A 108206-nucleotide genomic window follows, 5' to 3' on the forward strand; every position below is an offset into this window, starting at 1 on the left:
CGGGAGAGGAAGAAGGCACCACGGTACCGGCGTCGAGAGAAACAGACAGATAATCCTCGAGAGCCTTACGTTCGGGAGCCGACAGAGAGTATAGTCTACCCCGAGGGGGAGTGGTCCCCGGAAGGAGATCAATACAACAATCATACGACCCGTGAGGAGGAAGGGAGCTGGCTCTGGACCGACTGAAGACCGTGCGCAGATCATGATACTCCTCCGGCACTCCTGTCAAATCACCAGGTTCCTCCTGAGTAGAGGGGACAGAAGACACAGGAGGGATAGCAGACATTAAACACTTCACATGACAAGAAACGTTCCAAGATAGGATAGAATTACTTGACCAATTAATAGAAGGATTATGACATACTAGCCAGGGATGACCCAAAACAACAGGTGTAAAAGGTGAACGAAAAATCAAAAAGGAAATGGTCTCACTGTGGTTACCAGATACTGTGAGGGTTAAAGGTAGTGTCTCACATCTGATACTGGGGAGAAGACTACCATCTAAGGCGAACATGGGCGTGGGCTTCCCTAACTGTCTGAGAGGAATGTCATGTTTCCGAGCCCATGCTTCGTCCATAAAACAACCCTCAGCCCCTGAGTCTATCAAGGCACTGCAGGAAGCAGCCGAACCGGTCCAGCGTAGATGGACCGACAAGGTAGTACAGGATCTTGATGGAGAGACCTGAGTAGTAGCGCTCACCAGTAGCCCTCCGCTTACTGATGAGCTCTGGCTTTTACTGGACATGACATGACAAAATGTCCAGCAGAACCGCAATAGAGGCAAAGGCGGTTGGTGATTCTCCGTTCCCTCTCCTTAGTCGAGATGCGAATACCTCCCAGCTGCATGGGCTCAGTCTCTGAGCCGGTGGGAGGAGATGGTTGAGATGCGGAGAGGGGAAGCACCGTTAACGCGAGCTCTCTTCCACGAGCTCGATGACGAAGATCTATCCGTCGTTCTATGCGGATGGCGAGTGCAATCAAAGAGTCCACGCTGGAAGGAACCTCCCGGGAGAGAATCTCATCCTTAACCTCAGCGTGAAGTCCCTCCAGAAAACGAGCGAGCAACGCCGGCTCGTTCCAGTCACTGGAGGCAGCAAGAGTGCGAAACTCTATAGAGTAATCCGTTATGGATCGATCACCTTGACATAGGGAAGCCAGGGCCCTGGAAGCCTCCTTCCCAAAAACTGAACGATCAAAAACCCGTATCATCTCCTCTTTAAAGTTCTGATAATCGTTAGAACACTCAGCCCTTGCCTCCCAGATAGCTGTGCCCCACTCCCGAGCCCGACCAGTAAGGAGTGATATGACGTAAGCGATCCGAGCTCTCTCTCTTGAGTACGTGTTGGGCTGGAGAGAGAACACAATATCACACTGGGTGAGAAAGGAGCGACACTCAGTGGGCTGCCCAGAGTAACATGGTGGGTTATTAACCCTAGGTTCCGGAGACTCGGAAGACCAGGAAGTAGCTGGTGGCACGAGACGAAGACTCTGAAACTGTCCAGAGAGATCGGAGACCTGAGCGGCCAGGGTCTCAACAGCATGACGAGCAGCAAACAATTCCTGCTCGTGTCTGCCGAGCATTGCTCCCTGGAACTCGACGGCAGTGTTGAGAGAATCCATAGTCGCTGGGTCCATCTTGGTCGGATTCTTCTGTTATGCTGATGAATGAGGACCCAAAAGCGACGTAATAGTAACAGAGTCTTTATTCCAGTATTAAACAAATAATGATTCTCCTGGATATAATCAATGGTAATCCAAAACAGGAAACTGAAATCCTCTCGTCAATAGAGAGGAACGCCTGGAGACGCGACCACAGACTGCAGGTCGCTTCGGGAAGGCACTGGCCGTAGCTGACATTGACACCTGCTCACACGCAGCATCTGAAGAAGGCAAAGAACACGACAGGGCGAAACAAGGACACAGGAACAGCAAACATCAAACAAGAATCCGACAAGGACAGGAGCGGAAAACAGAGGGAGAAATAGGGACTCTAATCAGAGGGCAAAATAGGGGACAGGTGTGAAAGAGTAAATGAGGTCGTAGGGAGAATGAGAAACAGCTGGGAGCATGAACGGAACGATAGAGAGAGAGAAAGAGAAAGAACCTAATAAGACCAGCAGAGGGAAGCACAGGGACAAGACATGATCAAAGACAAAACATGACACCAAGCATACTTCCAAAGTTGTGGCAAAATGGCTTAAGGACAACAAAGTCAAGGTATTGGAGCGGCCATCACAAAGCCCTGACCTCAATCTTATAGAAAATTTGTGGGCAGAACTGAAAAAGCGTGTGCGAGCAAGGAGGTCTACAAACCTGACTCAGTTACACCAGCTCTGTCAGGAGGAATGGGCCAAAATTCACCCAACTTATTGTGGGAAGCTTGTGGAAGGCTACCTGAAACGTTTGACCCAAGTTAAACAATTTAAAGGCAATGCTACCAAATACTAATTGAATGTATGTAAACCTCTGACCCACTGGGGATGTGATGATTTTGTATTTTCTACATTGTATTATAATATTGAGGACATCAAAACTAAATAACACATCTGGAATCATGTAGTAACCAAAGACGTTTTAAACAAATAAAAATATATTTAATATTTTAGATTCTTCAACCCCTTGCCTTTCTTCAACCCCTTGCCTTTGACAACTTTGCATGCTCTTGGCATTCTCTCAACCAGCTTCACCTGGAATGCTTTTACAACAGTCTTCAAGGAGTTCCCACATATGCTGAGCACTTTGTTGTTAGTGTGCCTTGAATTCTAAATGAATCACTGACAGTGTCACGAGCAAAGCACCCACACACCATCACACCTCCTCCGCCTCGCTTCACGGTGGGAACCACACATGCTGAGATCATCCGTTCACCTACTCTGCATCTCACAAAGACACAGCGGTTGGAACTAAAAATAAAAAAATTGTACTCATCAGACCAAAAGACAGATTTCCACTGGTTTAAAGTCCATTGCTCATGGCCCAAGCAAGTCTCTTCTTATTGCTGTCCTTTAGTAGTTGTTTCTTTGCAGCAATTCAACCATGAATGCCTGATTCACGCAGTCTCCTCTGAACAGTTGATGTTGAGATGTGTCTGTTATTTTAACTCTGTGAAGCATTTATTTTGGCTGCAATTTCTGAGGCTGGTAACTTTAATGAACGTAACCTCTGCAGCAGAGGTAACTCTGGGTCTTCCTTTCCTGTGGCAGTCCTCATGAGAGCCAGTTTCATCATAGTGCTTGATGGTTTTTGCGATTGCACGTGAAGAAACACTCAAAGTTCTTGAAATGTTCCATATTGACTGACCTTCATGTCTTAAAGTATTGATGGACTGTCGTTTCTCTTTGCTTATTTGAGCTGTTCTTGCCATAATATGGACTTGGTCTTTTAGCAAATAGGGCTATCTTCTGTATACCACCTCTACCTTGTCACAACACAACTGACTTGGCTCAAACGCATTAAGAAGGAAAGCAATTCCACAAATTAATTTTAAAAAAGGCACACATGTTAATTTAAATGCATTCCAGGTGATTACCTCATGAAGCTGGTTGAGAGAATGCCAAGAGTGTGCAAAGCTGTCATCAAGGCAAAGGATGGCTGAATCTAAAATCTAAAATATATTTCGATTTGTTTAACACTTTTCTGCAATGTAGAAAATAGTAAAAATAAAGAAAAACCAAACTTTTGACTGGTACTCTATATATAACAAATATTCTACTTGTATTTAGAAAATAATTTATAAATCTAGTGAGGTTTCTTGTCACCTTATTGGGATATACAGTGCATTCGGAAGGTATTCAGACCCCTTAACTTTTTCCACATTTTGTAACATTACAGCCTTATTCTGAAATGGATTAAATAGAAAATTCCCCTCAACAATCTACACACAATACCCCATAATGACAAAACGAAAAACAGGTTTTGGAAATATTTGCAAATGTATTAAAAATAAAAACAGAAATATTTACATAAGTATAAGTACAAGTATGGGGCCGGCTGATGCGTTTCCTTTTCCATTTCTTCTTGCATTCTGAAACTTTTTAGGATTGACAGGGGAAATTTACCACTGACAAATTGATCATTGATCAACAACAGAAGATACTGTGAAACGGCTGGGGGGTGCAACATCGGTGTTTGGGGGTGAGTTAGGAGGAGAGGGGCTTTTCAGTGTCAGCGACTCCCCAGGTCCAACAAGCTCTATCACGTTCTCCTTCTTCGACAGCCAGAAGGCTGGGTAGAGGGGCTCCAGAAAGTCAGCCTTGTATTTGTGAATGAGGGTCATGCCGACAGCATCATCCACCCCATAGAAGGCCAGTAGGCCACAGCTGAATTCCACATAGACCCCAATACGTGTGAACTTCTCCACTTTCAGAGGCGTCTCCACATCACTGTGCCAGGCAGAGAAGCTGCGGCCATTCCATTGTAGACACCATGAGAAGTCATTGCCGGTAATGCAGCTGTTGTTCTTTGGGCCCTTGCGATCGATGCTCTTGTAGGTGAGTCCGACATGCGTGCCCTCACCGCTCACGTCCACCTCGAAGTAGTGTCGACCGACATAGAAGCTCTCTGTGGCCAGTACCTGGCGCCAGTTCTCAAAGCGCTCAGGGACATCGGGGTACGGGTGTTGCCAGGGTGTGGTGTTGGTCACCTTCCTGTTCTCCTCAGTCAGACGCAGGAACTTATGGGCCGTGTCTGCGTCAAAACTCACAAGCGCGGCATCTGCACAGCATGAGAGAGAATAACAACAACATAACAGTAATGAGAGAGAATAGCAAAACAGGATCAACAACTTAGGCAAGGCTAACTTTACACATCCAAAACAACAATACTGCAATAATACATGAGCGTTCAAGTGATTTGAAGCATTGTTTTGCTTCTGTAAGGACCTGAATGTAATAGAAGAGACTTACACTTTAGGAAGTCATCCCGCGTCTTTGGGTCTGGCACAGTCATGTTCTGTTTGCCTGCGATTATTTCATGGACTGTGGTTTTTATCCCCATCTTGTCTGAAGAGTAGAGAGAGAGAAAAATAAAGTGTAAATAATCACATGGCCAACTTCACTTTTTAACTCTCAGGCATGAATTTTCCATTTGAATGTAGCAATTTTTTCTGCAAGGACAAATATGACATTGTGCATGAAAGAACACATTGCTACATAGTCACTGTAATACAAATCTCCTTCAGGCAAAATGTTTTGTCCTTATGATGTCTCAAATGTGGTGACTCTCAACTGTTTTTATCTTTCTGAGACTTCAGTCTACCTGTTGTTACCAGAGCACTACACCTACTGTATGACACACTGTCTGAAGGATTCCTCAGGTCTGCAGAGAAGTATGAACATATATGATCTCCCTGGCTATCTGGAGCACAAAGCTGAAGTGTTATTCTTCCTCTTGCAACACTGTCACTTCCTGTTTACTTACTCCTTTCTGTATGACCAAGGTGATGCCGTGGTGTGTTGACCACAGGAGGTTTGTGGCACCTTAATTAGGGAGAACGTGCTCGTAGTAATGACTGGCACAGAATCAGTGGAATAGTAGCAAATACATCAAACACATGGTTCCAGGTTTTTGATGCCATTCCATTCGCTCAGTTCTGGACATTATTATGAGCCGTTCTCCCCTCAGCAGCCTCCTGTGATGCTGACCCTTCCCAGCAAACAAGCATAGATCGGGACTTGCTGAGGCTTGCCGCCAGCCGCTATGGCAGTTTTTTCCTTTGCTCGCCAAACGGTGACTGCACTCACCATTTTTGCAGGTCTCTTTGAGTGTCTCTATGTAATTGGACAGCAGCTTCTCACACAGCTCCTGTGTGGAGGTAACAATCACTCTGCTGAAGGAGTTGAGCCGGTCCATGAGGCCGATGTAGACCCCAGGTAGGGTAATGTCAGGGCTGTCCTTCTTCCACTTAGAGTACTCCTGTAAAACACACAACACAGCTTCGTTCACTATTTTGTACCTCGTTGGCAATTAATGATGAACTGTCATTAATGTCGCCCTGTCCATGGGATGTACTTGTACATCAAGCTGCCTTGCACTACAGAAACAGGAGATAGGCGCCTGCCCCTATGGGCCATTCTGGGTTGTCCAAAGCTTACTTATTTACTTAACGTTAATGACAGCCTTGAATAAAGAATGATGAAGCATGGCTTGGGTACAACTTCAGGTTAGTTCTACCTTAGTCATGCTTCATGATAAAGCTAATACGTAAGATAGCAGCGCTTACGCAGCACATACGACAGTTCTAGTTTGTGAATGACTACTGAGTCATTTGGCATTGTCAACACAACAATCTCAGAATCCACCAGACCAGAGAAAACCACCTTACCTGTAGGAAGTACACCTGAGTCATGTTTCATGATTAAAGTGAATACGTATGATAGCAGCGCTGTGGCTTGAGTTAAGGTTAATGAATAACACTGCTGAGTCACAGTACTCCATCACCACAACCTTCTCAGTGTTCATGATTAACCCCCAAAGAGCTCTTGGCCCCTGCAAGTAATTGTATGTGCAGCCACTACTTCAAAGCTAACCACCATGAGAACCATGAATGAGTGAATAACACTACCGACCCCCTTGGCACCACCTCCATGTCAGTCTCCATCATAAACCATCATAAATCACCAGGCCGTGTGAGAACCACCTTACTTGTAGGAAGTCCACGTCGTTCTTGTTCTTCGAGAGCTTTTTCAAATGCTCTTGTGTCTTCTTCAGCTCAGTGCACTTCTGCTCCAGGTGTACCTTGATCCCCTCGGTCTGTCTGAGAGCCTGCTTCTCCTCTCCCTCCAGGATCTCTGTCACCTTTAAGTTTAGGTTCAGGTTTAGGTTTATTTGAAAATCTTGGTTCATATGAAAAAACATACATAAAATATGATGTCATACTATATATTTTTAAAAAGCAGGTAAAAAGAATAGATCAGCCTACATATATGCACATTGCATACAACATATAGGCATATCACTTAATCAATATATAGGGTTACCTCTCTCTTGGCCCGCTCCACCGCAGCCTGCAGCTCCATAAACTGGCTGTCAATCACCTCACGGACCTCCGTCACTGAATTCTAGATGGGGAGATGCCAAAGGTGTTTTTGGGTCAGTTTCACAATTGCGTATGTATTATCAGGTATATGGACATAGGGGATAAGGTGATGGCTGATTAGTGTTAGATAGATAGAGATAATAGATTCAATCATAGCCACGGGAAGTAGGGGTACTGAGGGTGCTGCAGCACCCCCTGAAAAATCGGGGGGGGGAAAAAATAATATATATATATATATATATATATATATATATATATATATACAGTACCAATCAAAAGTTTGGACACACCTACTAATTCAAGGGTTTTTCTTTATTTTTATTAATTTCTATGTTGTAGAATATTAGTGAAGACATCAAAACTATGAAATAACACATATGGAATCAAGTAGTAACCAAAAAAGTGTTAAACAAATCAAAATATATTTTAGACTTTAGATTCTTCAAAGTAGCCACCCTTTGCCTTGATGACAGCTTTACATAATCTTCACATTCTCTCAACCAGCTTCACCTGGAATGCTTTCCCAACAGTCTTGAAGGAGTTCCCACATATGCTGAGCACTTGTTGGCTGGTTTTCCTTCACTCTGCGGTCCAACTCATCCCAAACCATCTGAGTTGGGTTGAGGTCGGGTGATTGTGGAGGCCAGGTCATCTAATGCTGCACTCCATCACTCTCCTTCTTGGTCAAATTGCCCTTACACAGTCTGGAGGTGTGTTGGGTCATTGTCATGTTAAAAAATAAATGATAGTCCCACTAAGCGCAAACCAGATGGGATGACGTATCAACAGTGTCACCGGCAAAGCACCCCCACACCATCACACCTCCTCCTTCATGCTTCACGGTGGGAACCGGTCTAATGTCCATTGCTCGTGTGTCTTGGTCAAAGCAAGTCTCTTCTTCTTATTGCTGTCCTTTAGTAGTGGTTTTCTTTGCAGCAATTCGACCATGAAGGCCTGATTGACGCAGTCTTCTCTGAACAGATGATGTTGAGATGTGTCTGTTACTTGAACTCTGTGAAGCATTTATTTGGGCTGCAATATGAGGTGCAGTTAACTCTAATGAACGTATCCTCTGCAGCAGAGGTAATTCTGGGTTTTCCTTTCCTGTGGCAGTCCTCATGAGAGCCAGATCCAGTTGCATTTGCAAAGTATTTCAAGAAACTGGAAAACATATATCAAGCAAGTATTTTTATATTCCACAAGTATATCAGATTAACTGTTTCTTAAAGATAATTATCAGACTCAAGTTCCAAATGCTGGTAAACATTCAAATACAATTAGTTCAAATGTTTCATAAAAGTGGTGCACTGGGCCTTTAGTAGTCCTGTATTAGCGGACCAGTATAGACATCTATACTGGTCCGCGGGCAAAACAAAAATTCTAGCAGCACCCCCACCCCCAAACTACTTCCCACGGCTATGGATTCAATTGGCTTTGTCCTTTCTTGTCATTCTTTTTCTATGCTTCAGGTACTTATGTACTGTCTGCTTACACAATCAATCCCTGAGGACAAGGAATGCTTCACTGCATGACTTGAGTTTCAAGTTCTATTAGTCATATGTACTAGATACGTATGGTATACATCGTCCAATGAAAGGCTTACTTGCAGGTTCCTTCTGACCAATGCAACAACAATGCAAAATAATAAAAGATAAGAATACGAACATAAAGTCAATGGCTCAGTAGAATAGAATACATATTTTAGCATAACTATAATACAGAAAGGCACAATTTATAGTCCAATATTCACACTTGTATTGGGTAAGGGGGGAATGACGAGCTGTGTATAAACTGAGCAGTATAATGAGAGTCTGGTAGCAGCAGTTGTGATGCGTGTGTAGAATGAATGTATGTATGTATGTGTGTGTGTGTGTGTGTGTGTGTGTGTGTGTGTGTGTGTGTGTGTGTGTGTGTGTGTGTGTGTGTGTGTGTGTGTGTGTGTGTGTGTGTGTGTGTGTGTGTGTGTGTGTGTGTGTGTGTGTGTGTGTGTGTGTGTGTGTGTGTGTGTGTGTGTGTGTGTGTGTGGTTGTGTACATAAGTGGTTTGCATGTCTGCTAAGGTGTGGAGAATCAGAGAAGGTGGTCAGTGCAGTTCAAGTGTTCAGGAGTCTGATGGCTTGTGGATAGAAACAGTCTCTGAGCATGTTGGTATCAGACCTGATGCTCCGATACCGTCTGCCCGACAGTAAGGGAGAGAACAGTCCTCAGGGACTGTTTTGAGTAGATGTCCTGGATGGGTGGGAGCACAGTCCCAGTGATGTACTGGGCAATCTTCACCCCCCACTGGAGGACCTTGCGGTCATGGACAGAGCAATTCCCATACCAGGCCGTGATGCAACCGATCAGGACGCTCTCGATGGTGCAGCGGTACTATTTGGAGAGGACACAGGGCGGCTTACCGAATTTCTTATGCCACCTTAGGAAGTAGAGACGCTGTTTCACCCTCTTGACAAGAGTGGTGGTGTTGGTCCATGACAAGTCCTCAGTGATGTGGACACAGAGGAACTGTGACTCTCTCTACTGCAGTCCCATTGATGTGGATCCCTCCCCTGCTTCCTGAAGTCAACAATCAACTCCTTTGTTTTGCTGATGTTGAGGGGGGGGTTGATGTCATGACACCACAATGCCAGTTCACTTACCTCCTCCCTATACAGTAGTCTGACTCGTCATTGTTGGTTATCGGGCCTACAACCATGGTGTCGTCAGAAAACTTGATGATGGAGTTGGTGTCGTGCAAAGCCATGCAGTCGTGGGTGAACAGAGAGTACAGCAGAGGACTGAGGGGGCCCCTGTGTTAAGAGTCAGTGTGGAGGAGGTGTTCTTTCTAATCCTTACTGCCTGTGGTCTGCCCGTCAGGAAGTCCAGGAACCGGTTGCAGAGGGTGGTGTCCAGACTCAGAGCTCTGCGCTTGGTGTCGAGGTTGGAGGGAACAGTGTTGAATTCTGAACTGTAGTCAATGAACAGCATTCTCACATATGTATTCCTCTTGTCCAGATGTGTTATGGTCGTGTGAATAGCAATGGAAATGGCATCGTCCGTGAATCTGTTGGAGTGGTACGCAAATTGGAGTGGGTCCAGTGTACCTAGCTTGCTGGCCTTGATGTGGGCCACACAAACCAGTAGATTCCATTTACTACACATGGGTAAACTTGTTGGGGTGGGTAGATCCTATAACGGGGGACTTATAGATCAGATGTTTCAGTAGTGTTTACTGCCTGTGAAGACAGCCTGTGAGAAATTGTGACATGCCTCTGTTTTTGTGTCACTGACTGTGTGGGTTACCTGGAATCTGCAAACACGTTGATGAAGCAATGCTACATAGCACTTTGTTGACAAGACAACAGTCAACAGATACATCTATCAGCAGGATTGTCAGGGGTCGTCATAGTCTTAGCCCATGACATCATCCTTTAAACAGGTAACAAGGACACTGCAGCATACTGTACCTCAAAGGAAACCGTGTTGAGTTGGAGTTGGTTGATGGCATTCTCTGCTGCCGCCACTGTCTTCACCATCTCTGTTTGTTTATCTCGTAGTTCCCTCTGGCAGGAAAAGGGAGAGGAAGACAAAGAGAGGAAAATTCAGTGACTGCACACATAGCCACAGCAGTGTTATCACACTGCAAATATGTCCAATTGTTATGTGACTCTTATCAGCACTTCACAATCCTTTCAAGTTGCACCTGCCACTCGCCATTATACGATCTGTTTATTATGTTATGTAAATAAGTGACAAGAGAAACAGCTTTTAATTTAATCTGTTTTCTTTATTTACATTCAACATCAGAAAACATTCCAAAATGTTTCATTCAAGAGTGTTTACTCATTAGAAGAAAAATAAATGTAAAAAATGATGAAATATACTTTGTGATGATACTGAAGATTATACCATGGGCCTCAGACTCGGAGGCCTAACACAGCTTAATATTACTTACTGTGTTTGACCTCTGAGACGCAGAGGCCTATAGTCTGCCCTGTAGATAATCTTGGAATTCTGCAATGAATAAACTGCAGACAGGGTATAGGCCAGGATCATCCAACAAGCAAACAGGCTGTTCTGGTCTTGCATCTTCTGGTGACCTACTGCATCTTCTAGTGACCTATTGAAAACAGTACAATAATGATATACCAAATTAAGATGTGTGATGTATGCCTTCTGTTTTGATGACAAAACAAAAGTAACCTACCCACCTGTGGAAGTTTGTTGCTTTCAGGGTCCAGACACAACTGACAGGTTGAATACTATGTGCCTTTGTTGTTGTTTTTTTAAGGGATAAGGGGCTGGAGTCTAGATGATTCTAACAGGCAATCAGGGCTGTATGTAAATATATAAACATTTGTATCTCCACACCCACACAGTCGGACTGAGCATTTCAGTGGCTCAAGACGGCTCAGGGAAATATTTTATTTTATTTTTTTATATAGTGATTTATTAGACATAAAGTGATGATTTTAAAATGAAATTAAAAAGACTGCATTGGAGGCAGTTTTTACAAAATTATAAAAAGTTTAATGAAAAAAATGTAATAGCCTTGTTGCTCTATTTGTGCTAGTAGTTATTGTATTGTGTACAGTCTATTCATTACCTATGTTTCTGTCCATTACAGAACCACCACCATTCTACATCCCCATGCATCCTTTCATGTGTGAATAAAGATTCCCTGACCAACAAAACACGTCAAGCCGGGTCTCTCTCTTTCATGGTCGTTCGAGCTGGATTTGTGACTTTTCTGACACCACTAAACTATGGCGGCCCACAGAGACCACACAGGATACTTGCCACACAGCCCATCTGCGGTCCAATGGAGTAAGGCTCTGGGGTATGCAGTGGACTACCACCATTTGGATTATGCCCCCAACCTGGCGCCTGTGGGAGCCCCACACCTGACGACAGGACTATATGGCCCCTCTCCTTTATATGGCCCCACTCCAGATTGCAGGACTCAGACGTCGATCGGCTGTTGCAGGAGTTTAGGGTGCTTCTTCTCCAAACCGTGGAGGCGGGAAGCCATGATGCATTTTCCGCCTGCCGTACTCTTGCAGGAGTTCCTGCTACACTACCACCCTGAATTGTTGGACTTTTCCCCGTCCCTGAGACACAAGTGGGCGGCCTCAATGTTGGGGGAGCTGGTGAAGCCCGCAGAGAGACTTGCAGCCACCCAGGTTCTGCATTGCAGAGCAGCATGCTCTTCCACCCCTCCCAGCTCTAGAGGTGACCCTGCAGTTCTCCTGCCAGCTTGTAGTCCAGTGGTTACCCGTACAGGAGCAAGCTCAGCCAGCACCAGTACCAGCTCCTCTGCCATAGCCCCTGTTGGCAGCACCAAGGCCAGTCCAGCGACCCCCAGGACTACAGACAGTCCAGTCGCCTAGGCTGGATCATCGGCCCCCGGGACTACAGCCAGTCCTTTCGTTCTTGGTGCTCCAGCCAATACTGCAGCCGACGAGAGATATTGCACTCCAGCCGCTGCCGCAACCAGAAACAGCCTGTCCCTGATCTAGGGGCCATCCAGCAGCACCTGACCTGCCTGCTGCAACCTACGATGACCGGCCACACCACTGTCACCAGCTACTGACAGCAAAGCCCCACCAGACCCAGCCACAGCTCTGGGTCCCATCTGGATGTCCAGGATACCCCTGCCCAGCATGCACCACCTGACCCAGCTCCAGTCCTGGTCAGACCGCCGCTTGACTTTCCGGACGTACCACCACTGAGTTCTGACCCAGCCTTAACCTTGGGTCTACCACCAGGGCCTGCTCCAGACCATCCTTCAGTTACTGCACCTCCACCGTGCCTGGGTGTGTAACTTCTGTGAGGCTGTCTTATAACCGGGATGGTGTCAGTGGGTCACAGATCAGGAAAACACATAGAACAGGTCGCTCTCTTTCACCAATCTTAATAATTCAGTTCAATTGATAATATTTGACCAATTTATCGAAACATTTACTATGCTGCTGCGTCACATGAACAATGTGTTTTCCTCTCTGTTTCTCTACTATCAGATTATGATCTGATTTCTGTTATTTTTTAAAGAAATGAAGCTTCCAGACATTTACAAACATGTATCTACAATTGCTATAAGCCATGAGAAGTATTGTGAGATTTCTAGACAACTTACAGAGGCAATTATTAGGCCATTATCAGACCACTTATGGGCTAAATGCACATTTCAGGTGAGTGTATTTGTGTCAATGCACATTTTCATGAGACTCACTTCTCATCCTTCTAGAAACCTGTGCTGCTGTGCTGTAGGCAGGGTTGGGTGGGTTACTTTGTAGATGTAATCCGTCACAGTTGCTAGTTACCTGTCCAAAATTGTAATCAGTAACATAACTTTTGGATTACCCAAACTCAGTTACGTAATGTGATTACTTTCAGTTACTTTTAGATTACTTTCCCCTTAAGAGGCATTAAAAGAACACAAAAATACATAATACCAATTGAGAGACATCTATTGCAGGACAAATCAATGTTAGAGTTTACATAATTGGCCATTAATGGATGTTGCATTTTACTTTATGGGTTAGTTATGTATGCTTCTTCTAACCAATTGCTTTCTACTATATAATAATATGATTGGGCTATATATTTACAATAAAAAACCCTTGATCTTCAAGAATACGACTTGGAAATATTGATTAGCCAAAATTGTTTTCTTAAATGAAACTATTTTTTTTACAGTATGAAGCACAATACCACGGAGGAGTTTAGATGGGAACTCCCTCAAACTTTTATTCCATAGGCTGGGATCCGCACTATGCAGCTGTTGCAAGAGCACATTTTTCACTGGCCACATAAACAATGATTGATATGCAGCTCAACCTTTTTCACAAATTATATTGAGCAATAAAAGCCCCACTCGTGATCTTCTTATATTAAACTTGTTTTTGAGAGTATGAAGCACAACACCACGGAGGAGTTTAGAAGGGAACTCCATCAAACGTTTATTTCCATAGGCTGTCATCCACACTATGCAGCTGTTGCAAGAGCACATATTTTCACTGGTCGCAAAAACAATGATTGATAGGCAGCTTAAGCTTCTTCAATTTAACCATTATTGGATTAAAATACACATATACGTTTGTGAACATACATCCACAACAACCACACTACGTAAATCGCAAATAGCTACATGAGAGAGCAGCAATGTGATTCACATCAGTGCGTTATGTCGATATCAATAATAAGTTATATCCGTATCGCCTGCAGGCTACACCACTGCTGTCGTCCTTACCTCCAAGCTTTTGGATAATTGTGGGATGCCAACAGCAGTCACATTATTAGAAGACATAGCTTGGACTGTAGCCTACAAAAGCCTATTCCTGCTCTTCTTTTATTATTTGTATTACTTTTTCCGCCATCCATCAAACGCATTTCCATAGGCTGTCCCTAGGCTGTTCCCGCTCAGCCTAGTCAAAACAGTCAAAACTGTTCGCTGCTCTGGCACCCCAATGGTGGAACAAACTCCCTCACGACGCCAGGTCAGCGGAGTCAATCACCACCTTCCGGAGACACCTGAAACCCCACCTCTTTAAGGAATACCTAGGATAGGATAAAGTAATCCTTTTAACCCCCCCCCCCCCCCCCCCCTTAAAAGAGTTAGATGCACTATTGTAAAGTGGTTGTTCCACTGGATATCATAAGGTGAATGCACCAATTTGTAAGTCGCTCTGGATAAGAGCGTCTGCTAAATGACTTAAATGTAAATGTAAATTTGGTGTGTCATCATAGTGGTCTCTGACTTGTGGTCATACTTGCTACGGTGGAACAAACGTAAACTTGCATCACTGAACATAATAAATGTCTCTCTATCCACCGGATGTGTACCTCTCCCATTCCTCTCAATTTAAAAAAAAAGCTGTTGCGCACCAACTCCCTGTCTTCCTGAAGGCAAATAATGTATACGAAATGCTTCAGTCTGGTTTTAGACCACATCATAGCACTGAGACTGCACTCGTGAAGGTGGGAAATTACATTGTAATGGCATCAGACCAAGGCTTTGCATCTGTCCTCGTGCTCTTAGACCCTAGTGCTGCTTTGACACCATCGATCACCACATTCTTTTGGAGAGATTAGAAACCCTAATTGGTCTACACCATGGGTTCTTAAGCTTTTTCAGCCTGGGACCCAAATGAGAAATTCTGTGTTTTCCTGGGACCCAAGCTTAGGAAAATATGCAACTATACGTAAATATCAGTACATGTCATTGCCCTTATGCCTAAATGCAATATAGACAAAAACAAATAACAATGAAATGCCCATAAATAATTGTTTTATTAAAAACACTCTTACATGCCTGTCTAGGTTGGTACTGTTGCTGTTAAAATACAAGAAATTATTTCATTCTGAACTGGAATAAACAGATTGATCACATCACACAGATGTATAACAGAACACACACACACAGGCTTTTTGATCCTACAATCCTAAGTAACAGTACAGATAAATTATCAGGCCTACTCTACATATTACTGTAGAAATTATTGTTGATAGAAAGTCTAGGTTGGAACTGTTGCTGTTAAAATACAACACATATTTTTTATTCTGAACTGGAATAAACTGATTGATCACATCACACAGATGTAGACCAGAAAACACACACATACACACAGTCCTAATGAGAGGTGTATGGCTGGTTGAAGTTTTCAACAAGCAGGTCTATTCTGGGCTCAGTTTTTGACAATGCAATAATGAGGTCATGTTCAGCATTGACACTGTTTCTGTACTTGATAACCCTGACTCGCATACAGTATGTGGTGCCAAACTGGATCAGAACATTTACTGCTTTCTCAGTCAGGCAGGAGACCACTTCCTGCAGTAGATGAGCAACCCAGAACTGTGAGTGTTTGCCTCAAAAAGCATCTTGCTTCAATCAGTTTATTCCAGTTCAGAATAAGAATTATTACTTGTATTTTAACAGCAACAGTTCCAACCTAGACTTGTTTTCAACAATAATTTATACAGTAAAATGTACAGTAGGCCTGATAATTTTTCACCTTCATCTGTACTGTTTCCTAGGGTTGCATCAATAGCTAGCTAGCTTGCTTCGGCTAACGTTAGCTATTAGCTGTGTAACTTTACAAGGCCAGGGGATTGTTTGAAAGAGAATCTCACATCTACTACGAGAGATAGTACTCCCTTATTTCTGCTCATCATCACCTGTTATAAAGTGACAACAATGCTTTGTTAGTTCACTTACTTTTCCACTTTCGAAGCACTGTTTCCTGAAGCATTCTGCCCTGTTCTGAAATAACTCCCTGGCTTTAACGTTATGTTGTGGATGTTTGGTCAGGACATGCCGTTTTATTCATTTGTTAATTTTGAGAGACTCAGTACTAAGTACTTCCCCACACAAAACACATTGTGGGTGCTCCTCGTTATTTCTCAAAGTGTGTATGAAAGAGACAGAAAGTCATCACTGTATTTGCGTTTCATGACGATTGAGCTCAGTCAGAACTTGTGGCTAGCATGAGTCCATTTCATGACCGCGGTGGGTGATGGCGAGTGAGAATGACAAGTCAGTGGCGCATCGTCTGCTGCTGAACAACAGCACTGCAGCGTGCAGAAAAAAGATCTGGTAAACCACGAAGCACACGCGCATCACCCTCTATCTCTCCCACTCCCGCAGCGACCAAATTGAGCATTAATTAAATAATTATACATTTACGTTGCGACCCATACTTTAAGAAACGCTGGTCTACACGGACAAGTTCTTGCCTGATTTAGATCGTATCTGTTGAAAAGATATAAGTTAGTCTCTGTGGATGGTTTGTCCTCTGACAAATCAATTGTACGTTTCGGCGTTTCTCAAGGTTCCGTTTTTGGACAACTATTGTTTTCACTATATTTTCTGCCTCTTGGTGATGTCATTCAGAAAGACAATGTCAACTTTCACTGCTATGTGGACGACACACAGTTGTACATTTCAATGAAACATGGTGAAGCCCCAAAATTGCCTACCCTGGAAGCCTGTGTTTCAGACATGAGGAAGTGGATGGCGGCAAATGTTTTACTTTTAAACTTGGACAAAACAGATATGATAGTTCTAGGTCCCCAAGAAACAAAGATATCTGCAATTGGATCTGACAATTAATCTTGATGGTTGTACAGTCGTCATAAATAAAACTGTGAAGGACCTCGGTGTTACTCTGGACCCTGATCTCTCTTTTGATGAACATACCACAAATATTTCAAGGACAGTTTTTTTCCATCTTCTTAATAAATGCATAAATCAGAAACTTTTTTTTCAAAAAATTATGCAGAAAAGCTAACCCATGCTTTGTCACTTCTAGATTAGACTACTGCAATGCTCTACTCTCCGGCTACACAGATAAAGCACTAAATAAACTTCCGTTAGTACTAAACACGGCTGCTAGAATCCTGACTAGAACCCCAAAATGTTATCATATTACTCCAGTGCTAGCCTCTCTCCGGTTAAGGCTAGGGCTGATTTCAAGGTTTTACTGCTAACCTACAAAGCATTACATGGGCTTGCTCCTCTGACTTAGTCCTGCCGTACATACCTACACGTACGCTACGGTCACAAGATGCAGGCCTCCTTATTGTCCCTAGAATTTCAAAGCAAACAGCTGGAGGCAGGGCTTTCTCCTATAGAGCTCCATTTTTGTGGAATGATCTGCCTATCCATGTGAGAGATGTAGACTCGGTTTCAACCTTTAAGTCATTACTGAAGACTAATCTCTTGATTGAGTGTAGTCTGGCCCAGGGGTGCAAAGGTGAACGGCAAGGAATTGGAGTGACGAACTGCCCTTGCTGTCTCTGCCTGGCCGGCTTTCCTTTCTCCACTGGGATTTTCTGCCTCTGACCCTATTACGGGGGCTGAGTCACTGGCTTACTAGTGCTCTTCCATGTCGTCCCTAGGAGGGTTGTGTCACTTGAGTGGGTTGAGTTACAGACGTGATTTTCCTGTCCAGTTTTGCGCCCCCTCATGTGATGGAAGAGATCTAGCTTGTCCCGGACATGCTGTTTTCGACTCTCTCTCTCTGTTCCGCACCTGCTGTCTCGACCTCTGAATGCTCGGCCATGAAAAGCCAACTGACATTTATTCCTGAGGTACTGACATGTTGCACCCTGTACAACCACTGTGATTATTATTTGTCCCTGCTGGTCGTCTATGAACGTTTGAACATCTTGAAGAACAACCTGGCCTTAAATGGCCGTGTAAATACATTTGATTCAGAAAACAGTGAAAGTAATCCTAGAAGTAATCGTCTATTTTTCAAAAGTATCTAATTTGAGTGCAATATTTTTGCTGGTAAAGTACACTTTTTAGAGTGTACATTTTTAGAGTGTTGAAGGCTAGCTGTATTGGGTGCAGATGACTGAACTGCTCACTTTTGTGTCTGTGTCTGCAGGTATACAGACAAGGAGGCATACAAAGGTATGTCAATTGGTATTGGTATGTTATCCTCCTCCCTTACCCAATATTTTAGTTCTCAATGTTTATTGTGATTTTAGTGGCAAAGCAGAATAAAAAAATCTAAATATGAGGTAAACTCCCAGCAGAGCCCCAAGTCAAATGGTTATATCCTCTGGCGTGTTGATGTTAATGTGTTGATGTTCTCCATATCCATAGCCAAAATGATTTTGCAGTGCATGGTGATGAAACAGGTTTCCTGTTATATTCATCAGAGGTGTAGGGAGGGTGAAGACTGTGAATCCAAAAAATAGTAATTATACAGACGATTAACAAAACTTGCACATTGTTGTTTTTGTGGTGAATGTGAATTTAAAAAACTATTTTGATAATGGTTTTCATACACATACCATGTCCATAATGTAGAGGCCTATGGATATAAATTGAAGAGGTAAGGGAGGAGGATGGTAAATGTGATCTGCATAACATACCAATAACAATTGACATACCTTTGTATGTCTCCTCATAAGTATACCTGCAGACACAGGCACAAAAGTGTGCAGTTCATCTGCACGCAATACAGCTAGTCTTCAACATATTCTTATAGCCTACATATTCTAACCTCTTTGTTGATTGATATCCATTGAATTGTGTCCATTTTCTGTTTTAGAAAGATTGGCACAAATATGAAAATATAAATGGTATCATCATAAACATTATCAATTTAGATCATACAAGGGACAAACCTTACCTTAAATTGAGAAGATTTAAAGTGGCTGAGTTAACTTAAGTGCCTCAGTTATATGCCTGCATCTGCTGTCCTTTCAAATCGAAATGTTTCAGTTGGGCAGTTACGTTCCGGCAAGAACCCCCACCAACTAAGGAGGTTCCTCGATGAACCCCCAACTCCTATGGGGTTCTTGGAAGAACCTTTTGTGGGCCATTTACAGTGTCAAAAACCCTAAGGTTCTTCAAAGAACTTTGAGGATCTTAGAAGAACCCTTGTCGAAACCCACATTTTTACAGTTCGTTTTTTTGTAATCCGTTAATCCGTTACTCCCCAACCTTGGCTGTGGATGAGATGTATGATCATTATGAGCACCCTATTGAAAGGCAACACTTTGAAAAGCTCCCAGGCAGCCCAGTGTGTGACTTTCAATGTTGCATTTCCACATTCTAGCATGGTGCCAGATCTGATTGTGCTGTCTTGCCAACTACCTATGGTCCTTGTCAAGGATGGAGTTAGCAAAACAGCACAAACAGATCTGGGACCAGGTTACTCAACATCTGCACTTGTGTCTTTCCCTCTCCCTTCCCCTCAGTAGATTCCTGTTCAGGTCTGAACATGCTCTCATTGCTCTGAAAAGACCCATATCTTGTTCTAAAGACAGGAACAGCAAAGCCACTCGACCTCTTTGGGTTTAAACCATTTGTAGATGATGTGTGGATTAGAATTATGTCAAAGACAGGACCATCGTTCAGTCCAGAATGTCGACACCTTCTCCTGAAAGGAATTCTATTGTCCTACATTGTCTCATAATTTGGCACAGAGACGCATATCTCACGTCACAAAACATTACTTACAGCTATTCATCTGTTGTGTCTTGTTATGTTGCGAGACAACAGTTAGAACCCTTGAAGGGAAACTGAGTCCAAAATCATGTCTCAAATGTTACCGAAATATCTTGTTTTGATGTTCCCTGAGCCAGCATTAAACAGTAACTCAACAAAGTTAATCAGATACATCTATATAAATGGCACAAACTGTTGTAGAATGTTATGGGTCAGCACAGACAGAAGACTCTGCCTCCTGTTCAATCCCACCCTTATTCCATTGAGTTATGTAATTCCTCAAAAGAGGTATTTGCTCAGGATGACACAAGAAGAACATGAGGAATGAGCTGTTGACGAAGAGGAGCTTTCCCTCCTCAGTCATACTTTGAGTTTAGTTCAGAATATGAGCTTATTGCAGCTACATTGCATGTAAATTACCAAGGATTCAGCTAGTAATTGAGTTGTTGCGTGACTATTGTCAAATATTGACTTTTTAGATTTTCATACATTCCTATGTTTACTTAAGGAATGGCATTATTCCAAGTTTTGCAACAACTCACTGTGCAAATAACAGGTGTGAGCTACACTGTAAAGCCCAACGTGCTGTCATTACTCAGAACTTTTGAGGAAATCCATTGCACCTACTATGCATTATCTGAGTACAGTTAATTAAAGTGATTTTGTATTTTTACTCAAACGGATAGAGTTAGTGTTTTGAGTTGAATTTTTGAGTAACGCACCCACTTGCAGGTAGGGTTGCAAAATTCCCAGGTTTTCCAGAAATTCTGGTTGGAAGTTTGCTGGAAAAGGAAGCAGAAAATACTGGAATTTTGCAACCCTACTTCCATGCCTGATGTGGCCTGAGGTATAAACTGGGGTACAATTATGCACTTAAAACTAAAGGTACAAAGGATGACCTTACAGATTACCACTACAGTGACGACCAACCAGTGCTCCCGCACATTGGCTAACCGGGCTATCTGCATTGTGTCCCGCCACCCACCACCCGCTGTTCATCATATATGCATAGTCACTTTAATCATATCTACATGTGCATACTACCTCAATCAGCCTGACTAACCGGTGTCTGTATGTAGCTTCGCTACTTTTAAAGCCTCGCTACTGTATATAGTCTGTCTTTTTACTGTTGTTTTATTTCTTTACCTACCTATTGTTCACCTAATACCTTTTTTGCACTATTGGTTAGAGCCTGTAAGTAAGCATTTCACTGTAGGGTCTACACCTGTTGTATTCGGCGCAAGTGACAAATAAACTTTGATTTGATTTGAAGTGTTTGTACCCCTTTAGGAACAAATCTAAACCTTTTTGTCTGAGAGTGTAATATAATGGCCCGAAACACATGGTTTACAGGCCACATCAGGCCTGCAAGTCACATTATGCTAGCTTGCAAATTCCTATTTGAATCCAGCCTTTGTGGTGAAATTGTCTGATGTGGCATGTAAACCAGGAGTTTCAGGCCGCAGTATTAGGGTAAAACTAGGCCCTCAAAATAAGGCAATATGAAATATGTATCCTATTGACTTAAATATATACATTTTAATGATAATATATATTTGCTTTGGATCTCACTTGGTGAAGGCTATAGGACACAAAAATGTATGAATGCAACAACCATGTCTCTGTCATTAATCAATACAGCCATGGGTGGTAACTTTACAATCCACTCGAAAGGCAAGACAACCTGGGAAATATACAATTAAGGCTTTACACTAAGCAATGTGTTAATTTAACACTGAAAAGTGTAGACCCGTATAGACATTGGAACAGTGTTACATTTAACACTCTCAGTGTTGATTTAACACTGGATAATTTGCTGTGTTGTACCAGCAGGGGTTGAAGCTCTCTCTGTGACAGAATGCACGAAGAATGTCAGTCAATATATTATTTCGGTCAGATTTTCCATTCTGTTTTCTTGATTTGCTGTCTCCTTGTGTTAGCTTGTGTTGTTGCGTGTTGTTTTTGTTTGAGTCCTAAACTGTATATGTTAGTCCAGAGTTTCCAGAATGTACTACTGTACTGTGAAACTTAGACAATAATCACACAGTGATATAGGACAACCTTTATAGGGGAATATCCCTGTAATTGAATTAAAAGTAATCCTGTCTTCATTGCAGTCAATATGAAAAGTCAACTTTATTAAAAAGGCAGTGTGTCCTTACAGTGACTATAGACTGAGACCAAAATGACATAGTTGGACTCCATCCTTCTCCCTGACCTGGCTGACAGAAATGCTAACATAACCCCCACTGTTAAGACCTACAACCAGTCAGACACTACTATATATAGCCTAGCTTTTGTCAAATGTGTGAAGGCTCTAGTTGATACAAGTTCATTATTACTTTAAATAAGAGCAGCTGCCTTTGATGCAAGCCAAATTCATTATGGCATAAGACTTGGGTAAGATAATGTGGACTGATGAAGGACATCTTCTTTATATACCATGGACAAATTATGAAGTTTGCCATATTATCATTAAGGATACTAATACAAGCTCAGTGCAGGCTACCAGGACAATAGCCAATGTATTACTACACGTGCTCATGCTGGTGAAATGTTCCTGGATGTTTTAGACTTCCACACCTGTTGTAAGGCTTTGGATGAGTTTGTGAACAAAACATCCTGTTTAGAGAGAAGTGATTTTTTATTCCACTCTAAACTGAGAATAAGAGAGAGGGTGAAAGTATGCATGCAGAAGAGAAAGTGCAATACCTCTATGGTTCTGCGCGCCTCTAACACAGGAACAGTGTTATGTCCCCTGTGGTCTTCTGTCACACAGTCCTGACAGACACACACAGCATCAGAACAGCAGAACAGCTCCAGGGGCCATTTGTGAATTTCACAGGTCCGTCTCTCGATGTCCCTCAGCGGCTCCACCAGACGGTGGTTCTGGAACTTGGGGTTCTCCAGGTGGGGCCTGAGGTGGGCCTCGCAGTAGGACACAAGGCAGGTGTGGCACGACTTTAGGGCCATGCACGGGCTCGTCTCCATACATGAGTCACACACAACATCATCGAGTCCCAACAGCTCTACTTTCACCTCTTCCTTGACCTCTTCTTCGTTTGCCTTCTCTTCTTCCTTTGCGTTCCCTTCTTTTGATTTCTCTTCCTTTGATTTCTTGTTCACCCCATCGTCGTTCACTTCCTCTGCAGGCTGTGGAGGGTCACTCTCTTTCTCTTTCCTTTTCTCTTCCTCTGTTTTTTTAGGGTCCTCTGCTTCCTTCAGGTTTTCCTGTATCATTGTTTCCTCTGCGGTCTTTGAATCCTGGGCTTCTATGTCCTTTTCATATTTTTCTTTGGTTTTGATCACCGGTGGAGACTCGGCCACCATTCCATTCAACGTTCCATTCTGTTCCACAGGTGCAGTTTCAGGCTTGCCAGAGCTCTGTAGACACTGAGGACAGCCTTTACCTTTCTTCCCCAAGCAAGAGGCACAGACTGAGTGGCCACAGGTAGCGGGCTTATCCTTATTGAGAGCACTGGAACACACAGTGCAGCAGAGTTTCTGGTCTGGTTTGGATTTTGACTCGTTTTCTGTGTCTGCCATGTCTCTCTCTACAGTAGTTTCCTCAGCTCTCTTACTCTCTCTGAGACGTACTTCCTCAGCCGCTTCTGTTCCGTTCTGCATCTGCCTCTGGCTAACCCGAGTTAGTTTCTTCCTGGATCCCTCTGAAGTCTCCCAAGCCACACCTCAACTATGTGAATTCTATAGTAAGTAGGGTAGTATTCTATAGTAAACTGATGTATTTTTTTCATGTGGGAGCCCTCCCCTTTTACTTCCTTGTGTGTCAGATCACAGAGAAAAAGAAGCAACATGGGTGGACCTCATGTTACAGATTGTACACAGAGGTGTAGTACTGCTCTCGTCTGTGTGTAATTATTTTAATGCTGGAGTTGATCATGACTTGATAATTGACGATAACATTATCAGATGATTATACAAAGGTGTCTATCAAGCCTTTAATTATTCATTCATTCCCCATATTTTCTGATAAGAAAAACTAGGGTATCCTAGAAGAGGAATAGGCTTGTCCTTCATATTTTCAAGCGGTTGGTCAATTTCAAAATTCCGAAATGCAGGGAAGTTCAATTCAAAGGCAAGTATTGATTGAATCTTTGAGATTTAATAGAGGCCAGGGCCCGTATCCACAAAGCATCTCAGAGTAAAAAAATTGGTCATAAGTGCTGAGAATAGAGACATTTTACTCCTACTCTTATGTGCAAAAAATAAAAGCTATGCACGAAGCCTCTTCAGTCATAAGAGTCACACCTAGTCGACAGATATTATGGAGACCTCAAGGCCTGTCCTAAGCAGTTACCAGCAGGTGTCTTGATAATAGAAAACGGCAGTGAGTCAGTGGTTCATTGACAGGCAATTGGTTTGGAGTTGTTGAAAGAATGTTTTGATATTTCTACATTATCAACCAATAAATTATAGACCTATATGTGATAAAATATTTTGCGCTTTTGACAATGATTTCACATTAGGCCAAATTCACATGATATGCCTAAATACTTATAACAACTAGGCTAATAAATCATTTTATTTAGATTATTTAATTAACCTACATCATGTTATTTCAAGTTATCCCTTCTGAGCGCAAAATCATGTTGTTCAAAAATATGCCTAAGCTTATAAATTAGGCAATTGAAAGCATCTACGGCCTATGTTAGCAAGTGACTTGATGCCTACTGTGCCAAAGATATTTAAAGTTGTTGAACGGGAATGACGAGCGTGTTTATACAATGGTAATATTATCAAAATTCAGCTTTTAACAACCATCATAGGGGAGAGTGGTGTAAGTTGAGCCATTCAGCATCACTCCGTCAAGGGACATATCTTTCTGACAAAGATAAATACATATATTTCCAGATGTTGTGTATCCCTGGAAATGTATCAGCATTCATGTAAACATTACAGTTTTTAAAATATAGCTTGTCCAAAAAAAGTGGTCTCTTGGCACAACTTATGTATGGGGTAAGTTGAGCTGCTGGACAGGCTAAGTTAACCCGCCTACAAATTTCTGTACTGAATTAAATATTATACTACCTTTTTAAAACCATGTCTATCTTTATTTCCATAACACAATCACAATCGCTTTTTTGTGCTTTATTCATTTTAATCATATTTTAACACAGACTTACAGTAACACCTAACAAAAACGTTGTACTTTTTTAAACACATTAAACATAGGCCAGGCCCTGTTGTTACCTCATATCCCAGCGATAATGCCTTGCATTGCACTTGGGAAGAAAACAATTTGCTCAACTTGCCATTGGCTCAACCAGTGGCCCAACTTACCCCAAGGCAAACTCTTTTTTCTGCAACAAGGATGTACTTTCATGCTAGGTCTAGGACCTCATACTGCAGCCAGCTGATGTATAGAGATATCTTTAAAATAATTTACTTTGGTTTTGATAAAAGCATCATGAAACAATAAATGATTTTGACATTGTCAAAATCCTTTTTTTCTGAGAACAGAAGTGAACATTTCAACCTGTTCTTGGAATAGTACTTTTTTGTTTTACTGTGTTTCCCTGAAATTTTTCCTGGGAGATTTTATTAACGCTCTGAGAATGGAAATTATAGGTTATTTGAAGGTAATTAAATAACATTCTAAGAACAATATCTAAATGTGAACGTTTGATAGTTATTATTGAATGTTTTCTTAACACTCTAAGAACAAAATGTGAAGGTTATTTAGAGGTTTTTGAATAACTTCTTGAAAAAGTTTCAAAAAGAATGTGGAAAACACTGCTAGCTTATTTTGGGGTAACTTTTTGAACGACAAGCACAGATTTAAAAAATATATATATTTCACCAGATACAGCAGGACACATGGAAATTAAAATTCATTTGCTTAGGCATTAATCATGCAAACATTTATTTCTATATTATTGTGATACAGCATCAGTGAGATTTAAACCTATGATGCTCTGTTCCCCAGAATGAATCCACTGCACCACCAGGATGGAGCAAAAATTTCATGTTTTTTGTTACGCATACAAAACTGTTCAATTTAATCTATTTAAACAGACCCCATTTTACATGTAGCATCACTACATCAAGAGAAATGTAGTATCCTTTCTAACAAAGATATCTACATACAGTTGAAGTCGGAAGTTTACATACACCTTAGCCAAATACATTTAAATTCAGTTTTTCACAATTCTTGACATATAATCCTTGTAAAAATTCCCTGTCTTAGGTCAGTTAGGATCACCACTTTATTTTAAGAATGTGAAATATCAGAATAATAGTAGAGAGAATGATTTATCTTTTGATTTTATTTCTTTCATCACATTCTCAGTGGGTCATAAGTTTACATAAACTCAATTAGTATTTGGTAGCATTGCCTTTAAATTGTTTAACTTGGGTCAAATGTTTCTGGTAGCCTTCCACAAGCTTCCCACAATAAGTTGGGTGAATTTTGGCCCATTCCTCCTGACAGACCTGGTGTAACTGAGTCAGGTTTGTAGTTCTGCCCACAAATGTTCTATAGGATTGAGGTCAGGGCTTTGTGATGGCCACTCCAAAACCTTGACTTTGTTATCCTTAAGCCATTTTGCCACAATTTTGGAAGTATGATTGGGGTCATTGTCCATTTGGAAGACCCATTTGCGACCAAGCTTAAACTTCCTGACTGATGTCTTGATATGTTGCTTCAATATATCCATATAATTTTCTTTCCTCATGATGCCATCTATTTTGTGAAGTGCAACAGTCCTTTCTGCAGCAAAGCACCCCCACAACATGATGCTGCCACCCCCGTGCTTCACGGTTGGGATGGTGTTCTTCGGCTTGCAAGCCTCCCCCTTTTTCCTCCAAACATAACGATGGTCATTATGGCCAAACAGTTCTATTTTTGCTTCATCAGACCAGAGGACATTTCTCCAAAAAGTACGATCTTTGTCCCCATGTGCAGTTGCAAACCGTAGTCTGGCTTTTTTATGGCGGTTTTGGAGCAGTGGCTTTTTCCTTGCTGAGCGGCCTAACAGGTTATGTTAGCATCTTCACAAGGTCCTTCACAAGGTTGTTCTGGGATTGATTTGCACTTTTCGCACCAAAGTACGTTCATCACAGAACGCGTCTCCTTCCTGAGCGGTATGACGGCTGTGTGGTCCCATGGTGTTTATACTTGCATTCTATTGTTTGTACAGATAAACGTGGTACCTTCAGGCATTTGGAAATTGCTCCCAAGGATGAACCTGAATTGTGGAGGTCTACATTTATCTTTCTGAGGTCTTGGCTGATTTCTTTTGATTTTCCCATGACGTCAAGCAAAGAGGCACTGAGTTTGAAGGTAGGCCTTGAAATACATCCACAGGTACACCTCCAATTGACTCAAATGATGTCAATTAGCCTATCAGAAGCTTCTAAAGCCACAACATAATTTTCTGGAATTTTCCAAGCTGTTTAAAGGCACTGTCAACTTAGTGTATGTAAACTTCTGACCCACTGGAATTGTGATACAGTGAATTATAAGTGAAATAATCTGTCTGTAAACAATTGTTGGAAAAATGACTTGTGTCATGCACAAAGTAGATGTCCTAACCGACTTGCCAAAACTATAGTTTGTTAACAAGAAATTTGTGGAGTGGTTGAAAAACGAGTTTTAATGACTCCAACCTAAGTGTATGTAAACTTCCGACTTCAACTGTATACTGTATTTCCAGATGTTGTGAATCCCTGGAACTAATCAGAATTCATGTACAGTACATTCAGAAAGTTTTCAGAGATCTTGACTTTTTCCACATTTTGTAACTTTACAGCCTTATTCTAAAATATTAAAGTGTTTTTTTCTTCATCAATCTACCCCATACCCCATAAAAACAAAGCAAAAACATTTATTTTATTTTATTGCCAATGTATAATTTAAAAAACCCTGGAAATATTACATTTACATAAGTATTCAGACCTTTTACTCAGTACTTTGTTGAAGCATCTTTGGCAGCGATTACAGCCTTGTCCTCTTGGGTATGACACTACAAGCTTGACACACCTGTATTTGGGGAGTTTCTCCTATTCTTCTCTGCAGATCTTCTCAAGCTCTGTGAGGTTGGATGGAGAGCATCACTGTACAGCTATTTTCAGGTCTCTCCAGAGATGTTTGGTCAGGTTCAAGTCCGGGCTCTAGCTGGACCACTCAAGGACATTCAGAGACTTAACCCGAAGCCATTCCTGCGTTGTCTTGGTTGTGTGCTTGTCCTGTTGGAAGATGAACCTTCGCCCCAGTCTGAGGTCCTGAGCGCTTTGGAGCAGGTTTTCATCAAGGACCTCTCCGTACTTTGCTCTGTTCATCTTTCCTTCGATCCTGACTAGTCTCCCAGTCCCTGCCGCTGAAAAACATATCCACAGCATGATGCTGCTACCACCGTGCTTCACCGTAGGGATGGTGCCAGGTTTCCTCCAGACGTGACATTTGGCATTCATCCCAAAGTGTTCAATCTTGATTTTATCAGACCAGAGAATCTTGTTTCTCGTGATCAGAGACTTTAGGTGCCTTTTGGCAAACTCCAAGAGGGCTGTCATGTGCCTTTTACTGAGGAGTGGCTTCCGTCTGCCCACTTTACCATAAAGGCCTGATTGGTGGAGTGCTGCAGAGATGGTTGCCCTTCTGGAAGGTTCTCCCATCTCCACAGAAGAACTCTGGAGCTCTGTCACCTCCTTGACCAAGGCCCTTTTCCCTCAATTAATCCGTTTGGCCGGGCAGCCAGCACTAGGAAGAGTCTTGGTGGTTCCAAACTTCTTCCATTTAAGAAGGATGGAGGCTACTGTATTCCTCGGAACCTTCAATGCTGCAGACATTTTTTGGTACCCTTCCCCAAATCTGTGCCTCGACACAATGTCTCAGAGCTCTACGGACAATTCCTTCGACCTCATGGCTTGGTTTTAGCTCTGACATGCACTGTCAACTGTGGGACCTTATATAGACAGGTGTGTACCTTTCCAAATCATGTCCAATTAATTGAATGTACCACAGGTGGACTCTAATCAAGTTGTAGAAACATCTCAAGGATGAGCAATGGCAACATGATGCACCTGAGCTCAATTTCGAGTCTCATAGCAAAGGGTCTGAATACTTATGTAAATAAGGGATTTCTGTTTTTTACTTTTAATACATTTGCAAACATTTCTAAAAACCTGTTTTACTTTGTCATTATGGGGTATTGTGTGTAGATTGATGAGGGATATTTCTATTTCATCCATTTTAGAATAAAAAAAATTGAAAAAGTCAAGGGGTATGAATGCTTCCGAATGCACTGTTAACATAGCAGTTTTGAAAACATAGCTTGTCCATAGAAAGTGGTCCCTTGGAACAATTTACACTGGGTGTGGGGTAAGTTGCGCATAGGGACAGGGTAAGTTGAGCAGACTTGGGGTAAGTGGGTGATGGTGCTGGTAGGTCAAAGTTTAATTCATGGAATGTGGGTGTGGTATATTGTATCTCTTAAAGTTATGCCTACATTCAGATCGCTCTCTTCAAATCATTTACCCTTCCATTTCTTGACTACCTGTCTGGGACAGGGATGATGTTTTGATGTGCCAACTCGTAGGCAAGTTCCCTGCATTCAAGGCTATTAAGCCTATGAAACTGGTCTTGATATAGATTCTTGATATATTTAACAAGCTCAGACTATGACTCCAGCCACCCTAGTTATAGACTGTTCTCTCTGCTACCGCACGGCAAGCGGTACTGGAGCACCAAGTCTAGGTCAAAAAGGATTCTTAACAGCTTCTACCTATAAACCATAAGACTCCTGAACAGCTAATCAAATGGCTATGGATTATTTGCATTTCCCCCTCCCACCCCCATTTTTACGCTGCTGCTACTCTCTGTTTATTATCCATGTATAGTCACTTTACCGCTACCTGCACATATTACCTCAATTACCTCGACTAACCTGTGCCCCCGCACATTGACTCTGTACCGGTACCCCCTGTATATAGCCTCGGTACTGTTATTTTATTGTTGCTTCTTAATTATTTTTATTTTTTATTTCATTTATTATTTTTTACTTCAGTTTATTTTAGTAAATACTTTCTTAACACTTGTTTTTCTTGGGCTTGTAAGTAAGCATTTCACTGTAAGGTCTACACCTGTTGTATTCGGCATTTGATGTCATCAGATAAGAACTTGTGTGCCTCTGCTACTCTATAATTTCCTCTCTTTAGCACAGGTACCCCAGCTAGCATGTGTTTCTTAGAGCTTGGTGAGAGCATGGTTGTCCTATGGTTATTTTGCATACAACCTTCCCACAACATTCTGGGAATGGTACAAGATACCAAGCTAGCACATAACATTCTGAGAACCATATGTTTCTTAGGTGGGAATTTCAGTACGTAAGTATAATGTTTTCTACAGGATTTCTCATGGTTCTATATAAAGTCATGTTCTCAGAACATTAAGACAACTTTCCATGAAAACCACAAGAAAACATTACTAATGTTCTAAGAATGTGATTTAAAAACATATACATTCCATTCTCAGTGTCAACAAAACTCTGTCAATCCTCTATCTTGTGTGTTCAGGTATGTTGGCCATGCCTACTAATTGGCCACACCTGATCTTAATGAGTGCTTGTTTCCTTTGAAATGGGGTCTGTTTGAAGAGACTGAAAGTAACTGCTTTGTATGATGGCGCAGTGGACTAATTCCATGGATAGAAAACAGAAGATCATACGTAGGATCAAATCTCACCGATGCTGTGCCACAATAAAATAAAGAAATGTATTTGCATGATTAATGTCTAAGCAAATTCATTTCCATGTGTCCTATCTGTGCTTGAATTTTTAACCTACGCTAGCAGTGTTTTTTAAAGTCTTATTGAAACATGTACTAGGAAACGCTATTTAATTTCCTTCAAACAACCTATAATTTTCAGGGAACCATAGTAAAACATTCTCAGAACCTACCTGCAACCTACAAAGGAACGTTCCCAGAACAGGCTACATTTTCACTTCTGATCTCAGAACATTTAAAAAACATTTTAGTTTTACTGGTCAGGAAACTTATGGCTTCATTACCAGATCAATGGGAAACCAAAAATGTATTCTTCCCACAACTTCCAATGAACCAAATATGCTAGCTGGGACATGTACATTGACAAAAAAGAAAACAAACCTCTTCAGTGTCATTCAGTCATTTTTTTTTATCCCTTACTGCTTCTCGAATGTACTTCTACATTTGTATACACGCTGCATGATGATGTCTGCTCTGTAACAAGAAAAATGCATTATTTTTAGTTCATATGCATGACACATTGCAGAAATACTATGCATATTATGCATTAAACTGACAAAATAACATCATTTGTATGGTGGCCATTGGCTCAACTTACCCCATGGCCATTGGCTCAACTTACTCCAAGGCGAACATTTTGACTATATTAGCCCACACAGCTACAAGGATGCACTTTCATACTAGGTTTAGGACCTCATATTGTAGCTTATAGAGACCCCAACGGATATATAAAACAATCTACTTTGGTTTAGATACACGCATAATAAAACCTACAACACAATACATTAATCTGACTTTGTGAAAATCTGTTTTTTGGACTTAACTTGCATACCAGACTGACTCCATGAAATGATGACCTCTTCCTAAATATTTGGTCACATGATTCATTTTGTGTTTCCTAGAAACAACTAACCATTGTGTCAATATACCCCACTATTCCCTACCGGTATTTAGCATTTATAATCTAAACCCCATGTGGTATTTACTTGCAATAAAAACTGGTCTTTTATGTAGCAACTACAATGTCTCAGCTGGTAGGCTAGATCTTGTTTTGCCATGTAATTTCTTTAAAAGTAAACATGGCACACTTGAATGGACATTATTACATTATTTATTTCATATAGAATCTAATTAGTGCAAACAATGATGTGCTTTCGAATTAAAGACACTGCAAAATAAACGGCACTCACATAACTCAACAACAACAACATCTGTCTATGGTAAAAAGAGGTCAATTCAGAGGTCTTGACTAATCTCCTTATAGTCAGTTAAAGCAGCATTTAGGTTACGTCCTAAATGGCAACCTATTCCCTATATCGTGCACTACTTTTGACCAGAGCCTTATTGGCTATAGAGTGGTGAATAGGGTTCCATTTGTGACGCAATCTCAGTCATTTCGTTTATTCAAGTCACAGCTCTTGGCAGAGTAATCATCAAACACAGTCTGTCTATAATTCCATGAAGTTCGAAAGAAATCTGTGTACAATTAATTCCATTCCTCACCCCCAAGAACCCCCCAAAGCACCAACAACCAAGAGAATGAACTAAAGAGAAAAAAGAAAAAGACAGAAGAAAACAGCAAACAACAATGCAAAAAAGAATTAAACAAAATCATTTAAAACAAACTACATCAAGGACAACTAAAATCATAACAGCAATGCCAACTGTATATGTTTGTGTGCATGGCACTATTACATGTATGTGTGTGTTCTTGTATGTGTTTATTTGAATGAGAGTGTGTGTATATGCATGTGTACAAACACCTGCACGGCATCAGCCTCAGGCTGCCCCTCAGTGTCATTCAAAATTCTTCATGCGGAAGAATTACCTGACACATAAAAAGGTCACGACAGGGTTTATAGAAACAGGAAATGTCCATACAATTTCATAAATGTCAACAGACAGTTAGTTTTGTTCGACATGGTGGAATCTTTTTGTGTCTGTAAAATTAATTATGCTAGAAATGGCAATGGAAACACCTTTATGCAGAAAATATTGATATAATAACCATCATATCGAAGTAAACTTGGAGTCACGCGATATGGGCCTACCACCACGTAGTGGAAAAGCATTAAAAGTTTATAGGCAGATAAAATAAGTAATGATGAACTTCACATGGTGGTTAAGTGCACGGTGATCATGTAAATGTCCAATTGGCTAAATATCGAGGGAAGGCTATTATTTGAATGCTCGTGACATGATGATCGGTTCTTGGCTGCCAATTATTAAATTAAATTACATTCTATCCATATCTCATCACAGAACCCCCTATCCAGTTTATCAGTGAAGTCTTGTCTAGAGAGTATGTGCCAAAATTTGTCGCTCTGGATAAGAGCGTCTGCTAAATGACTTAAATGTAAATGTAAATGTAAAATCAGATTGTGCAAGAGTTTTTGTAACAAAACCATCGGTAGAGTTGAAATTGCGATGGAAACTCATTTGACTTGTGTTTTTTATTTGGTACATGGGAACTTAACCACAAAAGTAATTTTCATGTGCACTATGTAATCACGCACATACTTTTTTATCCGCAACTAGTCTGTTTGACGGAAACACACCTCTGGTGGTAAACCTAGTTTATGTTATGTTTTATTGCTATGTTAGATCATAAACTGGCCTGTATTATAGTGTGAAGAGCTGGTCCCATGAAGGTAGAGTTGGTAGAGCATGGCGCTTGCAACGGGTTCGATTCCCACGGGGCACCAGTATGAAACTATGCACTCACTACTGTAAGTCGCTCTGTGCGTTGAGACTGGTGCTTTGCCTGTAATATTTAATGAAGCTGCCAGTTGAGGACTTGTGAGGCTTCTGTTTCTCAAACTAGACACTCTAATGTACTTGTCCTCTTGCTTAGTTGTGCACCAGGGCCTCCCACACCTCTTTTTATTCTGGTTAGAGACAGTTTGCGCTGTTCTGGGAAGGGAGTAGTACACACATTGTACAAGATCTTCAGTTTCTTGGCAATTCCTCGCATGGAATAGCCTTCATTTCTCAGAACAAGAATAGACTGACGAGTTTCAGAAGGAAGGTCTTTGTTTCTGGCCATTTTGAACCTGTAATAAAACCCACAAATTGGATTAGCTAACACAACGTGCCATTGGAACACAGGAGTGATGGTTGCTGATAATGGGCCTCTGTACGCCTACGTAGATATTCCATAAAAAAAATCTGCCATTTCCAGCTTCAATAGTCATTTACAACATTAACAATGTCTACACTGTATTTCTGATCAATTTGATGTTATTTTAATGGACATAAAATGTGCTTTTCTTTCAAAAACAAGAACATTTCTAAGTGACCCCAAACTTTTGAATGGTAGTGTATGTATCCCATAAAGTGCCTTATTATTGTTCCCAATGGGCACAGACATCAATTAGTCTATTCCACTTTGGTTCAACATAATTTCATTAAAATGACGTGTAAACAACATTGATTCAACCGGTATGTGCCCAGTGGGTTTTTGTAGAGGTCTGTAATTTTTATCATAGGTACACTTCAACTGTGAGAGACGGAATCTAAAACAAAAATCCAGAAAATCACATTGTATGATTTTTAAGTAATAAAATTGCATTTATTTTTGTTTTAGATTCCGTCTCTCACAGTTGAAGTGTACCTATGATAAAAATTACAGACCTCTACATGCTTTGTAAGTAGGAAAACCTGCAAAATCGGCAGTGTATCAAATACTTGTTCTCCCCACTGTATATTGCTATGTTAATGTCAGTTAGTTGGAGTTTGTGCACTTAAAGAATGATCCTCCTAGATACAGTAGGACAGTGGTAGCAGTCTCTTAATTCAGTGACTACACACAGCAGCATGGGTTAGTAGATGGTATATTCCCTGTTTCCTGTCCTCTGCCTCATCCTCCACCTCTCTGCTCCATTACTGCACCCCCACCAGCTCTGTGATGGGTGGGGCGAAAACCATGAGCTCCTGGTACTTGTGAAAGAAGAGCTGCAGACGGGAGAGGTAGCTATCCTCCTGGTATGGGAGCTCCTTCTCCTTCAGATACTGGGACACGATGGGCTTTACCTGAGAGGAGAGGAGGTAGGAAAGGAAAAGGGTTCATATTAATCAACAACATTTATTTTATAAAGCCATTTTCTACATCAACAGTTCTCACAAAGATCCACATAATTTAGAGGTGAAAGTGAATGTCATTTTCTTGAAAGAAGCTTCTGTAACCAGGTTTCCATCCAACCTTTTTATGCAAGTAAAGTATATGTCAGATAAACTTTACGAATGTTGACAAAACAAAATACTTTAGACAAGGTGGGATCTTTTTGTTTCGGTAAAATGAATTGTGCGAGAAATGTCAGTGGAAATGCTTTTATGCTCAAATATTGATGTAATAACCATAATATTGAGGTAAACTTGGAGTCACGCAATGACATGTTGTGTGGTCCTCACACTACGACTCATAGGGAAAGCATGCAGTTTATTAGGCTACAGATTAAATAAGTTATGATGAACTTCACAGGGTAGTCAATGTGCAAAGTGACGTGCTTGATGCTCCATTCCAATAAATATCAAAGGTCTTATTCTGGTGACGTGATCATGGATTTGATTTATTAGGATCCCCATTAGCCGACGCTAATTGCGACAGCTAGTCTTACTGGGGTCCGACACATAACGATAAAGACAATATAGACAAAGAAACTTTACATTTTACTTACATTAACATGTAGTGCGTGTGTGTGTGTGAGAGTGTGTGTGGATCTATCAGTTACACGTACATCCAGTTGAAGTCAGAAGTTTACATACACCTTAGCCAAATACATTTAAACTCAGTTTTTCACAATTCCTGACATTTAATCCAAGTAAAAATTCCCTGTCTTAGGTCAGTTAGGATCACTACTTTATTTTAAGAATGTGAAATGTCAGAATAATAGTAGAGAGAATGATTTATTTCAGATTGTATTTCTTTCATCACATTCCCAGTGGGTCAGAAGTTTACATACACTTAATAAGTATTTGATAGCATTGCCTTTAATTTGTTAACTTGGGTCAAACATTTTTATGTTTGACCCAAGTGAAACGATTTAAAGATAATGCTACCAAGTACTAATTGAGTACTTTTGATATCACGGATGTTCAGTCCTTGGATCCATAGCTCTGTCTATTAATCTGAGAGTGGTTACATTTCTCCAGGCCCATCCCTCAGCTTTTTACCAAAACAGAGATTGTGACCATTTGGTTGTTGTTTCATCTGTGGATTTGCCCTTTAAACAGCTGCATATTATCAAGATATCAAAGTGTCACCAACAAAAAGGTAAACAATAGGCCTATAACAAATGCAGCATATGGCATTCATTTTTCACATGTAAATAGCACTTTTCAGTAGTACTCAAATCATGCCATTCCATGAGCGCAGCATTTATTTTTCAACTCAAATCAATGAGCCCAATCAGGCCTCCATGACAACTAAATCATAAACATCAGAGTAGTGCTGGCTAATAAGTCCTTAGGTCATGCTCAGGTAAAACAATTAGGCTAACCTATACTTCCATATGTCCAAGTTCTATTCTTGAAGATCAATGAGTATAATATTTATTGGAATGATTGGAATTCTGATAGACTTTGGTTTTTAATGTAAAGATATCATTTAATCGTATTATTATATTAGTAGAAAGCGATTGGTTAGAAGAAGCCTACATAACCAACCCATAAAGTAAAATATATCATCCATATATTACCAGCTTTGTAAACTTTAACATTTATTTATCCTGCAATAGATGTCATTCAATTGGTAACATAAATTTTTGTCTTCATCTAATGCCTCTTATTAAGGTGAAAGTAATCTAAAAGTCACGGAATAATGTCTGTCCTAGCTCGCTCATTAATAATGTCTTAATCGAAATTACGGATTGCCTCTTATCCGCTCGTCGTCCACTTATGCCACATCTCAATTGTCAGTAGAAACCACATTTGTTTAAGCAAGTCAACCATATCATCTGTGTTTTTTTTAAGGCAGTAAATGAGGATGAATGAACTGTTTCGCTGCCAGACAAGGCTCTGCTGATAGCCAGGTGTAAGAGTGGTAAGGTGTTGGGACTCTGCTGTTGGGATAGCTTTATGTAGGCCCTAACAGTTTGCGGGCACCGTTTGTCACCGTTAAAGTCCAATTAATGTATTTTTTAGTGTTGTGTAGGGGCTTTGCTGGCATGCATAAAAATAAAAATAAATGAGTTTGCCCCACCAAGATTTACATGCCAAAATCGCCACTGTGCAGCACCCCCTGAAAAAGAAATATGTATATTTTTAATAATATATATTTTTTCACAAAAGTAGTGCACTGGGCCTTTAATAGTCCTATATTTGTAGACCTATATAGCCGTCTGCAACGGGGGAAAAAACATTTTTCCAGCCCCCCACCCCAAACTACTTAACGCGGCTATGTCGCTGTCAGCTGGCTACTGTAGTAAAGTTCCAATCTAATGAAACATTTGTTACATAAAATAGACTTTTAGCCCATATACTGTGTTATCCTATGAAGTGGACGTTATGTTGCACACACACGTTATGTTTCACTCTCATTTTAGTAGATATATTTTGCCATAATTATCTGATCCCACGATGCAACGAGAATACAGTCAGAGGGAAGATGGACAATGTTGATTGGCAGGTGAAATTATGTCCAATGGGGTTGCAGTGGCAGGCGGGATTAGGTTGGCTCCTTTCCTCCTTGCTTGGCAGAGGTTTCATAGAAGGTACAATTGTGAACCCGCGACCCAAATGTTTCATATAAAATGTATATGCCATATCTCACAATCGATTGGACTTCCGGAATTTACACTAAACAAAAATATAAATGCAACATGCAAAGTGTTAGTCCCATGTTTCATACGCTGAAATAAAAGATCCCCAACATTTTCCATACGTACAAAATGCTTATTTCTCAAAAAAATTGGCCACAAATTTGTTTACATCCCTGTTAGTGAGCATTTCTACTTTGTCAAGATAATCCATCCACCTGACAGGTGCGGCATATCAAGAAGATGATTAAACAGCATGATCAGTACACAGGTGCATCTTGTGCTGGGGACAATAAAAGGCCACTCTAAAATGTGCAGTTTTGTCACACAACACAATGCCACAGATGTCTCAAGTTTTGAGGGAGAGTGCAATTGGCATGCAATTGGCATGCTGACTGCAGGAATGTGGGCACGTGGTTTGCTGATGTCACTGTTGTGAACAGAGTGCCACATTGTGGCGGTGGGGTTATGGTATGGCCAGGCATAAGTTACAGACAACAAACACAATTGCATTTTATCTATGGAAATTTAAATGCACAGAAATAACGTGACGAGATCCTGAGGCCCATTGTCATACCATTCATCCGCTGCCACCCCCTCATGTTTAGGCATGATAATGCACGGCACCATGTCGCAAGGATCTGTACACAAATCCTGGAAGCTGACATGTCTGGTGAGCATGCCCTGCATACTCACCAGACATGTCACCCATTGAGCTTGTTTGGGATGCTCTGGATTGACATGTTTGACAGCGTGTTCCAGTTCCCGCCAATATCCAGCAACTTCTTACAGCCATTGAAGAGGAGTGGGACAACATTCCAAAGGCCACAACCAACAGCCTGATAAACTGTGTGTGAAGGAGATGTCCCGCTCTGCATGAGGCAAATTCTGGTCACACCAGATACTGACTGTTTTTTTCTGATCCAGGTCCCTACTTTTTTTTAAGGTATCTGTGACCAACAGATGCATATCTGTATTCCCAGCCATGTGAAATCCATAGACTAAGGCCTAATTAATTAATTTCAATTGACTGATTTCCTTATGAACTGTAACTCAGTAAAATCTTAGAAAATCTTTGCATGTTGCATTTATGTTTTTTTGTTCAGTATAGTATTTCCGCTGTGACAGAACTTTTATATTTATGTCGTACATTTGTGTTATTCAACAAAGTTCTATCTAGCACTGCAGTGAGTGGGGGATCGTATAACCCTGTGACGTAGCTCTCACTCTCGCTCTACCTCACTCTCCCTGTGAGAGAGGTGCGCACTTTGACAGACAGTCCAACAATGAGTCAGAGGAGTTTAGGAACACAGACACATTTTCAATAGTGTGCATCTGCAGCCCGCAATTCGGGGCGTTCCTGCATGTGGGCCTTCCTTCATCTGCAAGAACGCCCCCCCCTCTCGCATCCCATTGGGTCCTTCATGAACAACCCCCCCCTCAAGCATCCCATTGGTTCCTGCATAAACAGTGCCCGACAGGCAGGGACGAAGGACACTGTCTACCGATGTACGGTTAGCTAGCTACCATTGTCTATCGGCGGCTAGCTACCGCTAGCTATCGGTGGCTGGCATCCACAATATTATGCATTAACGCCACCTACTGTACTGGAGCGCCCCTCCCGCCTGTCCTAGCTTAAATACTGACCAATGGAAGTATAAAGTGGGGTTCTACATGCAGGAATGCCCCAAATTGCAGGCCGCAATTGCTCCCGTCTCCACATTTTTGAAATTTTCCATTATTCACCTTTAAGCTCACCCAAATTACAAAATTACAATGTAATAGTTCATAGACTGCTTAAGTGTAAGGAAACCAATATGTTATTAGGGTGAACTATCTCTTTAAATGGATCAAAATAACCTAGCCAGAATTTTTTTGCATGTCAACTCCTCATTGGTAAACATAAAGAAATTGCATATAATTATATAGATGTTATGTATATATTAGTACTGTGCGTATTCAATTATAATTACTTGATCGATTGAAAACAAAATTTGTATTCAATTTTAATGCTAAATGCATCACCTCCAGTAACTGGAATTTGAACAATTACAACACAATTCCAGTTTTAAAATTATAAAATAAAATTCCATTCCATGTTTTTATTTTCCAATAAAAATTCAGTCTAAATTCCAATTCAATTTCAATTCCATTCCAAGGATGGTTTCTTCTTCAATTTGTCAGGTTTTGGCCAGGACTGTTCAGGTTTTGGTCACTAGATGTCCCCATTGCACCTTTTTTGTACCTTTAGTTTTTTCCTTGCTCTTATTATTGTTTGCACCTGTGTGTCGTTCCCTTGTTAGTATTTAAACCCTGTGTGTTCCTCAGTTCTTTGCTCAGTGTTTGTATGTTAGCACCCAGCCCCAGCCTTGTTGTGAACATATTTCTCTTATTGGATTTTCCAGAGGTTCTCTGGTTTAGTGCTTGTGTATTTTTGAGTAGTCTTTTGAGGTTTGTTTTTCCCTGCTGTTTTTACCACTTTGTGGAGTTTCTTTGTATTTAGGAGGATATCCATTTTGTGCCTCTTGGCTTTATTTTTGGACGTGGTGGATTTATATTCTTTGCCTGAAGATCTTGTCCTTTTATTAAACCACCATCTCTAGTACTGCTGAGTCTGCCTCATCTTCTGGGTTCTGCCGACTATTAGTGACTGTTTCTCTCACCGGGTCCTGACAGAAACACTGAGCCATTAAAATGAACCCAGAGGCAGCCAGTACCCAGGACTTTTTTCCCATGCTGTCCCACCACGAGGGGACTGTCCAACGTCACGAAGCTGCTCTGGTTCAGCAAGAGGCCTTACTGGCTGGACATTCTCAACTTCTGTCGGAGATGATGACTTCCATAAAACAGATTTCTGATCAATTTTCCCCTGCAACCGCTTCTGCTCCAGTTCATCAGATTCAAGTGCCCGTGGCAGTTAACCCCCTGGCTGAACCTCGTCTGCCGCCTCCCCAACGGTTCTCAGGTGATCCGAGTGTTTGTAAGGGGTTTTTCACCCAATGTTCTCTCTCCTTCGAGCTGCAACCCTCGTCGTTTCCCACCGACCGGTCCAAGATAGCATATATCATCACCCTGCTGTCGGAAAAAGCCCTAGCCTGGGCTACTGCTGTGTGGGATGCCCAAAGTCCCTGCTGTGCCAGCTACTCTACCTTTGCTGAAGAATTCAAGCGAGTGTTTCAAGATCCCACCAGGGGTCCTGACTCAGCCAAACAGCTCCTGACTCTCAGCCAAGGTCGGCGCAGCGTGACGGACTATGCCATCCAGTTCCGCACGGTGGCAGCAGCGAGTGGCTGGAACGACGAGGCGCTCACAGTGTGTTTTTTGAAGGGTCTTTCCGACACCATCCAAGATGAACTGGCCACTCGGGAACCACCGGACAACCTCGAGTCCCTGATCAAGTTGGCTTCACGCATAGACCAGCGTCTGAGAGAGAGAGAGCTCAACCGTAGATCTCTCACCCTAGCTCCTATCGGTCCCAGCTCCGAGTCTCCACCTTTATCCTCGCTGACTCCACCGGAATCCATGCAGGTTGGACGCATCTCCCAGGCTGAGAGAGACCGCCGGATAAGGGAGCGATGCTGTCTATATTGCGGCAAACCGGGCCATTTCCTCTCCACGTGTCCCGGGCTCCAGGGAAAACGCACTCTCCCGTGCAGGCCTGGGAGGACTGTAACGGGAAACATAACCTCCTCCCATCCATCCAACTCCCGCCTGCTTATTCCAGTTACCCTTTCCTGGGACAACCACGAGCTTCCCCTTCAAGCCTTGGTAGACTCTGGAGCCGCAGGTAACTTCATGGATGGTGTTTGGGCGAAGGAGAATGGCGTTCCCTCTGAACCTCTTAGTGACCCCATAAGGGTTACTACGTTGGATGGAAGCCCTTTGGGATCTGGACTTGTCACTCGTGTCACTACCCCCTTGCGACTTTCAGTTTCCCAACACCAGGAAGTGATGAACTTTCATCTGACCTCGTGTTCCGAGTTCCCTCTCGTCCTTGGATACCCCTGGCTTCACAGCCATAACCCTCACATCGACTGGTCTGTGGGCACTATCAAGCAGTGGGGTCCTACGTGCCAAGCCACTTGTATCTTCCCTAGTTCCCCGAGTTCCCCTCCCGAGTCTCTAGAATCCATCGACCTGTCCCGAGTTCCCGAGTGTTACCATGACCTCAAACCGGTATTTAGCAAACAGAGGGCCACCAAACTACCACCCCATAGACCTTACGATTGCCCCATCGACTTGTTTCCGGGCACCTGCCCCCCCAGGGGTCGGATCTTTTCCCTATCTCCTCCCGAACGAGCTGCTATGGATACCTACATCAAGGACGCTCTGGCAGCAGGCCTCATGCGTCCATCCACCTCGCCGGCGGGAGCAGGGTTTTTCTTTGTGGCCAAAAAAGACGGTGGATTACGACCTTGCATCGACTACCGGGGACTTAATGCCATAACCGTCCGTAACCGCTACCCGCTACCCTTTATGGCCACAGCCTTTGAGCTGCTCCAGGAAGCAGTGGTCTTCACTAAGCTTGACCTACGGAACGCATACCATCTTGTGCGGTTCAAACCCGGTGACGAGTGGAAGACCGCTTTCAACACGCCTACTGGTCACTACGAATACTTGGTGATGCCCTTCGGCCTGACCAACGCCCCGGCTGTGTTCCAAGCGCTCATAAACGATGTGCTTAGGGATATGCTTAACATTTTCGTGTTTGTTTACTTGGATGACATCCTCATCTTTTCGAGCTCCCTTCAAGAACACACTAAGCATGTCAGACAAGTGCTCAAACGCCTCCTAGACAGCCATTTGTACGTTAAGCCGGAAAAGTGTGAATTCCATTCCTCTCGAGTACAATTCCTGGGATTTGTAGTGGAACCCGGTCGAGTCCAGATGGACCCCAAGAAGGTAGGGGCGGTAGCGGATTGGCCCACCCCCAAGTCCGTTAAGGAAGTTCAGCGTTTCCTGGGCTTCACTAACTTTTACCGCAAGTTCATCAAGAACTTCAGCTCGGTGGCAGCCCCTCTCTCAGCTGTAACCAAGGGTGGCAACACAAGGTTTCTGTGGGGAAGAGAAGCTGAGACGGCCTTCCAAGGACTCAAGCAGCGCATCCTCTCTGCTCCCATCCTGACACTACCGACGGCGGATGAACCTTTTGTGGTGGAGGTAGACGCATCAGAGGTTGGTGTTGGAGCTGTCCTGTCTCAGAGGGGGGAAGACAAGAGGCTTCATCCTTGCGCCTTCTTCTCTCACCGGCTTACCCCGGCCGAGAGGAATTACGATGTGGGGGATCGTGAACTCCTAGCGGTTAAGATGGCATTGAAGGAATGGAGACACTGGCTCGAGGGGGCTTCTCAACCATTTCAAGTGCTTACGGACCACAAAAATCTGGAGTATATCCAGCAGGCGAAGCGGTTGAACTCCAGACAAGCTCGATGGTCTCTTTTCTTCAGCCGATTCCAGTTTATCCTCACCTATAGACCCGGGTCGAAGAATCTCAAACCGGACGCCTTGTCACGAGTCTACTCTCCTGCCATTCGAGAAGATACTGACATGACTGTTCTTCCTGCCGCTAAGATCGTGGCTCCAATCTCGTGGCAAGTTGAGGATACCGTGAGACAAGCTCAAGCCATCGAACCGGGTCCTAAGGGAGGTCCTGCCAATCGGTTGTTTGTTCCCAAGGCAGCAAGATCCCAAGTCCTTCTGTGGGGGCACTCCTCTCGCCTCACCTGTCACCCGGGCGTAGGTCGCACCTTGGAGTTCATTCAGCGTAAGTTCTGGTGGCCCACCATAAGAGAAGACGTTGCCACTTTCGTCAAGGCCTGTCCCGTGTGCTGCCAGGGCAAATCTTCTCACCTCCGCCCTCAAGGACTCCTTCACCCTTTATCTATTCCCCACCGACCCTGGTCCCATATCTCGTTGGACTTTATTACTGGCCTTCCTCCGTCCCATGGTAATACTACTATCCTAGTCATCATCGACAGGTTTTCTAAGGCGGCCAGGTTTGTTCCCTTGACCAAATTACCTTCTGCCAAGGAAACAGCTGAGTTGGTGATTAACCATGTGTTCCGAGTCTTTGGCATTCCGCAAGATATCGTTTCCGACAGAGGTCCCCAGTTCGCCTCAAGGTTTTGGAAGGCCTTCTGCCAACTCATAGGGGCCACGGCCAGTTTATCTTCAGGGTACCATCCGGAGTCCAACGGCCAAACCGAGAGGATGAATCAGGAGCTGGAAACCACCCTCAGATGTATGGTTTCCAACAACCCGTCCACATGGTCATCCTTCATTGTTTGGGCCGAGTACGCGCACAACACCTTGTGCTCCTCCTCCACTGGTATATCCCCGCACGAGTGTCAGTTTGGCTATGCTCCTCTATTGTTCCCGGACCAGGAGGCAGAAGTCAGAGTGCCTTCAGCCTCGAGGTTCATCAGACGCTGTCGGCTTACGTGGAAGAAGGCCCGTCTTAATCTTCTGCGTTCCTCACAGCAGTACCAGCGACAAGCCAACAGACGTCGCCGTCCCGGTCCTACCCTGTACCCCGGCCAGAGAGTATGGCTCTCAACAAAGAACTTACCGCTACGGGTGGAGTCTCGTAAGCTGTCCCAGAGATTCATCGGTCCCTTTAAGATTGCCAGGAGAGTCAATCCCGTTACTTTTCGCCTGCACTTACCCAGATCCCTTAAGATCAATCCAACATTTCACATTTCTTTATTAAAACCTGTTGTTTTTTCTCCCCTTATCCCGGCAGGCAGACCTCCCCCTCCGCCCCGTGTCATCGGAGGCCAGTCGGCTTATACCGTCCACCGGATACTGGATTCCCGCCGGGTGCAGCGGTCCTGGCAGTATCTGGTGGACTGGGAAGGCTACGGTCCCGAGGAGCGCTCCTGGGTTCCTGCCAAGGACATACTGGACCCTGACCTCATTCGTCAGTTCAGGGCCCTCCACCCTGAGAAGGCTGGTAGGAACGTCAGGAGCCGTTCCTAGGAGGGGGATTCTGTCAGGTTTTGGCCAGGACTGTTCAGGTTTTGGTCACTAGATGTCCCCATTGCACCTTTTTTGTACCTTTAGTTTTTTCCTTGCTCTTATTATTGTTTGCACCTGTGTGTCGTTCCCTTGTTAGTATTTAAACCCTGTGTGTTCCTCAGTTCTTTGCTCAGTGTTTGTATGTTAGCACCCAGCCCCAGCCTTGTTGTGAACATATTTCTCTTATTGGATTTTCCAGAGGTTCTCTGGTTTAGTGCTTGTGTATTTTTGAGTAGTCTTTTGAGGTTTGTTTTTCCCTGCTGTTTTTACCACTTTGTGGAGTTTCTTTGTATTTTGGAGGATATCCATTTTGTGCCTCTTGGCTTTATTTTTGGACGTGGTGGATTTATATTCTTTGCCTGAAGATCTTGTCCTTTTATTAAACCACCATCTCTAGTACTGCTGAGTCTGCCTCATCTTCTGGGTTCTGCCGACTATTAGTGACTGTTTCTCTCACCGGGTCCTGACAGAATTCCAATTCAATAAATATTCAGACAGTCTAAATTCCATTTCCATTCCAAGGATGGTTCTTGTTCAATTCAAATGTACAATTTTAAATCAAATTAAGACTAAATTCTAATTAAATTCCAATAAAAAAAATGTAGATTGCTGCAATTTCAATTCAATTACAATATCATTTTCCACTTCCTGCTTGAATACTAGAATAAAATTTGGAATTAGAAATATAATTGGAATTAACCCCAACCCTGGTTGTCTGTATTGTACCTTAAGACACGTTGTATGTTGAGATACACATTGTCTGCATTGTACCTTGAGATACATGTTGTATTGTATTGAGGTGCACGTTGTCTGCATTGTACCTTGAGACACATGTTGTATTGTATTGAGGTGCACGTTGTCTGCATTGTACCTTGAGACACATGTTGTATTGTATTGAGGTGCACGTTGTCTGCATTGTACCTTGAGACACATGTTGTATTGTATTGAGGTGCACGTTGTCTGCATTGTACCTTGAGATACATGTTGTATTGTATTGAGGTGCACGTTGTCTGCATTGTACCTTGAGACACATGTTGTATTGTATTGAGGTGCACGTTGTCTGCATTGTACCTTGAGACACATGTTGTATTGTATTGAGGTGCACGTTGTCTGCATTGTACCTTGAGACACATGTTGTATTGTATTGAGGTGCACGTTGTCTGCATTGTACGTTGAGATACATGTTGTATTGTATTGAGGTGCACGTTGTCTGCATTGTACCTTGAGACACATGTTGTATTGTATTGAGGTGCACGTTGTCTGCATTGTACCTTGAGACACATGTTGTATTGTATTGAGGTGCACGTTGTCTGCATTGTACCTTGAGACACATGTTGTATTGTATTGAGGTGCACGTTGTCTGCATTGTACCTTGAGACACATGTTGTATTGTATTGAGGTGCACGTTGTCTGCATTGTACCTTGAGACACATGTTGTATTGTATTGAGGTGCACGTTGTCTGCATTGTACCTTGAGACACATGTTGTATTGTATTGAGGTGCACGTTGTCTGCATTGTACCTTGAGACACATGTTGTATTGTATTGAGGTGCACGTTGTCTGCATTGTACCTTGAGACACATGTTGTATTGTATTGAGGTGCACGTTGTCTGCATTGTACCTTGAGACACATGTTGTATTGTATTGAGGTGCACGTTGTCTGCATTGTACCTTGAGACACATGTTGTATTGTATTGAGGTGCACGTTGTCTGCATTGTACCTTGAGACACATGTTGTATTGTATTGAGGTGCACGTTGTCTGCATTGTACCTTGAGACACATGTTGTATTGTATTGAGGTGCACGTTGTCTGCATTGTACCTTGAGACACATGTTGTCGGAGAGGAAGGGGAACAGGTGGTGTTCCACGTGACAGTTGATGAGGGAGTGTCCGAAGATCCAGTCCAGCAGGGGGTTCCGAGGAAGGTTCAGAACCCCGTGGGTCATCTGGTAAATCCTCTTGGGCCGACAGGTCGGGGAGAACATAGGCAGGCCGATGTGCTGTACAGAACAGGAGAGAACGGTTTAATGGAAAGGTGTGTGGGTGTGTGTGTGAGCCCCCACTGATTCATTGAACGGAAAGATACCCAGAGAGAAACTGTCGGCATGATTTTGCTGCCCTGGACACATTTGCAATGTAGTAGAAGATGAGATGCAGAGTCTGGCATAATCTGTTTGCGGGAGGTCTACCCAAAGACAGATGTTATTCTATCTCTATGGACCCACCATTCAGTTAAATGCCTCTACAATGGTCTTAACAGTACAGGGTCAAATTCACATGTGCATTAATACACACTTGTACATATGTGAAATAGGACAAAATACAAGCAGGCACCCACAGTGGGAGTACCGGGGAGGATGGAGACAAGACTGCTGCCATCAATAGTAACACAAATGGAGAAACAACATATTGGAGGAGATGTTTTTTCCTTCATAACTGGTGCTCCCTACTAGCCAAATAATACTAGCCAAAACATCAGTTACCCATTGATTATATACTTTGCTGAGGGTGCGTGTGTGTGCTTGCCTAAATCAATGTGTGTACATGCTTTCTCACTTGGAAGATGTTAACGTGTATGTAGGGCAGGGAGAACATAGCCCTGCAGAGCAGCATACAGAGGAGGGTGCTGTAAAGACACTGGAACCCAGAGACATGGATCAACAGCCAGTACTGAGCATACAACCCCAGGAACACCATCAGGACTGTCCTCAGGGCCTGGCCCATTGAGTGCTCTTTCAGCTGACCTATAACAGAGGGACACAGACAACTCAGTTAGATACAGTCACTGTCGGGGACAGACACAGTCAGTTACAACACACCACAGGAGGTTGGTGGCACCTTAATTGGGGAGGTCGAGCTTGTGGTAAAGACTGGAGCGGTATTGTGGAATGGTATCAAATACATTAAACCCATGGTCTCCAAGTGTTTGATGCCATTCCATGTATTTAATTGTTTGTAATCCAATTGAAGACATTTGGGATAGGTAATTCCGAAGTGAAAAAAAATCTACTTGGTACAACATGAAAAAAAGGGTTGCATATACACTGTGTACAAAACATTAAGAACACCTGCTCTTTCCATGCCATAGACTGACCAGGTGAAATCTATGATCCCTTATTGATGTCACTTGTTAAATACACTTCAATCAGTGTAGATTTTTGTATTTGTATTTTGTATTTATTATGGATCCCCATTAGCTACTGCCAAAGCAGCAGCTACTCTACCTGGGGTCAAGCAAAATTAAGTTTCTACAATTTTTTAAACATTAAAATACATTCACAGATTTCACAACACACTGTGTGCCCTCAGGCCCCTCCTCCACCACATATCTACAGTGTGTGTGTGTGCGTGTGTGTGCGTGCGTGCGTGCGTGCGTGCAAGCAACACAAACATTGGCACAAACATTGGCGTGCGTGCAAGCAACACAAACATTGGCACAGACGCGTGCACGCGTGCACGCGTGCATGTGTCTGTGCCAATGTTTGTGTTGCTTCACAGTCCCCGCTGTTCCATAAGGTGTTTTTTAAATCTAATTTTACTGCTTGCGTCAGTTACTTGATGTGTAATAGAGCTCCATGTAGTCATGGCTCTATGCAGTACTGTGTGCCTCCCATAGTCTGTTCTGGACTTGGGGACTGAGAAGAGACCTCTTGTGGCATGTCTTGTGGGGTATGCATGGGTGTCCGAGCTGTGTGCCAGTAGTTCAGACAGACAGCTCGGTGCATTCAACATGTCAATACCTCTCATAAATAAAAGTAGAAGAGGTCTCTTCTAAAATGGCGCCAAAAGAAATGGCAGCAGTTTTACGGGCGCCCAACCAAATATGCTATTATGTGGGAGTTTTTTGCGTTATTTGTACATAATGTTTCTGCAACCGTATCTTACGGCAAAAAAAGAGCTTCTGGATACAGGACAGTGATCACTCACCTCGGATTAGACAAGGATTTTTTCTTCAACAAGCAGGACGCACAGGACATTCTCCGAACACCCGACAAGGCCAACATCCCAGTTATTTGCAAGAGGAAGAGACGCAGGTACAGAGGACACAGAGCGGGATGCCTCGTAAGGATCCGCAGAAGGCGAGTGGGAAAGCTGCCGTTACCGTCAATATTACTCGCCAACGTGCAATCATTGGACAATAAATTAGACGAGGTACGATCACGAATATCCAACCAACGGGACATCAAAAACTGAAATATCTTATGTTTCACGGAATAGTGGCTGAATGATGACATGGATATTCAGCTAGCGGGATATACCCTACACCGGCAAGATAGAACAGCACACTCCAGTAAGACGAGGGGGGGGCGGTCTGTGCATATTTGTAAACAACAGCTGGTGCACGAAATCTAAGGAAGTCTCTAGATTTTGCTTGCCTGAGGTAGAGTATCTTGTGATAAATTGCAGACCACACTACTTGCCTAGAGAGTTTTCAGCTATACTTTTAGTGGCTGTTTATTTACCACCACAGACGGATGCTGGCACTAAGACCGCAGTTAGTCAGCTGTATAAGGAAATGAAGGGCGAGGGAGAGCTTTGTACGGGTCTCTGTGTGGAGTACAGGTGATCTAGAATGTTTTTCCTTCTGGTTGCACATTTAACATGTTGATGGAAATTAGGTAGAACTGATTTAAGCAAACAGGAAACCACTCAGCCAGAGGCGGCGCTCCTAGTGGCCGGAGACTTTAATACAGGGAAACTTAAATCAGTTCTACCTAATTTCCATCAACATGTTAAATGTGCAACCAGAAGGAAAAAAATTCTAGATCACCTGTACTCCACACAGAGACCCGTACAAAGCTCTCCCTCGCCCTCCATTTGATAAATCCGACCACAATTCTATCCTCCTGATTCCTGCTTACAAGCAAACATTAAAGCAGGAAGCACCAGTGACTATAAAAAAAATGGTCAGATGAAGCAGATGCTAAACTACAGGACTGTTTTGCTGTCACAGACTGGAACATGTTCCGGGATTCTTCCGATGGCATTGAGGAGTACACCACATCAGTCACCGGCTTTATCAATAAGTGCATCGAGGAAGTCGTCCCCACATTGACTGTACGTACATACCCAAACCAGAAGCCATGGATTAAAGGCAACATTCGCACTGAGCTAAAGGGTAGAGCTGCCGCTTTCAAGGTGCGGGATTCTAACCCGGAAGCTTATAAAATATCCTGCTATGCCCTGCGACGAACCATCAAACAGGCAAAGGGTCAATACAGGGCTAAGATTGAATCGTACTACACCGGCTCCGACGCTCGTCTTATGTGGCAGGGCTTGCAAACTATCACAGACTACAAAGGGAAGCACAGCCGCGAGCTGCCCAGTGACACGAGCCTACCAAACGAGCTAAATCACTTCTATGCTCACTTCGAGGCAAGCAAAACTGAGGCATGCATGAGAGTATCAGCTGTTCCGGACGACTGTGTGATCACGCTCTCCGTAGCCGATGTGAGTAAGACCTTTAAACAGGTCAACATTCACAAGGCTGCGGGGCCAGACGGATTACCAGGGCATGTGCTCTGGGCATGTGCTGACTAACTGGCAGGTGTCTTCACTGACATTTTCAACATGTCCCTGATTGAGTCTGTAATACCAACATGTTTCAAGCAGACCACCATAGTCCCTGTGCCCAAGAACACGAAGGCAACCTGTCTAAATGAATATAGACCCGTAGCACTCACATCTGTAGCCATGAAGTGCTTTGAAAGGCTGGTAATGGCTCACATCAACACCATTAATCCAGAAACCCTAGACCCACTCCAATTTGCATACCGCCCAAACAGATCCACAGATGATGCAATCTGCAATTGCACTCCACACTGCCTTTTCCCACCTGGACAAAATAAACACCTACTGTATGTGAGAATGCTATTCATTGACTACAGCTCAGCGTTCAACACCATAGTACCCTCAAAGCTCAAATCAAATCAAATTTTATTGGTCACATACACATGGTTAGCAGATGTTAATGCGAGTGTAGTGAAATGCTTGTGCTTCTTGTTCCGACCATGCAGTAATATCTAACAAGTAATCTCACAATTTCACAACAACTACCTAATACACACAAGTGTAAAGGAATGAATAAGAATGTGTACATATAAATATATGGATGAGCGATGGCCGGACGGCATAGGCAAGATGCAGTAGATGGTATAGAGTACAGTATATACATATGAGATGAGTAATGTAGGGTATGGAAACATTATATAAAGTGGCATTGTTTAAAGTGACTAGTGATACATTTATTACATCCAATTTTTTATTATTAAAGTGGTTAGAGATTTGAGTCAGTATGTTGGCAGAAGCCACTCAATGTTAGTGATAGCTGTTAACAGTCTGATGGCCTTGAGATAGAAGCTGTTTTTCAGTCTCTCGGTCCCAGCTTTGATGTACCTGTACTGACCTCGCCTTCTGGATTATATGCTCAGTCCCCTCCTGTACTCCCTGTTCACCCACGACTGCATGGCCAGGCACGACTCCAACACAATCATTAAGTTTGCAGACGACACAACAGTGGTAGGCCTGATCACCGACAACGACGAGTCAGCCTATAGGGAGAAGGTCAGAGACCTGGCCGGGTTGTGCCAAAATAACAACCTATCCCTCAACGTAACCAAGACTAAGGAGATGATTGTGCACTTCAGGAAAAGGAGGACCGAGCATGCCCCCATTCTCATCAACGGGGCTGTAATGGAGCAGGTTGAGTGCTTCAAGTTCCTTGGTGTCCACATCACCAACAAACTAGAATGGTCCCAACACACCAAGACAGTCATGAAGAGGGAACGACAAAGCCTATTCCCCCTCAGGAAACTAAAAAGATTTGGCATGGATCCTCAGATCCTCAAAAGCTTCTACAGCTGCAACATTGAGAGCATCCTGACTGGTTGCATCACTGCCTGGTACGGCAATTGCTCGGACTCCGACCGCAAGGCACTACAGAGGGTAGTGCGTACAGCCCAGTACATCACTGGGGCTAAGCTGCCTGCCATCCAGGACCTCTACACCAGACGGTGTCAGAGGAAGGCCCTAAAAATTGTCAAAGACCCCACCCCAGTCATAGACTCTTCTCTCTACTACTGCATGGCAAGTGGTACCGGAGTGCCAAGTCGAGGACAAAAAGGCTTCTCAACAGTTTTTTACCCCCAAGCCATAAGACTCCTGAACAGGTAATCAAATGGCTTCCCGGACAATTTGCATTGCAATTTGCAAATTTTACCAAGAAAAAAGCATAAAATTTAATTTAATCTCTGAATGTATCACACCGGAGAAAGCAAAACAGCACCCCTTTCTCTCTGAATGTGTAGGCCATCTATCTGATGCAGTCTGGTCATAAAGAGTATGACATTTTTGCCTCATAGGTAATGAATGCAAGGAAAGCCAGCGAGCATTTGGCCTCCCTTGAAATACATTTTTTAAATAAAATAATAGCCAATCTGCATTGAGCTAAACTGAGTGAGCTAGCTAGCTACCAGAGGACTTCCCTGAAGCTTTCAGGGAAGCTTCAGAGAAATACGTCATCGATAGAAACATCTTGTTGTTTTGTTGTCCTCTGGTAGCTAGCTAGCTAAAATTGGCCCTATCCTAAATTAGCCACAGATGGAGGTAGGGATTTGGACTTGTGGTTTTACTTACATTTGAAGTCAGAAGTTTACATACACTTTGGTTGGAGTCAATAAAACTCGTTTTTCAACCACTCCACACATTTCTTGTTAACAAACTATAGTTTTGGCAAGTCGGTTAGGACATCTACTTTGTGCATGACACAAGTAATTTTTCCAACAATTGTTTACAGACAAATTATTTCACTTATAATTCACTGTATCACAATTCCAGTGGGTCAGAAGTTTACATATACTAAGTTGACTGTGCCTTTAAACAGCTTGGAAAATTCCAGAAAATGATGTCATGGCTTTAGAAGCTTCTGATAGGCTAATTGACATAATTTGAGTCAATTGGAGGTGTACCTGTCGATGTATTTCAAGGCCTACCTTCAAACTCAGTGCCTCTTTGCTTGACATCATGGGAAAATCAAAAGAAATCAGCCAAGACCTCAGAAAAAAATTATAGACCTCCACAAGTCTGATTCATCCTTGGGAGCAATTTCCAAATGCCTAAAGGTACCAAGTTCATCTGTACAAACAATAGTACGCAAGTATAAACACCATGGGACCATGCAGCCGTCATACCGCTCAGGAAGGAGACGTGTTCTGTTACCTAGAGATGAACGTACTTTGGTGCGAAAAGTGCAAATCAATCCCAGAACAACAGCAAAGGACCTTGTGAAGATGCTGGAGGAAACAGGTACAAAAGTATCTATATCCACAGTAAAAGGAGTCCTATGTCGACATAACCTGTTAGGCCGCTCAGCCAGTAAGAAGCCACTGCTCCAAAACCGCCATAAAAAGCCTGACTACGGTTTGCAACTGCACATGGGGACAAAGATCATCGTTTTTGGAGAAATGTCCTCTGGTCTGATGAAACAAAAAATAGACCTGTTTGGCCATAATGACCATCGTTATGTTTGGAGGAAAAAGGGGGCGGCTTGCAAGCCGAAGAACACCATCCCAACCATGAAGCACGGGGGTGGCAGCATCATGTTGTGGGGGTGCTTTGCTGCAGGAGGGACTGGTGCACTTCACAAAATAGATGGCATCATGAGGGAGGAAAATTATGGGGATATATTGAAGCAACATCTCAAGACATCAGTCAGAAAGTTAAAGCTTGGTCGCAAATGGGTCTTCCAAATGGACAATGACCCCAATCATACTTCCAAAGTTGTGGCAAAATGGCTTAAGGACAACAAAGTCAAGTTATTGGAGTGGCCATCACAAAGCCCTGACCTCAATCCTATAGAAAATTGGTGGGCAAAACTGAAAAAGCGTGTGCGAGCAAGGAGGCCTACAAACCTGTGTCACGTTCCTGACCTTATTTCCTTTGTTTAGTCTTGTTTAGTTGGTCAGGACGTGAGCTGGGTGGGCATTCTATGTTATGTGTTTCTATGTTTGGTTTAGGGTTGTCAACTAGCCTGATATGGTTCTCAATCAGGGGCAGGTGTTTTACGTTTCCTCTGATTGGGAACCATATTTAGGTAGGCTGTTCTCACTGTTTGTTTGTGGGTGATTGTTCCTGTTCGTTGCGTTCGTTGTCTCTATGTTCACATGTTCAGGTCTGTAGCGTCGTTAGTTTCATTTTCTGTTTATTGTTTTGTTCGTCTTGTTAAGTATTCCAATAAATATGGAAACGTACCACGCTGCAATTTGGTCCTCCTCTCTTCCACCTAACGATGAGCGTTACAACCTGACTCAGGTACACCAGCTCTGTCAGGAGGAATGGGCCAAAATTCACCCAACTTATTGTGGGAAGCTTGTGGAAGGCTACCAGAAACATTTCACCCAAGTTAAACAATGTAAAAATCATTCTCTCTACTATTATTCTGACATTTCACATTCTTAAAATAAAGTGGTGATCCTAACTGACCTAAGACAGGGAATTTTTACAATGATTAAATGTCAGGAATTGTGAAAAACTGAGTTTAAATGTATTTGGCTAAGGTGTATGTAAACTTCCGACTTCAACTGTAATTCTCCGTACTGGCCAATGATTATAATGGCGATTCTGATCCAACCATAAAATACATTGTGCCCCTGGACTGAGAGGATGGAAGTTCAATATGTAGCAAGATGTAGAAGGCTAATGTTAATAACTAGCTAACATTTCCCATGAAAGGAAATTAGGCTAGCGACCAAGCATTTTAGCAAGGTAGCCTAGGACAACAAAAAATAAAAGTCATAGTCCGTTTCTTCAACATGAAATAGAGGAGGATGGCATTGGCGTTTCTCTACAAGTAGAGTGAGTCAACATGTTTTTTCTACTTGCACAAATGCACACACACACAAATCTGAACCATGGACAGCACATTTACTGTAGCTTACGTTGATTGGACTAAATCATTTTTGGTATCATTTAGTTGTCGCTGTATTAGAGCATAGGTAATTTGATGATTTTGGAATGTGGAAGTTGAAATGGTGCTGGAATAGTGGAGGCAGATCCTGCTTTCTTTGCAACTTGCAGTAACTCTCCATGGTTGTTTATTAGTCTGAAAATGTTGGAAACATGAACTTTCTTGACCATGCTGTAGGTCATGTAACTGTTTCTTACATGCAATATGCTTTGTGGACTTCACCGAACAGAGGTTGCTCTCCGGTTTTGTGATGAAACAAATGTGTAGTTAAATGTGTTCTGCCACTGTGTCTTCTTATTGTCTAGGCCTTAGGCATATGCTACGGTTGCAATTCATATGAACTAACAGGTTGTAGAGCAAACAACGCAATTATCACAACACATGTTTTTTTCTGCCTTGGCTTCCCCAGTGATTTTACCCACACACCGCTACTGGTTCTGCGTGGTGCATATTTTGGATTTATCAAACAAATTGTATGTGTAGACAGCTTGACAGAAATGGCAGCAGATGGTGAATGTTTAGCTTTTGTTGCACACATATCCAGATAAGGCTGCATACCATTTTGCACAATGACCTTGTAGGTGTGATCGAGGCGTTAGCGATTTCGATGTAGGCCTCGGAGCTCCAGTATAAAACGTAACATCACTACTTATGGGAGATTCTGGAGCGGCGCCTGAGACAGCGTTTTCCAACACCATCAACAAAACACCAAATTATGGAATTTCTATGTGGAAGAATAGTGCTGCATCCCTCCAATAAAGTTTCAGACTCTTGTAGAATCTACAGTATGCTAAGGCATGTAGGGTATTGTTTGTAGATTTGTCATTATAGGGTATTGTTTGTAGATTGATGAGATAAAAAAAACAATGTAATCAATTTTAGAACAAGGCTGTAACCTGAAAAACAATTGGAAAACGTCAAGAGGTCTGAATACTTTCCGAAAGCACTGTATCAACATGTTCATGTTTCAAAACAACAGCAACATAACAGAGACAGAGCATTATGTGTCTTAGATAGTGAACAGGTAGACACCTGGAAAAACATACACACAGACCCTGGCTGTGCCTCACCTAGTGCCACCAGAGGAGTGATAACAGGTACAGCCAGGGGGGCAATGAACAGGTATACACCCCGGGGCAGGTAGGGTATCTTCCAGGTGCTGGAGTCACCCAGGCCGATCACGTTGGTGTGGGCATGGTGCATCTTAATGTGGCCTGTTACACCTGCCCTCGCTGTGAACGACCCACACACCTGTACACAGGCAGACAGACAGACAGACAGACAGACAGACAGACAGACAGACAGACAGACAGACAGACAGACAGACAGACAGACAGACAGACAGACAGACAGACAGACAGACAGACAGACAGACAGACAGACAGACAGACAGACAGACAGACAGACAGACAGACAGACAGACAGACAGACTTGTGATCAAGATGTGTGATGAAACAACACTAGAAAATGTTTATATTTTCAAAGGGCACTATGGAAGAGAATGACACAGACATGAGGATCGATATCCAGACAAGCGTGTCATGAACATAGATACTTGACACGTGAGTGACTGATAGCTGAATGACTAGCTTGAAAAAACAGGCCAAATTAAGGACAAAGTCCAGCAGTTATGTTATTACATTTTAGTAGACACTCTTATCCAGAGCGATTTACAGGGGCAATTAGAGTTAAGTGCCTAGCTCAAGGGCATATTGACAGATTTTTCACATGGTTGTCAAGGGGAATCAATCCAGCGACCATTTTGTTTCTGGCCCAGCGCTCCTAAACACTAGGCTACCTGCCGTCCTCATCTGTAATATAATGTCTGGTGAGAGGATAAAATGTAGGGTCAATGAACAAAAGTAACCCAAATTCAAGAGAGATTAACAATCCAGCTTGATTTAGCTACTGTGGCGGAATTCATTGATGTAACACTTTAGCTAACAGGAAGTTCACTCTCTCTCCGTCCCTCCCTACCTTAACAATCCCCTCTCTCTCTCTCCCTCTCTCTCTTACCTCTATGAAAAACACAGCCCAGACATCGGCCCAGGTAGGGGACTCGCTCAGCGATCCGTGACTTGCCAGATGGGTCCCCTTGATGGTGATGACAGCATGGGACACGCCCATCAGCACCATGCCCAGGACAAACACCAGGGCCTGGGATGAACCAAGCAGCAGGAATGCTGGAGGAGAGACGGAGATAGGAGATGGGGTTAAGGAGAGGGGGAGATGGGGTTGAGGAGACAAGGAGATGAGGAAAGGGGGAGATGGGGATGAGGAGAGAGGGGGAGATGGGGTTGAGGAGACAAGGAGATGAGGAGAGAGGGATGAGGGCAAGGGGAGGGAATAGGAGTCAAACAAAGGATAACAAGTTTACACGTTGTTCTAAATATCATCGAATGGGGCCACAGTGTCTCCTGACACATCCTGTCTCAGCCTCCAGTATTTATGCTGCAGTAGTTTATGTGTCGGGGGGCTAGGGTCAGTTTGTTATATCTGGAGTACTTCTCCTGTCTTATCCGGTGTCCTGTGTGAATTTAAGTATGCTCTCTCTAATTCTCTCTTTCTCTCTTTCTTTCTCTCTCTCGGAGGACCTGAGCCATAGGACCATGCCTCAGGACTACCTGGTGTTGTGTCTTTACGATCATTAAATTGAAGACTTATAGTTTTTATCAAAGATTCTCTGTAATTAGTTATTACGCGATCAACTAAATAATAACGTAACTAATTAACTAGGAAGTTGGGGCACCAGGGAAAGTATTCAGATTACAAAGTTATAATTTCCCAATATAACCTTTCAGATATTTTCATATCTGATCGATAGTCTTCTGATTAATGATTTATTTATTTTACCTCACGTTAGTCTCATTCCAAACGTCGTAAATTGTTGGTTATCTGCACGAACCCAGTCTTCACTATGAGTCATCCATACATCAATTGTCTTAAATCATTTATTTATTACTAACTAAATAATTCACAGAAATGCATAAACAAACAAACAACCTTAAAATGGTTACATGAAATGATAGGAGAATATGCCCTAGTGGGCTAAACCGGCATGGCGGCTTGTTAGACAAAAGGGAATTTGGGGGGGTCGACCAAGAAGTCACTACTGAGTTCATAATTATAACAATTGACATGCTAATCCTTTACACATGAACGCTCACTCATTCGGGAACAATTGCAATCAATATATATATATTTACGCTCAGTGTGTCGTCTTGATCGCTGGTGAAAAGTTAGTTTCTGTTGGAGAGTTTCGTCCGCTCTCTCCCTCTCTCTGTTGTGGTTATTGTGGATAGTTCAGAGTGACATTCGTTATAGAATGGATGTTTCGGCGGTTGTCGTTCTTCGCCTTCAATGATACCGAATTCCTAGCTGCAGACTAGTAATCAATATCAAAAACTTGTTCTTATTCTGTCGGTATAGTCTAAGAGTTTAACCACGTGGTATGGTTAAAAGATTCAGCAATGGTACACAACCTTCGTTCCCCTCCTAATGGAGAAAAACATGGTCTAGTGATAATTTCTCAGAGTTGGGTTTTTATTCGGAATTGTAGAAAGGGGCTGTCCCAGGATGTCTGACCCTAACTGGGCTCAGGGGCGGTCCTCGGATTTAGTTCAAATCAAAATGGAATTGTATTTTTCTTCATTAAACAGTCCAAAATCATATTACACAATTATACAAACAGTATCATACTCACTCATTCATCTTATACAACAATTAGATGTAAACCTCATATCTGAGGCTATTATATAAACAGCGGTATGGTAATGTAGCCACACAGTCTCCCATGAGTTTCCCAAGTTGTGACAAACGGACCAGTTCCTAGCTGGAATCTTCACCGATCTTTTATACTTTTTCCGGAACATGAAATCTGTTCGTACTTCAAGTTCTGTGAGGTGGAAGAAATCCCTTTGTTCTCTATGAAAGTGTACCCTCTGCTATACTGCATGGCCAGGGTCTTCTACTCAGGAATTTACGACCTCTCTTTGACCACAGCAGCCTAGTTGTAGGAGGAAAGGGGGAGGCAGGGAGTGGCAGGGAGAGGGGGATGGGGCTTGCTATACCCAAACAGGCAACGTCATGACACTGGCATGATGACTCCTTGCTGTCCCCAGTCCACCTGGCCGTGCTGCTGCTCCAGTTTCAACTGTTCTGCCTGCGGCTATGGAACCCTGACCTGTTCACCGGACGTGCTACCTGTCCCAGACCTAATGTTTTCAACTCTCTAGAGACAGCAGGAGCGGTAGAGACACTCTGATGATCGGCTATGAAAAGCCAACTGACATTTACTCCTGAGGTGCTGACTTGCTGCACCCTCGACAACTACTGTGATTATTATTATTTGACCATGCTGGTCATTTATGAACATTTGAACATCTTGGCCATGTTCTGTTATAATCTCCACCCGGCACAGCTGGAAGAGGACTGGCCACCCCTCATAGCCTGGTTCCTCTCTAGGTTTCTTCCTAGGTTTTGGCCTTGCTAGGGAGTTTTTCCTAGCCACCGTGCTTCTACACCTGCATTGCTTGCTGTTTGGGGTTTTAGACTGGGTTTCTGTACAGCACTTTGAGATATCAGCTGATGTAAGAAGGGCTATATAAATACATTTGACTTGATTCTAAATGCAAATATTCCACGATATGGAGAGTAGCTTAGATCTGTAGAATACATATGGTAAGCATATATATGTTAGCATTAGCCTGGTCCCAGATCTGTTTGTGCGGTCTAGCCAACTCCTATGGTCATTGTCTTGCCAAACAATAGACAATGTTCCACTCTACTCTACACCTGCCATTTGAAACACATTCTAGAACAGGTTCCTTGAACATTCTGTTCTGCAGTCAAGCATGTGGTTGTTCCTGATCTTTCTCCTGTGGTGGACCTTGCTTGGCCAGATGACTGACATCTGCAACTTTTCAGGAAAGTTAGGAACCAATACACACAGGTAGTTAGGAAAGCAAAGGCTAGCTTTTTCACACAGAAATTTGCATCCTGTAGCACAAACTCCAAAAAGTTCTGGGACACTGTAAAGTCCATGGAGAATAAGAGCACCTCCTCCCAGCTGCCCACTGACTGAGGCTAGGAAACACTGTCACCACCGATAAATCCATGATAATTGAGCATTTTTCTACGGCTAGCCTTGCTTTCCACCTGGCTACCCCTACCCCGGTCAACAGCCCTGCACCCCCCTCAGAAACTTGCCCAAGCCTCCCCCATTGCTCCTTCACCCAAATCCAGATAGCTGATGTTCTGAAAGAACTGCAAAATCTGGACCCCTACAAATCAGCTGGGCCAGACAATCTGGACCCTCTCTTTCTAAAATTATCCTCTGAAATTGTTGCAACCCCATATTACTACTATTACTAGCCTGTTCAAACTCTCTTTCGTATCGTCTGAGATCCCCAAAGATTGGAAAGCTGCCCCGGTCAGTCTATCACCACATTCTTATCGGCAGACTCAACAGCCTTGGTTTCTCAAATGACTGCCTCGCCCGGTTCACCAACTACTTCTCAGACAGAGTTCAGTGTGTCAAATCGGAGGGCCTGTTGTCCGGACCTCTGGCATTCTCTATGAGGGTGCCACAGGGTTCAATTCTCGGGCCGACTCTCTTCTCTGTATACATCAATGATGTCGCTCTTGCTGCTAGTGATTCTCTGATCCACCTCTATGCTGACGTCACCATTTTGTATACTTCTGGCCCTTCTTTGGACACTGTGTTAACTAACCTCCAGACGAGCTTCAATGCAATACAACTCTCCTTCTGTGGCCTCCAACTGCTCTTCAATGCAAGTAAAACTAAATCCATGCTCTTCAACCGGTCGCTGCCCACACCTGCCCGTCCGTCCAGTTATCTCTCCTTCCAGACTCACATTAAGCATCTCCAATCCAATATTAAATCTAGAATCGGCTTCCTATTTCGCAACAAAGCATCCTTCACTCATGCTGAAAAACATACCCTCGTAAAACTGACTATCCTACTGATCCTCGACTTCGGCGATGTCATTTACAAAATAGCCTCCAACACTCTACTCAGCAAATTTTATGTAGTCTATCACAGTGCCATCCGTTTTGTCACCAAAGCCCCATACACCACCCACCACTGCAACCTGTATGCTCTCGTTGGCTGGCCCTCACTTCATATTCGTCGCCAAACCCATTGGCTCCAGGTCATCTATAAATCTTTGCTAGGTAAAGCACCGCCTTATCTCAGCTCACTGGTCACCATAGCAGCACCCACCTGTAGCACTCGCTACAGCAGGTATATCTCACTGGTCACCCCCAAAGCCAATTTCTCCTTTGGCCACCTTTCCTTCCAGTTCTCTGCTGCCAATGATTGGAATGAACTGCAAAAATCACTGAAGCTGGAGACTCATATCTCCCTCACTAACTTTAAGCACCAGCTGTCAGAGCAGCTCACAGATCACTGCACCTGTACATAGCCCACCTGTAAATAGCCCATCCAACTACCTCATCCCCCATACTGTTATTTTTATTTATTTTTTTGCTCCTTTGCATCCCAGTATCTTTACTTGCACACTCATCTTCTGCACATCTATCACTCCATTGTTTAATTGCTATATGGTAATTATTTCGCCATTATGGCCTATTTATTGCCTTACCTCCCTTATCCTACCTCCTTTGCACACACTGTATATAGACCTTTCTATTGTATTATTGACTGCATGTTTGTTTATTCCATGTGTAACTCTGTGTTGTTGTTTGTGTCGCACTGTTTTGCTTTATCTTGGCCAGGTCGCAGTTGTAAATGAGAACTTGTTCTCAACTAGCCTACCTGGTTAAATAAAGGTGAAAAAAAAAAGAAAGTAAAATAAAAAATATCTGTGATTAATTTACAGCCATAATCCTTCATGTTTTAGAACAGTGGTTTTCTCACTCCCCTTCCTGTGTTTGTATGTTAACACACGCCGGTCTAGGGAGGGGATGTTTTATGCAGCCAGGTCACCCGTGATACAAATCACTATTTGACGTCCATCCATGTCTGAGGACATCAGGAGAACATGGAAACTGGCCACTAGGGGCAACAGTGAGCACTGTCATCTTCAAGTAGGTTTCGGTTTCGCTAAGGAGTTGTGGACGATCTGCCAATCATTCCAAAGGTTGCAAGTTCAAATCCAGTGATATAAGGTTTCTATCCCAAATCTTTACTTACCTTAACCATTTGGAGTTAATGCCAGAACCCAACCCTAACATAAAAAATGTGGAGTTAATGCCTAAACTTAACCTTAAACACTTTGAAATTTGACGTTTGTAACAAATTTGAAATTTGACCTTTGAGGAACATGGATGAACATCTAATTCTGACGTGAGACTGTGAGAGCTGGTAGGTTTTATGGCTTTGTTCACAGTGTTGGATGACCTCCCTCCCTCCCCGGAACACAGTCAGGAAACAGTCTGTTATCTGGGAGCCCGCTCATGCCAGGCCGCCTCCCTACTGCGGTACCAAGGTGTGGGTTACAGCACTGAAAGGAGATGCTCAGATGGAAGAGGGTAACTTGATCGCTACTTGGGAGGTGTTGGGATGGGAGGGGGTACATGTTGTGAGGGAGGGGTGCAGGTTATCATCACAGTATAGGTTGCTCCTGCAAAGTTGTCATGCCAACATGAGAAAGAACTAGGACCAATATCTAAATAATGGACCTAGAAGACTACAAAGTGACTTACACTAAAATGATACAACTATGTATTTGCATGGCTGATCTTTGTGTTTTGAGCTATGTATTTTCCTGGATGAATAAAGGTTCAATAAAAAATCTAAAATAGGTATTGGAGAGCATGTAAAGCAATTTTCTAATCATAAATATAACAGCATTTAGAATCTAAAGACTTTGATTTCCAAAGATAATCAAACAATGAACCTAGATGGGTGTGTTATCAAGCTGTCAAATTAAGCACAGCCTCTGGTGACATACCAGTCACACTGACCTAGAAAGAGGTCACAGACCCAGATAGGACAAGGGAGTATCAGACATCAAGCATGTGTATGGTGTGTGTGCAGCCTTGTTGAAATCAGTATTTAATTGAGGCCATGTACTGGTCTACTTATACATTAGAACATGTTTATTTCTGCTCTGTCCCTGTCTCAACATCAAGTTCCAGGTTAGTGCTCAAGATCTAATATTGGTACAATGTATTAATAACATAATGTCCTGTGTATTTAGAACAAATCTGCATGTTACACGGTATGTGGTAAAACTATACAAACATATTCTTACCTTTTATAAAGACTTTAGCCTGACTAAATCAGACTGAATCCTGCTCTCATTATTGATCCCATCGTTCAATCTGGTTTAACCAGGCTAATACCCAGTGAGAAAAACTGGTTTAACCAGTGTGTCCTCTGAGCTACAGAGGACCACTATAAAGTGTGAGACAGGTGTATGTATTGTGGTGTGCAGGTAGATGTAGGTAGATGTAGGTAGGATGAACTGAATGTGGTAAACCTACAATATATAAACATGTAATAGCATACCATATGTTGGCCTTGATAAGGACTATAAGGTGTGTGAAACGTGTGAGACGGGTGAGACGGGTGTATGAAGTGTGTGAGACGGGTTTATGAAGTGTGTGAGATGGGTTTATGAAGTGTGTGAGATGGGTGTATGAAGTGTGTGAGATGGGTTTATGAAGTGTGTGAGATGGGTTTATGAAGTGTGTGAGATGGGTGTATGAAGTGTGTGAGATGGGTTTATGAAGTGTGTGAGATGGGTTTATGAAGTGTGTGAGATGGGTGTATGAAGTGTGTGAGACGGGTGTATGAAGTGTGTGAGGCGGGTTTATGAAGTGTATGATATGGGTGTATGAAGTGTGTGAGGCGGGTTTATGAAGTATGTGATATGGGTGTATGAAGTGTGTAAGACGGGTGTATAGATTACCTGGGGGTAGCAGGAGAAAGGCGAGGGCCAGGATAGTGATGTCGATGCCTCTCCGCTCCCACCAGCTACTCTCCTTCACTGTCTTCTGAACCAGACGTGTCAGCTCCATCATCAGCGACTCTTTATCCGTCCCCTCCATCCCCTTTCCCCCTCCGTTCATCATTTCTCCATTTTTCTTCTCTTTCCCTGTGGACATGTCCTGTTTGGAGCTACCTGTGTTCCTTTGGAACAAGGCCTCTCTACCCTCCCACGGTTTAACATCTTTGTCTCTTCCTCCTCCCATGCTCTGTTCTTCCCTCCACTCCTCTGGTACATTCTGCATGTCAGCTCCTTTTGTGCTTCCCTCCTGGCCGACAACAAACTAAAGTAAAAGCGACTGCTCGGTGTGTCCAGCGGCTGTACGGACAGACTCAAAGGCAGCGTCCAGACTCTGAGGAAATCAGCCTGCACATTGTACCCTGAACACAAAGTGTCCGGACTGATGTTAGCATGGCAGGGTGCAAAGTTTTATTGGCAGTTTTATCCAGTTGCTCAGCTGGAGAAGCAATTCTGCTGATCTGTCTCTCTCTCCTCAACGGAGCCTCTCATGCATACTGCATGTCCCTCCCCTGCTGTCCTTGTTTCGCCTCCCTTCTCCCATCGCTGTTGTAACCTTGGCAGAGGCCCTGGGAAAGGAGGAGTGGGGGAAAGGAGGAGGAGTGCGGGGAAAGGGGGGCTAAGGCAGGAGAGGATTAGCAGCCCCGGCTTAGTACTCACTGTGTCAGTTATTTCTTGTTGCTAGGGGAGTGATACACACTAAAGAGAGGGGGTAAGTTCAATAAGAAAGAAAGAAAGAAAGAAAGAAAGAAAGAAAGAAAGAAAGAAAGAAAGAAAGAAAGAAAGAAAGAAAGAAAGAAAGAAAGAAAGAAAGAAAGAAAGAAAGAAAAAGAGTAGAAAAGTGTTTTAATGGGCTGTTGGCCAGAGTTTTGGGCGGGCCAGGTGCCATGTTGGCTGCAGTGCTCTTAATGAGGTAGGCAAAATAGGAGGACTGGAGGTATCCTGAGTGGACTGGACTACCACTACAACTGTTCAGCAGTGTTGCAGGGTAGTGTTCAGTTGGGCCCACCAGCAAAACTTTTTGTAACGGAAAACTAAAATATCGATTTTCTAATTGGACAGGTATTTCCTCCCCATTTCAAAATGTTTTCACTCTAATAAAACCTGACCCAGGAGCACTAAGCTATCAGACAGACCTTAATTCGTCTCTCTAATCTACATACACAACCCAGGGGACATTTTTATTTATTTAACTAGGCAAGTCAGTTAAGAACAAATTCTTATTTACAATGACAGCCTACACCAGCTAAACCCAGATGACGCTAGGCCAATTGTGCGCTGCCCTATGGGACTCCCAATCACAGCCAGTTGTGAAACAGCTTGGATTCGAACCAGGGTGTCTGTAGTGACCCCTCAAGCACTGAGATGCAGTGTCTTAGACGACTGCACCACTCGGGAGCACTAGGCTATCAGACAGACCTTAATTCGTCCCTCTAGACTACAGTCGTGGCCAAAGGTTTTGAGAATGACACAAATATTAACTTCAGTGACTTTAGATATTTTTCTCAGATGTTACTATGGAATACTGAAGCATAATTACAATGATTTCATAAGTGTCAAAGGCTTGTATTGACAATTTCATGAAGTAGATGCAGAGTCAAATTTTGCAGTGTTGACCCTTCTTTTTCAAGTCCTCTGCAATCCGCCCTGGCATGCTGTCAATTAACTTCTGGGCCACATCCTGACTGATGGCAGTCCATTCTTGCATAATCAATGTTTGGAGTTTGTCAGAATTTGTTGGTTTTTGTTTGTCCACCCACCTCTTGAGGATTAACCATACGTTTTCAATGGGATTAAGGTCTGGGGAGTTTCCTGGCAATGGACCCAAAATATTGATGTTTTGTTCCCCGAGCCACGTAGTTATCACTTTTGCCTTATGGCAAGGTGCTCCATCATGCTAGAAAAGGCATTGTTCGTCACCAAACTGTACCTGGACGGTTGGGAGAAGTTGCTCTCGGAGGATGTGTTGGTACCATTCTTTATTCATGGCTGTGTTCTTAGGCAAAATTGTGAGAGAGCCCACTCCCTTGGCTGAGAAGCAACCCCACACATGAATGGTCTCAGGATGCTTTACTGTTAGCATGACACAGGACTGATGGTAGCGCTCACCTTGTCTTCTCCGGACAAGCTTTTTTCCGGATGCCACAAACAATCGGAAAGGGGATTCATCAGAGAAAATTACTTCACCCCAGTCCTCAGCAGTCCAATCACTGTACCTTTTGCAGAATATCAGTCTGTCCCTGATGTTTTTCCTGGAGAGAAGTGGCTTCTTTACTGCCCTTCTTGACACCAGGCAATCCTCCAAAAGTCTTCCCCTCACTGTGCATGCAGATGAACTCACACCTGCCTGATGCCATTCCTGAGCAAGCTCTGTACTGGTGATGCCCCGATCCCGGCGCTGAATCAACTTTAGGAGACGGTCCTGGCGCTTGCTGGACTTTCTTGGGTGCCCTGAAGCCTTCTTCACAACAATTGAACCGCTCTCCTTGAAGTTCTTGATGATCTGATAAATGGTTGATTTAGGTGCAATCTTACTGGCAGCAATATCCTTGCCTGTGAAGCCGTTTTGTGCAAAGCAATGATGACGGCACGTGTTTCCTTGCAGGTAACCATGGTTGACAGATGAAGAACAATGATTCCAAGCACCACCCTCCTTTTGAAGCTTCCAGTCTGTTATTCGAACTCAATCAGCATGACAGAGTGATCTCCAGCCTTGTCCTCGTCAACACTCACACCTGTGTGAACGAGAGAATCACTGACATGTCAGCTGGTCCTTTTGTGGCAGGGCTGAAATCCAGTGGAAATGTTTTTGGGGGATTCAGTTCATTTGCATTGCAAATAGGGACTTTGCAATTAATTGCAATTCATCTGATCACTCTTCATAACATTCTGGAGTATATGCAAATTGCCATCATACAAACTGAGGCAGCAGACTTTGTGAACATTAATATTTGTGTCATTCTCAAAACTTTTGGCCACGACTGTAAATACAGGACCCAGGGGACATAGGAGAAATAGGCTATCAGACAGACTTTCATTCATCCCTCTAGACTACACACACGGCCCAGGGGACATAAGAGCACTAGGCTATCAGACAGACCTTAATTCGTCCCTCTAGTCTTCATCAACTCTGTGTTGCTCTATTCCTAACAGGAGCTGTCAGTCATGTTATCACAATGTAACACTAGTGACAGAAACAGCAGGGAAGACCTATCCAGCTGAACCATCGTTGCAGTTGTAGTTGCAATTACCAAGATAACAATCAGTGTCAAAAAAGTAACTTTCATTAATTGTAATAAAGATTTTATTATTTTATTATGAGAGTACATCCAAACATGACTTATTTTGTTTCCCAAAGTTTGTATTCATACATAATCATTGAAGTTACATTCAAACACATTCATGCACAGTCATACACACCAGTCCACAGGCATACCTCTTGTGAAACACTATACCCCGGGGCTGGAGGCCCTCAGCAAACCCCAGATAACAGTTACCTTAGCACAGACAGAATGCATTCCAAATAGCACCCTGTTCCCTATATAGTGCATAGGGAACCCTAAGGGCACTGGTCAAAATAAGTGCATTACATAAGGGATAGGGTGCCTTTTGGGATGAATACACAGACAGACTGACTGACGGATAACCTCACAGAACCATGTTCCAGCATCTCCATTAAAAACACAAGCTGTCCTTAAAAACAGAAATGTGCATATGTCCCAAATGGCACCCTATTCCCTACATAGTGCACTACTTTTGACCAGATCCTTATGGACCCTGGTCAAAAGTAGTGCACTATGTAGGGAATAGGGTGCCATTTGGGATATACCCACATTTCTGTTTTTAAGGACACTGTATTGGGAATAGAGTGCCTTTTAAGACATTGTAGTCTGGGCATGGGCAGCCTAGCGTTTTAGCTAACTGTAGTACCACTATTATACACAGTAAAGTAACAAAACTATACAATAAAGTCTGTAATAAACAATAAATGAAACATTTTCTATAAATAATAAATAACATTACACGTTTGCACAAATATACAGACAAAAACATGATGAAATGTTCACTTGCAAATGGAATACAGCATTACATATGGGCAACATGTGAGTACATCGGTGAGTAGAGAGAATAATTCCTAATCACAAGATTGTGTGCCAGTGATAGCATGTGCGTGGACACAGTCCCATGGCCCTACCAGACCATATGGCCGTGTGACTAAAGATGTCCTCTCATGCACGGCACCAGTACACTGGGGACTCTACCAGACCCAGTGTAATCTTCTCTGTGTCCCCAGGCAGGGAGCAACGCCCCTGGGTATAGAGGCACCAGAGCAAGGCTCTGTGGATCATGACACCATCTCATAACTAGAACTGATCCAGACAGAGCAGGACCACATTCACTGCCAAGTCTAGGCCTCCTGTGTCATCTTGAATGACAGTAAAGGATCTTTGCTCTGTGACTGAAACAAAAGAAAACATGTACAGTATTATATAATCAATGTAGAAATCGTAGTAGAAATCATAGAAGAAATCTACTATAATAGCTTATGCCTATTTCAATAGTAAGTAAGCATTTCACGGTAAGGTCTACCTGTTTTATTCGGCGCATGTGACAAATAAAATTTGATTTGAGCTGAAGTCCTAAATTATGTAATTTTGCCATGCTGTGGTGTAGTTATACTGCTCTCCACTAGATAGCCCCATTCATCTACATCATCTACATCTACACACATAGGTAGGAAGTCTGCTAGTACTGACTCAGAGTAAAAAATTGATACAAATAAATTCATTTACTCTACTGTCAGTCTGTAGTGTCTGCTAAGTGGCCTATATTATATTATTATAATGTGTTGTGTATATATATAGCGATATATATATATTTCCACACTATGAGGTTGGAATAATACTGTGAAATTGTGAAAATGTCCTTTTAGTGTAAACGTGTCCGCATACTAGGTTTGGTTTGCTCCTCACAGAACTCGGCTAGGCGAAGTTAAAATAGCATTTCTTGAAAAACGAGAAAATTGCAGTAATAGTACTATTTGTCCATCTTGACATGCCATAACCAGTATACACTTCCTCAAAATAGTCTGAATTAATCTAAGATAACTCAAGAAATCTGTCATTAATTTTTACGTTTTGGCAGAGGAGATCTTTTAAATTTTACATCTAACTAAGATGTTTGAGTATACTTCAAGTGACAAAATGTGCAGGAAAACGAGTCGTATCTCATTGAATGACAACAAACACTTAATTGAAGAATCCCTACTGTTGACCAATCCCGATGAAGGGGTGTAGACTTCGGCTACAAAACTTCAGCTTGCCTTGAGAAAATGTTTTGTGTGCACGAACAGCCCCAAAAAACCTTGCTAAAGACCAAAACCAACAAAAACGTCAGAAAATGTTGTCATAATACATGCATGAACGGTTTCGGCTGGGAAGCATGCGGACGCCTTAAAAGCTGTTTGAAATGTCAGCCTGTTTTGGTGGGATGTAGTTTAGGCCTGCCTGGTGGCATCGCTAATAGACCAATAAGAAAGAGAGTTCTAAACCTCTCTGCCAATTAGCTAGTTTTCAGACTTCCTCTCCCCACTCCCAGAAAGTCCCAACAAAATTCTTGCTTGAGAAATTGCTCTTGCTAAGAAGCTATTTGTTTTCTTTTTGACCATTTTGATTGAAAACAATCACAGGAAGGTACTTAATTTTTAACCAGAAATGATTTTATATTGAGATAGAAAAAAGGCATTAGGCCTTTAAAGAATCTACTGTACAGACCCTCAAAGCTCAGTGTTCTTGATTCCCTCTATTGCTTGAGGCATGTGTAGACTATCAAAGTAAGGTGCTTTGCCTGTCATAGAATTCATGAAGTAATACTGACCTTCAGAGATCAGTGTCCTCGATGCCCTCTGGTTCCTCCAGGGTGTCCAACCGTCTCTTACAGGCCTCTAGTAGCTTCTTCCTGGGTCCCAGGGGGATGTGTATGGAGGTCAGGTCCTGGTCCGAGCAGAGCAGTAGGGCCTCCAGGTCGATTTTCTCCTTCCTGAAGATGGGCATGAACTCCCCCAGGCTCTGGGAGGCCAGGAAGGTCTCCAGTGGTCCGTTTTCAGGCTCCAGCTCCTCGTCCAGGCCCACATCAGCCTCCTCCCAGGGCAGCTCCTGTAGGTGCCTCTCCTGGAGGCTCAGAGCACTGCCGATGCTGTCTATCTCTATTGCATCGTCCAGGCTGGGCTGGCGACGTGGGAGGTGACCACGGAGACGAACGTTAGGGGCCCGGCCTACGGGTTCACTGCCAGCCACAGAACCCTTGTCCCGGGCTCCGATGCCGAAGAGACCGCCAGATACGTAGTTCCGTCGGAACACCATGGTTCCGAGACCTGGCCGGGTGAACAAAGAGTCACGGCCTGAGTCGGCACTGATCTCAGAGTAGGCTGCCTCGTGAAGGCCCGGGTCGCTTATGGCACGGGAAATGTGGGAGATGGTGTCCGCATGGTCGTCGTCATAATCATCATGGTCATCGTCATGGTGATCGTGGTTGTTGCCGTGGTGAGGGAACATGTCCCGGATGTTGAGACGCGAGCGGTCCTTGGAGTTGGCATAGGTGCCCTGTTGAAGGAACATCAATGAATCGGAACCCATTTTAATGGAGCGAACCCAGGTTTCCGCACTAAGCCTGTGGGAAATGTAATGGGTTCTCCATTTAATGTTTGGGAGCATAGTGTGTTTATTTTTCTAAATTGTATTTTCCGTTAGTCAACTGTTTTGGGTGTTGCGTCTCTTTTTACCTGCTTGAGGAACATGACGTCCTGGCCAAGCTGAAGGCCAGACAGCGAACGTACACTCTTCCTCCCATCCTCGTAGATCTTGAAGGTGCCGTCCACCTGTTTCTTCTTCTCTAGCTTCTTCTGAATCTTGGTCCTACCCTTGGCTGTGGAGTGAAGAGTGGCCTATAGTGAGAGAGGATTGCACAGATCGAAACGTGGACTCAGAAGAAGACATTAACACAGATCATTTACAAAATGTAAAGCAAGACATTTGAATAATGCTGACATTTCCTGAGCTTACTCAGGAACGAAAAACAATATCAAATGATTTACTCAAACTGCCGTTGACTATCAAAATAATAGGAAATGCATTAATGAGAAATTGACAGTGAAGTAGCAGGGAAGAAATGCTTTTGACCTGTGAGTATGGCATATTGGAAGTGAGAGTGTTGAACTGAGGAAGTTTGCGGTTTAGCGTGCTGCTGCTGTTATAACTAGTGAAGCTCATGGCATCTGAGTTATCCGACGCTACACTCTCCTTCAGGAACTTCCTCTCCATCCGCTGGTGGTGTTTCTGCTGCATCTTCACACAGTCCTTTATCCTCCTCTCCGCCATGCGGAATGCTCTGTCTTTCAGCTTGCTCACCAGCTTATAGGAAAGGTAGATTTATTTATTCACAATTTAAAACTTCACAAATACCACCATAGCAGTTTGCATACAGGCAGTGGAATTGACTACAATTTAAAAAACAATTTAAATTAAATATATTTTTTAACAACCTACTGATTCAAAATGTGCATTTAGTAGTCTCAATAAAGATGGAATAGGACTCTTCCTGCATATGTTCCTTCACAGCTAATTCGCCAGTGTTAAAAATAAACAAAACATATATATTTTTTTAAATCAACACTAAAAGTGTTGAAAGTGAAATTGCCTTTCAAGTAAATTGTAAAGTTACCACCCATGACTGTATTTGTTAGTGACAGAGACATGACTGTTGCATTCATCTACCTTCAGTTCTATGGACTTCACCAAGTGAGTTCCTAAGCTAATATGTTAATGTCATTTTAAAAAATTCTATAACACAATACCATAAATGTTTCATAAGGCCTTATTTTGAGGACCTAGTTTTTCCCTAAAACAGGGGAATGAAACTCATACAGCATCACTTTCTACAAAAACCACACCCTTCACTATCATATTACCCAGCATTCTCTATTGCAGGTATATTTTTAGAATTGTTTTTTGAACGTCTATGTTTGTGTTTGTGCATGTACATTGATTGATTGGTTAATTAATTAATTGATCTTATGCTACTCAAATATAAATTACCCAAAAAAGAATCTAAACTAATCCAATATGTTACGTGGACTTATTTTACCCGTTACTGAAACAGTTGTTCCAGTTTATATGGTTTAGGTAGTCTCATTGCTTATATATAAAACAGAGTGTGTGACAAGAAGGGAATAACATTCAGTTGTCGGAAGTTTACATACACCTTAGCCAAATACGTTTAAACTCAGTTTTTCACAATTCCTGATATTTAATCCGAGTACAAATTCCCTGTTTTAGGTCAGTTAGGATCACCACTTTATTTTAAGAATGTGAAATGTCAGAATAATAGTAGAGAGAATTATTTATTTCAGATTCTATTTCTTTCATCACATTCCCAGTGGGTCAGAAGTTTACATACACTCAATTAGTATTTGGTAGCATTGCCTTTAAATTGTTTAACTTGGGTCAAATATTTTGTGTAGCCTTCACAAGCTTCCCACAATAAATTGGGTGAATTCTGGCCCATTCCTCCTGACAAAGCTGGTGTAGCTGAGTCAGGTTTGTAGGCCTCCTTGCTCGCACACGCTTTTTCAGTTCTGCCCACAAATTTTCTATAGGATTGAGGACAGGGCTTTGTGATGGCCACTCCATTACCTTGACTTTGTTGTCCTTAAGCCATTTTGCCACAACTTTGGAAGTGTGCTTGGGGTCATTCTCCATTTGGAAGACCAAGCTTTGAATTCCTGACTGATGTCTTGAGATGTTGCTCCAATATATCTACATCATTTCCCTCCCTCATGATGCCATCTATTTTGTGAAGTGCACCAGTCCCTCCTGCAGCAAAGCACCCACACAACATGAGGCTGCCACCCCCGTGCTTCACGGTTGGGATGGTGTTCTTCGGTTTGCAAGCCTCACCCCTTTTCCTCCAAACATAACAATGGTCATTATGGCCGAACAGTTTTATTTTTGTTTCATCAGACCAGAGGACATTTCTCCAAAAAGTATGATCTTTGTCCCCATGTGCAGGTGCAAACCGTAGTCTGGCTTTTTTATGGCGGTTTTGGAGCAGTGGCTTCTTCCTTGCTGAACGGCCTTTCAGGTTATGTCGATATAGGACTCGTTTTACTGTGGATATAGATACGTTTGTACCTGTTTCCTCCAGCATCTTCACAAGGTCCCTTGCTGTTGTTCTGGGATTGATTTGCACTTTCTGCACCAACAAGAAATTAACAAGAAATGTGTGGAGTGGTTGAAAAACGAGTTTTAATGACTCCAACCTAAGTGTATGTAAACTTCCGACTTCAACTGTATTATGTGTATATAAGGTAATCAAAGATGGCGTAGCAGTGCAGACGTGTTTGTCATTGTCCCGTGTAAATGTAGTTTTTTTCCGTCTGTTTTTTATATATTTCAAATCTCTTTTTCCATTTTTAAATGAAATATACCTTCCGGCAACCCGCCTCACCCAATGTGATACGGATCTGCTATTTTTAGACCTTATAGCTATAACCTCCATCGGAAGCTAGCCATCAGAGGCTAACCAGCGAATTAGCTACTAGCTATTTAGTCATTGTTAGCCACTTCTAGCGGCCTTTACCTTTAGCGCAGACACCAGACGCATTTAGTCTGGATAATACCCGCCAGTCTGCACATGTCAACCCTGGACCATTACTCCATATCATCGCAGCTAGCTGGCTGCTACCGAGTGGCCCAGCCCCAAAGCTAGCCTTGAGCCATTCCCATCTCCCGGCCTGCTCAGTGGACCCTATGATCACTCGGATACAGAGGTGATGCCTCCCGGAATCATCACTATCACGACTGGAAGCCACTACATCAACAGATTCCTGCCGTAAGCTCTGGACCTTTGCATCGGATCATAGCTAGCTAGCTGCTACCAAGTGGCTATAGTGGCTAACACCCTTGTCCCAAAGCAAGCACCAGTTAGCCTCGAGCCAGGCGCATTCCTCGGCTAGCAAACAAAATTACTCCAGCTACAATATCTCTTTTGCCAATTGGCCTGGACCCTTTGTCGACACGGAGTCCCGCCGATCCATCACGACTGGTCTGCCGACCTAATTCCGTCCGTTGTGCCCTCAATCGGCCTTTGCCGGACGTCGGTGAAGACGCTTCTGCTAGCCCCGGCCTGCTATCTTTATGTACGCCGTCTCCCGCTTGCTAGCGTAGTAACGACTACCTAACGGCTTCCCTGTTTAATCTATTGCTGTTCACTGGACCCTATGATCACCTGGCTACAGAGCTGATGCCTGCTGGACTGTTCATTAAATCACGGTACTCCATTTTGTTTATTCTGTTTATCTGTCGGCCCCAGCCTCGAACTCAGGCGCTGTGTGTAGTTAACTGACCCTCTCTGCCCATTCATCGCCATTTTACCTGTTGTTGTTGTTGTCTTAGCTGATTAGCTGTTGTTGTCTTACCCGGTGTTGTCTTAGCTAGCTCTCCCAATCAACACCTGTGATTGCTTTATGCCTCGCTTTATGTCTCTCTCTAATGTCGATATGCCTTGTATACTGTTGTTTAGGGTAGTTATCATTGTTTTATTTTACTGAGGAGCCCCTAGCCCTCAACATGCCTCCGATACCTTTTTTGTCCCACCTCTTTTGTCCCACCTCCCACGCATGCCATGACCTCACCTAGCATAACTAGTGCCTCCAGAGATGCAACCTTTCTCATCATCACTCAATGCCCGGGTTTACCTCCACTCTACCCGCACCCTACCATACCCGTCTGTACATTATGCCCTGAATCTATTCTGCCACGCCCAGAAATCTGCTCCTTTAATTCTCTGTCCCCAACGCACTAAACGACCAGTAGCCTTTAGCCGTACCCTCATCCTACTCCTCCTTTGTTCCTCGGGTGATGTAGAGGTTAACCCAGGCCCTGTGTGTCCCCAGGCGCTCTCATTTGTTGACTTCTGAAACGGTAAAAGCCTTGGTTTCATGCATGTTAACATCAGAAGCCTCCTCCCTAAGTTTGTTTTACTCACTGCTTTTGCACACTCCGCCAACCCTGATGTCCTTGTCGTGTCTGAATCCTGGCTTAGGAAGACGACCAAAAATTCTTAGATTTCCATCCCCAACTACATCATTTTCCATGAAATAAAACTGCCAGAGGGGAAGGAGTTGCAATCTACTGCAGAAGAAAGCTTGCAAAGTTCTGTCATACTTTCCAGGTCTATGCCCAAACAGTTCGAGCTTCTAATTAAAAAAATTAATCTCTCCAGAAATAAGTCTCTCAATGTTGCCGCCTGTTATAGACCCCCCTCAGCTACCAGCTGTGCCCTGGACACCATATGTGAATTGATTGGCCGCCACCTATCTTCAGAGTTCGTTCTGCTAGGTGACCTAAACTGGGATATGCTTAACACCCTGGCCGTCCTACAATCTAAGGTAGATGCCCTCAATCTCACACAAATTATCAAGGAACCCACCAGGTACAACCCTAAATACGTAAACATGGGCACCCTCATAGATATTATCCTGACTAACTTGCCCTCCAAATACACCTCTGCTGTTTTCAATCAGAATCTCAGCGATCACTGCCTCATTACCTGCATCCATTGTGGGTTCGCGGTCAAATGACCACGCCTCATCACTGTCAAATGCTCCCTAAAACACTTCTGCGAACAGGCCTTTCTAATCGATCTGGCCCGGGTATCCTGGAAGGATATTGACCTCATCCTGTCAGTAGAGGATGCCTGGTTGTTCTTTAAAAGTAATTTCCTCACCATCTTAAATAAGCATGCCCCTTTCAAAAAATGTAGAACTAAGAACAGATATAGCTCTTGGTTCACTTCAGACCTGACTGCTCTCGACCAGCACAAAAACATCCTGTGGCGTACTGCACTAGCATCAAATAGTCCCCGCGATATGCAACTTTTCAGGGAAGTCAGGAACCAATACACACAGTCAGTTTGAAAAAGCTAGCCTTTGTTTTCCGAACAGAAATTCCGAACAGAAACTCCAAAAAGTTCTGGGACACTGTAAATTAGATGGAGAATAAGAGGACCTCCTCCCAGCTGCCCACTGCACTGAGGCTAGGAAACACTGTCACCACCGATAAATCCACAATAATCAAGAATTTCAATAAGCATTTCTCTACGGCTGGCCATGCTTTCCTCCAGGCTACCCCAACCCCGGCCAACAGCTCCGCACCCCCCGCAGCTACGTGCCCAAGCCTCCCCAGCTTCTCCTTCACCCAAATCCAGATACCTGATGTTCTGAAAGATCTGCAAAACCTGGACCCGTACAAATCAGCTGGGCTAGACAATCTGGACCCTCTCTTTCTAAAATTATCCGCCGCCATTGTTGCAAACCCTATTACTAGTCTGTTCAACCTCTCTTTCGTATTGTCCGAGATTCCTAAAGATTGGAAAGCTGCCGCGGTCATCCCCCCTCTTCAAAGGGGGTGACACTCTAGAGCCAAACTCTTATAGACCTATATCCATCCTGCCCTGCCTTTCTAAAGTCTTCGAAAGCCAAGTTAACAAGCAGATCACTGACCATCTTGAATCCCACCGTACCTTCTCTGCTGTGCAATCCGGTTTCCAAACTGGTCACGGGTGCACCTCAGCCACGCTCAAGGTACTAAACGATATCATAACCGCAGACAATAAAAGACAGTACTGTGCATCCGTCTTCATCGACCTGGCCAAGTCTTTCGATTCTGTCAATCACCACATTCTTATCGGCACACTCAACAGCCTTGGTTTCTCAAATGACTGGTTGACCAACTACTTCTCAGATAGAGTTCAGTGTGTGAAATCGGAGGGCCTGTTGTCTGGACCTCTGGCAGTCTCTATGGGGGTGCCACAGGGTTCAATTCTCGGGCCGACCGTTTTCTCTGTATATATCAATGATGTCGCTCTTGCTGCTAGTGATTCCTTGATCCACCTCTATGCAGACGACACCATTCTGTACACATCTGGCCCTTCTTGGGACACTGTGTTAACTAACCTCCAGACGAGCTTCAATGCAATACAACTCTCCTTCCGTGGCCTCCAACTGCTCTTAAACACTAGTAAAACTAAATGCATGCTCTTCAACCGATCGCTGCCCGCACCTGCCCGCCCGACTAGCATCACTACTCTGGACGATTCTGACTTAGAATATGCGGACAACTACAAATACCTAGGTGTCTGGTTAGACTGTAAACTCTCCTTCCAGACTCATATTAAGCATCTCCAATCCAAAATTAAATCTAGAACCGGCTTCCTATTTCGCAACAAAGCATCCTTCACTCATGCTGCCAAACATACCCTCGTAAAACTGACTATCCTACCGATCCTCGACTTCGGCGATGTCATTTACAAAATAGCCTCCAACACTCTACTCAGCAAACTGGATGCAGTCTATCACAGTGCCATCCATTTTGTCACCAAAGCCCCATATACCACCCACCACTGCGACCTGTATGCTCTCGTCGGCTGGCCCTTGCTTCATATTCGTCGCCAGACCCACTGGCTCCAGGTCATCTATAAGTCTTTGCAAGGTAAAGCTCCGCCTTATCTCAGCTCACTGGTCACCATAACAACACCCACCCGTAGCATGTGCTCCAGCAGGTATATCTCACTGGTCATCCCCAAAGCCAACACCTACTTTGGCCGCCTTTCCTTCCAGTTCTCTGCTGCCAATGACTGAAAGGAATTGCAAAAATCGCTGAAGTTGGAGACTTATATCTCCCTCACTAACTTTAAGCATCAGCTATCTGAGCAGCTCACCGATCGCTGCAGCTGTACACAGCCCATCTGTTAATAACCCATCCAACTACCTACCTCATCCCCATATTGTTTTTATAAACTTTTTTGCACACCAGTATTTCTACTTGCACATCATCATCTGCACATCTATCACTCCAGTGTTAATTTGCTGAATTGTAATTACTTCGCTACTATGGCCTATTTAATGCCTTACCTCCTTTATTGCCTCCTCCATTTGCACACACTGTATATAGATTTTTCTATTGTTATTGACTGTACTTTTGTTTATCCCATGTGTAACACTGTGTTGTTGTTTTTTGTCGCCCTTCTTTGCTTTATCTTGGCCAGGTCGCAGTTGTAAATGAGAACTTGTTCTCAACTGACCTACTTGGTTAAATAAAGGCGGAAAAAAAGAATATATATATATATGTCGTGTCTTTGGCTATGCCAGATTAATTGCTATGACATGCTATTCTATAAAATAATTTCTCTGTAATTAATATTACCTGATTGAACTAATCATGTAAATATAATTAACTAGAGAGGGACACCACGAAATAATATTTATAGAGCTGTTATCTTCCGAATAAACTCTTAAAGATTTAGTAAAATTTTACATCCATAGCAGTCACATTAATCGTCATTTTATTCAGTCTCATCTGAAAGTGGTAAATCCTTGGTTATCTGCAAGAATCCTGGCTAACAAGTTGAATCAGCAATACATAATTGGGTTTAATTATTTATTTACTAAATACCTAACTAATCACACAGAAACACACATACACAATTAAATCATAACTTGATTACAAAGTGCAGTCATAAAGAAAAACGTCCCTAGCGTGCGGAATAGATATGACAGCTTGTTACACAAAGAAAAGGGGCGGGATTTTAGTGAAAGAGCGGGAGACTGGAACATAGGCGAAGCTGTACCATCGTAAATACCGTATCTTATGCATTCTAAATTACCGCCCATATGGAAAGGAAAATGCAATAAATATTTACTCTGAGCTGCGCTTCAGTAGGTTGGTGGTAGATGGACCGTGTCGCCAACCCGAGTCCTCTGTCCTTTGAAGAATGTCTCTGGTGGTCGCTGGATACGTTGGAGTAACGTTGATGTGTAGTAGACGGGATACTCTGACTGTCCTTCCTAACCTGCGTTTGTAGCAGCTGTTGCCAACTCAACGGCTAGGAGGTATCACTTCTGTAGTGAATACGAGTTCAAAGTTCATACCATTTACAACCAAAGTCCATACTGATGTTGGCTTAGTTTTGTAGTTATTATCTGAACCATTCTGACATCGGATCGTCATCCTAAATGTACCCGGAACAGGAAGTTATTTTTTTGTCAATGGCTTTTATAGTGGAGGGAGAGGGGTGTGTCTGAAAAGTTTATAACCCATGTCTCTTCACAGGGGCGGGCCCCTAGTTGAGCAGAAGCCCAAATTTATGAAAATCCAAATCTCTCATTTGGAAGCTAAAATTACATTTAATCTCTTCACAAATAATTTCATATTCAAACATTTGAATTAAACAACAATTCCATGTGAATCCGATACCTCTGACGTTTAGACTTTCCACAGTAGAGTTTCTCATTCTATCATTGATGAGAATGTGTCAGAGGGCAACCGAACTGACATAATATACCTTAAGTACCACCGCATATGTTCAGTTGGTCGGATTACCAGAATATAGTTCATTTCCCCCCACTTCTGATGTTCCCAGAATCTCTATGTTAACCAAGGGGTTTTCTTATGTCACATCAGTTATAGTAGGGAGAGGGAAAAGGGGGGAAAGAGGTATTTATGACTGTCATAAACCTACCCCTAGGCCAACGTCATGACATATATATATATGGAGTGGGGGATTGCATAAGCCTTCTGGAAGATCTGATGAAGGAGAGGATGGCGGACATGAAAAAAAGGAGAGAAGTGGAATATGTTGTGAGTGAATATGGAATGGAGAATAACACAGAACTTTTGGAAGAGCTACAGAAGGAAATTGAACGTGACGAGAGTGAGGTTGAATAAAATGCGGTGGCAGGTACAGTGATGACCGCCGAGAAGGAGCTGAGTGTAGAGGGAAGCGGTGTGGTGAGGAAGGTTGGCGTCAAGTGCAAAAAGAGAGTTAGGCGCTCCAGTAGCTCAGAGATGGAACCTGACGAGAGTGAGGACCGGCGAGTTTGGACATGATAATGAAGCATCTGGTCCAGTAGGAGTGATTTTTTGGGAGAAAGTGGACCCTTGCCTTTTGGCGGATCCATTTGTGGTTTCAGGGTGGGTGAGAAAGGAGTTGGGTGAAGTTGAATCAGTGAAGCTAGCCTGTGGTGGACTTGTGATATTTGTTTGTGTTTCTTTTGATCAGAGGGAGCAGGCGCTCCATGTCGCACGACTTAGGTCAATATTTGTTTCTTGCTTTGCTCTTAGGAACAGGGCACCATTGAAAATAGTAATTTTTGGGGTAGCGTTAAGTGTGGAGATGGCTATTGAAGATTCCTGATATTTGTGGCGCCCGCCGTTTGGTGTGTCGCAGACTTGGTGGTGAAACAGAGGAGTCACTGTCATTCCTTTTGAATCAGAATCTCCACCCTACAAAGTCATGTTAGGATATATCAGTTATCCTGTTAGACATTTGTGTGAAATCTACTGCGTTGTTTCACGTGCAACATTCATGGTCATGTTGCATCAAATCAAATTGTATTAGTCACATGTGCCGAATACAACAGGTGTAGTAGACCTTATAGTTAAATGCTTACTTATAAGCCCTTAACCAACAATGCAGTTTTAAGAAAAATAAGTGTGAAGTAAAAAATAGATAAGTTAAAAATAACAAATAATTCAAGAGCAGCAGTAAAATAACAGTAGCAGGGCTATATACAGGGGTTACCGGTACAGAGTCAATGTGCGGGGGCACAGGATAGTTGAGGTAATATGTACAAGTAGGTAGAGTTAAAGTGACTATGCATAGATAATAAACAGAGTAACAGCAATGTAAAAAGAGAGGGGAGGGGGGCAATGCAAATAGTCTGGGTAGCCATTTGATTAGCTGTTCAGGATTCTTATGGCTTGGGGGTAGAAGCAGTGTATAGGAGGGAGAATCCTAGATGTGGGAAGTGTGTTGGAGGACAAGGACAGAGAATTGTGTAGTTTTGGTGGATACATTTGTGTGTGTTACCTGTAGGGGTTCCCCTGTTGCTTGGGGATCGGAAGTGTCGGGTGCAAGAGATGCAGGTTGAAATGGCCACAGTCAGAGTAGTGCATAAGGTAACGTATGCTGAGGTAGTGAAGAAAGTAGAGGATGGGTCAAGAGTGAGGGTTCTGAGAGAATCCCTGTGAGTAGACCGAGGCCTATGAGTGATTTATGCTTCAGTAAGGTTGGGTTCTTAACGTTCATAGCAATGGTTATCAACTGTACAGCAGAGATGGAAAGTAAATCACAGAAAATATATGTGGTGGCAGCAGCAGATAAAAGTTTTTGAAATATACCCACATTGGCTGTATTCCAATAGGAATTACACATGACCTTGCAGGCCAAATGTGGCCTGTAAACCATGAGTTTCAGGCCATTGTATTAAACTCAGAAAAAAATATTTACATTTGTTCCTAAAGTAGTACAAACACTTGTCACTGTAGTGGTACCCTGTAAGGTCATCCTGTTTACCTTCCGTTATTAGTGCATACATACTTGTACCCCAGTTCATACCTCAGGCCTGGAAGTAGGTTTCCCAAAACCCAAAAAGGATTTCAGATTTCCTGCTTCTGTTTCCAGAAAAAGCCCCCCCAAAAATGTGCAACCCTGCCGGTAAATTACATTATGTTGGTTGGCAAAGTGATGTGTAATTTCTATTGGAATAAGACAGAGTTAGGATGTCCAACAGTTGGAATTTTTTATTGACCTTCAACCTTCATTCAGAATGACTACCAAGGGTAGGGTTATGATGAGACTACCTAAACATTTAAACTGGAGCAAAAAATCTAACTAACATTGGATTAGTTAAAAAAATGTGTATTATTTATCTTTGTGTAGCATAAGATTAATCAATGTATATGAACAAACATAGATAATGAAAGAAACCATTTTTTTTTTTTATCTACCTGCAATAGAGCATGCTGGGAAATATGATAATGATGGGTGTGGTTTGATTCAAAGTGATGGTGTATGAGTTTCAGGCCCCTCTATTAGGGTAAAACTAGGCCCTCAAAATAAGGCCTTATGAAATGCTGTACGTATGGTATTATGGCATTCTCTCCACCAGCTTCATGAGGTAGTCACCTGGAATGCATTTCAATTAACAAGTATGCCTTGTTAAAGTTCATTTGTGGAATTCCTTTCCTTCTTAATGTGTTTGAGCCAGTCAATTGTGTTGTGACAATGTAGGGGTGGTATACAGAAGATAGCCCTATTTGGTAAAAGACCAAGTCCATATTATGCCAAGAACAGCTCAAATAAGCAAAGAGAAACAACAGTCCCTCATTACTTTAAGACATGAAGGTCAGTCAATGGGGAACATGAAAGTTTCTTCAAGTGCAGTCACAAAAACCATCAAGCACAATGATGAAACTGGTTCTCATGAGGACCGCCACAGGAAAGGACCCAGAGTTACCTCTGCTGCAGAGGATAAGTTCATTAAAGTTACCAGCCTCAGAAATTACAGCCCAAATAAATGCTTCACAGAGTTCAAGTAACAGACACATCTCAACATCAACTGTTTAGAGGAGACTGCACGAGTCAGGCATTCATGGTCGAATTGCTGCAAAGAAAACACTACCAAAGGACACCAATAAGAAGAGACTTGCTTGGGCCAAGAAACACGAGCAATGGACATTAGACCGGTGGAAATCTGTCCTTTGGTCTGCACATTTGCGGCCTGCTGGAGGTCATTTTGCAGGTCTCTGGCAGTGCTCCTCCTTGCACAAAGGCGGAGGTAGCGGTCCTGCTGCTGGGTTGTTGCCCTCCTACAGCCTCCTCCACGTCTCCTGATGTACTGGCCTGTCTCCTGGTAGCGCCTCCATGCTCTGGACACTACGCTGACAGACACAGCAAACCTTCTTGCCACAGCTCGCATTGATGTACCATCCTGGATGAGCTGCACTACCTGAGCCACTTGTGTGGGTTGTAGACTCCGTCTCATGCTACCACTAGAGTGAAAGCACCGCCAGCATTCAAAAGTGACCAAAACATCAGCCAGGAAGCATAGGAAGAGAAGTGGTCTGTGGTCACCACCTGCAGAACCACTCCTTTATTGGGGGTGTCTTGCTAATTGCCTATAATTTCCACCTTTTGTCTATTCCATTTGCACAACAGCATGTGAAATGTATTGTCAATCAGTGTTGCTTCCTAAGTGGACAGTTTGATTTCACAGAAGTGTGATTGACTTGGAGTTACATTGTGTTGTTTAAGTGTTCCCTTTATTTTTTTGAGCAGTGTATATATATTTCTTTTAGGATCTCACTTGGTGAAGTCCACAGTACCGAGAATGGATGAATGCAACAACTATGTTTCTGTCACTAACAAATACAGTCATGGGTGGTAATGCTACAACTTACTTGAAAGGCAATGCACTCTGGGAAATATTTGAATAAGGCTTTACACTAAGCATTGTCTAAATTTAACACTGTTCGGTGTCTATATGGATCCATAGACTCAACACTTTGTGTTATTTAGTTATTTTTGACACAGAAAAATTTGCTGGGTTGTCATTGGTCCTGACACCTCACCTTGGGGTTGAGGGCCGACTGCTTGGCGGCGATGGAGTCCAGGTACCGGACACAGTCCATGTGGCTCTTGGTGGCGGCCATGTCGAGGGGTGTGTGGTAGTCATTGTCCAGGCACCACACGTTGGCTCCAAACGACACCAGGAAGGATAGGCAGTTGTGGTGGCCGTTGGCAGCGGCCAGGTGGAGCGGAGTGTTCCCCCAGATATCACACTTGTCCTGGTCACCTCTGGGAGAGGGAGAGAGGGAAAAGGAACAGAGGGATTAAGAGCATATGTTACAGAGTACACGATAAAACATACTTCGGCCTTTTACTCCTACTGCTGCATCAGCCATCAATAACTGTAATAAGGACTCAAATTATTGCATGCCAGTTTATGGAGAACATTTAATTCTACGAATAGGTGTAACCTATTTCCAGGAAACGGGGCCATAGTGTATGAATTTGTGTGTGTGACACAGGGTTTGCACAGAGAATTATATTTCACTTCCTGCTTTGCGGGTCAGGGTCCGTCCTCTTCCTGTGATCCCCCCGTTGTGGTGTGATCAACAATTGACTGGGTGCAGGTAAAACATTACAGTGGTGTTACCATGTATTATTCAACACATGGACCGAGAGTCTTTTTTCTCACAGACACCCAGAGAAGCTGTGACTACACAGAGCCACAAGGTCAACACCTGTGCCATGTCCAGATGCCAAACGTTGTCGAACGTGATTCCTTATTGTACATGCCAGCGAGGCATGTTTGTTTTACATAGTATACAGTGACTTCGGAAAGTAATCAGATCCCTTGACTGTTTCCACATTTACAGCCCTACTCTAAAAAAAGAAATATTTCTATTTTATTTAAACTTTATTTAACTAGGCAAGTCAGTTAAGAACAAATTCTTATTTACAATGACGGCCTACCAAAAGGCAAAAGGCCTCCTGCGGGGACAGGGGCTGGGATATATATATATATTTTTTTTAATAACGTCACTTTTTCAAAATCCTGTCTTTCAAAGATAATTCATAAAAATCCAAATAACTTCACAGATCATCATTGTAAAGTGTCACATGCATGACTCTGGAAAGACGAAGCAGGTACGGGGAGTCAAACATTTAATAAAGAACGGACATGGAATGAGACAGAAACAGCGTCAGCAAACGAATAATACAGACAAAAACAATTAATGCAGCAGCAGGGAACAGAGCAAGGGAACTGACAAATATAGGGGAGGAAATAATCAGGTGATGACTGAGTCCAGGTGAGTCCAATATCACTGATGGGCGTGACGAGGGAAGGCAGGTGTGCGTAATAGATGGCAGGAGTGCGTGATGCAGGGCAGCCTGGTGCCCTCAAGCGCCAAGGGGGGGAGCAGACGTGACAGTAAATGGTTTAAACAGCGTTTCAAATGCTTGTTCAATGAACCATAAACAATTAATGAACATGAAACTGTGGAATGGTCGTTAAGACACTAACAGCTTACAGACGGTAGGCAATGAAGGTCACAGTTATGAAAACTTAGGACACTAAAGAGGCCTTTCTACTGACTGAAAAAACACCAAAAGAAAGATGCCCTGGGTCCCTGCTCATCTGTGTGAATGTGCCTGCTTAGGCATGCTTCAAGGAGGCATGAGGACTGCAGTTGTGGCCAGGACAAAAAAATTGCAATGTCTGTACTGTGAGACGCTTAAGACAGAGCTACAGGGAGATAGCACGGACAGTTGATCGTCCTCGCAGCGGCAGACCACGTGTAACAATAACTGCACAGGATCGGTACATCCGAACATCACACCTGCGGGACAGGTACAGGATGGCAACAACAACTGCCCAAGTTACGCCAGGAACGCACAATCCCTCCATCAGTGCTCAGACTGCCCGCAATAGGCTGAGAGGCTGGAATGAGGGCTTGTAGGCCTGTTGTAAGGCAGGTCCTTACCAGACATCACCGGCAACAACGTCGCCTATGGGCATAAACCCCCCATTGCTGGACCAGACAGGACTGGCAAAAAGTGCTCTTCACTAACGAGTTGCGGTTTAGTCTCACCAGGGGTGATGATAGGATTCGCGTTTATCGTCGAAGGACTGATCGTTACACCGAGACCTGTACTCTGGAGCGGGATCGATTTGGAGGTGGAGGGTCCATCATGGTCTGGGGCGGTGTGTCACAGCATCATCAGACTGAGCTTGTTGTCATTGCAGGCAATCTCAACGCTGTGCGTTACAGGGAAGACATCCTCCTCCCTCATGTGCTACCCTTCCTGCAGGCTCATCCTGACATGACCTTCCAGCATGACAATGCCACCAGCCATACTGCTCGTTCTGTGCGTGATTTCCTGCAAGACAGGAATGTCAGTGTTCTGCCATGGCCAGCGAAGAGCCCGAATCTCAATCCCATTGAGCACGTCTGGGACCTGTTGGATTGGAGGGTGAAGGCTAGGGCCATTTCCCCCAGAAATGTCCAGGAACTTGCAGGTGCCTTGGTGGAAGAGTGGTGTAACATCTCACAGCAAGAACTGGCAAATCTGGTGCAGTCCATGAGGAGGATGCACTGCAGTACTTAATGCAGCTGGTGGCCACACCAGATACTGAAGGATACTTTTGATTTTGACCCCAATTTCTTCTGGGACACATTATTATATTTATGTTAGTCACATGTCTGTGGAACTTGTTCAGTTTATGTCTCAGTTGTTGAATCTTGTTATGTTCATACAAATATTTACACGTTAAGTTTGCTGAAAATAAACACAGTTGACAGTGAGAGGACGTTTATTTATTTGCTGAGTTGTATATATATATATATAGATACAGTTGAAGTCGGAAGTTTACATACACCTTAGCCAAATACATGCAAAAATAAACTTATTGTAATGCCGCAATATAATAACCTGTTTGTATTTTCCCTATAAGCAATGGCTTGTTTTACTTTTGACATTACCCTAATAAAGTTTAGAAAATGTTGTGAAGGTTTGGTGTGTTGTGGCTATTATACGCTTTAGCTACTGCAGGCAGTGCGCATTGGCGCTCCAATGGCCTCCGACAATTGAACTTGAGGTGAGGATGAATGTTTTAGCCTACCAGAGTTATTCCTTTAATCTAACAATATAACCCTCTTTATATGTTCGAAATTAACAAATTAGCCTAACTCTGTATAGCAATAGTAGCCTATCTGACAAGGATAACATGCCACCGGGATATCTCTCTCTGTCTCTATAGGACTAGGCCTAAACTTCTCGTCCTTATATATACAGTTGAAGTCGGAAGATTTTCACAATTCCTGGCGTTTAATCCTCGTAAAAATTCCCTGTTTTAGGTCAGTTAGGATCACCACTTTATTTTAAGAATGTGAAATGTCAGAATAATAGTAGAGAGAATGATTTGTTTCAGCTTTTATTTATTTATTCACATTCCCAGTGGGTCAGAAGTTAACAAACTCAATTAGTATTTGGTAGCATTGCCTTTAAATTGTTTAACTTGGGTCAAACGTTTCAGGTAGCCTTCCACAACCTTCCCACAATAAGTTAGGTGAATTTTGGCCCATTCCTCCTGACAAAGCTGGTGTAACTAAGTCAGGTTTGTAGGCCCCCTTGCTCGCATACACTTTTTCAGTTCTGCCCACCAATTTTCTATAGGATTGAGGTCAGGGCTTTGTGATGGCCACTCCAATACCTTGACTTTGTTGTCCTTAAGCCATTTTGCCACAACTTTGGAAGTGTGCTTGGGGTCATTGTCCATTTGGAAGACCCATTTGCGACCAAGCTTTATCTTCCTGACTGATGTCTTGAGATGTTGCTTCAATATATCCACATCATTTTCCTTCCTCATTAAGTCATCTATTTTGTGAAGTGCATCAGTCCCTCCTGCAGCAAAGCAACCACACAACATGATGCTGCCACCCCCGTGCTTCACGGTTGGGATGGTGTTCTTCGGTTTGCAAGCCTCCCCTTTTTTCCTCCAAAACATAACGATGGTCATTATGGCCAAACAGTTCTATTTTGGTTTCATCAGACCAGAGGACATTTCTCCAAAAAGTACGATCTTTGTCCCCATGTGCAATTACAAACCGTAGTCTGGGTTTTTTATGGCGGTTTTGGAGCAGTGGCTTCTTCCTTGCTGAGCGGCCTAACAGGTTATGTCGATATAGGACTCGTTTTACTGTGGATATAGATACTTTGTACCTGTTTCCTCCAGCATCTTCACAGGGTCCTTTGCTGTTGTTCTGGGATTGATTTCTACTTTTCGCACAATAGTACGTTCATCTCTAGGAGACAGAACGCGTCTCCTTCCTGAGCGGGATGACGGCTGCGTGGTCCCATGGTGTTTATACTTCGCGTACTATTGTTTGTACAGATGAACGTGGTACCTTCATGCATTTGGAAATTGCTCCCAAGGATGAACCAGACTTGTGGAGGTCTATAATTTTTTCTGAGGTCTTGGCTGATTTCTTTTGATTTTCCCATGATGTCAAGAAAAGAGACACTGAGTTTGAAGGTAGGCCTTGAAATACATCCACAGGTACACCTCCAATTAACTCAAATCATGTCAAATAGCCTATCAGAAGCTTCTAAAGCCATGACATAATTTTATGGAATTTTCCAAGCTGTTTAAAGGCACAGTCAACTTAGTGCATGTAAACTTCTGACCCACTGGAATTGTGATACAGTGAATAATAAGTGAAATAATCTGTCTGCAAACAATTGTTGGAAAAATGACTTGTGTCATGCACAAAGTAGATGCCCTACCCGACATGCCAAAACTATAATTTGTTAACAAGACATTTTGGAGAGGTTGAAAAACTAGTTTTAATGACTCTAACCTAAGTGTATGTAAACTTCCGACTTCAACTGTAAATATAGGACAAAACACACTTCACGACAAGAGAGACAACACAACACTACATAAAGAGAGACCTAAGACAACAATCTAGCAAGGCAGCAACACATGATAACACAGCATGGTACTGTAGCAGCACAACATGACAACACCATGGTAGCAGCACAAAACATGGTACAAACATTATTGGGCACAGACAACAGCACAAAGGGCAAGAAGGTAGAGACAACAATACATCACGCAAAGCAGCCACAACTGTCAGTAAGAGTGTCCATGATTGAGTCTTTGAATGAAGAGATTGGTATAAAACTGTCCAGTTTGAGTGTTTGTTGCTGCTCGTTCCAGTCGCTAGCTGCAGCGAACTGAAAAGAGGAGCGACCCAGGGATGTGTGTGCTTTGGGGACCTTTAACAGAATGTGACTGGCAGAACGGATGTTGTATGTGGAGGATGAGGGCTGCAGTAGATATCTCAGTTAGGGGGGAGTGAGGGCTAAGAGGGTTTTATAAATAAGCATCAACCAGTGGGTCTTCCGACGGATATAGAGAGATTACCAGTTTACAGAGGAGTATAGAGTGCAGTGATGTGTCCTATAAGGAGCATTTGTGGCAAATCTGATGGCCGAATGGTAAAGAACATCTAGCCGCTCGAGAGCACCATTACCTGCCGATCTATAAAGTATGTCTCCGTAATCTAGCATGGTCATCTGAATAAGGTTTAGTTTGGCAGCTGGGGTGAAAGAGGAGCGATTACGATAGAGGAAACCAAGTCTAGATTTAACTTTAGCCTGCAGCTTTGATATGTGCTGAGAGAAGGACATTGTACCGTCTAGCCATACTCCCAAGTACTTGTATGAGGTGACTATCTCAAGCTCCAGGCTGTATCACAACTGCCTGTGATTGGGAGTCCTATAGGGCGGTGCACAATTTTCCCAGTGTCGTCCGGGTTTGGCCGGTGTAGGCCGTCATTGCAAATAAGAATTTGTTCTTAATTTACTTGCGCAGTTAAATAAAGTTTAAATAAAATTTAAAAATTTAAAAGCTCTAAACCATCAGAGGTAGTTCAAGAGGGTTAATAAATTATGTTATGATAAACTGTAAGGTCTCCTCAGGAGACCTCTGTGTGTGCGTGTGTTAAAACCTGTTTTTGAGTGTTGTGACCTTCAGACACTATCAGAAGGTGTCTACATTCAGACTCCTCCTGTCTGGATCCCACCGTGGTTATCTGGTTTTCTGAGAACACAAGGCTGCCACAGACTTGATGAAACCAGCCACCTGTCAGAAGATGCTTACACTCGTTCACATTGTTATGACTCTATACTTGTGATGAAAGGTCAAGTTTCAGTCAATCCCACTTCTGAGCTTTTAATTGCTGATGAAATGGTTACTGCTGTCAGGGGAGGTTAGATTTATTAAAATGTTGTTGCCAGGGAAACTCACGCAAGGAGGACGGGGAGAGGCTATATGAGTTACAGGATGTCTTAGACATTTTGCAGATCTTGGGGAACTATCACATACTGTTATACTGTACTCTGTACCATCTTCTGCCTACAATTGTATTACTAAAATGAGTATTTTAATACTTAAACAAAGAGTCTGTGTTTTCTTTCCATTACTAATGTATGTTTGATAAGACTTGATCATTTGTTGAAGAAATTGACCAACATAGTAATCACACCTGTGGGGAGAGAGGCATTCTTCTCACCAAACTACATGACCTTTGTTTTGGAGGTGTTCAGGACAAGGTTAAGGGTAGATAAAGCTTGTTGGACACTAAAAAAGCTTTGTTGTAGAGCATTTAACACAAAATCCAGGGAGGGGCCAGCTGTGTATAAGACTGTATCATCTGCATATAAATGGATGAGAGAGCTATGTTGTTGATGTAAATTGAGAAGAACATGGGCCTAGGATCGAGCCTTGGGGTACTCCCTTGGTGATAGGCAGTGGCTGAGATAAACTCCAAACTGGCTGTCATGTGCCTTTTACTGAGGACTGGCCACTCTACCATAAAGGCCTGATTGGTGCAGTGCTGCAGAGATGGTTGTCCTTCTGGAAGATTCTCCCATCTCCACAGAGGAACTATAGAGCTCTGTCAGAGTGACCATCAGGTTTTTAGTCACCTCCCTGATCAAGGCCCTTCTCAATAGCTCAGTTTGGCCCTGCGGACAGCTCTAGGAAAAGTCTCGGTGGTTCTTCTTCCATTTAAGAATGATGGAGGCCACTGTATTCTTGGGGACCTTCAGTGCTGCAGACATTTTTTGGCACCCTTCCCCAGATCTGTGCCTTGACACAATCCTGTCTCGGAGCTCTACAGACAATTTCTTCAACCTCGTGGCTCGGTTTTTGCTCTGACATGCACTGTCAATTGTGGGACCTTAAATAGACAGGTGTGTGCCTTTCCAAATCATGTCCAATCAATTGAATTTACCACAGGTGGACTCCAATCAAGTTGTAGAAACATCTCAAGGATGGTCAATGGAAACAGGATGCACCTGAGCTCAATTTCGAGTCTCATAGCAAAGGGTCTGGAATACTCATGTAAATAAATAAAATACATTTTTTTTTATACATTTCCAAAAGTTTCTATAAACATGTTTCACTTTGTCATTATGGGGTATTGTGTGTAGATTGCTGAACAAAATGTTTTTTTTAAATCCATTTTAGAATAAGGCTGTAACGTAACAAAATGTGGAAAAAGGGAAGGGGTCTGAATACTTTCCGAAGTCACTGTATTTCTATCAGAACGTTGCAAAATGTTCCGTCCAGCTCAACGCGCTGCTTTTCTCTACCCTAATTTCTACATGTCTGTAAAAACTGATCTTGGATCAGGTCCCCCTCTGTCCATATAATCGTATTCATTATGATCTGAAAGGCCAAACTGTTCCTGAATTACTACTCTGCAAATCTACATACGGGCCCATATCCTGGCATAAGGTAGTCAATACAGCAGGGCTGCCCAACTCTCTTCCTGGAGATCTACTGTCCTGTAGGTTTTCAGCCCAGCACTAATTTAGCAGTTCTGATTCAGCTAGTTAAGCAGCTAATTAATAGAATCAGGTGTGTTAAATTAGGGTTGGACTGAAAACCCACAGGACAGTAGATCTCCAGGAAGAGGGTTGGGCAGTCATGCAATACAGTATCAATTAGTAAAACAATTAGTAAGACAGATCAAATACATTTTGATTTGATCTGTTTTACTAATTGTGAATATTCTGATACCTCCTACTAACACATTTGATCCTTCATGCATTTATAAATTCGATGTGCATCGTCATGTTTTGACTCTCCACCTACAGATTACGTCTCATGGTCGATTGTGCTTGACTATCAACAAGACAACCAAGGGATCTGACCCAACAGTCAGCCAACCCTACCCTATGGCCCAGTTACAGACCAAAACAATGGTGGTTGTTACATATTAACACAGCCTCGTCACTTTTTTGTTTTATGTATAATTTTTTAGAAAATAGGCTACAGCTTCTGGTATCCAAATCTGTTTGCTCAATCTCTAATCTCTGTGAAATAGACACGGCTGGAATGCGGTTTTAACCAATCAGCATTCAAGATTAGACCCACCCATTGTATAACGAAAAATAATAATACACAAATAGAAAAAGCATAATTTGTATGAAATACGTTACACAGTCAGAGCATCTCCATTCAGTGCCTATTAGTCCAAGATTAAACAATATGGATCTGGGAAACCACCCAGACCTACATGTACAGCCCCATTATTTTCTTTTTACCTTCTAGAAAAGAAAAAAAAGAGGCCTGTATAATGCAGAAAAGAGGTAGGACCAGATCAGCATAGTTCAATTACAATAAACTGCTTTTACCTTCTGGCAGGCCCTCTGACCACCACAGCTCTGGTCCTGTCCATCCTTAGCTCATCCACCTCCAGCCTGGCCCTGTGGTGTAGCATCAGTCCCCTGGGAGTGTTGTTAGAGGACCAGTCTGCCCAATTAGTCCGACCCGTCACCCTGACCTTTCCTCTTCAGCTAATATCTATGCTGTTAATATCTACGCTACACCTCTGCCACTGCAGCTTCTCTCAGGCATCAGCCTCTACTGCTCTCTCAACACTTAATTACCACCATGCCTTATAAACCTGTCACTAAGGTCTTGACATATCCCTCAAGTCTCGACCCTACCATCCCCCTCTACTGTCTCTCCTTCGCGTGTCTATTCCTTGAGTCTCGACCCTACCCTCCTCCTCTGCCCTCTCTCCCTACCCTCCTCCTCTGCCCTCTCTCCCTATCCTCCTCCTCCTAATCTCTTCTGCTCTCCTGGGTGCTGTGTCAACCATAGTGGGTTGTCATAGGACAGGGCTCTCTTAAATAGGGATTAAATACTATACCCTTTCCATCCAAACCTGCTTTGTCCAGCACTTAAACCTTCAACAAAAGGGAGGGCTTTTTGCCTATACTGTACACAAAGGAGCTTCAGTAGCTGAAAGAGTAGCTGACTTATCGAACGATAATATAGCCTTACTCCTAAATCCTGAGTCTCTCTTGTTTCCCATTGAAAGTCAGAAAGCACCATTGATAGACCACTGAGGTGTACAGTGACATACAGTATACAGTAGGTCCTAATTAGGTGATGTATGCCTAGTGTTTTTTTGTGGGAAACAAAGAGTATAGCTGTTATCTGGCTGTAGCATCCTGCTACTGTAGCTCACAAATATAGTCCATGGTAGCCTGCTAGCGAACAATATGGTAAAAGGAGTGGGCCCTCTCAAAAGTTGATCTGATTGAAAACAGCATTTTCATATGTAATTCAACTGGATGTATTACATAGGGAGGAAGGCCCTGTGATACAGAATGTGATACATTAATTCAACTAATAATCAAAGCTACCATCAATGAATGTGGGTCCACTCCATCCCTTCACTACTACTACTTATAGCCACGGGAACTAGGGGTGCTGAGGGTGCTGCAGCACCCCCTGATATATTGAAATTAAATAAATAAATAAAATGTATATTTAAAAAAGTGTTAACGGGTGCAATTAATCTATAACTGATTGCCTTAGTTTAGAAAAATGCATGTTTATCTTTGTGAAGCATAAGATTAATCGATCAATCAATGTACAAATACAGATATTAACAACCTTTTTCATCAACCTGCAGTAGAGTATGCTGGGAAATATGATAATAATGAGTGTGGTTTTGATCGGACTGTTTTACTCTCCACAGTGTAAAACAATAACTCTGGTTATTAACACCAACAAATGGGGGTTCTTTTCAGGGATGCACGATATATCTGTGAAGATATCGGAATCGGACGATATTAGCTAAAAATGCCAACATCGACATCGGCCCAATGTCTAGCGTAACGCCAATGTGCAAAACCGATGTCAAAGTTGACGTGCATACCTATATAACGTAGGTAGATGACGTAATGATGCCACGTCAAATTTTGCGCTACACGTGCAACACAGCATTCCTAAGCTGGCCCACAATGTCTGCTGTGTGGATCGAGCAGTCAACAAGCCGAGCAGAAGAGTAAAAAAAAAAAAAAACTATTTCAGCGATACAACTCAATGGCAAGATCCATTAACGCCAAGATAATGGAATTCATTGCCCTTGACAATCAACTGTTCGCTGTCGTGGGTGATGTTGGCTTTCGCCGACTGGTCGAGCACCGGTACACACTACAAAGTGAGCTATTTTTCAGATGTTGCCCTACTGGAGTTACACAGTAATAGCGTCACTGCTATTAGCTTCACAACTGACATTTTGGACCAGCGATATCAGCCCCATAAGCATGCTGAGTCTGACAGCACAGTGGGTTGTCAAGGATTTCGTACTGAGGAAAGTCGTATTTCATGCACATGAATGTGCTCGTTGTCATACCGTTGCTGCCATTTCAATGGCATTAGAGAACACATTTGAAACTTGGAAACATGGACACACTAGCTATCTCCATTCGAACAACAGACTCGAGAAATTAGCTCATCAACTGCGCCTGCAGCAGACGTGATACCCTCTGTCATGGCATTGAAACACCTGCTCAACAAAACTGCCAACACAGGCTGTGAACAAGCGATTCAGTGGCATTCTCTCTTTACTCTGTCGCCAACATGCCCGATGCCATGTACAAGGACCACTACTTCAATCCAGACAAGAAACAGGGTTTACGTGAAATGTTACATATGCAGCTGGACAAGATGGAAACGGACACAGTGACAGCGCCCACCGAGGAAGAAAGGCCACGGACAGACAGAGCTGAAACTTCACTGCTTGACATGTATGATGAAATCCTGGTTGAGAATGAAATGACTGAACAAATGAACAACAAAACAGTACAGCAAGTAAGTGAAAGAAATAGGTTTTGATTATGTTTTACTGGTAATGGAGACATATGTAAAGGCCAACAAAATAACTTTTTGGTCAGTGTGGTGTGTCTGTGTGTGTAACCTTTATTTAACTAGGCAAGTCAGATAAAAACTAATTCTTATTTACAATGACGGCTTACCCCGGCCAAACCCGGACAACATTGGGCCAATTGTGCGCCGCCCTATGGGACTCCCAATCACGGCCGGATGTGATACAGCCTGGATTCGAACCAGGGGCTGTAGTGACGCCGCTTGTGCTGAGATGCAGTGCCTTAGACCGCTGCGTCCATGTGTGTGTGTGTTAACTATTTAACTGTACTAGAATGCTTAAAAGGCCGCTAATATTGTAAATATCGGTATCGTTTTTTTTGCAAGGAAAACATTTGTTATCGGTATCGGCCAAAAATGTAATATTTGTGCCTCACTAGTTATTTTACACCACTAAGTGTTAATGCCACTCTTACAGAGTGAATTTAACTCCTGAATCAACACTAGAAATGTTACACTGAAAAATCAACACTGGCAGAAATAAGGTAGAATACATTCTCAAGTTGAATTGTATGTTCACTCAAGCTAAACTTATAAGTTGAGTGAACATACAATTACAGTTGAGAATGTATGTTGGTTCAGATATGCCCCAATGTTAAGCAAACTCACAATCTTATTGCAGCTGGTTGCCTTACAATTGTAAATTGAAGCAACATATTTTTTTTTATTGTGTGTGTGTGAACGTGCTTGCGTGTGTGAGTGCATGCATGTATAAGTATTCACGCCACATGGTTGTGAATGGGTATGTGAGAGAATGTTGGGTAGGCCATCCTCCTGCCAGTGACCTTTGCCTTTAATTAGGCTGTTAAAATGGAGGCAAAGAGCTGTCCATCACATCAACAGCACTGTAGGATGGGGTGAGGAGGGTGAAACCAGCATACATAAATCCTGAGCTGGCACTAACGGTCATTTGAATGTACATTTTGTTCCTAGACAGTAATCAGGGCTTCAACCAGCTGACTGGAGGTTTAAGTAGTCTTTTGTAGCTCAACTTCAGGATAGTGGTTTTGATTCCCGTGACCACCTATAGGTAAAATGAGCCATATATCAGAGATAAGATCTTATATATACATAATAGTCACTTCTCTAGCCTATATATGGCTCTGACTACTGACTTTTCAGATGGAAGGAAGTGAGATATGCACATTGCCATGTGACAGTGACACCTCCACACCTGTTTGTTGATAGTTCAACAGGTAGACCAATTTGCAAAGGGGACAGCTGAGCAAAATGTTAAGTTAGTTGCCTTGGTGCTGAGTTGCGATTGAAGCTATTGTCTGTGCTATAGGCTGCTTAGGAAACTTAACGGCACTTACCCTCTTCCCACAATAAGCCGGAGCGCGTCAAGGTTGCCGTGGTACACAGCCCATAAAGTCGGTGTCATTCCATCTTCATCAGGCGCATTCAGCTCCTTCCGAGTGGCCTCTCTGAGTAGGTCCAGGTAGCCATCCCGGGCCGCCCGGTGGTACTTGTCGTTCATGGTGCCTATGGCTCCGGTAGCCTGGCTCACGGTCGCTTATTTGGCATCAAGGCGAAGAGCGTGCCCTCCGAAGGGGCAGGTTTGTCCTAAAGGCGCGGGATTTCGTTGGGTCTTCGGTTGTTGCTTCCCTCCGGAAGGAGGTAGTGACTACCGGGGACTGTGGAGAGAAAGAAGCCGGAGCGGTTGCCAGGGACACACTAGGCAGTTGTCAAACAGGGAGGGGTTGACGCCTCCTAGACCTGTGCAGATCCTCGAGATCTCACTGTAACCATTTGTTTTTGTTTGAACCTACTTAGCACAATTAATTGTGAATGCATTTATTTATTAAACATATTCAACTCAGTCTGAGTTTGGCCAGTAACCAAAAGGTTGCAGGTTCGAATCATATAGAACAAACTTCACGTCAGATAGGCAACCGAAATTAATAATTAATGTATGTGTGTTATATTAAAGCAATAAACATTTCAGAACAACTATGGCTGAATTATTGTCCCTACACTTTCAAAAACACTAGTCGAATAAGACATGGGAGAGATGACGAATTTTGGCAAAGAAATATATTTATAGACTAATACAAATCAGTAGATTTAGGTACGGGCGACATGGGCATCAGCCCAGGGCGGCATCTTGACAGGGGCGGCACGGGCGCCCCCTGGTGCGGGCGGGGCGGATGAGGGGGGGTTCGCTCAGGGCGCCAGACAAGCTAGAACCGTCGTGGCCAAAGTTTTGAGAATGACACAAATATTAATTTCCACAAAGTTTGCTGCAAGTAAAACGTTTCTGTACCCATTACTGAGAATGTTGTTGTAGTTAAGGATACATTGGTCTTCAAGGTATGTTATATTTGTAACAACATATATTTTGATGTACAGTTGAAGTCAGAAGTTTACATACACTTAGGTTGGAGTCATTAAAACTCGTTTTTCAACCACTCCACAAATTTCTTGTTAACAAACTATAGTTTTGGCAATTCGGTAAGGACATCTACTTTGTGTATGACACAAGTAATTTTTCCAACAATTGTTTGCAGACAGATTATTTCACTTATAATTCACTGTATCACAATTCCAGTGGGTCAGAAGTGTACATACACTAAGTTGACTGTGCCTTTAAACAGCTTGGAAAATTCCAGAAAACTATGGCATGCCTTTAGAAGCTTATGTTAGGCTAATTGACATCATTTGAGTCAATTGGAGGTGTACCTGTGGATGTATTTCAAGGCCTACCTTCAAACTCAGTGCCTCTTTGCTTGGCATCATGGGAAAATTAAAAGAAATCAGCCAAGACCTCAGAAAAAAAAATGTAGACCTCCACAAGTCTGGTTCATCCTTGGGAGCAATTTCCAAACGCCTGAAGGTACCACGTTCATCTGTACAAACAATAGTACGCAAGTATAAACACCATGGGACCAAGCAGTCGTCATACTGCTCAGGAAGGAAAAGCGTTCTGTCTCCTTGAGATGAACGTACTTTGGTGCAGAAAAGTGCAAATCAATCCCAAAACAACAGCAAAGGACCTTGTGAAGATGCTGGAGGAAACAGGTACAAAAGTATCTATATCCACAGTAAAACGAGTCCTATGTCGACATAACCTGTTAGGCCGCTCAGCCAGTAAGAAGCCACAGCTCCAAAACCGCCATAAAAAATCCAGACTACAGTTTGCAACTGCACATGGGGACAAAGATCGTACTTTTTGGAGAAATGTCCTCTGGTCTGATGAAACAAAACCAGAACTGTTTGGCCATAATGACCATCGTTATGTTTGGAGGAAAAAAGGGGAGGCTTGCAAGCCGAAGAACACCATCCCAACCGTGAAGCACGGGGGTGGCAGCATCATGTTGTGTGGGTGCTTTGCTGCAGGAGGGACTGGTGCACTTCACAAAATAGATGGCATCATGAGGGAGGAAAATTATGTGGATACAGCTCAAGACATCAGTCAGGAAGTTAAAGCTTGGTCGCAAATGCGTCTTCCAAATGGACAATGACCCCAAGCATACTTCCAAAGTTGTGGCAAAATGGCTTAAGCACAACAAAGTCAAGTTATTTGAGTGGCCATCACAAAGCCCTGTCCTCAGTCCTATAGAAAATATGTGGCCAGAACTAAAAAAAGTGTGTGCGAGCAAGGAGGCCTACAAACCTGACTCAGTTACACCAGCTCTGTCAGGTGGAATTGGCCAAAATTCACCCAACTTATTGTGGGAAGCTTGTGGAAGGCTACCCGATACGTTTGACCCAAGTTAAACAATTTAAAGGCAATGCTACCAAATACTAATTGAGTTTATGTAAACTTCTGACCCACTGGGAATGTGATGAAAGAAATAAAAGCTGAAATAAATCATTCTCTCTACTATTATTCTGACATTTCACACTCTTAAAATAAAGTGGTGATCCTAACTGACCTAAGACAGGGGATTTTGACTAGGATTAAAATGTCAGGAATTGTGAAAAACTGAGTTTAAATATATTTGGCTAAAGTGTATGTAAACTTCCGACTTCAACTGTATCTTCGCCCATCTCTGAATAGTGCCAAGTATGTTACTGTAATATTCAAAGTAACTAGCCACCAGCTTCCTGCAAGTTACTGTAATATCAGAGCGACAACACAGGACTGTAAGATGGGCCTACTATACTGTAAGAAAGTAAATGCTACTGTAATCATCATATTGGGGCAGCAGGTAGCCTAAGGGTTAGAGAGTTGGGCCAGTAACTGAAAGGTTGCTGGATCGAATCCCCGAGCTGACATGGTACAAATCTGTCGTTCTGCCCCTGAACAAGGCAGTTAACCTACTGTTCCCCATGTAGGCCATAATTGTAAATAACAATTTGTTCTTATCTTACTTGCCTAGTTAAATAAAAAATATATAGTTTTATAACAGTATTTTACTGTAGTTACATAGAATTGGTGAAAGCAGGTTGGCATTTGTATATAACAGAATATGTATGAATATTTGGTGATTTATATCACTTAGAGTCCTAAACAACAGCTTAGAACTGGCTGTGATTACAGAGCTAAACAGACCAAAAGGACTTGGAAAAATACTCAAACAGTAAAGGTTTAAGACTTGTTGACACTCTTACCTGTTCACTATACACAATATATTGTTAATAGAACCACTACCATATAGCAGTTCAATTGGTACAGCTTTCTCACTTACGATTACTAACTTGAATGTTAATTTCTCTACCATAAGTCGCCTTCAACATCGTTTTAGAGTATTTGTCAATTAGTCCAACCAGCCTCAGAACCGCCAACCACGTGTAACCACGCCAGCCCAGGACCTCCACATCCGACTTCTTCACCTGTGGGATCATCTGAGACCAGCCACCCGGACAGCTGATGAAACTGTGGGTTTGCACAACCAAATCATTTTTGCACAAACTGTCAGAAACAATCTCAGGGAAGCTCATCTGTGTGCTCATTGTCCTCACCAGGGTCTTGATCTGACTGCTGTTCGGCATCATAACCGACTTCAGTGGGAAAATGCTCTCCTTCAATGGCCACTGGCACACTGGAGAAGTGTGCTCTTCACAGATTAATCCAGGTTTCAACTTTACTTGGCAGATGTGTCGCTCTGCATATGGCGCGTGTGGGTGAGCATTTTGCTGATGTCACTGTTGTGAACAGAGTGGCCCATGGTGCGGTGGGGTTATGGTATGGGCAGGCATAAGTTATGGACAATGAACACAATTGCATTTTATCGATGGCAATTTGAATGCATAGATACCGTGACGAGATCCTGAGACCCGTTGTCGTACCATTCATTGGCCGCCAACACCTCATGTTTCTGCATTATAATGCACGGCCCCATGTCACAGTGATCTGTACACAATTCCTGGAAGCTGAAAATGTCCCAGTTCATTCATCCATGGCCTGCATACTCACCAGACATGTCACCCATGAAGCATGCTCTGGATTGACGTGTATGACAACGTGTTCCAGTTCCCGCCAATATCCAGCAATTTCTTACAGCCATTGAAGAGGAGTGGGACAACATTCCACAATCAACAGCCTGATCAACTCTATGCGAAGGAGATGTCGCTTTCTGATCCACGCCCCAACCTTTTTAAAAAGGTATCTGTGACCAACAGATGCATATCTGTATTCCCAGTCATGTGAAATCCATAGATTAGGGCCTAAGGAATTTATTTCAATTGAATGATTCCCTTATATAAACTGTAACTCGGTAAAATCTTTGAAATTGTTGCATGTATATATTTTTTAAGTGTGTATACACTACCGTTCAAAAATTTGGGGTCACTTAGAAATGTCCTTGTTTTTGAAAGAAAAGCAATTTTCTTTTCATTAAAATAACATACAATTGATCAAAAATACACTGTAGACATTGTTCATGTTGCAAATGTTTTATTTTTTTTATTTAACCAGGTAGACTAGTTGAGAACAAGTTCTCATTTAAACTGCGACCTGGCCAAGAATAAAGCAAAGCAGTTTGACACATACAACAGCACAGAGTTACACATGGAATAGACAAAACATACAGTCAATACAGTTGAAGCAAATCTATATACAGTGTGTGCAAATGAGGTAAAAAAAGGGAGGTAAGGCAATAAATAGGCCATGGTGGCAAAGTAATTACAATATACCAAATAGACACTGGAATGATTGATGTGCAGAAGATGAATATGTAAGTAGAGCTACGGGGGTGCAAAGGAGCAAGATACATAAATACAGTATTTTTTAACCTTTATTTAACTAGGCAAGTCAGTTAAGAACAAATTCTTATTTTCAATGACGGCCTAGGAACAGTGGGTTAACTGCCTTGTTCAGGGGCAGAACGACAGATTTGTACCTTGTCAGCTCGGGGATTCAAACTTGCAACCTTTCGGTTACTGACCCAACGCTCTAACCACTAGGCTACCCTGCCGCCCACACATAGCATGCGCTCCAGCAGGCATATCTCACTGGTCACCCCCAAAGCTAATTCTTCCTTTGGCTGCCTTTCCTTCCAGTTCTCTGCTGCAAGTGACTGGAACGAACTGCAAAAATCACTGAAGCTGGAGACTCATATCTCCCTCACTAGCTTTAAGCACCAGCTGTCAGAGCAGCTCACAGATCACTGCACTGGACTGGATTCGAAATGGTCGGTGATCTGTTTGTCAACTTGGCTTTCGAAGACCTTAGAAAGGCAGGGTAGGATAGATATAGGTCTGTAGCAGTTTGGGTCTAGAAGAGGGGGATGATCGCAGCAGCTTTCCAATCTTTGGGAATCTCAGACGATATGAAAGAGAGTTTGAACAGGCTAGTAATAGGGGTTGCAACAATTTCGGCAGATAATTTTAGAAAGAGAGGGTCCAGATTGTCTAGCCCGGCTGATTTGTAGGGGTACAGATTTTTCAGAACATCAGCTATCTGGATTTGGATGAAGGAGAAATGGTGGAGACTTGGGCAAGTTGTTGTGGGGGGTGCCGGGCAGTTGACCGGGGTAGGGGTAGCCAGGTGGAAACGGCAGACTTTTAATGAAATATCTACATATGCACACAGAGGCCCAAACTGTTGTTTCTGATTAAAAAGGAAACAAAACTGTCTTTCTTTAGACTAGCTGAGTATCTGGAGCATCGAACCCACAAATGCTGATGCCCCAGATACTCAACTAGTCTAAAGAAGGCCAGTATTATTACTTCTTTAAATCAGAACAACAGTTTTCAGCTGTGCTAACATAATTGCAAAAGGATTTTCTAATGATCAATTAGCCTTTTAAAATGATCAACTTGGATTAACTAACACAACGTGCCATTGGAACAAAGGAGTGATGGTTGCTGATAAATTGGGCCTCTGTAGATATTCTTTTAAAAAATCTGCCGTTTCCAGCTACAATAGTCATTTACAACATTAACAATGTCTACTCTCTATTTCTTATCAATTTTATGTTACTTTAATGGACAAAAGATTTGCTTTTCTTTCAAAAACAAGGACATTTGTAAGTGACCACAAACTTTTGAACGGTAGTTTATGTCTTTATTTCTCAGTCAAGGTTGCTCATGATCACCTTGTGAGCTGCCTGATCTCACAAGCTAAAATGGATGGTTTGCTACAAGCTGTAATCAGCCTGGTAATTACGAGGCTTCTCATCACATGGATGGATCACCTAACCACCTCAGATGCACTATCATTTAATGGGGTGCACAGAATCATCTGCTTCCGTTTGCCACAGAACGTTTTGTTGTTGTGCAGTAGGCCTGATTTCGAACCCAGTCAGTTATATAGGAGGTGTGATCTCTGAGTAGTAGGTCAAAGGTGGGTGAAAGGTAACCGAGGTGGTTTGATGAACCTTGCTGGAGACTTGAAGACTTGTGTTAGCTTCCTGAACTAATCTCTATGTGCATTATCTAAGTGGGCTAACACAGTCTTGTGACATGCAGTCGTGTGGTGTGGAGTGCCCGCTCCCTCTGGGTTCTTCACTGAGACTGGGTTATAAGGGAGCTATATTTATGGTGCGTATGGTTTCTTTAGGGTTTATTGGAATACAGATCCAATCACAAGTCATGCATTATGACTTATAGGCTACTTATTATTATTTGAATAGGAAATTGGGAGAAATGGTCTCCTGTCGCTATATTATAGCCGCGACAATAGTAAGCAATGCATGTTAAAGTTAGTTTTTCCCCCTCGTTATTTCTCGTCAACAGATGGCGCCACGATCAGCTCACTAGTTTTTCTTGATGGAAGAATGGATAGAAATGTAGCATTATCCCCATGCATTATCCCCATAGAGGAGATCTCAGGAGACATAAGAAATTCCACTAAATTGTCAAGTGACACAGAAAAAATTACATATCATTAGTGCCTTCTGTTTGAATATTCGAGAAAGGTGGTGTTGATATAATTTTTTTTAAATTCTCTATATTTGCTTCTTCACCTGTGGGATCTTCTGAGACCAGCCACCTGGACAGCTGATGGAACTGAGGAGTATTTCTGTCTCTAATAAAGCCATTTTGTGGGGAAAACCTCATTCTGATTGGCTCGGCCCTCCCAGGCCCACACATGGCCTCTGCCCAGTCATGTGAAATCCATAGATTAGGGCCTAATGAATTTATTTAAATTGACTGATTTCCTTATATGAACTGTAACTCAGTAAAATCATTAATTGTTGCGTTTATTTTTGTTCAGAAGAGTATAGCCAAAGACAGTACAGTATGAAGATGGGCAGAAAACGCTTCTCCAATAGAAATCCCTGATCACACTGGTAAGCAATGTCATGGTGACATTGGCTAGGTAAGCTCATGTGCAGAAAAACGTCATCAGGTCTAATGGTCGTCTCGCACCGATCTGCGTATGTGCAGGCGGTCAAATCAAATGCACTCCTTTGATATAAAAGTTGTTTGACAAATTAAAACGTGTCAGTTTCACAAGGTTGGAGTAGTTACATATTCAACTACTTAACGTTAAGACATTGGCTCGAATCTAGGTGGTGCCTTGAGTGAGAGAATTAACTACTAAGGAAGAATTTCACTTCTCTCACTGACTTCTAAAATCTGGTCTGCTTCGCAAGCGTCCCTGCAAGTCTAGCCAAGTGGCGCCTCTGGGTTTAGAAACTCTGTGGTTTAGCCATAACATTACCTTTCCAACCAGTGATGGCCAAAGAGGAGAAATGCCTCTGCTGTCGGGACTGGGCACAGGGACTGCTAGCAGAGATTGAGAGTGCATGCCTACTTGCCCCAGCTTTGGCTTCCACACTGACAGAGGGATAATTTTACTTACCTCCTTCTTCCACATGTCGAACTAGAATTGGAGGAAGCAGCCCAGACCAGAGGCTCCCAGAGAACAGATGTCCTACAGGTTAATTAGCTGTTTCCTTAATTACTGTTCAAGCTCCTTTGCATCTAAGTTAGCAATGCTAACTCGCCAAGGTAGCTAATTAGACTGGTTCTAACTCAGTGGTTCTAGCTAGCTAACTTTAGTTGACTTGCATTACCTAGTTACATTGTGAAAAAATGTATTATACAATTTAGTTAGCTACCAAACAAAGTTTACCATACTGATGTAGGACCTACTCAAATACCAGCCTGAAAAGCTCATGGCTTTGTATAGATTAGAGGCATGTTCATTCAATGTTGTGTGGATGTAGCCTACACGTACAAAAGTGAGTGAGTTTACATCGCCTTGGTCCGTACAATTGACCTTATTTTAGCGCACAAAAAGCGTAATTCTTCCAGATCAACTGTAATGTCAATACCATTGTAAAGCGCAATTTCTCCCCTTTCCAACAAAATTCATGCAATGAGCTCCGTCGGGTCTTTTTAAAAATGGCGGGTGGGAAAGCGAAACTAATGCTTGGTAGTGAGAAGGAGATGTCGTGTGGGAAAACGGCTTTTTTTCACTCGATCTGTCCAACTAATAATAGTAAATAAATAAATAAAACACTATAACGAGTTTATATATTAAAGGTTTGTCGAATTTGAATCGGGTTTTTAGGGCAGTGCTAAAGTGATCTTCAGAAGTAAACAGCGGCTTTGAGAGTCATGATCGCTTGCAGTGATGATGCAAAAAATGACTAGGTATCCCCCCCTTACTCCCGTCACTGTCCCTTTCTTGTTTTTAAACGATGAGAGAAGTGCTACACCTGGTGGAGAGTGTAATAAATACCATTTAAAATAACACAAGCATATTGCTATTACATTGTTATAACTAACTTCTTTCTAAGCAGGGTTTCTCACACACTCATAAACGCTCCATGTACCAATAGGGTCGGATGTGTAAATGTCAACTGATTAATGTGTATTGTTTAATGACAAACGCTCCATGTACCAATAGGGTCGGATGTGTAAATGTCAACTGATTAATGTGTATTGTTTAATGACAAACGCTCCATGTACCAATAGGGTCGGATGTGTAAATGTCAACTGCTTAATGAGTATTGTTTAATGATGTACATTGCTAGTTAAAAATAGAGAAGAGAATTATAACTTAAAACGTGTGTAAAAGTTGATTGCGCATTCCACAACGTCTGTAAAATAAATAACATCTATACAATTCTGAGTGTGCGAGGGAGGAGCTCTGAGATAAGACAGAGTACGTGTCTCCAGGAATACATTGCTGGTACTAACCGGTGACGGGCTAAGTATATTCAGATAGTCTAATTACAGTGTTAAATTTGTGATAGAATTTAAGCTAATAAAGTAAAATATAAATAAGCATAAAATACACGATATTCACTTGGATGTTTCTGAAAAGGAAGGCTTTACTTCTTCGGTCCTTTTTCAGAAACAAGAGGGGGAGAGAAGAGTACTGATGTATCACTCTTCGATTCGATGCGATGCGATGCGATGCGGCATCAAACTCCGCCTCCCCTGAAAAAGGAACCTCACCCAGTTAGAGGGACATTTCTCCCTCCCTGGGCAAGGCTAGGGATATCTGGCCCCTTATTTGTGATATTCCTCCACACACTCATAACTCTTAGAATAGTCTGGGGTGGAGCGCTGTACAGAGAATGGACAGAAGATGGCAGTATTGCAGCACTCAACGGTCTCCCAGCAAACGGGGAGCCTGTTTGAATGCTGGTGACAGAGAAAAACTTAAAACCAATTCGGAGTAAAGAGAATACATTTAATAACTTATTTAGGTTAAATTTACAGACTAATGATATTATTGTTATGGATTGGCTGACATGCGATATAAATTTAGCGAAGTATATGGTAAGTTTACACTTTGGAATGGAGAAAGTTGAGAAGTTGATTTTACTTATACGATAGTTTTGCTGCCGAACTTAGTTGGGGTAACTAGATGTTTTGCCTAGAGGCATGAATAAGACAGTCATTTTTGGTATTATATTGGCTAGTTGCTGCGTTCTGAACACAGGTTGAGCGCTAGTAAACGCATATCTTTATTTGAACTGTACTAATCTATTTGATAAAAGTACTAAACCTGCATATTTAACATTTGATAATGATTGGCAAATCCATATATTTAACCACAACTTTGAATTTAGCATTGAGTATTATAGGAGGAACGGGATAAAATGTGTACTTTCCCCACCGGGTGTGGCCGTATTAAATTATGCTAGAGAAAATTGGTTGTGTCATTTAGAGGGAAAATGTGTACATTATAGCTTTGAGATACTTTTCAAAAGTTGCTGAAAGTTATTGGTTTTTTGTTTAGGTAACACCAGAGAATTCGAACAATAAGTAAACGTATTCTAAACGTGATCTGTTTTCATTATGGGGAACAATGAACGACTCGCAACCTGGTATGGCTGGCAGGGAGTTTTTAAAGGGACAGTACACGTTTATCACAGTTCTGTTACATGAAACATCGGGGAAATTTAAAACGAATGATTTAAGGGTATTATCATAATTATTAGGTTTTGTTTTTGTGGTAAACGTTTGGGTTAAGGGGTTTTCCGTGTTCCCAGAGACAAGATATCTTAAAAGAATACACTCATATTGGAATAGGAGTTTTACTTTCTGAGTTTTATTTAGGCAAGGGACTTTGTTATTAAGATAAAGGGTTCTTTTGGTATGTCTAGATATGGTATGGAACACGAATGTAGGTGTAACCTTTTGACCTATTTTCATTGCATTTTCATGTGGTTTGATCACCCACAGGGAAATGTAGTGAGGATAATGAAATCGTGGTCATTTGGAATACTAATTTTGAGATAATAGAGTTTATAACTCTTGACCATAATTGCAATTAACCACAGAGGAGTCAGGTTTCTGGTTTTAAACATTGGCTATGACGGTTTTGAATGGGCTGTTATTGAATTGGTTTGAACAGGAGATATTTTAAGCCTATAGGGCATGGAAATAAAAGTGATAGAGAGCTTATTAGTAAAGAAAGGAATTTATATGGTTAGCATTTGTTTTGGCCATAAGAAGATAGAGATAGGTTTATTAAGGTTATGTAAGGACTTTAGAGATTGACACTATAAGACATGTTGTTAATTTTAAATCCATGATTTTAGATAAAGTCAAAACAGTGAGACACTTAGTTAATGTTTGGGACCAAGCTACAGACAGATAAGGGAAAGGGCAGACAGAGTGGCCCTCCCCGCACTGCTGAGACCTTGAAGGTTTGAGAGCAGAGAAGGGAGTTTTGGAAGGGGGCGCCAGGACAGAGATAACAGAATGGGTAGATAACAGTTACTGAATGGAGACAAAAGGGAGAATTGGACATGTGGAAAATGAAAGGGGCGCTCCTACATAATAATGTAGAACATAAGAATATTTTACTAAGTCATTATTTAGAATAGGTAAGGTTGATACCTGGCCAGAGCCAGGTATCAAACGGGGGAGGGGTACATTGTGGTCTAGGATAGGATGGGGCCTATTGGATAATAAACTAATTTAAAATTTAAAATTCTAGCTAAAAAAAAAAAATAGGCATAGAAGTTAAATATATAATCAGATAGAACAAATGAGAAACTGTTTGTTAAACAAACCTGTATGTCCAAGATTTTATGCATTGCAGGTGAATTAAAGGAGAAGGTGATTCACTAGATCTGGGGGCATATCGCACTTGGAGGGTGAGACACACTGACACTGTCGAATGATCACAGAGTTAAGGAGAAGAACCGTTGCTAATAGAGTTCGGGGATCAACTCCTTAATGAAGAATTCCCTGCCCCCGACCTTTCCTCACTGTGTTTGTTCATAGAAGTGAAAGTGTTGCTTGATCTCTGGCTGATGATGTGTTCTCTGGGAGAGGATGGGGCTTTACAGGACTGCTTGTAGTCCTGAGCTGTCTGTTTAGGATACGATGGGGATGTTACCATCACAGTACTGCCAGAACCACCACCAGTTCCAACAGACCAGGATCAGCCGGCCTCCTCCACCACTTCAAGACCAAGTCCCACGCCATCACCCTGAACTCTACAATCTGGTATAGGTAATAAATGTAAAAGACATCTCAGATAGTGACCAATTGGGGACTGAAACTGGTTATGAGGGAAGGGAGAATATGTGGTTGACCTACAAAACACTTAATAAAAAGGACTGTGTCGTATGTGGACATGCCAGACCTATTCTGGCTGCTCACCCATTTGCCCTAAGTAAGGGGGAAGGTTGGATGTGCATATTGGAAAGTTTAAGCCAAATTCAACCCTGTGTAAAACTCTGAGTCTTGTGTTCCCAGAAGTCCCCCCCCAGAAGGTACCGTGAGGAGTTAAGGCATATGGGGGATATTACAGCTGTATCACTGGTACAGGTAGGGGTATAGAATAAGGGAGGCTCCCTACTACTGCCTGCATCACTAATGTCACTATGAACTAGAGGTGTTGCTGATGTATGGTGGAGGTGTGGACCTGCCAGGCGGTTGACCCCATTTTGAAAGGAGATTGTCAGGGCACATGTGCTTTGGCCAGTCTGATAACACCATTGACTATTATTGAGGTTACTTCTGGGAGCTGCACATGACACAGAGACTCGGTACCAACCCAGGAGACGGCAGAACCGTGACGCTCCTTGGTCCGAGGGTACAGATAACATGCACACCAACCTGTTGGGGTCCCAATAGGGGTCCCCCACGAATATCAGACATCAAACAGGAATGATGGCCTGTGGCATTTATTGCCCATTTTTGGCCCAGCTATTGTTGATGCTAAGCAGAATGCCTGGATCAATTATATCTACTATAATCAACAATGATTTGTTA

General features: G+C 42.7%; 3 protein-coding genes across 4 annotated transcripts; all 3 read right to left on the reverse strand.

The window, feature by feature from the left end:
* Positions 1-3917: 3917 nt before the first annotated feature.
* LOC139571231 (tripartite motif-containing protein 16-like protein) lies at positions 3918-23684 on the reverse strand. Of its 2 annotated transcripts, none has more exons than XM_071393893.1 (7): positions 22694-23684; positions 10482-10577; positions 6978-7058; positions 6643-6795; positions 5742-5913; positions 4905-5000; positions 3918-4713 (listed from the first exon to the last, which is right to left on the reverse strand). In XM_071393893.1, the coding sequence occupies exons 1-7, from the start codon at positions 23606-23608 to the stop codon at positions 4073-4075; spliced, it is 2154 nt and encodes a 717-aa protein (XP_071249994.1). In that variant the 5' UTR covers positions 23609-23684; the 3' UTR covers positions 3918-4072. The 2 variants fall into 2 exon arrangements, with proteins under 2 accessions (XP_071249994.1, XP_071249995.1); XM_071393894.1 differs by lacking the exon at positions 22694-23684 and adding an exon at positions 19161-19517.
* An 8135-nt stretch (positions 23685-31819) lies between these two features.
* On the reverse strand, positions 31820-63978 carry LOC139571232 (fatty acid desaturase 6-like). Its single transcript, XM_071393895.1, has 6 exons — positions 63362-63978; positions 56478-56644; positions 55532-55712; positions 47054-47241; positions 46318-46497; positions 31820-34756 (listed from the first exon to the last, which is right to left on the reverse strand). Exons 1-6 carry the CDS (start codon positions 63681-63683, stop codon positions 34607-34609), a joined length of 1188 nt encoding a protein of 395 aa, XP_071249996.1. The 5' UTR covers positions 63684-63978; the 3' UTR covers positions 31820-34606.
* A 3314-nt stretch (positions 63979-67292) lies between these two features.
* Positions 67293-95848, reverse strand: LOC139571233 (pre-mRNA splicing regulator USH1G-like). The gene is made up of 6 exons (XM_071393896.1): positions 95438-95848; positions 82927-83152; positions 70636-70866; positions 70239-70400; positions 69335-70059; positions 67293-67916 (listed from the first exon to the last, which is right to left on the reverse strand). Exons 1-5 carry the CDS (start codon positions 95599-95601, stop codon positions 69337-69339), a joined length of 1506 nt encoding a protein of 501 aa, XP_071249997.1. The 5' UTR covers positions 95602-95848; the 3' UTR covers positions 67293-67916; positions 69335-69336.
* Positions 95849-108206: the final 12358 nt, after the last annotated feature.

The sequence above is a fragment of the Salvelinus alpinus genome, chromosome 3 (genome assembly GCF_045679555.1).
Source record: "Salvelinus alpinus chromosome 3, SLU_Salpinus.1, whole genome shotgun sequence".
NCBI lineage: Eukaryota > Metazoa > Chordata > Actinopteri > Salmoniformes > Salmonidae > Salvelinus > Salvelinus alpinus.

Coding starts and splice junctions, on each gene's coding strand:
- LOC139571231 (XM_071393893.1), bottom strand. CDS start 23,608: ATGCAGAACGGAACAGAAGCGGCTGAGGAAGTACGTCTCAGAGAGAGT. Junction 7,059..10,481: donor TCAACACGGTTTCCTTTGAG/GTACAGTATGCT, acceptor CTCCCCATCTAG/AATTCAGTGACGGAGGTCCG. Junction 6,796..6,977: donor TGGAGCGGGCCAAGAGAGAG/GTAACCCTATAT, acceptor CTAAACTTAAAG/GTGACAGAGATCCTGGAGGG.
- LOC139571232 (XM_071393895.1), bottom strand. CDS start 63,683: ATGCAGAATGTACCAGAGGAGTGGAGGGAAGAACAGAGCATGGGAGGA. Junction 55,713..56,477: donor GGGCTGTGTTTTTCATAGAG/GTAAGAGAGAGA, acceptor GCCTGTGTACAG/GTGTGTGGGTCGTTCACAGC. Junction 47,242..55,531: donor CACTCCTCTGGTGGCACTAG/GTGAGGCACAGC, acceptor CCTCTGTTATAG/GTCAGCTGAAAGAGCACTCA.
- LOC139571233 (XM_071393896.1), bottom strand. CDS start 95,601: ATGAACGACAAGTACCACCGGGCGGCCCGGGATGGCTACCTGGACCTA. Junction 70,867..82,926: donor AGTCGGCCCTCAACCCCAAG/GTGAGGTGTCAG, acceptor CTTTCCTATAAG/CTGGTGAGCAAGCTGAAAGA. Junction 70,060..70,238: donor ACGTCATGTTCCTCAAGCAG/GTAAAAAGAGAC, acceptor TTCCTTCAACAG/GGCACCTATGCCAACTCCAA.